The sequence below is a fragment of the Blennius ocellaris genome, assembly GCF_963422515.1.
Source record: "Blennius ocellaris genome assembly, chromosome: 10".
In the NCBI taxonomy this organism is placed as follows: domain Eukaryota; kingdom Metazoa; phylum Chordata; class Actinopteri; order Blenniiformes; family Blenniidae; genus Blennius; species Blennius ocellaris.
The window spans coordinates 5,280,562-5,424,740 of record NC_137659.1 but is presented as its reverse complement, the minus strand read 5'-3'; the positions used below and the strand labels follow the sequence as shown (position 1 = coordinate 5,424,740).

Sequence of the window (144,179 nt, the reverse complement as noted above, 5' to 3'; positions counted from 1 at the left end):
ACAAAAAAAAAACAAAACCCTAATTAATTCAGAAACAAATGCATTTTTTAATGACGTGAAATCAGTTTGGTTCATTAAGACGATCTGCAGCTCTCAGACTGTTTTGATGAACGACAACACTTTATCATCATTATTGTTTTTCATTATAGTAATTAGTCACATGTTTCCGTCAGAAGTGGTGGAGTTTGACTCGCATGTTAATTTATAATGTTCCAGTCATTTAGTGTGTAATTGAGGCGCAAAACATAATTATTGAATACAGACACTTTTCTGAGAGTAGTTGGGGTAGACAAGAAATACTTCCGAACAGTTTTAAGAGTTCAAAATGGTCCAAGAGAGTGAAAATATCACTTTGCTCCTCCTGTTTCCTCAGGTGATCATGCTGACTAAAAACTAAAACGTCCTGCTGGGAATGAAAATCAACTCTCCTGACGCCCTCTCACCCCGAGCAAACTGCAGCACCTTAAAGGGGAACGTTACAGTGTCATCAGTATAAATGGACTTAATATTGCTCTCATGAATATTCAGGAGGCGGGTTGATGATTTTCCGGGGTTCGCTGCAGGCCCCCCTGCAGTGAACATTAAGAGGAAAGTAAAGACAGAAGAGCAGCCTCTGCGCTTGTTTCTTATTTTGCGTCTGAAGAAGTGAGAGGAAACAACAGGTGATTTCACAGAGAAATTATTGTAAATTATACTTCTTAATGATTATTCATTACAAAATACGTCTTATTTATGTATATCCTGCACACCTGCTGTACGAATGATATGTTTCACACTCACATTTCTGTAATTAGGTAGTGTTAAATTAAAGATTGTCCTGTATTATTATTGCATGTAAACTCACAGAAACACTTAACCTTACCTTTTCCTATTGCTCATTTGAAAATTAAATTATAATATTTAAAACAGTAGTATCATACCCAGTTATAATTTAAAAAAATGTTTTTACCATCATGTAATCTTCGGCAAGTTCTAAAGTCACAATTTGAACCTGTGATTTTCATTAAGTTTTTGACAAACAATATATTCCTTCTCTATATATTTGCTTAAGCTGATGAAAAGCCAGAAATATACTGCTGTAAGTTGTTACAGAAAAATTACAATACTGAAAAATTGCAGTTTGTATTTATTGGAACCTAATACTTCCTGTGATCAGAAGCAATGAAATGCCAAAGATTTGTACTCAATTACAAGCAGATGTCTCCTCCTCCTCCTCAGAAGGAGATAGAATGCAGCTTGTCCTTTCAGACGTCTCCTCAACTTGCTCATATGAAATTGTTGGGTTTTCTCTATAAAAGAGCCTTGAGATCACTTGAATTTAAGAAATGTAGACACAAATCTATGTTTCTGTCTACTAAAATCAAAAGGTTTTAACATTAAGTGGCAAACTACTTCCACCCCCCCAGGCAGTGGAGGATTTACAGTATGTCACCTTCACGATTTGAACTGCTCCTCCTATTTTGACCAGTAGGGGGCAGAAAAGGTCCACGTTTTGTTTCGGTGCATTTTCTCACTGGAAGTCTGTGAGTCCAACATTGTGCTTCTGGTGAAATACAAATCACCAACCGTCCATCAAAATGTTTCTCACCAAAACAAAACATGATGTTTATGGACAGAGACTTTTAAAAGGTCACATTTATTTAGTTTTAAGTGGTCAGTGTTTGCAGGGACGGTTGAGATTTTAATTATTTCATTGGACATTGTGGTTTTCAAGGCAAGTGCTTTTTCAATGCACTGCAAGGAAAGAGCTCGGACCATTAATTCATTCAAGTTATGGACAAAGTAAATCTAAATTAATGCTCATATTTAATCCGCTTCATCTCACAGAATTCACTCAAAATATGCTGAAATGTCATTAATCCCACTTTCGGCTCCTGTCCAATCTTTTCTAAGTGATGTTAAAAACAGAGCTGGTTGGATTCTTAAAAGCATCAAACATCATCCACCCACACTATCTTCTCCATTCATGTTTCTGATGAGGTTTCTTCACCTGCAGGCCTCCACAAGCCCTTCTGAATCTCTCGTCTTAATTAATTTCCCCATAATAATCCTAACTAGTTAAAATAAATGCTGCGAGATATAGAGTATTTACAAGACATGGACATCGAGATCTTAATTATGGAATTGAAAGAAGTTGCGATGAGTTGCACATCTCCAGAAATCAAACAAATAATTTCATCGAACTAAGGAAAGAGATTAACCTGATTTAATCAGAATCCCTGATAAAGCTCCTGGTTCACCATCACTATGTGAAATTCTTCACATATCGGGGCTTTTGTTGACACCCATCTCACTTTTGATCATATCAACTAATTAACAGAATCTTCTGGATAACATCACCACTTAACACCACTAAACAGCAGCAGATCTGTCAATGTTCTGATTGATTTCGTCCTCCTGCAGGTGACTGCGATTTTCCGGTGCATTCAGCTAATCTATGAAGGAAGCCGAAACTAAACTGGTCAAACACGCCTCTGGGTATTCTCCCTCATCTATTCCCACACAGATGTTCGGCAACAGCAGCACAATTCAGCTCATCTACAAACCAAACAAGGTGGCATCCGCTGGAGCGCGACAAAGCACAAACAACGGCGAAGCCGTAATAACTGCCAGTAATTAAAGCTCATTTCACGCCGGGCTGTTTGTCAAGATTAGCTGGGAAGCTTGGAGGAAGCGGCGGCTGTCAATCAGAACCGTAACCTTTGTCACCCCATGGATCAGCGGCACCGGCGTTGATGAAGGCCGCGTGACAGACTGAAGAGACGACGGCTTTAACGGTGAAACACAATTCGCTTTTAAACACAGTTCGGCGGGGGGAGTTTATCATTGAATCAACAGGTTTTTGTTGTTTGTGACTTTAGATTGTTGTTTGTTTGTCACAGGTGACAGGATCTATCCGTAATAAAAATCAAAACTCAGAATTCAAAGGAAAAGCATCTTGAAAGTCTTCATTAAGTCTGCAACTGTTCTCACAATCTTCCTATTTTAATGTTTTTAATTTCTCTCTCTTACAATTACAACTAAGGGGCCATTTCCATGACAACATTTCAAGTTAAAAAAAAGCATAATTTTGGGCCACTAGTGGGTGTTGTTGTTTGTTATAAAACTACCAAGTCCCAGGAGAATATGGACTCTGGAGTCATGACACTCAGGAAAGCATTGTTCTTATTGGCTAACTACTGAGCATGTGCAGAACAACTTATTAACTATGAGTAGTGGCAGCGTTTTACCCCGTTTCCATGGAAACAGATATGCAGCTTCGGATTTTTTTATTTTGTCCGGATTTAGTTTTTGTCATTGTAGATACTGTCTTGTAATTGTAGATGCATCCACTGTAAGTTTCTACATGATCGGCTCCAAGCCTTTCCGGCTGTCCAGTTCTTCATGAATTCGCACAAATTCAATCACAAGTCAAAATAGTTAGTTGTATGTGTGAAGTTGTGGAAAATGAATTCAATTAAAATGAAGTGGAACATTTTTAAAAAGTTGCATTTGCAGTGGCTTTGAAGCGCCCAAAATGCAACGACATTTTTGTTTTCACTCACTTCAAGTTACTTTTCCCCACTGATCTCATCAAAGAAAGTTGCCCCAAAGAAAACCACCGATTTAACCCCAAAGAGGTGTGTTGTATGGACAAACTTCCATGACTCTTCTGGCATCCTGATTTTCTTTAGTGGTTCTGAACGTGTTGTGACAAATTCACATTATGAGTTACAGAGATGCTCGACACATAACAGGCAAATTTGTAACTTGCAGGAGAAATACTCGAGAGATACTCTTTACATCACCGATGTTTGAAAACCGGTGAATGAATTGCTGCAATGAGGCAAAATCCAGCGTGAGAGACGACGGGGCGCGATGTGGGAGAAGCCCCGGGCGCGAGGGGAGGATCTGCTGCCTTGGCTGAAAGCCTGAGATCTGAAGAATGGATGTTTTATTCAGACGCTGCGACAGGTCCGATCCACAGGATGATCAATGGCAGGTGTCGATGAAGTGAAGGAGTCAAAAGTCGAAGTGGGGTGTGCCGATTGTGCATCGACGGCTTCAGCGTCAGCAGCAGGTAGAAAAAAAAAAAGGCCATTGCACCATCTCCTTGCGTTTCCTGTCTTTTTTTTTTTTTTTTTTTTTTTTTTACAATTATGTCATCAATTAGAAAAATACAAATGATGTTTAGAGCCTTACTAGATGTTTAATTTATATACTTCTTTATGGTCACAGATTGTTTTGCTCTCTGGGTAAAGACCGGATACGCCACACACAGAGAAAAAAAGTCACACTCACATTCACACCGATTGGAAATTTAGTGAGACGATTTAAACTTTTGCATGTTTTTGCACTGTTAGAGAAAACCCACTCACGGGAAATGCCAACAGAATTATCTTGCTATATCTCCCACACAATAGAAAAACACCCAAACCGAATTGTGAGCTTGTGATAGTTACCGACTGTTATAGTCGTATTTCCGCCGAGTGACTTCTTTCTGATGTGTTTGGAGAAAACCTCATGCAGCACATAAATCACAAGGGCTGAATTTAATGCTCGAGTGAGAAAGCTGAAGGGTGCATTTACTCCAAGTCTCTCTCATGTTCAGAAGCGTATTTTTTTTTTTGTCTGCACAAATGAACCCCCCCGTGCAGTTTTATTACTATTCAAAGACCCCAGGAGGGTTTCTGTATTCCAGTGGGGCGCGGTGGTAATGTGTTATAGTGTGCGATGGCAGATGCCCGCTGAGGTTTGTCCCAGCAATTTGTTTGTCCTGCCGGATGAGTTTGCCGCCTGTCGTTAAAGCAGCCGAGCAGGGAGGAGCAGTCTGTCTGTCAGCGGCTCCTCTGTGGACGGCTTCAGTCCGCCCCTGTCTTTGCCGAATCTCTGTCTGCTGCGAGACGCCACCTGTACCATTAACTGGAGGTGTCTAATCGCTACTCTTATGCAAAGCAACCTACTCAAGTAGAACGGTTAAAAAAACAAAGGACCTCTGCATAAATCTCCAAGCAACAAGCGAATAACGCCGTCTTTTATTGCTCACGCACTCGAGGGGCTCACAGGCAGGCTTTGTTATTGCGGGCTTGTCATTACTCCCACAGACGTAATGTATTTCTAACCACTTTATAAGAATAATGCAAATCTTATGAGGACCTAAACTAAACCTTTGTCTTCAAATATATTTCTCATGAATAGCTGAGAAACTCAGGATGAATCGGAAACTAAACAGTTCTCTAGAAAGCCAGATGACGATGGTGGCGGGGATGCATGGCGGTGTGCACATGGGTGTGCGTGTGTGTTTGTTTTTCCAAATACATATAGTTTTCGCTCACAGCCCGAAGACACATATCGTATTCTCTGGTCACATCTGTCAAACAATGCACAATGCACCACATGCAAGAATTATAAGAAATGGTCGAGAAGTCTTGAGTCTGTAAAATGTCTGTTTATGCTGATGATGCTGTGCTCTCTCAACTACAGACTGCAACTTTCAAGTTTGCTTGGATTGTAAAGAAGTTAAGCCAACATTATGAATCTTGCTTTAGCAACCCTGTTGGAAACACAATGAGAAGAAAAGACACTTCATCAAACTGTCTCCAGGATGCCTTTTGGTTGAAGGAATTTGGGGAATTTCCATTTGAGAGACAAAAGACCCGAGTATAGAAAACACATGAGCTAAAAGATAACATAAAGGATGACCAGATAATATTCAAGTGTGAAACTAAAAAAAACAAAACAACTAAATTCAATGTGTGCATTGAAGCTCATTCAAATGTCTGCTCGTCGAAAATGACCATATAAAGGTTGAAACCTTTGGAAATATGTCCCATGGATGTCATACAATTGATATTTTGGCCTTTGAAGACAGGAAATCAAAGAATGTGTATCACACCAACTCTGTAAACAGTGTAATACTACCTTTCTATATTCCCGGGTCCTTAGCTGGACTCATTATTCAAATAGGAAGCTGGTGGATAAGCTGGATCAACAAAGAGCCCTTGATAGAGTGCATATTGCTACGAGTATGATGTGGCTGTGAGTGTGCGTGTCAGAGTTATCTGCCAGAGTGAGTGAGTTATACAGTATATGTACGTTGTGAACCTTTATCTGAACCGCCCAGCACTTCAGACATTTCATTTACAGTACATGTATATAATTTTCTGACAGCTCACTCCATATTAAAACTTGTTTATTTCCACCCGGCTCTCTGAATGATCCCCGAGCTGCAGACGAGAGTCGTGGGTCTGTTGTGGCACATCGACTCTCGCACACATTTCAAATGTAATGATGCTTTCTTTCATGAATGAGGAGGGATCTCGGGGGCTGTCTGCTTAGGTGAGATGAAAATACAATTGCATGTCTATCTTCCTGTTTGATACCAATTCCTCTTGAAGCCCCGAGTTTGTTTTCCCACAGCAATAGCTCAAATTGCAGAGCAGAAATGGGGTCATACTTTATGTACTGGGAAGAGGCAAGGGCGGGCTTATGGTTTACAGCAACTATAAAATATGTTGAAATAATACATTGTGAGAACAGTAAAATTACGTTTGATGTCTTAACGTTACTGCACCTGGTTTAAATGGAGGTTTCCTCCCACAGTCCCAAAAACATGCATTTGAGATTGAGATTGAGAGTGGACTGGTTACTTGTCCAGGGTGTAACCCCCTTTTGACCACAGTCAGCTGATCGACTCCAGCTCCGACTGTAGAAGGATGGATGGAAAGATGTGTTGTTTCTGTTCCCCATTATACTCTCACATTTTAGTTTGAGTGTGTTTTCTCTTTGTGGACTGCGAAGAAGGGGTTTACTTTAGCTTATTGTTTTGATTTCACAGCACAGGTATCATGTTGGTTTACTATCAACACTCACTTACGCATCATTTCCAGCCACAGCAGGCAGCAGTTTTCAGTGAAAAGGCAACCACTGATACTTGTTTTTAGCAACACGTTTTTGGAGAAACCAACCAAATAGTCCTTAAAAAACTGAACTCCGTGAGCTCCTACAAAACCCCAGCTACAGTGAATAGCAGCCTCGGGCTTGTGTGCCGCCGTCAGCCAGGATAAGGAGTCCCACTCGTCATTGTGTCTGTCTGTGCAATATACTATATCAACTGAAAAAGGCTCAGGAAAGCAATAAAAGGCTTTCTTGAGATATATTCACAAACATGGGACGAAACATAAAGTCACACTGGCACCGATCTTTGTCCTAAATCATCTTTTTTGTTATTGTTTTGGTGGCACAGTGGTTAGCATTGGTACCTTGCAGACTATATTAATGAGATTCAAGCCTTGCTAAGAGGAACCTTCTTGTTTTCCCTGAACCTATGACGATCAAGGCCAGAGTACAAAATCCTCCAAAGGTTCCAACACACTGTGATCAATGCAGTTTAATACACTTCTGTAGGCATTTCTTTATGGTGCCTTTAGGATATAAATTAACAAAGCAAACCAATCATCAAACCCTTGTTCTAATTAGATGATGGTGAACAGGGTCCATCCCTTCAAATCTTGTTGATTTAATCAATCCCTTCATGCTGCATTGTGATTGTTTGTGACAGGCAGGCATGAAAGTTTTGTTGTAAGATTGTCATTCTCTCTGTGGTCACAGCAGAGAGACTGAGAATGAGACAACTTGATCAGTGTGGGTGGACTTATTGAACAAGCACAATATCATATAGCACAGGAAGGAAGAGAAGAACAATTAGGGAGGAGCAAGAACTCTGATAAGATTGAATAATATAACACAAGTCTTTCCCATCATGCAACATATACAAGTAAACTTGGTTTTTTGTAATAAAAGAACAGGATGAAGGGTTTTCAGGGTGCCGGGGTGTTTTTTTTTCCTCAGACTGATGACATACGGCTGTAAAGACGCCCCAGACTGACTTTAAACTCTACTTGTCTGTGCCTTCAGCTGAATAACAGCTCCGGTTATGTTCATTCTGTCTCCAAGTTTAATTCCCTCTCCTATCGCTCTGTAAGCCTCTTTATTTCTTTGTTTGCTCCCCATCGTCTTACGTTGAGCTCAATGACGGTATTTTTTTAAGCATCTTGACAGAGATAATAAGTCTCAGCTGCATTGATCACCATCAGCTTACGATTAGCCTCATAACTCCTCCTGTGTATCTGATTCATTCAACTCACTTTTCTCCAGGTGATCGCTGTATTGCTCCATTTTAAGCATGATATATATAAGAGCAGATATCTCTTTTTTTCTTAGACCATCTCATTTTATTCAGACTCATTTCCTGGGGGAAAAAAAACCCTTTGTCTTATATTCAGACTGATATTGCAGAGAGTTGTCTGGATACTCCAAGAATTCATTATTTTTATGGTAGTAATGTTACATTTCAGTGAAAAAAAAAAAGTTTCACCCAAATCTGTGAATTAATCACAAAGTTATCTTTTAAAAGTATAAATCAGGTTTTTATCACCTGATACAAAGTGAATGATCACAAATTAAGTCCTGTATCTGATAACGACACACTTGTCCAGTCTGTCAGCGATCAGAATGAGCTTATCGATCCTGTAACGCTTGATGACTTCACTCCCGCCGGAGAGAGACAGACGGAGACGGAGGCACGATCAATGTCCGCGCCCAACATTTTCAAGCAAATAAAAGAGCACAAAAGAAGAAAATAAAAGACAATAGCTCAGCGAAAGTCAACATTCATTGTGAAGTTCGGTGACTGAACACAACCTTCACCCACGACAACTCCAAAACCTTTCATCCCACAGGAGGGTCAGGAACACAAACTCAAATGAAAGAGGGCTTTTTGTCACTTGGAGCTCAAGTCCAGCGGTCTGGTGAAACAGCACGAGAGCAGCCGAACATCAGAGAAGCTTTGAAGTCCCTGAGGAGGATGGAGATGAGAGGGCTGGTCCAGCGCTTCTGTTCTGTGACAGACACACAGTTCTTTTGAATCCATAGGACAAGTACAACAAGCAAAGCGCCTTGTAATGACACTTTTCTTTGTGCAACTTACACAGTGACAGTGAATTGGAGAACACTAGTGACAACTTTTACCAACAGCAGCTTGCATTGGATTGAAGAAGTCATTGCTCTCTCGGTGTGGTGATCTCCTGATGTGCAGATATTCTGATGTTTGCATGTTCATCACATAAACTGGGTTCAGGATACAGGAAGTCCCCACCTCTGAGCCTGGTTCTGCAGGTTTCGTCCTGTTAAAAGGGAGTTTTTTTTTCTTTCTTTCTACCTTCTTTTCTACTTGTTCGTGTTGAATTGTTGGTTTTTCTCTGTAAAAGTGCCTTGGTATGGCTCTGTTGTATTTGGTGCTTTAGAAATGAAATTGAATTGAAGTGTTGCCAATTTAAACCGGTATAGTTCAATTTTACTCTTTGCAGCGTGGTTTTGTACATTTTTCTTTACTAATTTATAAAAAAAAGTTGGTGGCTCAGGGTGTGTTTCTGGTTCTTTTGCGTTCTTGCAGCTGGAAATGAGAAAAGTCTTGGAAATGCGGCTGTTTCAAGCAGCACATTATGTTTCCATCTTTAACATGTGATTTGTTATCATCTGGGATGAGTAATGAAACGATACACAAGTGAAGTTCATGGAAGCCTCCTGGAGGGTTATTTAGCTGGATTGATATCTTTTTCCTGCACATAATCAGACCTTCAACAGATGGGTTAATTTGTGGGCTTAACTGACTAGAATTTGAGTTTTACCCATTTTTTTTCTTTTTGTCTGGTTCTCTTTCTTACTATAGTTTTACACCTATTGTTTCCATTTTAAAAGATCTTCTAATCACATTCAGGTTGCAACAAAGAGCCAGAATAATTTAAAGCTTGGTCTTGCTGTGTCTTTGCAGGTTGTACTTACTTCAGGTCTTGTTGATTTAGTACAAAAGCTTACAGTCGTCCATCTCACACTCTCCTGCTTCTACACAAACTATGTAATTATTTTTGCACCAAGAGACACCGACTTTAAAGTTTGTAGTCCAACGTCGATCCCGAAACGTGGACAAACCCAAATGTTCAGTCTTTTCTCCTTAAAACGAAATCTGTAAGGCCCCTTCTAGCTTAGTGGAGGATCAGTTAGGATGCCAGCGGAAAGAAATCACAACAATGAACGGATCCTAGAGCATTTCTCAGCAGGGTAACAAAAAACTCAGGGAACCACAGCCAGACGCAAAAAGAATTGGAAAAGCCTCCGAGTTCGCAATTACTCTTCCACAAACTGAAGTTTCACTATCACATGGAATTACAAGACAGATTTACACTGATTTACTGTCTGGCTGAGAAGCTCTTTGTAAACAGGGTTCTAAACATTAGTGAGTCAGTAAGATCAAGCAGTGATCGTACTCAGTCAAGTCATTAAATATGTGTGGGAGTCATTAAAGGAAACCTGTCGTCAAGTTGCAGCTGTAGAAAATAAAAAATAAATAAAACTTGTCATTCTTCAGCCATTATCTGTGTGAGAAGAATAAACAGCATCCTGCTCTCCTGCTGCGACGCTACAGCTCATTAACCTCCCATCTTCCTCCAGACTCACTCCTCCTCCCAAAAACCTATTTTTCATCTGACCACCAGACCTTAGCTTTAACCTCCTGTCCTTTTATTCCCAACCCTACCCAATCTTCTTTTCTTTTCAGCTTCTGTCTGTAGTTTTTCACTCTCCAGCAGAATAATGATGCCTTGGCTCAGGTCAGTTTTGACAGGACCGGAACAGCCCATGTTAGTTGATCTTGACTCTTTAAAAGTTATATTTCTGAGCTGAGAAATACTGCAGCTTCCTCCCAGTGTCCTGTCTGTAATTAAAAGCACTTGCTCTTTATGAATTCCTGCAAAAATTCAGTAAATAGCTAGCAGTTCAACTTTTTTTTAAACGTTTTTTTTTTTCAGTGCATGATTTATGCATTTTTCTTCGAGGTTTTATGGAAAATGAGGTCTGTTTACACAGAAATGGCAGCAACGCTGAAAATGTTTTCATGTTGGGCTGTTTGTGGATGATATTTTTGGTAATGAAACTGTTGGAATTATCATCAATTCCGCGCGTCCGTTTGGTTATGAAGAAGAGTCAAACCGTTGTCTGGATGAATTGCAGGAGTCTTTATTGTACTGAATGCATTCAGGGCAACCATACATGCACTACAAGAGTACAGAATAGAAGCCTCGTACTTTGACGGAGCATAAGATTTATACAGCTGAGCCTGACCTCTTGACCTCGGCGGACCCCTTATTTGGTCTCAGAAGGTATTTCATGCTTGTGATTGGTCACAGTCAGATAGTGGTCTCTACATGAGTCAATGCATACGTCATGGCAAAGGTAAAGTTTTTGGGGTAAACAAGAGCTGGTTTGAGCCGGTTCTTCAAACCGAAAGTACCTGAGGTGAATGTGAGGACAGAGGTTAATAAGAGGACAGGGCTCTGATTATAAGAGGTAATACTGTGTTAACCCTTTCAATCCCCCTTTTGAGCTTATCAAAGCTCAACACAAGGAAATGTGCCTAAAAAATAAAGATACTAAAAAAATATATATATTTATCCCTTTTGGGCTTTGTCCAAAAATGTAACAATCACAACTGTCAAAACATCATTTTGAGACCTTATATTCAAGTAATTACTTCAAACATGATTATGATACTTCAATAGCGGAATAAACAGAGAGAGAGAGAGAGAGAGAGAGAGAGAGAGAGAGAGAGAGAGAGAGAGAGAGAGAGAGAGAGAGAGAGAGAGAGAGAGAGAGAGAGAGAGAGAGAGAGAGAGAGAGAGAGAGAACTATGGAGGTGGTTTGGCACACCACTTGTTGGAGAGGAGCACTCCTTCTCGCTCTCTTGGTGAAGGGAGGTCTTGCACCTTTTCCTTCCTGGGGCGTCTTCCGATCTCTCGTCCCGCCGAGGATCAGGGTGGACTACCTGATCCTTGATGAGCCACCAGAGGATTATTCTGCCTCTTTTGTTGAGGTGGTCTTTGGTTCCTCAGCCGAGGAGGTCCGGTCCTGCTGGTCAGCAGGTGTTTCACGGCGTCCGGTCTCTTCAGCCGAAGAGGGAAGCGCCGTTGTCGTGTGGGATAGATGGTACCAGGTGTCCCCCTTTCCTTGGAGTCGGACTGCATGGGAGGTTCTTTCGGTGACAGCGAATGGTCCGGTCCAGCGAGGTTCAGACCACTTTCGTTTCAGGGATTTCAGGTACACCTGTCCTTTGGGCAGGGCTGGTTGTCCTGTAACGTCAGCGACTGCAGCCTCGTCTGGTTTCGGGTCACCTGGAAGATCAGAGAGTCTGCAGAATTGATTAGCAACTTCTCTCGCTTGTGCATTGATTTTTTCATTTGTGTACGTTACCAGTCGAGTCTGGGGACCTGGAAAAGGTCTACCCGTGCATGCCTCAAAAGGCGTCTGTGTCCTTGTCCCACTTAGGGACATTCTGACTGACATAAGTGCCAGTGGTAAAGCCTGCAGCCAGTTCATAGAGGTGGAGTGAACAATCTTTCCCAGTTTGTCCTTCAGAGTGCGGTTCATCCGTTCCACCAGTCCCTGAGACTGGGGATGATAAACCGATCCGAACCTATGTTTGAGTCCCAACATTTTCTCCACTAATTGAAGATGTTTGTTTTTGAAATGAGTTCCATTGTCTGATTGTATCACTCTGGGGAACCCGTGTTGCGGGATGTAATGGTTCACCAAACACTTAACCACTGTGCTGGCGTCTTCACGCCGAGCCGGATATGCCTCTGGCCACCCTGACCAGGCATCTGTTAGTACCAGAAGGTACCTTTGTCCATTAACTGGAATGAGCATGTCGGTGTAATCCATTACAACAAGTTGTCCTGGTTCTGTTACCTGGGTCTGAGCTCCTTTACCGGGCTCTGGTTTAGTCGTTGGTTTGGAATTGTACAGTGCACACGTCACACATTCAGACAACACATTTTGACATACTTGCAACATGTAGGGATGCCACCAACATTTTTCCAACCTCCTCTGAACTTCCTTCAGGTTTGAATGTGATGGACTGTGTGCTTCATGTATCAGTGTTATCAATGTGGATTGTGGGACTGCAATCTTTCCGTCTTTTCTCCATATGCCCTTCTCATCCTTCTTTGCACCTTTTGATATCCAGCCGGATAGTTCCTCCGGGGAAACCTGGTGCTGTTCCTGTTCAGGTTCTAATTCAGAAAGTGTTTCTGAGGTTCTTAGAACCATCTGGGTGTCAGCTGGTTGGTACCCGGCGGCCATTTTGGCTGCCTCATCAGCTGCACGGTTTCCTCGGGTAATGGGATCTATTCCATTTGTGTGTGCTTTACATTTAACAACAGCCACTTCTTTTGGTAGGTTTATCGCTCGTAGAAGTCGGTGTATGTCTGGGAGATGTCTCACCTGTTCACCTCCAGCTGTAACAAAATCATTTCTGATCCATTCTGTCAGGGTTACATGTATTATTGTACAAACGTAAGCTGAGTCTGTGAAAATATTTACAGTGCAACCTTCAGCTAGCTCCAATGCTTCGCACATTGCAACTACTTCTGCTCTTTGAGCCGATTGTTTCCCTTCAATCTTTTTGCTTACTTTTATGTACAAATAGCCAGTGTCTTGTTCCTGTTCTACCACTGCACATGCTGAAACTAGTTCGTTTACTGTAAGATCTCTGTGACAGCACCCGTCGGTGTAGAGTGTGAGGTCAGGGTTTGGGATGGGTGTCGTGTGCAGTCCGTCTCTGAGTTTGTTTTCTCGTAGAGTCAGTTCTGTACAGTTATGTGGTTTTCCTTCCAACACAGCGTCGGCCATATTGATTCCTTCATGTGTCCATGTGATGTGTGGTTGTGTCAGCGCTTTGTCAATGTCTGTTTGTCGTTTTGATGTCATTGTGAAAGCTTTGCTGTCCACTAACTGAACTAGCTCATGTGAGCAGTGTATAGTCAGTGGATGTTGCATAACAACATGTGCTGTTTTTTGTAGTAATCGAGTTGTTGCTGATGCCAGAGCTTCACACAGGGCGTGTCGTGCCTCATATTGTTCATATGGTGTGGAGATGTACATTAGGACCTTTCTCTCTCCCCCTTGCTTCTGGTGCAACACACCAGAAGCACTGTTTGTTTTTGCTGAAACATCAAGGTGAAAAGGAAGTGTATAGTCAGGGAGAGCAGCATCAGCAGCAGAAGAAAGAAGTTGTTTAAGCGAGACAAACGCTCGTTCAGTATGTATGTCCCAGTCCAGCTTAGCAGTGAGGTTTCTCATGCCTTTTTCGTTTACCAGGCGCCGCAAGATATGTGTGCGTTCCGCATAGTCTGGGACATGGAATCTGGAGAAGTTGCACAAACCCAAGAAAGAAAGCATTTGTTTGACATTTTCAGGTTTAGGATGGGAAAGAACAGCACAGCGGTGAGATGACAGCATGCCAGAGCCGTTACAGGAGACTTCTCGTCCAAGAAAAGTCACGCGTGTGCGAGCACATTGCAGTTTGTCACGGGAACATTTCAGACCTGAAGCGTTAAGATGAAGTAGGAGATTGTGAGTTGCAGTTAGAGCAGATTCTTCAGTTGGTGCAGCCAGGAGGATGTCGTCCACATACTGGATGAGGAGGACACCCTCCGAGAGTGACAAAGGAGACAGAACCTTACGGAGAACCGCATTGAAAATGCCAGGAGACAGAACAAACCCTTGGGGCAGACGCGTGTAGGTGTACTGAACTCCCTCCCACGTGAATGCCACCATGGGCTGAACCTGCGAGGAGATAGGGACCGAAAAGAAAGCATTAGCAAGGTCAATGACAGTGAAAAATCTGTGTTCAGGGGTCAGTTGAGACAAGGCAGTAAATGGGTTAGGGGTTGGGAGAACAGGCGTGGTTACGTGCGCATTCACAGCTCGAAGGTCATGGACCATCCTGTACTTTCCTGGGCCTTTCTTTACTGGAAGCAATGGCGTGTTCCATGGAGAAGGCTCCGTCGTTGGTTGGAGTACGCCAGCCATCAAAAGGTTATCGATGGTACCTTGAATTGCTAACCTGGCTTCATTTGGGATCGGATACTGACGTTCCCACACCGGGGTGGGGTCGTGTTTCCAGGTCACCGGAGTAGTCTGGACATGTCCGACATCGTCTTTTCCTGTGGACCAAACAGATTCGGGCACGGAAGACAACAACGTTGCAGTGTGTTCGGAGTCAGTGGTTTCACGGCCATGTGATCGTGGGAGAAGATGATGTTCATAAATTACAGAGAATGTTGTGAGATGTGGGGGAACGGGGATGCGATAAGCCTGCAAGGATTTAGAATACATAAGGTCCAATCTGGTGGTTGTACACCAGTCTGTGGCCTTTTCACAGTCTGCTGCAAAAGGCCCTAGATCTTTGGCGGTGTGTTTAGGGCTAATTAGCAGTGTGACGTGTGGTGCACAGGGTACCATGGGTGGGGGTGGTGTCCGCATCATATACCACTCCCGTTGTTCTGTTGTGAGCGAGATGGATAAACATGCACCCGGCGGACCTACTACCAGGTAGGTCGGGGTCATGGAGTCCATCGAGTCTGCAAGAGATTTGTCAAATGCATCCAAATAACAAGTGTCATCACATCTGTCATAGTACATAGTGCAATGCAGAGGATCAGGAGGAGGTCTCAGGGGAGAGAGAGTCATCATCCATGGCGTCCAGCTGTTGACAAAATCAGTGACAGACCTCCAGTTTGGTGCGGTGATCTGCACAGCAGCCCAGTAGATGTCAGCAACTTGAGTCGAGTTGCTGGTTTCCCACAACGGGAGCATAAGGGCAGCCACATCATCTGAGCAGTTCAATACAGTTCCATCAGGCAATGTCATTTGAATGCCAGCAGAATGGCATTTCAGCAAAGGTGTGAACACGGCCAGCAGGTCTCTTCCCAGGAGGTTTACTGGACACTGAGGAGCATATACAAAAGAACAGGAGTGTGTCTGTGCACCCAACTTTGTGAGGAGGGGTTTTGTGAATTTGCAGGAAGTTGATTGACCCTCAAAACCAGTGAGTTCAATAGATCTTTTGGAGAGAGCAGCCTGGCGTGGCAGTTCGTTCAGAGTGGATGTTCCAGCACCTGTGTCTACCATAAAAGAAAATTGTTGTTCACCGACTGTCATAAGAACTCTGGGTTCCTGCAACCCAGGTTCCAAAACTGGTTCCGGGCCCCGTCATTGTGGATAACTGCCTCCTCGCGGCGGTTGCTGTTGCTGCGGGGGCATGTGTTGTTGGGCAGGAGCCTCCCATGTGCCTGTCGGCCATGACGGTTGTGGTGGCATGAAATGAGGTTGCATCACCTGATTCTGACCAGCAGGTGGCGGCATCCGTGGAGGACCTCTCCAGCCAGATGCACGGCCTCTCCCCCTTTGCTGGTTGTTTTGCGGGCAGTTCCGGGAGATGTGGCCAACCTGACCACATACCCAGCAGACGGCGGTGCTGTAATCAACACCTCCAGGTGTCATCTGTCGTTGTGGCGCCGGATAACGACCTCCTCCCCGTCCACCAAAACCTCCGCGACCCTGAAACATCACACTAGACATCACAGGTATTATTGAAGCACTTGAATCGTCAATTTGGGTCGGAGGGGATTCTTTAGGCCTAACTGGAGCCTGTACTTTCTGTTCCTTTTTTAGCTGCATGTGAAGCAATTTTTTCTGAAGGATTTCAGTTTCCTTGCCTTCCTTGCGGTTTTGATCTACATATCTTTTTAAGTGATGTGTGACGTGCAACTTCCATGTTTTCAACGGACGGGCGTTGTGTTCGGGGTCGTCTTGTAGCTTAGTAAGAACCTGTAACGGGAGTCCCTTCTCTACTCCTAGTTTATACATTAGTCCGGTGGTTGCATCCTTTGAGGGGTGTGAACCTGTTTTACTAATAAATTCACTCTCCGTTCGTTGTATAAACTCATCAGCGGACTCATTGTTTTTTAGTTCAAAAGTGAGATCCTCCACTGAACAGGGAGGAACAGGGAAGACGTCCTCGAGGGCTGCTGTAAGGGAAGTGAAGAATGTTGTGGTCAACTGAGTATCGAGAGACAGACTTCCTAAGCCTGAGCGGCTAACCACTGCTTCAAACTGTGTCTGAGTGCAAGCTCTGCCTATGGCTCCTTTCATGTCCCCCCATGCAAGTGTCATGCCGGTGCAATGTTTCAGTACCCCATTCAACCAGCGGAGGCCCCCCTCCGCGATGGGAGGCAGGGCATCCACTATGCCCTGTACTTCTAAGAAAGTCCAGGCCTTGTACGTGCTCACCTGACCATTGGGTCCCATTTTTGTGAACAGCGGAAATTGACTACCTTTGTCGCCTGCAGGTTGTTTTTTTCTGAGACTCATGTCATGTCGCCGTGGTGTGCGTGATGTAGATTGGGAATCGTCTCCCCATTCTGTGCTTTGTTCGTCGTTGTCGCTATCTGCGTCAGTCTCCGGCTGCTTCATCCTAACCCGTCATTGCCGCAATGACTGCTGTAATGAAGCAAGGAGTCCCTGTGAGTCTGGTGATTACGTGGAGTCTCAGTCTGGGATTGTGATGGTGTGAGCGCTGGGGTCAGAGGTGGTTGTAGTCGGCGGGGGTTGTCAGAGGGAGTCAGGGGACGGGAGGAATGCGCGGGGAGGGGGCACGGGGGGAGGTCAGGAATGCTGTCAAAAGACGCTGTCGGGGCCAAAAAGTGGTCAAGAGGATAGGAGGTCTGGGGAGAAGTCAGGGTTGATGGTTTTCTGTCTCGTGTTTTGGGTTTGGCATCTGGGGTCGGTGCCAGTAGGTATGGGTAAATTGGATCGGCTGAAAGCTTTGATCTTGGCGGAACTGGTGGCTTTTCAATCACGTATCTACCCGTGGGAGCCCCTTTGTCATGAAGTTCTCCTTTTAACACTCCACTCGTAATTTCAAATGTGGGCATGCAGGTGGTTCGGAATGGATTGAACGGATTGGGTGGAATGTCTGACTGTGGTAATTCGTACTGAGGTGGAGGATCTATGTTGACGTGTGGTGCAGGTAATGTGGGGTACAGTCCAGAGGAGGAAGGCATTGCATCAACATTAAAAGCAGGAATCTCACTGAGACAGACAGCTGGCGCGCTGAGGGGGCCCCCCCCTCCTTTCTCACTCCGTCTCTTTTCCTCTCCCCCTGAGTCTTCAATTTTTTTCACTTCTGCATCTGACTTTCTCTTATAATTTTTTTCACACACCAGTGCAGTCATGTATAAATTCCTCACAATGCCCTTCCACTCATTGATCTTACTATGCGATACTCTCCTTTTTCTCGCACCCCGAGAGAATCCGACCAGTCCCTTTTCTTCCAAAGATTTCAGCTTTTTCAAGTAACATTGTTCAGCTTTACCGCATATTCCCATCAAACATTTACTTGAACTCTTCCGAGATATCCAACCTCCTTTACCCATCTCCTCAAACCAATCTTCTGCATTTTTTCTAACCTTATCTCGTTCTCTCTTGGTATAATTACCCACATATATATTCACCGCATTCTTGAATTGTGTTTCAAGATTCTGTCCATTTTCGTTTTCTGCAACATCATATATGTCGAACCAGTCCTCTTCCCTGTCAAATTCACCTTCCATCTTATCTCTCTTTTTTTTTTTTTTTTTTTTTTTTTTTACTTCACGAGACCCAGCCGTCACGTAACTTCAAGCCCAAATTTCTACACGAATACAATTATTTTGAGTCTGACCGTGACTCGCAACACGGATATCTTTTCCTGCCCTCCGCGTACGGGCCGGTCATACAATAATCTGGTCAAGATCTGCAGTTATTATTCCGCCCACTGCTGGGCGACCCATAATACAAATTATTTCACACAATAATCTGGTCAAGATCTACAGTAATTATTTCCTGCCCACTGCTGGGCGACCCATAATACAAATTATTTCCCAATTTCCCATTCAAACAGACAACAGTATTTTATCAAAATTACAGATTACTTATCTCAACACACTGGAAGAGGACCTTGAATTTTTGAAGGATAATACCTTCTTACCTTTTATTCAGGTGGCCGGCCCAAGATCGTCTATCAGTGTGAAGAAGATTTTCATCCGAAGTATTTACCTCTTCATCACGTCGGGGTCACCAAATTGTTGGAATTATCATCAATTCCGCGCGTCCGTTTGGTTATGAAGAAGAGTCAAACCGTTGTCTGGATGAATTGCAGGAGTCTTTATTGTACTGAATGCATTCAGGGCAACCATACATGCACTACAAGAGTACAGAATAGAAGCCTCGTACTTTGACGGAGCATAAGATTTATACAGCTGAGCCTGACCTCTTGACCTCGGCGGACCCCTTATTTGGTCTCAGAAGGTATTTCATGCTTGTGATTGGTCACAGTCAGATAGTGGTCTCTACATGAGTCAATGCATACGTCATGGCAAAGGTAAAGTTTTTGGGGTAAACAAGAGCTGGTTTGAGCCGGTTCTTCAAACCGAAAGTACCTGAGGTGAATGTGAGGACAGAGGTTAATAAGAGGACAGGGCTCTGATTATAAGAGGTAATACTGTGTTAACCCTTTCAAAACACACACACACGCACACAGATCAATACACTATAAATATTAACAATGGTGAATACACAGACATTCATATGGACAGATGATGTTGCATTGCTATTATGGTTTATTACTATAAAACTACCAAGTCCCAAGAGAACATGGAGTGGAAGTCGTGACACTTTAGAGGCAATCACTGTTGTTGTCCATCGACTGAGCATGTGCAGAACTATTTACCCCAGCTCTGGTGCACATTTGCAGTGGCATTGTTTTCCCCTTTGATTCTGAGTATTTTTGAAAAGTTCCACTGGCAAGCAGTTTTTAAAAAGTTGTATTTTTAGTGGGTCCAAGCACCAGTGTCATATTAACAAACTCCCAGAATGCAATGAAAGTTGATTGTTTTCACTTGAAAATGTTGTCGCGTAAATGAGGCATCAGATTATCATACTTTAATATGCAATTTCTTATGAAAGAACACAAAACCTCCACTGAGGTTTTTCTACAACCGATTTTGATAATTAGGTTTTAATGAGAATGGGATGGCTCCCTGAGGATTTACCAGGTATCAGCCACAATGGAGCTTAATAATCAAAAGCTGTTTTCTTATTGTATTCTCTAATTTGAAAGGATTCCTATGTGTATTTACCACCTTGAATCCAAACTTCTGTCTTCATTTCACAGCTCAAGAGGTTTTGAATTAATCGTTTGTTAAAAGTCCGGCGATACATTTGGTTCCAACTGCCCTTGTTTCTCTAATACTGGAGTCATCAAGTACTTGAGAATAGCAGTATAATCTCAGTCCCAGTGTTTGTGGTCACAGTTTGTCTTCAAGCTTGGTTTTTTTTTGTACAATGTGGACTTAAAAAATAAAAAGTGTTTTCCATCCAGCTCTGTATTCTTGGTACAGGTGAAGGTCGGATAGGTATTTTTCAACACCTTAGTTTGCACTGTGTTTGCGATGTTGAACCAGCCATGGAGGTGATTTATTAAAAGTGGGGAGAAATATTCACGAGTCTTGCTGAAGGCTCACTTCGTGGTTGAAGCTCCGTGTTTTTGTTTGCTCAAAAATCCGTATCCCACCTTTTGACTCGCGACAGAATGTGGATTTCATATCAAAGGTGCTGAACTTAACACGTCTGGCTGGTGAAGGCTGAGAGACGGATCTGGAATTAAGTTTGTTTGCTCGCAAAACAAAAGAGCTTGGCACCGGCAAGCAAAAGAAATAAACACTTGTAAGTTCTCAGTCCTCATTTTGTAGCTGACTGATGTGATTATGAAATGTATTAAAATGCAATTAAATGTTTAAGGCTTGTGAAAGCAATTTAGTGCGTGTGTGTGTGTGTGTGTGTGTGTGTGTGTGTGTGTGTGCGTGCGTGTGTGTATGTGAAATTAAACTCTCCCACCTATTTTGCCATTTATTCATCACTTGTTGCACAAGATAACACGGTAACAAATTATACAGAACAATGAAGCGTGGGGAGATTGGGTGTTTGCAGCAACACGAGTGTGCTGTTGGTATTCCCTTCATAAATGACACAGCGCAGCACCACTGACTTACAAATTACATGTTATATGACATGCATCACATGCTTCCACGCTTTGTTTCATTTTATTCTTCTAAAGTGACCTTTGACCCTGAACTGGATGAAGCGGTGGAATCAGACATACACACACGAGTCCAAACTTGATCTTCTGAAATGAAGTTCAATTCTCATGCTCTATATAACCTGAACAACTGCATAATTTGGAAATATAGCATGATTAACAACAATTCAATCTCCATTTACAATAGTTTACAATGAAAACAGAAAACTTTCAATGCATTTTGGGTGTCTGAGCATTTTTTTAAAAGTTCCACCTTAATTCGGAACCACTGAAAACAACTTTTTGGAAACCGCTCTGTAGTTGCCACGTAAACAAACTCTGTCTCCATAGAAACAGGGGACAAAAACTTAACTCTATGAAAATGCTCCAAAAATGAGTGTCCATGTAGACTGGGGGGGGGGGAAGCAACTTTTCTGAAACGCTGCTGCAAATGCTCCCCATTCATGCGTATTCACAATCTTCCTCATGACAACAGTTCAAAGAACTTGTGAAGATAGTGCGACGAGTCCCAGATGAAGCTCAGTGTCCTTCCCCATGTGGTGGCTCTGGGAGAGTTCTTAAACGGAGCAGGGAAACTCCAATGAGCCCATTGTCATTCAAAACCAATAACAATAAACCATAAAGAGCTGTGCCTAAATAAGCAGCCTGAAAAGTCTGATCACAAACCTGCAACATTCTGAACAGGCAACTTTCCACAATTTATTGGCTGAATAGCAAAAGACGTATATAGACAGATATATATCACTCACCATCATTCCACAAATAAATATTTGATGAAGATTATAGTCAGAGAGCGTCTTCCAATCAGACCATGTGGTCAAACAAAAGTTAGTTCTAAGCAGAAACTCGCCCCTGAGCTCTCACACAAACAACATGTTTCACTTCACTTTGCTGATTACTCGGATTCAGGCGACAAAAGAGAAGTGACGCTCTCGAAGCTTCAAGTGTCAGAAGTGCCGGCAGTACTTCACCCCGTCAGGCTCCTCTGCAGTTTAAACAGGAAGAGGACACGAAGTCGACATACGGGTCAAATCTTGCAGGAAAAGTTAAAGCCCTCGAACCAGCGGAGGGTCATTCCAATACCTTGTTGAGCGAGTCTTCTCAAGTGCAGTGGATTTAAAACTCTTTTGTGTCTATTTTTTTTTTCTTAAGACTCCATCAAACTGCACTCACCCTTGGGCTATATTTGTCTTGTGACCTTTCTGTCCTGCACCAAGATAAATCCTCTGTCCAGCCTCTCTACACGCAGTGTCATCATCCCACCAAACTTGACCGATGGACTGAAACCTCAGAGAGCCTCCCTCTGAGCGGCAGGCGATTGCGTGCCCTGCTGGAAAATTACTTTGGAAGAGTTAGTAATTAAAATAGCTGCAAAATAACACAAATAAAGACCATGTCCTGACAGTCTTGTCTGAATGTTCCCTGCACCCCGGGAGCCCTGGTGTGTGATTTATGAGACGCAAAGACAAAGATACATTTTTTCCCCCTCTACAATCAAGGCATGAAAAATGGGATCTTTTGGTCCAGTAAAAACAGACCTATCCTAAAGCGGAAGTTAGGATCTTTTTAGAAAAAAAACTGTAATGATGAATGAGTTTGGAGGTGCAGGTTTCAGCCTATTGTCGGTGCCAATGTTTGTATGTATTCATGTACGAGTTAACAGAATTCCCCATTCATATGTGCCCATAATAGCCCGAGACTCTTTAGCTTAAACTGGAGATTGTTCTCAGTTTCATTTTGGTAAAGCTATGGCCACAATGTTCCAAGTGAAAGCACATCATTTCTGAAAGGTCTTGTGTTCACACACAGTAGCAGCGCTTCAGAATAGTTGCATTTTCCCAATATCTCCACAGTTTTGGAGCATTTCCAAAAAGTTGCATTTTCAGTGACTCATCACTATCGTCATGTAAATAAACACCCCAAAAAGCAATGAAATAAACAAACAAAAAGTGAGGGTTTTAGACTCTCAAAAACACTACGAAAATAAAGATACCGTGTATAGAATGTAAGTTACGAGCTGGCAAGCAAACCCCTCGACTTGAAATCCTCCTTCAAGGTTTCCGCCTTCAGTTTGTGCAGCCTGCTAACATAGACATTGCTCGACTAATAAAACAGCAACAAAAAACATATGGCTCAATCTGCTGTAGCTCCGCTGCACGGCAGATTGAGCTGTCGAAATCCACATGCTGAGCAAGTTCTGTTCAGCGCCGTCTCACAGGAAGTTTCCCAGAAATGTAAACCCTGCCATCCTTCTTCAGCCTTGAATACAAATACAGAATATCGCAGTTTTCATGTGGCATACAGTCAATGCTTCCATGTGAATACTAATAGACCTTTAGAGGGGAGAAGTTAGTATCATAAAAGCCAAATGAATGTAAAGATATGAGGTATTCACCTTTTCATCCCACTTATTGCTCTCCACGCAGATACTCTTGTGGGTCTCAATAGTTCAACAAAAGTGCAAAGGGAAATGATCAAAGTGTTCCTAAAAATCACACCAGAAGGAGAATCAACTAACAAAAAAACAAAAAAAAACTACAGAGAGAAGTAATGTCTGACTCCTCCGAGGAGCCGAAGCCGGGTTCACAAACAGGGTGAACTTCTCACCTGAAATTCCTCTTTGACTGTTTACAAACTTCAGACTCCGACTCCTCTGGCCAGGTTCCCTCCATGAACTTGGCTTGATTTTAACTTGCACCTCTGCTCTTCATACCTGCATCACCCTGGCCACCAACCAACCCCTCCCCCCCCCCCCCCCCCCACCCCCACATGGCATCCTGCTCCAGTCCAACTTCCCTCTCTTCCCCTCTACACTGCCAATCACCTGCGGCTGCAGCCACTGATACAGCAGGCCGGTTGTCGTTGTTTTCCACCTCCGGCAGCAAAACCAATTAGTGTCTGACAGTCGACCGCAGAGCTGCTCCTCAAGTTTCTAAACTGTTTTTGTTTTCGTCTCCCTGTGACCACAAAACAATCTCATCCACTGACCCGTGCCAGCAGAGGTCAGGCGGAGAGAAGTCGCAGCAGGAAACCTCAGTGTTGTGGCTCATCTTTCCCCCAGACGGTCCAGATCAGATACCTTCTGCTTCCAGAAGCTTCTGATGTGGCTCGTATTGACAAACTAACATTTCCAACAGAAGGAATCTCATGAAAGGATGCTACAATCAGCAAATGTACCCGCGGAGCCGGAGTTTGCCTCCTAAACTGAGATCAGACTCTAATGACCCTCGTGGAACTGTTACTTTTCTGCGCCTGTCATATTTGCATATGAAATCGGTTTCATCGGTCTCGGAGGAGACATCCAAGAAACACAAAATGTCCTCTCTCGATTGTGACTGGGAGAGCCGATGTGATTGTAAAGCAGGAAAATATGAGCCTGAAAGGATCTTTGGAGTCAATTTATCATCGTTAAGGTTAATTAATTAATTCTGTCTCTCTAAATGGTAAAGACATGGTGGTAGCACTATTTTGTAGAAGTAGAAGAAGTAGAAAAAGAAGTATAAACGGACGAGATACTGATATTGCTGCATCTCTATAAATTCCTAGTGTTGGTTTGTTAAGTCGTCTATTAAAAATATATATTTGTCCTTCGACCACTTCCTTTTATTTCCAACCTTCAATACAAACACATCAATTGAGCACAAAATTCTTAAATAACAACTTACTGACGACTCAATTTGTATTTGTTTTATTTTAATATTGAAGGTAATGGATTTCCACCAACTTCCGCTCAGAGGGCGAATCTCAAGGTGATGTGTGTGTCTGCAGAGTGGGAGCTCTGATTGTGTCGTACATCAGTGAGTGAAATGATGAGTAAAGCTGAAATGGCCAGAAGAAAAAGATGAAAGGCCAGATATTGTCGCAGATCACAAAAAAGAAAAAAAGCTTAAGAGCAGACAGAAAGTTTTCCGCAGGTCCTTGGGCGTGAAATAAAAGTTGCACAAATTGGAGAAAAATCAAAAACGGGAAGAGTGAAGAAGAAGTGGTGGGGGGGCCTGCAAAGATACTTCAGGAAGACAAAGTACAAGTTAAGATTGTTTCACCTTGAGTGCCTTTCACCGGCTCTCTCATCATTATGTTCTTTCCTCCCTTCATCTCTAATCTCAACCTCCACCCATCTTCCACTCCGACCTTTCTCTGAAAATCTCCCACCCACGTTTCTTTCACTCTCCAGCCGCCCCGGTGGCGGATTGAGAAGTGCCATTAAAGAGAAAAGACGGGACTTTGTTTTATTGTCTGCAGGCTCTCCGCTTTTAAATCCATCAGGAAGAATCCTGTATGAAAATATCTTTGCTGCCTCATTCCGTCTTGGAAATTATTAATCATGTTTCTCACAATTCTGGGGCTAAAAGTTTAGAAATGTGTCAAAATGGTGTTTTCCAAATTCAGTTGATTATGTTGTTTTTTTCCCCTTCATGTAATTATGTTTTTACCACGTATAGAGGAGGGCTGTCAAACACCTTTTAGGCTGTGTTTCAATGCCGCTGCAGGAATATATCAACAATAACGACAAAGTTTGCCTCCAGAATGTAGTTTTATAGTTGACAGTCACTGGAACAATTCAACCTGGTCGTCTGTCCATACGAAGGTCTGTGTACTCGTCTCTGTTGATGTTTATAGTGTATTGTTCTCTGCGTGCACGTGTGTGTGGTTTCATTACAAAACAACACACTCGTGGCTCAACATGCTAACTACATAATTTTCTGCTATTTTCATGTGAACTGTGAAACCAAAACGACCTGTAACGTCGTCGTGTGAACGTGACCTTAGTTCAGGGGCCACATTACGCCTAATTTCATCACGAGTGGGCCGGATTGATAAAATACTACTATAACAACCTATAGACACCCAGAAAACTATAAGTAATGACTCTTTTTATAAGTCTGTAGCAACAGGCAGAAGTTACATTTTCCAATGAAAATTGCTTTTTGTTTTACCGTATAGAAGAATAATCTGGTCACAAGGAGAAAACTGATTAGGAACTTCAAATTTGCAGAATTTTCAAGTTTTCTCTTCCACATTTTCATTCTCTTCCCGTCTCCTCCTTTGCTTTTTGTCCCCCAGCTGCAGACAGCTGATAGCAGGCCTTCAGTCACAGAAAGAGGAGCTGTGATGTTTCTATCAGCAGACAGATGAATGAATGAACTTCCAACCGAGTCTGTGAAGCCACATCAGCCCACCCCCACCCCACTCCCCCCTCCCCGCCACCGCCACCGCCACCACCGCCCTGCCCTCTCACCTCCCGCCTTCTTCTCAGCCCTTCAATTGTCTGCTTCTGTCTCCCTTTGTGACTCCCGCCACGTGTTGAAGTCTCATTATCGGCGTCGACTCTTGTCATTGTGCCGCAGGAGCGGTGAAGCACTTCCACAGGAGAAAAATAAATAAAAAATACAGCCTCATTAATCATTTCAGACTTCGGCTATCAGTATTTCATGATCTGACGATGTTTCGGTCGTCGGTGGAAGTACAAAGCTTGTTGTTGAAACATTGTGAAAACGTTGTCGGGCCTCAGCCTCACTGCTCTCACTTTTGACCTCTGTTCTTCACGCTGTTCGCTTGTCTGGTCGTGAGTGGATTAACTAATTATAAAAGCAGCACACACAGGTGGTCTCTGTTTGCAGTTTGAAACACGTGAAGAGGTTTTACACGGATGATTTTATTTTGGAGTTATTAGGTATTTAGTGGAAAAGAAATTGGATTGGATGGACGGGGAGAACAAAGGATTCGTGAGTGATGCAATGTTTTTAAAAATCAACACACTCTTACTTTTAATTTGATCCAAACAGAAAAAGCCAATCAACCACATACTTTATGGACAAAAAAATAAGTGGTCAAACAGAGATACAGAAATTATGATTTTGAGTTAAGGGTGTTTCACTTGGCTTCTTCTGTTATTCTTCATGTAAATATTACAATGATCACTTTCTGCATTTCCAATATTGAGGAGAAAAAGCAGTCGACAAATGTTCAGAACCAGTTTTTTCGTGGTCTGCAGAAAAGAACAAGAGTAACTTTGAAAGTCAAAAACATTTAAGTTAAAATCCCACCTTATTTTGACACCATTTCTCTCTCACTCCCTCCTGGAAGTCCAACATTTCTGATCTTGAAATAACTTTCTTCTGTTTGTAAGAAACATTTTTCAGAGCCTGCAGCAGCAAAAGATCTTATAAAAACTCTGGAGACCAAAATCGAGAACAACAGTTAAACCCACAGGAGACTCATTGAACGCGGAGACATTCTGAGGATTGATGTAACAAGCTTATTTTTCCTCCCAGGTGAGTCTCTGAGGATGTCATTATATCAATTCCCCACTACTGAAACAGTACAGGCGATCGTGAAGTGGAGAACAAACTGACGGGGGTCGATTGAGGGGTAATTGTTTAAAACTAAACTAAATGTCATTGTGAATAAGCTGCAGAGGAACGTCAGACCCGAAACAAGTCAGGATTAATGTGAAGTGAAACTTGAGTGAAATTGGATTTTCATTTAGATATGAAGGGGAGTCAATTAAAAAGGAAAGGTGGACAGCAACAAAGTGTTTATTTAAAAAAACAAACAAAAAAAAACAAGAACAATTCTATTCACATGTTGAGTTGAATCCTCTTCTCCGAGAAATCAAAGCACACGCAAGCAAACATGTGGAGAGAATCTGTACTAGAATTTCAGTGTTTCTTCAATGATTTTTACTTCCACTCCAAACAATTTGAACACAAATATCTGGACTTTTTCCTCCCAAACCTGGACGGGAATGATTCACAATTTCAGAGGTGGAATAAAATATGTTAATGATGACATTTATCCACAATGACACTATACAATTTAAGAGTTACCCAGACAATATAACATTGATTAAATCTACAGACACCCGATTTCCTGACAAAATATAAGCCCAAATTTAAATTCTTTGTTTTAGGAAAGTCCTTGGTGTGGAAAGTAGTTTTTGTCGGTTATTTTTTACTCAAAACTGACTATGATAAAAGTTGCATTGCAATCTGGATCGTGAAGTAAGCTGTGTGTGTGTGTGTGTGTGTGTGTGTGTGTGTGTGTGTGTGTGTGTGTGTGTGTGTGTGTGTGTGGGTAAAAAAACAAAACAAAAGAAAAATGCATCAAAGTTATTCTGTATCACTAAAGAGATAAGTTCATTCTTCCTTCTTCAGTACATTTCAGAACTTTCTTTTCCATAATTAAAGAAGTTGACCTCCTACTCTACTTTCACCTCAGTCTTTTTATTTTTTCGATATGTAAAGAATGTAACTGCTTTGGTCACCCCTGCTTAATTGTGATGACCTATTACGACACTGTGTTCCTGTGTTTTACCCATTGGGGACTTCCATCTAATACCTTGTTCTGAAATTATTCCAGGTTTTTCTCGACCTTTTTGATGGAATGATTGACCCGGACAAAGAACGACCACCGGCACTGCTGAAAGGAGCCGATAAACCACATGAACGAAACTCTGTTTTGAACAGATTGTTGGTTTGAATTTAGTATATTATGTATTTTTGTTTTAACACGTGCATATTTTTTTTAATATGACGTTCATATAAATCATGTTTCCATTTCGCTGTTTTCTTTCTTTTTCATTTTTTTTTACTTCATTTTAACAGCTTTGCTGCCAAAGTGCACGGTCATTGCTGGAGACACGCACTTGATAAAGTAATAGACAAAAATGACAGACGCCTGCACACCAAAGGTCAAGAGAAAATGTAAAATTAACGGGTTCAAAATTTTGAAATGAAACATTAAGGCAAGTTGACACTAAAGGTAAACTTAAATTAAAATCAGGCCTATAAAAGTGACTTTTTGAGAAGTGATTTAACAAGAGGTCAGGGATTCTGTGAGAAATATTATGTGGCATTAGAAAAATTGTCTTGCACCGTATTGATTATTGCTGTGTTGTCATCATTATTAGTGCGTCTCAGTCACAACTTTTTTGCAGTGTGAAGCCGCTGAGAAAACATTGAGCTCTTCTGGTACTATGACCAACCTGAACAAACTGCTGTGGAAGTTTATCAGTTTACAAATCATCCATGTTTACTCCGAATAGGAAGATTATTTATTGTTCATGTTTTATAGCCACATGCTATAATATCCTAACTAAACAAAGAACCTCTTTAACCGCCATAAATACAGAAAGAACTGATTGTTCTTTCTGATTGAACTGATTTTTCCCCCCAGTACAATGCGTAGACCATTGTACAATCTCTACCAAATCGTGCTCTATGGATGCACACTTCACCAAAAAGTAGTTCAGAAATCGTTAAAAAGGCCTTGATGAAGCCAAAAATGCTTTTTCGTCTTAGTGCATTTTCTGACATGCACTAATTATTTCTAATTGAATGAAGAAGAAGTTGAATATTTAGCAGCCCTTATTTACATAAATATCTATAAAATGCATGATTAAGTAAAGGATTGATTACTTTTGCCAGCAAGGTTTCTGGTGAACTGTTCATATATTTGCAAATATCTCATCAAAAATATTCCCGACTTTCCTCCACGTATGGCTGCACGGAGCCCACTAGCCTCCGGCGGCACAGGTTTCAAAATGGATGCTGATCTTCATTCTGCACCGATGACAAAATGTTTGTTGAAAATACTCTGCGGAATTGATTAGGATTGCCGTGCCGATTCATTTGTACTCACGGCAGTACAAAGACCCAATCTTCCAGTTTTCTGCCACTGCCGTAAACACGGAGCTCAGGGGGCTGGAAAGTGGTGATTAGATTGTCTCGAAATTTAATGTGGGATTCAAAAGTCACTGCAAACTTTGTGTTCTTCTTCTTTTTTTTTTTTTTTTCCCAGGGTTCGACTCTGAATCAAATCAAAACAGCTACACGAGTGGCCAGGGTGCGAATGATTTAGATTCCATTTGCATTTACACAATAGCATAATAAGGAGGCCGGTCAAGGTCAGTCTTTATAAAACATCAGAGCTTCGCCTGCTTTGATTTGTGTGGAGGAAGTGAGACAAAAAAAAAAAAAAAAAAAAAAGCTGGAAACTCACAACTCAAGCATTTCATGAACACCAGGTTGAGGAAAGAGGTGTTTTCTGCTCCAGTTCCAAACAACGGATGTGTGAACTGATTCAAAAAATATTGAAGCAGATAAAAACATTTGTCAATTAGTATGATTGAAAAGATTGATAGAGAGCAAATTCATGATGTTCAATTATGAAAGAATTGTCAAAGCTACTGAAAATGCAAATTGTTGAAAGTGCTTCGACTACATCTCCATGGAAACAGATGAAAATGCAACTTTATCTGAGATGTTGCTGTAGTCGTAGCAAGTAGTTCTATCTTCTGCACTTTTGTGAGTAGATCGATTGCCTCTGTCACGTCATGACTCCCAGTCCATCTTCTCCTGGGACTTGATATTTTTATCAACGACCGTCACTGTAATAATACAACTCAGTTGTCTTTGTGTAGTTCCGTTGTTAATGTTTATGGCAATTGCATGTTTTCCACGAAAACACGAAATAAGTTCTCAAGCTAAATGTTGGACAGCTTTCTGCAATTTTCCATACATATTTCTTTGTTTTATTTACATTTTGATTTAGTTGTATTTCATGCATTTCAATGAAACAAGATGATTTTTTTTTTTTTTAACAAAGTAAAGTAAAGTGTACTATCAATATACAACATTAGTATCTTTCTAATTGAAGATACGTGTACTGGAAACAACCAAAATATTTTACCTTTTCTTTTACATTTTAAAGCATTTCTACTAAATATGACATCACAAAGTGGTGAAGCTTCTATTTGACTCAAGATAAAATACATTTGACACTATTTAGTGCCTTTGAGTGAAGTATGAGCTGCGTGTGCTTTCAGATTCTTCAAAAGGCTGTCCAGAGTGGAAAAGCAACACTTTAGTTTATTGTAAAAGCGACTCTTTGTTCCATGTTACGCATCCCATATTATTTACCAGAGTTATACTCGAGCTGGTCACGGTGAACCAATTAAGACGTCATTTATCACTTGGGAATGATTTATTATGAAAAGATAAAAGCAAAACCTGGATAATTACACAGAGAAATAGGTTCTTTGTTCTCGAATTTACATAAAAATGCAGTGGAACTTTAAATGTTTGGTAACAATGGGAACATATGTAAATAAACTGTGTAAGTCAGCTTCTTTTAGGTATATATTAGCATAACACTATGCGTGCAGTGTGGTTGTTTACACAATTGAATGCCTCCACTACAAACTCATTGAATAGAGGTCGTCTCTATTGTTGCAAAATATATTGAGGCTTCATTGTGTCAACTTAACAATATAAGTGGTTGAACAAACAGCGACCTGTTAGGAATTGTGTTTTATTAGAATTCATTCCCACGAGGATGCAGGATCAGACAGGTAATATGACTCTTTTATTCTCTTGTAATTTTTATGGTTTTATAATAAAGTGTGACACAAAGCAGAAGTTCTTCTTCATCCTTGGTCGTGTAAATGACTTTGGGCACTTCTAATTGCGTATGTCTTGGTTTTGCTTTTTTCGATGTACACTTCTTTTTTTGTCCATTTCTGGGTTTTTGTAATAACAGACAACACTTTTTAGTCTCCATGTGAATGATCTGAAGGCTAGGGGTGTCATCTTTCAAACCATTACCTTTTCCTTTTTAATTTAATTGAATAAAAAAAATTATGTTGACAGAGATGAAGATAAATCGTAATTATAAAATCAATTCAAGTACAACAGATATAACATACATAGATTATATAAAGACTTACACCAGTTTATTTTTAGAGTCAGTCTTAGTGTCCACGCCTTGATCTTGTTTCAGAAAAAGTTTTCAAAAAGTTCCACCATGAGAGCATTTAAAAAATAGAGAAAATTACATTTTCAGTGACTCAGTACTCTATTGTCACACCAGAAACACAACAAAAGTTTTCCGTTTCCACTTGAAAACACCGTCACTATATGTGGCCTTATTTGCATCTGTGGATGTTTATTCCCACTTAGGTCATTAAAACCCACGCATTATGGAAACTGAGCAGATCTTTTTCGTTTGATAGCACCACGTGGGTTCACTGCACAAGTTCCCGTTACACCATCTGCCTACACGCGGACATTTTAATTACTCGTTTCATAATTGGAAGGCTACTTGCTCGAACCCCACCGGGGCTGAGAATGAAGCGTGCGCTTTGATTGTTCGCTGCTAATTGAGACTTGTGGGAGCGGATCCTGGCACTGTGCGATTTGACGTGTCCATTGACGGGTTAAACTGCTCCTGTCCTCTCAGGCGGTGGGGGATGACTGATTACCCATGAGCCTCTGGGGCCTGGCCTGGCCTCGCAGACAGTGTCGTGGGTGGTCAGCGAGTTGACACAGTAACAAGCTGTGAGCAGAGGCCTTTCGGGAAGTGGCAGCCATGACAGGCACCAAAGCTGACCATGAAACAAATGGCGAGCGTTCAGACTCGTGATTAATGGCTGCCGGGCCTCCTGCAGCATCGGGGAGTAATAACTAAATGACACTGTATCCAAAGCAAGGGAATAAGCCGGTTTTCGAGAAGGAAAAATAACAGCAGGGACTGAAGCAGTGGGAAAATGAATTTAGCTGCAGAATAATTTGTATAGTTGTGTGTTTTGTTATTGAGGGAGAAAGTGAGTCGTGAATGACAGAACAAGGACTGAAACAAAGAGATCCTGGACTCGTGAGGAATCAGCATAATGGAACCTTTACACCTGGAAACAAAGTAAGCTGCTCCACAGAGTGTTTACCTTTCAACTGCTGCTCTGCAGCCAGAGAGGGAAAAAAATAGTTTGACGATGCGACAAAAAACAAGAAAGTTTGAAGGTCTTCTGCAGGACTCTTTGTAATGTGTGAGTGGAAACTTTATTTCATCATTGAAATAATCCTGAGTTTAAAATTCAAAGTATTTTAGGCCCCGTTTACAAGACAAAATTAGAAGTGAAAAAGCATTTTTGCATTTTCATTTGAGAAAGGTTTCGTGATTGCGTTTTGAAAAACGATGTCCATTTACACGGAAATGTCAGAAATGCTGGAAAATATGTCGTTTTCATGTTGGGCCACAGGTGGGTGCTGTTTGTTTATGTGATGAAACCACACGGACATGCCTGCAGAGAACAATATGCTATAAGCATTAACAATGGGAGCACATAAACATTGGTTTGTACAGACGACGAAGTTGGGTTGGCATTACGGTGACTATCGACTATAAAATGTCCGAAATACAAAGTTGCATTGTGGGAATGGTTTTCCCACCAAATTGTGTTTATAGTGGCTCCAAGCACCGATGTCGTGTAAACAAAACACCCAAAAGTTTTACAAGTTACCCTCTTCCAGATCAAGCATTGGCTGGCAAATAAAGACCGTCTGTCGTTTTTACTTTTCTTATATCTTATAAGTACAAACACAGTATATAAGATTGAAACCCTTGATATAAAATGTAATGCCAGAATACTAAATGTAGACTCTGTGCCTCAAATTAAATGTATAAATGTGATCCTACTTCAAAAAAAAGTTTCCTGAATCTCAAGCTGCAGAAATATAGCAGTTAAACTAATGAGCTGATTCTGCCGTCAGAAATCAGATGCAGCAAAACGAGCTCCACCTGGAAACATTCAGATTTGTTTCTGCTACATGAAGACTGTGGGTGAAATGAGTTAAATCCCCTCAATAAGTAACATGAGGTTAAGTACATTTTTGCACCAGAAAGTATCATTAAAATGGCCTTTTTGTTGACATTGTACTCATTTTCAATACCAACTTTGTCTTTTCCAACTTCTACCCAATGCCACAACAGAGAAAAACTTTTTTATACTTTAAATTTTAAGGTCATTATGGCACTATTTTACCGGTCCGGCCCACACAGGAGGACAGTTGCTCCTGAACTGAAATGGGTTTGACACCCCTGATTTAGACTCTAGGAATACACACTATAGAAAATCCCAGCATTTTCACCATTTTAAAGAACTTCAATTAACTCCGAAGGAAACTTTCCCTCCATTATGTTTTAAGAAACAAGGCACAGGACAGGTGGAGAGAAGTAGATCAGAGATCTGTTGTGTTCGGCTCAGAGGAAGATTCAAGGTGTCATAAATGGAATACATTTTTAACCCAAACAACCAAAATAACAAAGTCCTCCAGATAAACACTGAGGCATAGGAACACAGACTGAAATGCGATGGAGTTTCAAACACAGAACAAACTGAAGACATTCAATAAATACCAGAGTCAGCAGGTGAAGACAATCACACACTCAGACACAGGTGAAAGACATCAGCAGCAATCAAACAGGAGGAGGGGGAACACATTAGTCAAAGATTTATTTATTTAATTATCTTTTTCTTCATTTATTTATTATATTTGTAGAACATTTCTTCATAATCTTCTTTAAAAAAAGGCCCACAAACCAATACATTGAAAATACATTAATGATTTAAAAAAAAAAAATAAATAAATAAAAATAACAATAATAATAATGAAGAATTTCCCCCTGAAATTAAAAAAGTACTCCAATTCTGATTCTGATCTCGGGAAAGTTAAACTCATGCATGTTATGATCGCACCTGTATGTAGATTTTATGGGTAAATATTGTTGAGAAATGTAAATGAATCCCCCTAAAATCTGAATAAATTCTGAAAATTTAAATTTAGAGGAAAAGGGTGTGGATTATAGTGTCATATAATGCATTCAGAAACTCGGACTGTAACAGTTTGAAATGCCTGCCGGGTGTGATTGGAGGGAAGAAGTGAAAATGTTCACTTTTGAAACACTTCTATATCAACATTGTAGTTAGAAATGCATGAATTCACAGGCCAGAAGTTGGAGACGTCTATTTATACTTAACCCACAGAATTGAAAAAAAAAAGCTTTTCAAAAGCCTCATGTTGAGAGAATCAAATCAACCTGATGTTGAAATTAAATTGCTTTCCGGACCCCCCTTGGCTGCGTCCCGCCGCGTCTGATTGTCGAGCTGAGTTCGGTGTCTTTAGACTTTTGCACATTCTGACAGTGAAGTCTTTTCTCTCTGGAAACATCTTTGTTAATATTTATGAAGTAGCATGTTTCTTTCGCAGCAAACAAGACACCTGCTCTGATGTGTCATCACAACATTTTTTCTGTATGAATACTGACAAAAAAAACCCACAAAAAACAAACTCATTTCAACAGACCCCCGCAGTGGAAATTAAACTATAGCGGTCAGCTCTGCCTCGGCCATGGAAACAGTGCAAACAAACTGCGAAAAAAAAAAACCTCTCTTTAAGATCCATCTGCAAATACATTATTCATTTTCATCCGGTAAGCACTAATGTATTTTTACCTGCCGCTATGTTTAATTCATTACTTGGAGGCACCCCCCCCCCCCCCCCCCCCCCCCCCCGCCTGCAAACTGGGTGAAGAAATTGTGCGCTCCGTTGTGTGATATTTTTACGAGGCAGCTGTGTCCACTCGCACTGAAAACCCTGGATAGCGCTAATGATTCCTCCAGCAGCGAAATTGACCTGACTTGAGCTGTAAATATTTCTCTGGGGGGTTACCAAATTGGCAAAAAATAACAAGTGTCAGTTTGTGTCCCCCCCCCCAAAAAAAAGAAAATGTCGGCTGAGCGTTTAAAATGACATCCACAGTAATGAACCGTGGCCGCCACGCTCCAGAGACCTGCACAGAAAGTTTCTGAATTGTCAACAACTTGCTAAACTTTCAGTATGAAATCATCAACGCACTTTCTTACCCATCAACAGGCAATGTTTTCAGAGATTCATTGAGGTCCCATTTTCAAGTAAAAATGGCAAACCTTCATTACATTTTGGGGATTGGTTTCAATGACAAAGGTGCTCAGGGCCATAGAAAACACAACTTTTTGAAAACAGCTTCCAAAGTGACATTTTTCAAAATGCAACTTTCCCCCATGTGGACAATTGTCGTCGTAAATAGTTTTTCTGCACACGCTCTGTAGATGGACAATAACAGCAATGTTTCCTCCAGAGTGTCATGGCTCCCAGACCACATTCTCCCGGGACTAGGTGGTTTTATTTTGACAGTCACTGTAATAACAATCCCACTTGGTTGTCTGACCACTAGAATGTCCGTGTTTTCCCATTATTTATGTTTATAGCATATTGTTCTCTGCACATATGTGTGTGTGTGTGTGTGTGTGTGTGTGTGTGTGTGTGTGTGTGTGTGTGTGTGTGTGTGTGTGTGTGTGTGTGTGTGTGTGTGTATGGCTTCATTATAAAAACAAACCATAGCGCCAACTCATGGCTTGGCATACTAACTATATTGTGTTCAGTGTTTGCGCCCTTTCTGTCTAAATTAAAATTGTTTTCAAAATGTTTTCATGTAAACGTGAACATTTTTTGAAATGAAAATGCGAAATTGATGTGTTCAATTGAAATGCTGTGTCTATGGGGTCAATTAGAAACACATTTTAGTTCCGAGGCCACATATGGCCCAATTTTATATCGACTGGACCAGACCAGTAAAAATAGTGTGATAAAATCTACAACATAAAATTTCCCCTATGGCTGTTGTGTTATGTATGTTTTGACAAACGCTGACAAATCCCTAGTTGTCTATCTTTCATGACATCATTACTGATATCTCAGCTCAAGTCTCAACATTGTTTTGTGTATGTTACTCTTAAGGAATTTATTTATTTGTTTGTTTGTTTATTTTAAATCCATGTTTTCCTTGAACCTTTGGTAACCTGGTGGTTTTGTGGCCGGATTGGAGCCTCTTGTGGGCCGGTTTTGGCCCACGGGTCTTATGTTTGACTCCCCTGATTAAGATGAAAATCTGCTTTAAAACTGAACTTTTCCCATAATTCTCCAAAGTGAATGTTCTCACACATGTTTCCGGATTGTAGGCGGAAGGCAATGCAAAATATGCAGCCCGACAAATGAAATCTCCAAAGCATGGCAGAGCTTGTTTGCTAATTTATTTTCTTTTATTTCGGGTAAAATCATCTGTAGGAAATTATGATGCATCCACATAAACTGAAGGGCAGAGAGAGAAGAAAAGGAAAGGAAAAAACCTCACTGAGAGAGAAATGTAGGGGTAGTGGGCAGAATGAGCCTGCTGAGCTGGAAATTGCTTTATCGTCTCAGCGTACGAGGTAACAACCAAACAGGACCCCGGAGTAAATGTCAGGATGTAGGTGCATGTAATGGAGAGGAGCAGTCGGTGTAAATGAGACAGTTGCTTCAGATGCTGACGACAGTGGGGCCCTCGGACAACCTGCACAGAGAAATAAGAGCTTGAAGTGTGTAGGTGAAAACAGTTCAGTTATGTCTGTTGCATTTGGTGGGAAACACAGTTACTCCTGGCCACTAAGTTGATATAAAACAGTTTTGTTTTTTTTGTTTTAGACATGAACAGCAGTCCCACTGGGTGATGATAAAATGAGAAGTCTGTAGATCCAATTCCCACTGTGAACCATTGTGCTCCCCTTTGCGCACATGTTCGGCCACTAGTGGGTGCTGTTGATTGTTTTTGTAATGAAACCGCAGAGAACAATATGCTATAAACATCAACAATAAATGTACCGGACAGACAAGGAAGTTAGATTATTATCACGAGTGACTCTCATCTATAAAACTACCAAGACCCAGGAGAATTTGGACTGGGACTCCTGACACTCTGGAGGCATAACATATTATTGTCTAATTATCTAATGAGCATGTCCCGAAGAACTATTCCCCCATGTCGACGAGGCGGATCGTTTTCAAAAACGTACGTTTTCATTGGCTCCGAGCATCATTGTCATAGAAACTGATCAGAAAACATTTACAAAAAAATTGTGTCAACAATAAAAAATGTTTCTTTACTGCACGCTGTCTTACAACTAACTCATGAGACTCCAGCTTTAGAGATTACGACATAAAAAAAAATAAAAAAAATTTGATTACAACATTAGACATCTTCTTTTGTTCCCACTTTCAAGATTCAATAGAAACAGATCCCACCCATTTTCATTCAAAATGTACAAAGCGTTTAATTAATGTAACACATATTTTTTAAAGGCAGAATTCACATATTCACGGACTCAATACCTTAAATTTCCAGCCTCGGAATTGTGGTGGAGGTTTCATAGAAAGCTGCAGGGAGCTGAGGGGAATGCGACCAAGAAAATTAACAGTCTGGCTTCTCATCTTCAGCGGCACGGCTCCTGGCTCCAAAAGCTATTTCTGGTTTGATCTCAAGAGTGGAAAGGCCATTTTAGCATTTCCCCAAAAAGGAAAAAAAAAAAGAAAAAAGAAGCAACTGATCGGAACTATGCAAGAGTGCTATAAACATTAACAATGGTGAGTACCGAGTGGTGAAAGACATCTCCCACACACATCAGGAGGGCAGCAGAGGGGAAATACTAACACCAGATAAAACATTTTGAAGAGTTTTATCAGGCCACTTGTTTAAACTAACTAAACTAAGAAGATGAACTTTCCAGATATGAAGCGGCGGATTGCATTGTTTCCACCTATCAGTCATCACACAGCCTGAAGAAACTCTCCTCCAACTATTTCCTTCAAGGTTTGAAATTACAAGAACAATCATCAAAAAGCGGAAATAGCTTTCTGCCTTTTTCATCTAATCAGTTTGGTGGTATTTTGTACGAGCGGCAGACATGTGGGCTCACCTCTGGCCGGGCAGATACGAGGAGTTTGAGGCTCCTCTCGAGGAGGAGAGTTTAAGGTTTGCGAAAGGTCACTTTGACCTTTTGAATGGTTGTAATAGGTCCAGCCTGTCAGTCACTGTGAGATCCTGGTGTTTTCGACTGACCCAGAACAACAAACTGTCACACAAAGCATCCCCACTCAAATGCATCGTTTACACTTTTAAATATTTATGCTGATCGTTCCTGTGTTCATTCTTGATGAGACCGTTTAGTCTCCCAGGGTGCTCCACCATGCGTCTCAACAGTAATAACCAGGGGAGCAGTCAGTTCTGGTAATGGGTGGAAGGAGGAAGGCGTGGCAGTTTTTCTACCGCAGACACAGACGCAGATGCAGCCACACAGGCCTGTCAACACAAGGATTTATTAGAATGTGTTTTTTTTTAGAATATATTCTGTTTGTTTAAAATTAATTGGGCACCTTTAATTGCAATTCCGTAAGTGCTTTTTTTTTTTTTTTTTTTTTTTTTTTTTAATACTGCGACTCAGAAATCTCCTCCTCAAACGGCAACTCTTACTTTTGTTTTTTTTTTAACTAAAGAGTGGCCACAACAGCAGTTGATTTTAAGAAATGTGCAGGTTCCCAGGAGGTTCATGGTATTTTATTAACAAAAAAAAGATCACAAAGTGTGTTATTTTTTTCTATGGAGGACCAATTCAATTGTCTCACATTTGTGTTTGTGATTTTTTTGTGAGCTGTGTCGTATGGACTCTGAACATCCTACATTCTTATCATCACATCATGTCTGTGTGCTCCCATTGTTAATGTTTATAGCGTATCGTTCTCTGCGTGCATTTGTGTGTAGTGTCATTCCAAAAATAAACAACAGCACTAGAGGTCAGACACAAAAACGATATTGTTTTTAGCATTTCTGCTGTTTCCGTGGAATCAGACATCATTTACAAAAACAATGCGTTTTCACTTGAAATGTAGCGTAAATCTCGTTATTTTTAGATCTCGATTAGACAAACAAGTGAGTTTTTGTTTGTCCTTCATGTCGTTCATGCTCGGTCCCTAATAATAAGCATTGATTAAATCGTACAAAGAAAACAACCAAAAACATGTATTTTTTGTATGATTTAAAAAAATTTATGTTTTCTTTAATGTACCTCATGGATAAATATAGTACTTTCTCTGGATTTAATGAGGGTTACAAACCTCCTAAGCTTGCTTATCTCACCTCTCTAAACTCTTGCCTTCTTCTTTGCAGGTTTCTTCAGTATTTCAAGTTTTTATTGATTAAAAAAAAAGAACATATAATTTATGGACACTGAGGGGAAAAACAGCCTTACACAAAGATCAAGGATTGCATCCATGTTGTTTTAGGCGTTTATTCCCCCCCGTGACTTCCTGTTCAGACTGAATGCTGCAGGTCTTTGTTTCAACCTCCTGCTGAAGCCACCTGCTCCTGATCACCTTTCAAACCTCACAATGTCAAACCACAGAAACAATCTGTCTGCTATCAGCCTGGGGGGTTGAACTGCGGCCGGAGGTCATCACTGACAGGAGGACAGACTGGTACGAGAGACAGCTTTTCACATTAAAACTGTTTCCTGTGGGCCAGCCCATCGGACAAACAGCACCGGCAAAGGCCACTATGAGTAAATAAGCTGGCTTGAATAGCTTGGACTCTCTTGGGGGACATTTATTCTGGTAAAAAAATTTTTTTTAAATCAAATACAAATAACTTGTGATTAGGATTCCTGTTTTCTAAAAGCCACTCAGGTAATAAAAATGCTTGAAATGTTCGCCAATAATGAGGGTAAATGTTTAAAATGTCAAGGATTTCAGCGAGTGCTATTTAAAGGGTTCATAAAGCCTTGTGCTTAAATTATTGAATTAAATAATATACAAGGGACATTTTATAAAGAATGCAACACAATTTTCAATAATTCACTTTTCAATTACCGCTGATGAATTTCACATTGCTTTCTAATAAATCCACATGTATTTCACCTCTCCATAACAGTGTGAGTTGTATCATTCATTTCCTCTGATTTGATTTTGATTTGCACATTTTATATCTGGCATAAAAATGCTGTTAAGCAGTTGTAAAATCTAATGCTGATAATGACACAATACACTCTTGCACATCACAAGCCACAGTCCAATGGAAGCTCTCTCTGTGTGAGAGAGTTCTAAAATACTCATTTATTCTGTTCACTCCCTTTCAGACAAACTCAATGAAACTGATCTTAATCTTTAAATTACTTTTAAGGGGGTAATATGTGATACGCTTACATTATTCATCAGGATTATTACAGCGTCAGCAGTCAATGCTTTATATCACTGCTGCTATAGTCACATAATTCTGAGGGGTTTTTTTTGCTTCTCGTCTGACTGAACAGATCTTTATCTTTTGAACGACTTGTAAATGAAAGCTGTATATAGCGGTTAGTGTGCAGGAGACGTTTCTGATGAGACGATCCACCTTCATATTGTGACTGGACAATATGTGCAGTTGATAAGAATTCATCAGATCTCCTTCACTTTGTCTTACATAGACTTTGAATACTCACATGGTGGGTGGGGAACTCCAGATGGTGCTTTTGTTACTTTGTGATTTGCTTCTGTGATTCATTTATCAATCAATGTGTGGTTGACTTGCCACCACTGGATATCAGACATTTGTGCTAATTTCTCAGTAAAGCCGACTCTTGTTTCTATTTTTTCCACTGTGAGTTGGACTTTTTAACAACACTGAGAACTGAAACTGAAAAGCAGATGACAACACGAAGAACTCAAGCCTCAATGATGCGGCAGTGAAAGTGAGCAACTGAAATGACATCAGCAAGCATGATGTGAAGCCATGAGGTCAAGAGTGCTCTGAAACAGGTTTTCCATCAGTTTGTCCTGGTACATTGCTGCATTCAGCTTTCCCTCTGTCCTCACTCGTCTCCCAGTCTCAGTCCCAGTCTGAACCCCCCCCCCCCCCCCCAGAATGCTGCTGCCATCACCATGCTTTACTGTAGGAATTATATTGGCCTGGTGTAGCATGATGCTGCCACCACCATGCGTCACTGAGTGGCTTCCCTTTTGCTGCTGCTATTGAGATGATTGTTCATCTGAGGGCGCTCCTCACTCCACAGACGAACTCTGGAGCTCAGACAGTGTGACCATCAGCTTCTTGGTCACCTCCCGGACTAAACCTCGGTAGTTCTCTCCGATTACTGAGCTCGAGGAAGAGTTCTGGTAGTTCTGAACTTCTTTCATTTACACAGGCTGGAGGCCACTCTACTCATTCAAACCTTCAAAGCACAACAAACTTTTCTTCCCCAGATTTGTGCCTGGAGACCAATCCCTTCTCAGAGATCTACAAACATTTCCTTTGACTTCATGCTTTGTTAACTGTGGGACCTTATATAGACGGTGTGCCTCTAACCATCCAATCAACTGGATCTACCACAGGTGGACACTGATGAAGCTGTGGAACGTCTCAAGGATGGTTAGTGGAAACATGAAGCCCTTGAGACCAATTTAGAGCTTCATGGCAAAGGCTGTGAACTTATGGACATGTAGATATTTCAATAAATCCTTTTTCACGTTGTCATCATTGTGTGTAGAATATTGGGAAAAAAAAAAACGATTTTGAAAAAGCCTGTAACATATCAAAATGGGGAATAAGTGAAGTTCTGTGAATGCTCACTGGGTGTAATGTAAACTCAGGAGACCAAATATGAGAAAGACCATATTTATATCCACTTCCAGAGTTTTGGATTCACATGATTTTGAGTCTGCATTGGCAAGTCTTTGATGTCAAATACAAAGCTGAAGAGATCAGCTTCATATCTGGCTTCTGATCACAGCCGGCACCAGGAGACTTAAATGAATCCGACGCAGCTGAATGATATTCTGACCTCAGATGGTTGAGCATTTAATGGAGGCAGAGAATCAAATCTGTTCGGAAAATTACTGGAAAATCCTCACAATGATGGTTTCACAACAATAAAGGATTTTTCCTGTTCTTCTTTCTGATAATTCTTCATGAAAGCTCTAAACATTGGACTGAAAAAGAAAATTTGCATAAGAAAAGCTGTAAAAAACAAAACAAAAAAAAGACTTCTCGTGGGAAATGACAAAGGGCTGAAAGCGTCCAAAGCAACACAAAAAACCCCACAAAACTCTGAAAAAACATTTTTTTTTTATTTTCATCAAACAATTTTTTCTGTATTCAAACAACCAGAGTATGGTTAAAATCTTCTGTATATATAGTTTTTTCTTCTTCATGGCATGTCACTCTCAACTCACATCACTGTTTTATACCAGTCACCAATAGTATGTATCATTACATTATTATAGCCACACTGATAACGGTTCAGCTTAACTACAAATCTCATTGAAAAAAACAAAAACAAAAAAAACTTCTTTCAAATGGACATTAAACTATTGAAACTTCTGAAAACACAAGTTTCTCTTTGCAACACTTGCCTCGTCTCTCTCAACTCAGATGATCACGTTTGTGCACGCTTATAAAAAAAAATCCCATCGTTTTCAAAACCGAGATTCTATTTTTGAGTCCACTATCAGAGTGTGTGAGTCTTTGCTGGAGCTGAATGCTCACATCAGCAGATACACACTCGACCTTGTTCAGCTTATTTCTTCAATGTGTTCAACACAAACCCTTTTTTTGACCTGTTGATCATTCTCTGGAAATCATAAATAAGTATATGTGACATATCTTATATTATATGTGAATAAAAAACCCCAAAACAAAACAAACAAAAACACATATTAGTCTCAGTTTGTATGTTTTGAGTTCAGAGTTCTTAATATGATCACTCCGGCTAAACCACCAAGCAAATTGTAAAATTTTCCAAGAAAACATTGAGTTTTTATCAGATTTCTTAAGAGTCGCAGACACAACACTGAGACCTGAGCTGAGACATCGGTGAGGCTGCCATGAAAAATAGCGGCCTGGTTGCTATCAACCTCGTCTTAAAGCCATCCTGTCAGGGTTAGTTTTTTGTGGCATTTCACTGTATTTTGCATTTGATTTTACATTGAGATTATAGTAATTTTTTTTTGTAGTAATTGTTTAGTTTTGTGAATATATAGATATTTTCATCACATATACTCTGCGCAAACAAATAAAAACGTAAAATTGAAATGTCATTATGGCACTATTTTACTGATCCTGCCCCCTTTGTGACCCCTGAACTAAAACGTGTTTGACACTCCTGCTCTAAATGGTTCTGTTTCTGTTTGAACTGGCCAGGGTGTACCCTGCCTTCACTTTCACTGAGTGCTCCAGACCCCCCACCAACCTGGTTTGGCTGAAAAGATTTTAGCCTCGTATTAGAAACAAAAAGCAAATTGTAGTTATACAGATCTTGTTAATAGCTTGAGTGATTTTAATGTGCTTTATCAAATCCGCCCTTGTCTTTGCCATGCAAGGGGCTCCATCGTTAATAGTAAAGCGTATTTCAACCCCGAATGAGCTTCAGAAATAAAGACTACCGGTATGTGCTGAGACGCTAGGTTGACTTAGTAGAAGTTTCCTTCACTCCCATTGTACATTTTTTTCAAGGTAAAGACACTTTCACAAAGTAGATTTTGTTATTTCTCATTACTTTTTTATTGTGTAATTATACAGTTTTACCCCTTGACATGGGAGTGGATTGTCTTGACTCCACAGTGAGAAAACTGCAGCGTAGCAGAAGTTTAAGGATGCACTTTAAAGATTTAGCAACTTTTGCCATTAAAATCCCATCTGTGCTTTGGGGTCTCGCAGAGAGATGGCAGCATGTGTTGATAAACAGCTTGCCGTCAATTCCTCTGCCTCCACTCTTTACACACGAGCTGGATTAACACATGGAGGAGATTTGCCTCATTTTCGAGTGTTAATATCAGGACTTGTTTTCATTAGACCCACGTCTGTTGCACGCAGTCTCTCAGATTATCTCGGTCTCATCAGCTCTTCTCTGCTTTCCAGCAACTCACCTGTCAGAACAAAGCGGATTAGCATTTCGGAAACACATTAAGTGACTCAGCGTGCAGCGAAGGAGGCGGCAGACAGTGACGGCGTTATAGATTCTAGGCCGCTATCAGCGTTAAAAGCTTCAGAGACCTTAAGCGAGGAAGCTCCCAGCAGAAAAGAGGAAATACATGTGAAACTGGCTATACAAAGTTAACGATGGCGTCAAACTGAAGTGCAATTATTTGCCATCTTTATGTTTCGGATAAACTGAATGTCTAGTTAGTTCTGGTTGTACTTCATGTTCCACACACCTTCACTGCATCAGCCTTCTAAAACTAAAATTGTATGAGTTGTTTGAACCATTGGAATGAAGAAGTTTGCCCCTTGTGTTATATCTAGTTAAGGAAGATACTGCTTCTTTGTTAAGGTTTTTCTCCCAAAAAATTGCGCGGGCTACGTTACATAAGACCAACCCACTTTGATATCTGCTGAGCCGAGTTTCCCAGCTTTAGATGACAGTGCAGTTTCTGGAAAACTTAGAGTGAAGTGATTCAGCGGCTCAGAAGGGTCTGTCATCACCTCAAACTACATCAAAGTTGAAGTGACATTTTAGAAATGGGCTTTTTATGTGTGCTGGATGGATGCTTATGTGCTTCAAACTCAAATTCCAGTGATTCACAGCAGAACAAAACTTAGAATTTTTTTGGTTTGCAACTCCTAAACTCTTCCTTTTCCATATTGATCAACATGGTCGTTACCAAACACACCCGGATTTCTTTATCAACACATTTGAGGTAATGTTATTAAATCTGGAGTCATATTTTTGACCGCCTAATCAACAGCAGCTTGTTTTACTCATGTCATGCATCATCTCCTGCAGGGGGAGCCCATGAGCACTACACTCCTGTGAGTAGAACTTTGAGCACATAATCTAAAAATCGAGGTCACAACAAACGTGATTTTTGTAATTATTCAGTAAGTTAGTAACGAGCAGCCCTTCATATGACCAGCAATACTTGGAAGTAGGAAGTTGATGACACTTGTGTTTAAAGGACTTTTTAGGTAAACAAAACTAGGCGGGTGAAATATGTTAGTTCATAAAAGCATGAATGATGGTCAGGCCTACCATAAACAAGAGGGGATGAATGGATCGTACATCCAAAACATCCATGCAAGAGTCTGATTTGAGTAAAAAAAAACTAAACAGAAAAACAAAAGTAAAAGTCCACATTTGCTTCTAATTATGCAACGTGAAACCAAACGAAGTTTGAGAATTTTTCTTGGGCCTTGTTTACACGACAGTGTTTCAAGTGAAATCGTGTCGATTTTTTCATTTCAGAAAAGGCAGAAATGCTGGAAAGAATGCAGTTAGTATGTCGAGCGATGAGTGGTTGCTGTTGGTGGTTTTTGTAATGAAACCATGCGCAGGCACCCAGAAAACCATATAAAGTTGTGTTTCCAAAAAGCGTTGTCTTCCCTCCAGTTTCCATAGCGATGTTGGGAGTGTTTTCTAAAAGTGCCACCTTGAGAGCCTTTTTCAAAAAGTCATACCGTTGCCATGTAAACAGACACCAAAGGTTTTGTTTTGACCTGTATGACCTTCCGCTAGTGAAATCACTATATTTTTTTGGGTCGCACAGAGTGTGTTTAGTATATCTGAGAATGAGTAGAGATCATATTTTGGTGTTTGGTGCACGATGAGTATTTGGTCATTTAATTGTAGAGTATGTGTTTTCATTGAAATGCTGCAACTATCAAAAACAATGACGGAGGCTTTTGTCTGGTCTGAGAGCTAAATAATAAATTAAATCCCCTCTTCTCCAATGCTCTTTAAAAGTCAAGAGGAGCTGCAGAATTAAGAGACGCATTTGTGATTCTTTGTTTTTTCTTTTTTTTTAACATTTCATATTCAGTAAATCCATGATCTAAAAATGTTGAAAGTATTATATTTCCGTATAACTGCAGAATACTGAGCACAGCTCCCACAAACTCGGCTTCAAAGAGAAGATTTAAAAGGTACAAAATGTCCCCTTTGTATACCGAGATATCAAGCCCAGCTGGATCGATGTGAGATATTTTCTGAGCTGTGGACTTATTCCAAATGTTTTGAAAGTTGTTCAAATTCAGGTAATGTTCTATTTCCCTCTTTTGATGGTGTCCTATCAAATTCAGCTCGTCTGTTTCAAAGAGTCCTTGAGGAAGTGAGCTTCTCATGATGATTACTATAAAAGTCAATGAAACAAATATAAGTTCACTTCTTTCTTCCGTCAGAGCCCGAACAGATTCCGTATTAATTCTGGCTCTTAACGACAGCGAGGGAAACTTCTCCACATCACTTCACAAACCACATCTTTTGTTTAGATTCTCAGTGAAGGACTTAGAGCTTCGAGAGAGGTAATCGAGTGGGGGAAAAAAGAAAAAAAAAAAAAACACCTTTGTATTTGAAGATGAAATGTGAGGAAATCTCCAAGAATATTTAAAGTATTCTCATCCTGATACGAGTGTATTTCATTTCTATCTCTTACTTGGGGAACTCCAAACACCAGAGGACACATTTTTCACTTCCCGAACACAACAAAAGTACTGATACGGCCATCACTTCCAACATTTCAATATGACAAAGTGACATTAGCCAGATGTTGTTACAAAGACATTGAATCAGTGTTTACACAGTATTTACAGCTGCTGGAGCAGGAATATGAACACCTCAGAGTCTGACACTGTTGCTCGTTTGGATCAGTATATTCACAATTTACAGTAAAGCAACAGAAAGACAACACGGTACGGACTGTTTGTCTTTGATGCCGCAGAGCCGCTTCCCCCAGAGAGGTATCCAAGCGGCTTCTGAACACACCGCAATGTCCCGAGGCGAGCCAAAATCCTCCAAAATCCACCTGAGGCCGTCGGTTAAATAAAATACTCCTTTGGGTTTTCAGTGGGGAGATTCTGGGAATCCGCCTGGTTGTTGAAGGGAAAGTCCGGGCTGTCATCCTGCTTGACTCTCTTCACCTCCTGGTTTCGGTACGTGTCCTTCCTCTGGTAGAGGAACCGGGCGGTTATCGCCAAGCCGGTCACCATCACGAAGATGACCACGGCTATCACACCTGCAAGGGAGAAGGGATTTCAACACTCCCAATAGGTAAACTCCTGTGTCCATTTTGGACCAATGGGACCATGTGAAAGTGTTGAAAAGCTGGATAATATGAGCAATTTAAAAACAGTGCATTTCTAAGCACATTGCAAGAAGCACTGTAAGTGTTGCCAATCTTGTCTGTTTTACATTGAGAGAGCCCCCTAGTGGTGAGAATTATTGAATGATATACAGCTAGTAACTAGAGAGCACTTATTAAGACACTCTTATTAACACACTTGTAAGCAAATAAACAGATGCTTGATTATTTCCTTTGAAAACAAGTTGAACATAACCTGAAGCTTTTCAGGCAAATCTCTCCTTTCAAATGGGTAAATTAGAAGAGTTGTATCACTGCATCTTGTGGAAACATGCGAGAACAAACCGGAACTGACTTTTAAAAATTGCCCCAAACCATGGGCATGAAACAACACTGATTGGTTTAATTTAATGTAATTCACTCATATTAATCAGTATTTGGTGAAACTGCTACTGAACACCAGGCCTCTCTATTGGCCAGCTGCCACTGGTAAACTATAAAACCTGAGCTGACTATCTGCCCCTAATTTTACGTCCTAATATTTTGATTATCCTACTAATTTAACTTTCAAGGACGTCAAACATCATTTTCAATCGTCCAAATCAAACAAGCTCTTCTGCTCCGTTGTGAGTGTTGGGAATACATGAGAAGGTTTCATTTGATTTAACACATGAAATCTTTCAGAAATCAATTTGAGCAACATTATAAAGTGACTGCTCCCCCCCCCCCAAGATAACAGCAAAAAAAAAAAAAAAAGAAAGAAAATCATCAGGAAATCATTCCTGCGTGGGTTTAATTAGGAGAGTTGGCCTTTGTACACAGGACAGCCTGAAATGACTTTTATTCAGACCTCACCTTTTCTATCTACACAATTATGGATTGAACCTTTTCAGTCTTCACTGTGAATCAATCTGCGCTGGCAGAGCGACCAAGTTTTAAATGAGTTTTACACGGCTGCCAGCCTGGCACGTCAATGTTACGCTTTCTTGAAGTTCAACATCAAGTAAACACTTTTTTTTTTTTTAAGAAGCACCAAACAAATTAATTCAGTTATGAAACGTCCCAGACATAATAATCTAAAAGACAGGTAAGGACAAGGTGGAACAAAGATGACAGTTTATACCTCCGATCAGAGCCGAGTCGGTCCGGATGGCATTGACTAAAGGTTGACCTGAACCCACTGAACCAGACTGGTCTAGAGCAGAGAGAAGGGAGGAACGGGGAGGAAAAGAAAGGAGCAAAATACAAACCGAATGGGCAGAAAAGAGAGAAAGACAAAATCATGTCCAGAAATTTGGATTAAATCATAGAATCGAGAAGAGAAAGCAGAGGAGAATATCATTCACACAGAGGAAACAACATCAGCTCTGAAAATTAAATAAACAAACTGGAAGGATGAAAACCCCAAAGGAATCTCTAATACATTCCAAATTAATTAAAGCATCGATCACGCTGTCATTAGTCTCCCCCAAAAAACAGGGAAAGCTCTTCAAGTGATAAATGAAGCGTTTTTGAGCTGAAAACAATCAGCTTTTATCCAGTTTACACAGAAAGTAGCAGAAATCTGCTGTTTATTTTTTTTGACATTTTCAGCCAAAATTAAACTTTTAGTAATGCTAAACTTTTAATTACAGTGTTGCTACAAGAGTTAAGGTTTGTTGTAAGCACTAAATATCATTCAATCTTTTCTTGAGTTTTCCTATCTGGAACTCCACTTCAGTTTAGAAATGTTATATTATTGTGGGAATAAAAGACATTTACAAAAAAAGGACAGTGTGAACTACTGGTGTATTAAAGGAAAGAAGTATAGAAAGCAACTTGTTTTTATCTGTTCTTCAAGATATTCAAGATTTAGTCAGAAGCAACAAACTAAAGAAGCTTCAAGTATTTTAGCTAAGCTATTTAAAGCTATTATAGCTAGAAGTTTCAAAAATTAAATATTTTTTTAAATAAAATAAAATAAAATAAAATAAAATAAAATAAAATAAAATAAAATAAAATAAAATAAAATAAAATAAAATAAAATAAAATAAAATAAAATAAAATAAAATAAAATAAAATAAAATAAAATAAAATAAAATTAAATTAAAAACTGCCATCTAACAATGTATTAAGCATGTAGGGCCACTTCATATGTGTTCAAGTATATATGTATTCGAGTCCTCTTTTTAAAAATATTAAGGTTTCAAAATGGAGACAAAAGTGATGTTGTCATTTGATGAAACCCATGATAAAAGTAGCCATCCTCCTCTATAACCAACACCACGTCAGCTTTGATTTGTTACCTGACAGGTGGTGTGTGTTCTCCGCTGCGTAGGGATTCGCCGAAGCCACAGAGCCGCAGCTGGACTGAACTAAAGGTCCGGTGATGAAGACGGGGCTGCTGTCCAAGTGAAACAGAGCAGCTTTCAGAGGGCTGATGGTGTTGAAGTGAACCACAGACATACAGCCGGTGAAACCCAGAGACGCCAAGCGGGCCAGGTCTGGATCCATGTCGTCAGAATCTGTAGAAGCAGAGAAAACGACCAGATTAGAGTTACCCAAAATATTATCTATTCATGGAACAGATCCCATCTCTGTGTTATTTTTCAGTTTTTAGTGTTATGAAGCACCTTGTGATCTATATCTGACAAAGGTGCTTTATAAAGAAAATGTACTTTCAAATTCAATGTAAATTTAGATAACACAAAAGTTCTATATAACCGACATTAAAATGTATCTCAATATATGATAACAATGATTTTTGAAGACCAAGTTCAATGATTTCTGTAATATTTTTACAATTATTGAAGGGAATCAATAAAGGAAATCAAACATGAGTCTTGTAATGATACATGATTATCCTCTGGCTGCTGATTGGCTGGTGCCTGAAGACTGAGAAGACATGAGAAGCCCAAGACAATCACATAACATCCACACATTTACTTCTCCTGTGTGGTTCTTTGCTATCCTTTTCTAAAAGTTCTTTGTTTTGTAATTAGGTTTGTTCAATCAGAAGTCTTAACCATCCTCATTCCAGTATATTTTTGGACTACAAATTTTAAAAAAAGTATTAAATAACAAAAGTGCTCATGTCACTGCCGAAAGAAGGGTTTGTTTCATACTTTTAGTAGGTCATCAATCATTTGGGTTACTGGTGAGTAAATCTGTGTTTAAGTAATAGCAATTTTACTTGTTATTCAAACAAAGAAAATCCTCATTTGGAAAATGTGTCTCTTTTATCGAGGATTTTTACAGACAACTTGGAGAGGATTTATTTTGCCAGATTGATGATGGATAAAATAACTTGGTTAGTTGTTGTTTATGTAGAAATAACTGGCACTGTGGAGGCGGGCTGTTGTGAAGAAGGACGAAGGACAGCAGCCCACCAACTGTTAGGATCAATAAAAAGTAATACGTTTAAAGAAACCTTATTAGTAGTAGTAGTACCTTTTGATGTACTTTTATAGGTACTAACATAGCAGTAATGCATTTTTTGTGTGAATTTCTCTTGGAGATCATTAAAGTATTTATCTAGCTATCTATCTATTTTTCCTGCCACATTCTCAACACATTCTGAATATGCGACTCTGCTGGGCCTCATTTAAAAATAGGTTTCCACATGCAATCAACCTCTGTTGAGATTCTGTTGCATAAATAAATCCTGCAGAAACATTGCAGCATCAGCGCTTCACCCCTCAGGACAAAAACACATCCAGAACTTGTGCTAAGATAATGTGGGCGGCGTTGGTTGAGTGGTTTGTCTTTCAGTGGAATTGTTCCTGGTTCACACTTCCCATGTGTCAAAATGTCCTGAAGATACTGAAGGAGTAGCTGTGCACAGAAACATAGATTTTCTCTACCAGATTAAACCTGGTTTAACCTGGTAGTCACTTATAATGCTGACAAAACACTGTTTACCTGTTGTGGAGTTGTTTGTTTACCCTCCTGAGAGCAGCAGGACCAAAAAAATAAAAAAACAAAACAAAAAACTGACACTGCCAAGTCAAGATCCATGATGCCCATCAGCATCCAGCCAAACATACTGACGCTCCACCTCCCCTCCATCACCGTGGACAAACTGTCAATTATTCTGCTCTCAGCCTGCATCCGTCACCCGGCCAGACAGATGTGCACTCTCACCGCTTTCCGTTCATTTCATTGACTTCCTCCCTTCATCAGTCACCTGCGCCGCTCGGCGGCAGCCGTGAGAGCCGTCATTACCGCCGGCGAATAATGTCTGCCGGGATGACGGAGAGGCGGCAGTGGTTTTTACGGGATACATCTGCATGTTGATGAGAACAGCAGGAATCATTAGGGCAGAGCGAAGGCTCTCATCTCAGCTGATTCACTCTCCACTGCGTCACCTCTCTCCACCTCTTGTATCCCTTCCGGGTCCATTAGTCGGGTTGATGGATGACGGGGTTGTTGGGGAAATGACAGAAAATCTACTTTCCTGCTGCTTTTTCTGAACCTGATCCGACTGCGCCTTCTCCGGATTCACGGGTGGGTGGAGGGTTCACATGCTGACATGACAGGGTTAAAAGACCCTGAACACCGAGCTGTGTGACAACATGCTGCCATTTTATTTCACACTTAAAGATGTTAGTTCCAGGATGTAGTTTCCTAAATTGGTAAATTGACAGAGACTAAAATGAGTTGAGCATAAATTCTAATTTTTGTTTCCATTTCTTTCATTCAGACTGATGTCAGGCCTAACAACTGATCCAATTACACATCTGAATCAACAACAGCAGCAAAATATCTCCGGTGTCACTGGGAAATCCGGAATCAAATGAAAATTACTTTTATTATTGGTATTGGCTTTATTACATCTAAAATGGGCACATTGTTGCAGGTTATTGGCGATTATTACATTCATGGTTGGGTCAAGCACTTGTTATCTGACTTGTTTGCTCACAAAATTTGTGATCACAGTGGAGGAAAAGGAAGGTTAATGAGAAAAATACTGCTTTATTTAACCTAACTTTAAATATTTAAAGATGTATTCATGGTTTCCACTCAACGACTCTGAGAAAAAGTGTTGTAGGGCAACAGTAGAGTAAAAAAAAAAAGAGATAATTATAATTGAGCTAAACCCAAGCCAAATGACGTCTTGGCCTCCAATAGTAGTGCTAATCTTTTACATAGTTTGTGTGAAGGTCCAAATAAGCTTCTTTTACCAATCCAGACCTATTTATGCATGGGCCACTCGTCATGTGTCATTGTCTTCAAACTTTCCTTACATTGGCTTGGTTTTTATTCAATACATGCAGTGCATGTTGTTTGTTTCAGGCTTCTAATCCAAACATCAAGGAATTTAAAACTGCTAAAATTTGCATTTTTGGTCCTTGTTGTATTTAAAATTAGCTCTGGGAGTATTGTTGCCACAATCCAAAACTTTGGAACACGTGTCAGAGGGAATCCAGAAAAATACAGAACAACTTAAATGTTAATGATGTGAAAACTTGATCAAACAAAATTGCTGATGCTAAATGAAATACATAAATAAAGTTAAATACAATGAATTTGTCCTTTGGAGACAAAAAACTGCTTTAACTGACTGCAGGCAAGCTCAAGTCAACCATTATCCAATCAAGTTGTTCCTTTTCTAGGGGTTCTGCAAACAAATATCACAGATCACAGACAAACATATGAACTGTGACAATACCTAACATTTCTAAACTCTTTGCGCACGTAATCTTAAGTTTCTTCGTCCTGATGTTCAAGTGAGGTAATGTTGGAGCTCTGTTTGTATCCATGTGCACCTCTTCCAAGTTACGCTGTTTTATTTCACTTTTGCTCTCATGTGTGACTTTTGACAGTCACACATGAGCTACACTGCACAACACTGCCCCTAAAGGTCATCAGGGGTACTACTATTTATGCTATGCATCCGTGAGCTCCTTGAAAACCTACCAAATTTTACATATATGAACAAAGAAGACAGACAGAAGACTCCATCTGTATCCGTCAGTGCCTAACAAACCCAAAAGTGCATAAAATGATAATAGAGGACAGACTGACGGATGTAACTTGGACATACTGTCAACCCGTCCAATGAAAGTTGTTATATATAGACTCATGCAGTCCTATTAATAGCCACCAGTGTGATTCCTGTTAAATTGACTGTGCGCTTGCCGTGGCTGTCTTATCGGGAAGTGCGACTGCAGCCCGCGGCCTCTCAGCCTCGCGTTTAATTCCCCAACTTATATCAGAGTTCGACTCTGAAGGAGCCGCTCAGAGGGAACATGAATAAGTCATGACGGGGCCAATTACTGTCATCGCTCCGACAGTTTTACAGGTCCCCGTCCACACACGGTTAAGTGGATAAAGCGCGGCACTGAAACACCCGGGGTTGGTGACTCTTAGCAATGAAGCATCCGTTAAATGGATTCTTAGGTGAAGGTGATGAGTTTCACAAAGGAGCGAATGGATAAATAAAAATGTTGCAATGCAAGGTCTCAGTCAGGTTATGAAAGTTTAAACAAGTAAGCCATCTCTAGATATGGGTTTGACAACAAAGCAGATCCAAGCGGGTGTTTCATCCAGTCTTTTGATTTTGGGAAACTGCTTTTGGTGGGTTCCCGGGGTAAAGTTTTGTCGAGTTCAGGAGTGAGGTCTGTAGACTTTCTCAGAGGCAGCATCAGAGAAAAATGTCAAAACGTCTGCTTTAATCCAACAATGGCAGCAGAGTCGACTCGGAGTATTACTGATGTGGAAGCACAACAATCCTTCATTAAGCTCAGTTAAATCGAACAGAGATTGTACAACATATGATTACAATCACTTAAAACCCAGAAGCTAAACAGCCTCCTTCTCCAAGTAAAATGAATAGAAGTAGCTGGAAACATGGCACGTTATTATTTACGTGTTTTATGGATAACAACACTACTACACGGGAAATCTATTGATTAACAAGCCTGTTTCAAGGTGTTTCATTGGTGTTGCTCAGAGTCAGTGAAGTACTAAAGGGAACAAACTGAGACAAAGCTTCTATTCAGACAGTCTAAAACACATCCTTCTCTGAATTCAAACTTTAAATTTGATCTGCTTTGAGTCTCACAAATGTTGTCCTTCTCTCACTATGGCCCCATTTTGTACTCACACCACAATCTTTTGAAAACAATGTCCATTTCCACAGAGACGGTTTTCAAAAAGGTCCACAGAGATCTGGACGTTTTCAGAAAGTTGCATTTTCACTCGGTTTCCCTGAAGACGGAACCATTTTCAAAAATTTGAAGTTATTATGACCCCCCCCCCTTTCCACCTGAGCATTTTCAAAAAGTTGCGTTTTCCCCCCCCTTTGCCACGGAGACAGCATCGAAGCGCTTTTCTAACAACAGTCACAAACTCTATAAATGCTCACAGTACTGTTCAGGAGCTTTATGAAAACTTCCATATTTGAAAGTTCACAGCATTATTAAGCACTCAGGATTTTTATTTAAATATATTTCAGTGCTTAATAGCTTTGACTACATAATTTATCTGTCGTTTTCTACTAGGAAAAAAAGAGCGAAACAGCCCACGCTGAGCGTCAGACGAGTCCAGACATCTCTGAGCTGTTGATTAAATCAGTGTTAGTCTGAGTCTCTCTGTGGCTTTCACAGTCTCTTCACTTACCGTGCACTCTGCCCAGCACCAGAGCCTTGATGGCGTTGAATTCCCCGTCAGACGTCAGGTTGAACTGTTCGGTGGCGTTTTGGTCAATCTAGAAAACACATTTATGCAATAGGTTATCCCTATTTGCTTCATTTACAGACTAACTGCCATCAATATGCCGCTTTTTTTTCTAACTTGAAAATGACTCTGTGACTTTCACTTTTAAGTCTCTCATTATTTTCTCTGTGTCACAAACTGTGGTGATCTCAATTCAGCTCCGCAAGACTTGTTTTTGTCACTGTTCAGCTTCCCCTTTATGTTTCTTCTCAGTGTGAGATGAGGGAATTTACTTTCAAGGAAAAAAAAAAAACCCATTCAGTTGTTCAGGGTGAAATTCTCCACTGGAGATTATTTTAATGAGGGCTTCTCAACAGAGAGCCTCATCATGTGGCTGTGAAGAGGGACGCGAGTCACAGTCAACAGTGTCAAGCTCATATGGAACATTTAAATGCTATTTAACAGCAAAAACCCATAGATGACTGAACCGGTTTTCAGAACAGATTTTAAGTGTTTTTGTGGTTTGAGGAGCAGAAGAAAGTTCAAGGTTTTTGTGCAACTTTTCTTCTACAAATTTATAAAATAGTCAATTTATGGAGCCTAATATGTTATTGATTCGTTGTAAATCTGTGTGATTTCCTTCAGTACATGATATTACATCACATTTTGCGCTCAACTCCATCCAATCACTCCACACTAGTGACGCAGGCAAACAACCACACGTGGCAGCTTCCAGAGAATCTCTCATGTGTAAACAAGGCCGAATGCACATAAAACAGTCAATTTAATACCGCTGTTTCCATGAAATATGGTCTTATTAAAACAAACACAAGCAAATCCAAGAGTAATCTGTTTGCATGAGCACACATTGCAGCTTGTTTCACGCAGGATCTTAGCTCAAAGCGTTGCCTGCGGCTAAGAACTTGTTCATATTCTTCTGAAGGTAATACTGTGTAAGAAGTAGTTCTACTTGGTGTTGCACTTCGATTTAGAATGAGATCTTCTGGATTCTTCCAAAGAAGTGACATTATTCTACATTAGGCAGCAATTGAACATATATTGTGTCGTCATGTTTTTCTTGTGCATTTTGCTCATTGTAAATGTCATGTTTACTGCTTGGATAACAATTTGCTGTACGTTATCTCAGATTTTTTTATAGATTTTTTTTTTAATTACAGTCTGCTAATGGAAGGACTGCTGCACTTCATTACACAAGAAGAAAGGAAATAGATTTTGTTTTGTATTGGATTGTATTATTTCCCTTGATGTGCTGTGAGGAAAGACAATAGAGATTGAAAAAAAAAAAACAACCTTATTTTCCCACTCTCTGATGTCCTATTTTAAGGTGCTAATCAGGTTTATTTAGAGAACAGAACTCAAAGATTTGCCACTGACCTCTCTGACAGCGACACACAAATGGAGGACACGGCGTGCGAGTCGCCCGGAGCGATTTAAGCTGCAACGAGTCATTTTTCAACCGGACATCCGCTGAGGGGAAAGGCTGTGATCGTGGCCACTGGTGAGACTGTCTGGAAACAGTCCAGCCAAACTCTTCTCCAAGTTGGCCCTGCTGTCCCCGGAGCGTTGTGTTAACAACATCATGAGTCAAGGTGATGGAAACCGGCAGAATGGGACGAGCCTCATATTTCACCAGAACCTCAGCACACAGCGACGAGGTCACCTTGTATTTCATCTCTGATAATTATATGGACATTCGGGCCGTTTGCTCCAGGTTTGATTAAGTTCACCTCGTATATCATTTGAGCCTGTTGTTAACAAGATAAGAGATTTGGAAGATCCAGATTAAGATGCTTCATATATCATGCGGAGCTGCTTGGAGTCGCTGCCAGCCGGCCGTAGCTCTGCTCCCGGTAGATGACCGGGGATTTATCACGACTCTCGAGAAGAACAGAGACACGACTGATCCAAACATGTGTCAACCGTCCACTCATTACCTCACAAATCATTTCAAATCTATTCAGTCCAAATACAGAAGAAATATAGGCTCAAGCTTTTAAACCTGCAGCTTTTATATAATCAACAATCATCAAACTCTCAGGTGGGATCAAATTAAAATATGTCCATTGTTTTTAAGAATGGAAATGTATCGGAGGGCATACATCTTCAGCTATATGACACCATGACAAGTGAGCATTTTTGACAATTATGAGTGATCAAACCTCAAAAGGTTGCTCATAATCCTTCTTATATGAATTCCTCCTGCTGGAACGCGACGCTGCTCCGGAGGAGGATAACCAATATGTTCTGTGGTACCTGACATCAGTGCTCCCTAAACCTTCATCTGTGAACCTTTTACTGTATTGAACTATTCTTTCTTATATTGCACTATTTATACTTGTTAAATATATTTATTTGCTCTGCATGAGGAGCAGCATTCCAATTTCATTATACATTGTATGATAACAAAGGCTTCCCATTTCATCTTCAGTGGCCGGACAGGTAACACAGACCCATAATAACCTTTCAATTTAAACTTTATTGTTTTTCTTTGTTGTGGCGCAGAGTATACGTAATGAACATGTCTATATTTCCACAATTGCCACTGACAATAAGTACAATCTCAACATAAATCCAATTTCAATTAAACTTTCTGCTGCAAAATACACTGAAATGTCAAAAAACAACTTCTCCTGTTACACTATGAATGTTTTTACAAACTCCCCCTGACAACATGGGTTTGAGGCAGGTAGTTGAATAGATTTAAAAAAATCAGTTTTCATCAAAATGTTTGCAATTGTCTTGGTGGTTTGGACAGATTGGGGCCTCTTGTGGGCCAGTTTTGGCCCACGGGCCTTATTTTTGTCACCCCTGCTATAGTTAAAGAGTTTGAGTCCCACTGAGGTTGCAGGTGTTCGATAAAGACGTTTCAGCAGACATGCTAATGCAGGAAGCGGGTGGCGTTGCTTTAATATGGTGAATGGCGAGGGGCTCAGCGAGTATCTCTTCTAAAGCCGGAGAAAATAAAACTGCAATCAAAGTCTGTTGCTTGGAAATTGTTGAGAAATAAACAGCTGTCTTCAAATACACACTGCCCACCTTCCTTGCCCCCCCCCCTTTAGACACTATTATGCATTAAACTCCATGAATATGTGGTGTGTTGGTGCTGTCGTACCTGCACGGACACGGAGGCTGAACGCCTCCTGATGCTGACGGTGTGCAGCTGCCCATTCGCCAGACTCCTGGCTCGGCTCCTCAACACCTCAGCCTCCCTGCTGCTGTCCAGCTTGTATCTCACCTCCAGCTTATCTTCACACACAAACACACAGACAAAAGTTTTAGTCCACCCCCCCTTCTCAATTTAAAGTTCTCCTGATAAAAACATCCAGGTCTTGTTTTGTTCACCTCGGTGACGGATCAGAAAGATGAGGGTGTGAGTTAATAAAGCTTGCCACGCTAAGAGGATTAGGAGGTAATTCCCTATCAATAACAGAACTCAAAATCTAATTAAATTTCCTAATATTCCCGAGCATTAGAGGAAGATTTAATGAGAGCACCATTATTTCTTCAAGTTTTTAAGATTATAAAAAAGGATAAGAAATGTCGTCCTTCAAATGCATACATTACATTAATTTTCAATTATAATTAATCCCACAAGGCACAAATCACAGTTATGATTCAAGATATGCGTTGTTCCTCCTATTATAAAGGTGTATAAACTGGAAAGGGATAAATATTGTTGTTTAAACAATACAAGCTGTGAGTGATTGGTGGAGAATTCGAGCTTGAAAAGGTTTTTTACTGCAGAAGAGGGAAAAACAAAGACTAAAACAAGAAACGGCTCTCGAGGATCTTAATGGACACTTCAGTTAAATAGCATTTACCTGACGACTCCACGGGCAATGCAAACCCTTAATGCCCTCCTGTCCATCAGCCTTGTCTGAGTCATTAACACCGGGAAGAAAAGAATCAATTTACAGCTAATCTAGCAGCAAAGTGCCAATTTTATTAGACCTCTGGATGCTTGAAAACGTAATTCTGCATTCAATGTGTTCCTGCTGCGAATCTTAAAAGCAGCATTATTAGACTCCCTCAAATTTCCGTGAGTTTTCAAGCTTTGCAATGACCTGCAGCCCACAACATTCTTATTCCTGCAGCATCGCTCATCAGGCCTCGGTGATAAGACCAGCCAACAACTTTCTTTAACCCGAGACAAAAACAAAAGAGCCGGCAGGGCTGGACAGATTAAAAGGCAGTAGAGTCTGACGGGGTGAATCCAGAGCGAGGAAAGATCTGACAGATTCTGAGGAGGAGGACGAGGAGGAGGCGAGGTCGATACCAAGAGAAGATGACCACAGAGATGGAATGAGAGGAAAAGGGGAGGAGAGCTGGGATGAGATGACAGGAGGACAAAGTAATTGAAAATAAAAGAAAGCGGTTGAGAAACATCCTGCGAAAGAAAATCATGCAAAATGAGAGTGAAAACATGAAGACCCAAGTTCAGGGTCATGGTGGACCGGAGGGAAGATTGGCAATATTAATAAATCTCGTTGAGATTTAGTCAAGACTTGGCCCATATCCTTCTCCAAACCATAAATCTTAGCCCAATCGTGTATTGAGGTGTAACTACTTTTGCAATTACAAGATACACCATTGTGACAACCTCCTCAGTACATTCAAAAGCACTCAATGATATTAAACATCTGCCACATATTGAAAGTTATAGTTCCCTTAGTTCAGAGGTCTGCAACTCCTCTGTAGCGGCTCCCTGAAGCTTGCAGGTTATTATACCCAAAATAAACATTTTCAAAAGGACTCTTATCTCCGGGCTGAAATATGGCACGAGGAAAGTAGGGAGGAAAAAAGTAAAACCACAAGAAATGAAAGAAAACAAAACAAAAAAAACTTAAAATGACCAGAATTTCCAAAAGAAAAAAAATTATTTCATGTTATTTGCATTTTTTTTTTTAAAAGAGCACAAAAGGTTAAAACAAATGTCAGATTTCCCTAAAAAAATGTTGTAAAAGGATCAAACTAACAAAATCAGACATAAAACCAGATGGAAAAAAAAGGAACTTGTTTAAAATGAAAAATTGATGCTAAATTGTGTTTGAAACATCATAAATTAAAAATAAGATCTACGAATATGTGTGGAGCTTGATAAGCTGTATTTGACTCCTTTTAAAAGGTTAAATGTGTGTAAATATGATTTTTGTGGAATGTCACAAAACGTCTCTTTTGGTCATAAAGGTTGCAGAGCCGTACCATAGTTAGTGGAAGCAGAGGAAAAAAAAAATGTATTGTAAATTTTTGGGGAAATCTTCCAGCCAGAAAGCAAAGAAAAAAAAATCCAATATAACTATTTAGTCAAAACCCTCACCGTGCTTGTTGATGAGCAGGGCCAGATACTCTCGGTAGTACGAGCCCACGTAGAGCAGCAGAGCCGGACTCTGGTTGGTCCTGAAGCTCAACGAGATGTTCTCTCCTCTCAGCGTCACGTCGGAGTAGATGGAGGACGGCAGGGCGCTGCTGTTCCTGCTCAGCTCGTATGGCTCCTTGAAGGTGTAGCTGACCGACGTTCCAGACTTGAAGATGGCCGACACCTCTGGAGGGGGAGAGAGCAGCACTTTTGGAGTGACTGGATGGAGTTTGATTTATATAGAATTTCTCTTTCTCTTAGTTTTTCTCTTAGAGGGAATATTATAGGAAAATAACAATCAAGCATAAACTAACATGTTGAGTCACAATCACAGTTAAATCTGGTTTTTAGATATTTTACATTTTAATTATTAGAATTATTGAGATTCAAAACCAGTAGCTTATATAAAATATTGATGCTGTATTTTTTGTGTGCAGTTTTTGATTTGGTGTGAGAGAAATATTCCATGCAGATGACCAACTTAAAAAAAATTAATCATAGTTTACACAACATTCCAAGTGAAAGTGCACCGTTTTTCCATTTAAACAACAAAGTTTTGAAAACGCTATCCAGGAACAGAGGAACACAGGAACAGCAGGAACGCTGAAAATGATTTAGCATGACAAGCCACTCGTGGGTGCTGTTGTTTCTTTCTGTAATAAAACCACACACATGCACAAAGACAACAATTCGTGATAAACATTACCAATGGGAGCACACGGACATTTGTATGAAGTTGTGTTCTCAGTGGCTCCGAGCGCCATTGTATCATAAAAGAACAGCCAAAGTGCAACAAACTTTATCACCTCAAAACATCAATCCCAACCTCATGTGGCCCCAAAAATTATCCTACGGGTTTATTTCAACCTCTTTGACGATCTCTACAGATCATTCTAACCTTTGTTAAAGCAGAATGTAAAACACAGCTTCTGACACTGGATTGAAAAAGATTGGAACAGTCTTATGCAACAATATTACATGAAATGGACTTATTTTCCTGCATAAACATCATATTTCATTACTTCCACAGAATCACTTTTTCCTCCCTTCTTGGAGAATAACTGTTATTGTAATTGCTTCCATAGTAGAGTACATTTCATGTTCTCATATTAGCTTGCACGGCTTATTATGATCAAGATAATTTTAGCTTGAGAAGAAAATTGCAGCCTCTAAATAATTTTACATGGCCTAATTAGATTGCACTACAACACGGCGCTGTTCTCCGGAAATCAACACCAGAAAACAATGTTCAGCATTCCCCCTTTCGCCGTATCTGTGCTGCGTTTAAAAAAAAAAAAAAAAAAAAAGCACAGGAGCAATTAAAAACGTCCGCTCGCCGCTTCAGCCTGCTTCGACGTACTGTAAATACCAGCCGCTGGCGGGAAGAGCTGCTGAAACCCGGCGTGAAGTTGAGAGCGATGACGCATTGTTGAAAGCAGTGACCTGAACATCAAACAAGCTTTCGAGTCTGCAGCACATCAGACAGACACTTGTAGTGCGAGACCTTTGATGTCTTTTGGTAGCTAAGTAGTTTTTAATGAGTGTTAAGTGCAGACAAAGGTTCTGTGAAACAATATTGGCTGCTAATCTTTAAACACCCACTTTTAAAACTTCATAACAACACGTTCTCTGATTCGAATCTCAATTTTTTTTTTTTTTGGTGTTATGATAATTTTGATCCATCCCAATATGTAAAATAGGACCGTGCGCTTGAGGTGAGTGATAACGCTTCATCTTCACACAGATGCAGACATAAATGCAGGGTTGGTGCTCAGACTGAAGGACGGCACTTAGACAATTCCCTGATTGGATTCTTTTATTCTCCTCCTATCAACAGCTTCAACCTTGTCTGGTGTGGTGGGATATATGGGCCACTCCACAAGCAAGTGTGAAGCCAAGGGCAGGGGCTGGAGGCATAATGAGATGCTGAGCTACACGTCGCAATGTGGCAACACGGGTTTCCTGCAGAGAGGTCAAGGCAGGAGGAGCCATTGTTACGCTGGCCGGGCTGTCATGTCCATCTTTTACTTTATACATTTCCATTTTTTCTGTTCTTTGCGACACGGGTGGTGAAGGGTTTTCATGTATACCCCTCCAACCACCCGAAGAAGGAATCAACAAATTAAAATTTAAAGTAAATTGACTGTTGAAAAAAAATCCTGCTCCTGGATTTTTTTTTAAAGACACTTATGACTCTATGTTAATATTAATTGATTAAAAAAAATCATAAAAGAAAGTCTCAAATGGAAGGGAAGTACGGTAGTGCAAGCTTTTCCAACATTGTCAATGTTATGAAGACAATGACAACTTCATTGGTGGAATGTAAAGTTATATCGGATGATGCAAGATGTCATTTTGAATGAATGTATAATGAAATCTAAATAGAGTAGATGTGATCATCTTGTTGGAGAGGGTCATCTTGCAAATTGCCCCACTGCGCATGCACACGCAGTAGCAAATAGTTCTTCTGCACATGAGCGAGTAGATGGACAGTAGATGGAGTATCATGACTCCCAGTCCATGTTGTCCTGGGACTTGGTAGTTTTATAGTTGACAGTCACCGTAATGACAATCCGACTTCATTGTCTGTCTATATGAACGCCCATGCACTCCCATTGTTAATGTTTATAGCGTATTGTTCTCTCTTGCGTCATCACACAAACAACCAACAGTGTCAACGAGCAACTGGCCCTGCATCCTAACTATCGTTATTGTTTTCAGTGTTTCTGTCATTTCCATCGAAACAGACATCATTTTCAAAATGTTATCAAGTAACACGAAGCTTTCCTGTACTGTTCTCTCGCTGTGACTAGTGTTGACTCAACACTTCCCTCTGATAGGTGACAAACACACTCTATTCCACTCGACGCCGTCAACTCTAAGTGTGTACCTGTCTGACAGAAGACACCGGAGTACGCCGACATGCTGCAGTCACAGTGGAAGCCGTTCTCCCTCTCCGTGCATCGGCCCTGGTTCTGACAGAGCGACCCGTAGCTGCTGCAGTGACCCGGACAGCCGGGTCTCACTCCGGGTGTGATCCTCGCCCTCTCCTCCAGGTCCAGAGTGATGCCGTTCAGCTGCAGGGAGCGGATACATCCCCGAAAGCCCTTCTGCCTGGACGCCGTCCCTCCTAGAGACAAAGAAAGACGGTCGATTATTTCTCTTGAAGGTGTCGTCTCTGGTGGGTAAAGTGTTGTACTCCTAATATCTGCAGCAAAGCGCTGCAGCCCTGTGAGAACAAAGAGGCCACATGCCTCATCCTGTCTGCCTTCTGTGTCGCAGCCTTTCTTTTATTTCTATGATGTTGACAAGCCCGTATGTTTTCTTTCTGTCTGCTTTTTCATTTCACTCCCCGCTCCTGTCATCTGCAACAGATCCGCATGTCGTCTCGGCTCCCCCAACAGCTCTGAACTGTCAGCTCTCGTCTTTTGAGGGGACACAACCATGAAAGCGCAGAAAGGCAACAAACTACAGATGGAAGGCTGGCTTGGGGATATAACTCTCATCAGATGTCTTTAAAGCAGTTTATGCAGCACTGAATCAGCTGCTAAAAGGCTAACTCGGTGCCAGCAGTCTCGAGGAGTAAGTGCTCGGTCATGTGTTTGTTTGTTGAGAGCACCAGGGCAGACTTTATTTCATATATGCAATGGTTTTTCTTGCTCATGCACCTCTTGTAGATCATTTTCATGCTCGCTGCACAGCCTAGTGATCTTGCAGACAGTTGAAGAATATGATAAATGCATGTCCGCCTCTGCACGCGCGCGTCTCTTTTATATGTTGGCCCAGTCACGTTTCTGCAGAGACGCCGGCCTGACACTGTCCTCGCAGTTGATCCAAGGCAGCTCTGCGTGTTCAATGCTGACAATGTCCCGCTGTTCAGCAGCGAGAGCTTTTCACACCAATAAATCAAGAGCTCCATTCGATTCCTCTAAAAGGCTCAAAAACTGGAAATGACTGAACGAGGCGGGCGATAGTGCTGAGGTATTTATTTGTGGAAGGATTTTCAGAACGACATAATGGAGATACTAATTAGGAAACAGAATATTATCGAAAAATCCTTGGAGAAAACATAATAGGTGCTTATGACGGCCGCCCAGTGGGACTCACCTCCACAGCTATAAAACCATATCTTGTTGGAACCTACTACAAACACCAGGGATGATGAAATCTTTTGCAAAGAACTGGGTATAAAACTGTGAAAAACATGTTGGAGAATTTAATTCTACCTTTAGAGATTGTTTAAAATGTTCCTTCATTACAAAAGCTGTGGATTATTTACATTGTAATCAATTCCTGTGAGCCAAACTATCCTCAGGCAGGACACCAAACCTCAAGTTGCTCCAAATGATGAGCAAGCATTTTGCATTGAAGCTCCATTGGAATTAATGAGTATGTGATTTGCTGAGTGTGTCTTATTTTCTTGGTATATATATATATATATATATATATATAAATATATATGGCTCACCTTACCTCTGACTTACATTTTCAGTTAAAACAGAACAAGTCCTGGCAGGACGTATATCCAAGGCTGTGGGGTCATTTAAAATAAAAACATAATGAAGAATTTTTGGAGTCAAGATCAAAGTAAAGATCAAAAAAGCCAAATGCGAACAAACTCCCCCTCTGACCGAAGGTTCATCACGGAGATCTTTTGAGATCAGTGAGAATTTTACTCTCGCGTGTGTAACTTCAGTACTAACGAGACGATCGCAGTCTCCCCGCGTGAGATCCTGGTGCGAGCGCCCGCTGTAATTGAAGCGTACAAACCATAGGGGAGCGAATGAAAAACAATTAGTGAAATGGAGATCAAAGCATTCATCTAAGTCTTAAAATACAAAGAAAGCCAACCTGCAGGCTCAGAAAATGGAGAAAAGAGATTGAGGTTTCGGTCAAAAACTCTGGAACAGCTTCTTTCTTCACAAAGAAACAAAGGTTTAAAAAAAAAAATATCTGAACAATGCACAGTTAAAATTAGCTAAAAGAGACTGGGTCTGGAGAATAAGTAAAAGACTAATATTTCCTTAAAATGATTGCCCAATGTTTGAGTTAGTTGGTTTTCAAATGTTAACTTTTGATTGCCATGAAATCTGATTCCTCTTTGCTCGTTTACGACAAAACTGTCATCAGCGTGGTCATTCATTAAATGATCTATTCTCGAGTCACTTTAAAGTTTTATTTCAAGCAAAAATGCATAATTTTTGTGTTTTCATTTCAGAAAAGCTTCACTTTTACACAACAGTCTGAAAACTGCAAAGGCAGAATGGCCCTGGGCTGGATTTGAACCTACAACATTCATGCTGTTAAGTGAGACTCTAACCACTGCTCCACTGTGAAATGACAAGTTGGCAATGTTGACATTTCCATGTCATCACAAAACTGTCTTTTTAAATATTTATGTGGTTTAAATGGGCCAATGCCATGCCAAAAGTTCCTCATGAACTAAAGTATATTTGCTTTATCTTAATAAAGCTACACAAAGCCTTAACTGTGGCCGATGCCAGTGCAGTGCCAATATACTCTGGCTTATCTATCCATGACAGGCAATACCACATGTAATGTGCAATGCTATTGGCAATGAATGTAAAAATCTTTCACTTGAAACTGCTGCGTGGGGACATTTTACACCTACAAATAGCGATGATGAAACCGGAGAAGCTATCTTATGGCGTCCGCATGGCAGTAACACGGGTTATTAATCGAAACAACGTAATTTGCTGCCTTATAAATCCGCACAAGGAATAATTAAGGCTCATAAATACACTGTTTATGGAATTACGGCTTATGAATTTAAAGATGACAACTGTGCCTTATTAATTCATATAACTTAGTAGAATGACTAATAAATCTGCGGACTGCATGCCGTTATAAAGATTATTTATTCAAAAGGCATTTAAGGATTAGAGATCCAAACAAAAGTGAGCAGTTTTGCTCATGTAATGTATTTGTAGGGATTATCATTAGTACACATCCATATGCTTCATGCAGCACTGCTCTGGCACATGACTGCATACATGCCAAGCCGACGCGAATGCTTGTTTCGAAACATATTGTGTTCTATATAGTATTTAAAATTCAGCCACACGGTCTAGGCAACGGCTGACTTCCTCAAGGACGCAGCAGATTACACTTCGCTACTCTTTTCAAACCTGAAAAACGGGGAGGAGATCCTCCATACTTGCGCGTCAAATCAAGGCCAACTATTTTTAAGCCGCCATTACCGAATCCTTTCAGGAAGTAACACCAGCATAGATCCATTCAAACACGCAAAACCATTCTGCTTCTCCCAGTACACTGTGCTGATAATTCAGAGGTAAACATGTGCAGTTTTAGTAGGACGGTGGTGACCTGCCGGCTATTCAGAGTGGATTATCGGCTAAACACACTGAGCAAATCAATATGCACCTCAATTTCCCTGCTGCCGCCACCGTCGCCTTCGTCCAATCCCATCAGTGTTCGGTGGTTTGTTTTCCTTCCACTGTGTATTTACCGATATGAAGTGACACGCATAATATTTACAGAATGATAAAGCCTGATAATAAATGATGGATTTTCATTATTTCTTTTCCCCCTGCAGATCTGCAAAACCAACAGAGGTCAAAGAGAGAATTCAGATTGCAGATGTGAAACGATGGTGCTGTGATAAACAGGGCTGCGGTATCGATCACGTCGGTAGTTAAAAGGTTCACCAAGTGCCAACAGTTAATTTACATCAACCTCTCCCCCCACTTAATGAATTTTTTAAAGGGTGAGATTAATTTACAGATTAAGGCACATAACACCACAGCTCCCTGATGTGTGCTTATTTGCTGGATGTGATTACTGCTCAGTGGTAAGAAACCATGACCTCTGCTGGAAGAGCTCAATTAATAGCAGTTTGGTACAGTAGCGTCTTTTTCAAGTTTGTGGGTGGACATCAACATGTTAATTGCACCTTCTCAGTAGTAGAAGTCCCACAGATCACAATCATAGGTGTCTTGATGATGAACCAAGTCTTCAAACTGTGGATAATGTCTCCATACACCTGCTCCTCACCTATGAAGAGCTGGCTGTTGAGCTGCAGGTGGAAGTGTCCGTCAGCCGGAGTCTCCTGCGTGGCGACTGGGAGGTTGTCCAGGCGGAGCGTCGCCTCCTTCACATTCCGCTCGGCTCGGACTCGATGCCACCGGTTGTCATTCAGCGGGACGCTCGACTCCACCCGGACCTCCAGCGGGCCGTTACCGACGTCGAAGGAGAAGACAACCTGCGTGGAGGCTGAATGGAAGACATAGAGAGGAGGAGTGATTGATACAGACTAGAGTTCTGCAACATTTATGCCCCAAAGAACAGGATTTTTTTTTTTTTTTCAACTTCAATGCAGCACAAGAGTCATAAAGTTTCCCCATAGCTGATGTGTCCTACGTTGCATTGAAATATTTTATGTTATTTTGGGATTCGGACTCTGGCCTTGCATTTACACATAAAGCCAGCTACAACTCACCACACCGTTTTTTACAGAAAATTCCGGCCACAGTGGAGATCTGGAAAACCTCTTTTGGATATTTACATCACAATTTCTGACATGTTTTTTTTTTTTTTTCAAGGTTTCTGATTGGCTATCATGGCTTCATGTGTCTCACAGATCTGTCAATGAAGATTTTTTTGAAAAGGGAGAGGGGAAATTTGTAAATACCTGAGTACATGTAAAGGTGGCCTCAGGCATCTTGACCTTCTGGGCTGATTGCTGCTCTGATGTGTTTCACCTGTGCCTGATTATCTTCACCTGGTGGTGTAAGCTGTGTGTTCTGGTGGTTGGTTTGTGTGTTTTGGTGTGTGAGCAGCTCTCTCGTCTTTCAATTTGTGCTCCTGAGGCCATGTTTACACGCACCCACGTGCGTGTAAACAAAAACTGTGATATTTCTCTGCATCCGGGCCTTGTATTTACACATAAACCCAGTTATGAGTCACTACAAACGATCATTTCTGAAAACTCCAGCTACAGTGGCTGCCTTTTTAACTGAATGTTTTGGAATTAAAATGTTATTGAAAGAAATTAATCCTCATAAATAAACTCATCACCTTATATCACTTCAGTGTGGACAACTGTTACCATCAGCTGTTAAGAAGCTCAGAAAATGATGTAAATATTAAAGACAACAACAACCAAAAAAAAACTGCTTCCAGTGGGGCTCACTCATTGAAATATTTTCAGATGGACTGATTAGTTTTAAGACTGTATTTGGTCTTAAAACTAAAAGAAAGTTGGAAGTTAGTGCTTTAACGATAATGCCACTTCTTGTCTGTTCGTTTGATCAATTCTGGATATTTGTAATAATTGCTGCTAAAACTTTCCAGAGACAAATGAAATGCCAACAAAAACACAAATGATAATTAATTTAACTTTAAGTTGGCCAGAATAATCACTCAGGTTGGTGCTTCAGTTGGGAACAGGAAGTCAAACATTCAACATTTAATTCATGCAAACTGCACATTTGCTGCATCTCAATTACAGAGAGTGAGACATCTCAGCTGAACGCTGTCCTGGTGATTTGGTTTGAGGAGTGTTTCCTGCAGGTGTTTCCTGCCAAGCACAGCTGGACTCAGTCCTCACTCATCACGCCATGTTTGAAACATGATGTTTCAACAGAGCCTTGCCACCCCCCTCCTCTCCCCCCCTTCATCGTCGACTCCAAAGGGAGATGGGGACAGGCGCTCCTTAACAAGCAGCCAGGTTTGACTCGAGTGTGTGGGAACGGCTTCGCTGGAAGCAACTTTAATTACTCTCTCGCTGCAGGACAACAAACACTGAAGCCAGTAAAGATTCTGACTGAGCTGCTCTCACAAAACAACAAAGAGAGAGAGTAAAATGGGACCATGTTTCTTTCAGGACTGCCGTGTTCTTCATTGAGCAGCATGAAAAGACACGGGTCATCAATAAGACAAATCAGGAAGGCAGCGAATCACGAAACAGGCTTAAATAGATATTAGCACTAGTCTATCCTGACTCCACTTTATTCTGAAGTGCCATTTGCTTTTTGTATGGTTTGAGAGTTGCATATCAGAGTACCTGATTTCTCATCTGGCACTAACAAATGAGGTGAGTGTTTAGAGAAGAGGAAAAAACACCTCCTGAAGGAAAAAGTGATTCAGTCTGCAACCCCCGTGACTTGGAAAGAATTGTCCTCCAGAAAGACAATGAGCCTAAAGATGAAACCATAACTGCACAGGACTTGCTCATAAAAAATCAATAATGTTAATGTACTGGAGTGTTGAAACAAACCTCGATCCAATTAAAATGTTTGGCTGGATTGTTTGTTTGCTCACAGTCCCTGCACAAACTGATGCAGCTTTAGTGTCTGTGCAGGGAAAGATCAAGGAGAACAACATGCAGAGTTCAAGGCTGAGAGCAGCGACAGGTGCATCACCGCACACTGATTTTAGTATGTACTGTTCGATTGGTAAAGTTCATGTGCAGAAGTAGTTTTGAGATGATGTTGTGTTGCTGCAGGCTGAAAACACAGGGTGCATTGTTGACTTTTGGTTGAGTTTTACTCCTTCGTACCTCTTTTCAACATGTTGAATGAGATAGATATGTATATATAGGTGTCTGTTTACATTGAAACTGCAGAAATGTTGGAAACAATGTAGTTAGCATGCCACGCCATGAGATGGAGCTGTTTGTTTAGTCATTAAACAACACGCACACACGCTCGCAGAGAATATGCCATAAACATTAACAACGGGAGTACACAGACATTTGTATGGACAGACGACCAAGCTTGACTGTACTGGGAGTTATCACACTCTCGAGGCCAGTATTGTTGTTATTGTCCATCTTGTTGAGCAAAACTATTTATTACAGCCATGATGTGGATGTGCACTAGTAGCGTTTCAGAAAAGTGGCATTTTCCTCAGTTTCCATGGACATTGAGTTGGCCCATCTTCAAACCATTCTATTTCCTCCGTTTACAAAGAGATTGAGTTGGAGCACTATAAAAAAAAAGTTGCGTTTTCAGCGGCTCCGAGCACCGTTGTAGTGTAGAAGAAGAATTTTTTATTTTCACTTAGAAACATTGTCATGTAAACGGGGCCGAAACCTCAATATGTCTCTCCGATGACAATTTTCTCCAAAGGTGACAGGCTTGATTTATTTCCCAACAGCAGCAGATTCAGCTGTTTCCTATGGGCACAACCTCATCCAACAAATGCATGTCCCAGTTTTTTCTGTTTTGAACGAAATGTTTTGCTGAATAGAGAAAGACAATCGGAATATTTCCCCCCCTGCTCCTGTCAGTGGAGTTCCCCCTCTGTGCCCTGGCGTCATGACTTAGGACCCGTGCCAGCTCCACAGCCGTGCTGACGCAGCCCTTCTTCAGCACCACGGACAGTTACTCAATGCTCAGCGTCTGTATTTACTTCCTCTCGGCTGCCGGCGACGCTGTCTTTGTTCTCCCTGTCAGCGGGAAAATATTTAAGAGTGCGCAGACAAAGCGGGCCGCCATCCTTCATGTACCCGCTGCTTGAAAACGACGATGTACGAGTGCGGGAGCGCAGAACAAGATGAAACAATATCCCGGCGTCCTGCGTTAACTTCATATAGAATTTGTTCTCGGGTCCCAGCCACAGTGTTACAGAGCGATGTGAGGCAGACGGAAACAGAGCGGCAGTATTCAGAGCTGGTGACAATGATTTCCCAGAGGAGCGACGCTGCTGGTTATACTGCTCCTGGATTAGATTCAGTGTGTGTCACCCTTATATACTATACATAAAACAACTTCCTTTAAGATCCAGCACACCCAAAAGATTTGAATCAAAGAAAGAGGTAAAAGGAGGTTAAAGAGCTTCGAAAAGGATTCTATACAAGCCTGGATAAATGGCACACAACACTGCAGCCCAATGAATGTGTGTTTCAATGCAATGATGTGATGCCGTCAAAACCGTACCAGCACAAGGACACCTTCTTGGGTAATACGGCCATAATTTAAATGACATAATCTATGGCATGCTGTAAACGTACATCTAACACCCAGCCACAATTCGATGGCGCTCATAAAGTAAATAACACCCTGTTGGTTATTACAGTCATAATCTCAATGACCCACTGTGGTGCCCATAAATGTGTGTATTCCACAAGAGAGGGAGATTAATGAAAGGTCGTGGTGAAAAGGCCCCCGGGAGTTCATAAAACAACTGTAAAATTAAAAACAAGGGTAAGGGGGCTAAGAGAAAAAAAGGCCTTTAGTAATCAGGAGTTCCTTTTTATGGGTTTAATCTTGTTTTTTTGTTTTGTGCTGTGGGTCAGCGTGCATTTATGGTGGAGGAGTGTGACTGTGAAACACATTGGACTGCAGTCTGCAGGCAGAAAATTGATCCGGGAAAAAAAAAAAATAGCCTAAAGCTGAATAAAATTCAGACGATATCAATAACGTGGTTAAATAGACGACAGAGGGTTATAGCTTTTGTGTTCAATTTAAAGAGACATGATGTACATTTTGAATTATATCTGTACATGATGATCAATGGTTGGTGCTTCCAATAGCTCAGATAAGATCCAACAGGTAAATTATATATTGCTGCTAATCACATAGTCCAAACAGATGAGTGCTTGATCCGTTGTTGTGTTAACAATTTGAGTGACTCAATGCACCACCAAGTGGTCCAAACTTGCACAGCAGAACTAAACTGCTTGTGCCGTGTTGGATAACGTGGTGATATATATTTGATTTACATTGAACAAAGAAAATTGCATATTAACACAGGCTTGATTTCCTGAAAGAACATGTGCATGAGCTACTCACGACGTCAATCATTCCAATGCAGTAAGATTACATCTGTTACATATTTGGTTGTAATGTTTTGAATAAAGTAAGTTGTCCCTGTCTTCCCTGCTTTTGTCTCTCTGAACCAGCTCATCTTAGAGCTGCGATTATAAACTAAACAATCAGTGATGACTCTGGACCCAAGTTTGTGACCTCAGCTGTGTTTGCCATTTACTTGCTCAAATGTGCATTTTCTGCCTCTTTTCATCTGTTGAGTTAGATCTAACTCTGATTCTTTGGGTTCTTTCAAGGATTTAGAGGCTACTGAAACACAGCCAAGGTCATTTCCTCTCCTGTGAAATTCAGCAAAAAATTCGATTTTGCAAACCACTTTAGATTAATTTGTATTTAAGGTATATTCATTATCATATATAAAATTATAAGTGCATTTATTTTCATGTGTTTAGTTTTTTGTTTGTTTTTGCACAAGAGATATAATGCCTCCCTGTTTTGAAATTAACCAAGTGAAAGGTGTATTATTTACACAAGAGAGGCAGGATATCTTCTCCGTTGACCTAAACTGGGTAACTTTCAAAGGTTTTAACAGCGTTTACTTTGGATTATACTCACAGCTCAGTTCGATCCGGATAAAGTCTCTGATGCCCAGGTTTTCCAGAAACACCCCAGAGGGAGCCGTAGTTTTAAACAAGAAGGATATATCTGCACTCAGCTCTCCGTGGAAGGTTGGAAAGTGAAGGTAGGACGTCTCCTTATCGAAAAACGCTGCGTTCCAGAAGTTCTCTACGAAGCACAATGACAAGACCCCGTCGATAGAAGAAGACGAACCAGATTTTCCATTCTCTTTGACAAAAACACACAACGAGGAGAACTTACTGTCTCCATGACAACGGAGTGATCCTACCCGGTAGGCGGCTTCTGACCCGGGCCTTTTGACGTCACCCAGCACCAAAGCCCTGACTGGGAGACTCTCCTTATGGGTCAGCAGGCCGGAGTCTTCAGTCCTGAAGGAAGCAAGACAAAAACTTCAAATTAAGTGCTTTTGCTAAGTTTTTGCTCCCATGTGGTTGTTATGAGATGATGCCAATACAACCGTCAGTAGGTGCATTTATTTATTCTTAAACCAAAATATCACCATCCTGCCAGTCAAATCCGTTTTTCAGTCAAAACAGCTACTCCCAAAACAACACAGCGTCTGTCCGTTCACGCCCACATTCAGCTCCATGCACTCCAGATTATCTGCCTGTTTTCCTCCTTCCTGAGGAAAGGGCATAAAAATACATTTGCAAGGAGCTTATACAGCACTCCGCGAGTCTGATGAAATATTGAGGAGCGGTAGAAGCGTCGCTCTGTAAAAATAGAGTTGGCTTTGCACAAACAGTTTGCACTGGGAAATGATGGAAGTGAGCGAGGCATGCACACAACTGCCTACAACTCAACGCACTTCCATTGAAACTGTTCATTTCTCCTTTCCTCTGCTCAATTTATCCCATTTGATTCGGCGTTTGTTGAACGGCCAAAGTTACAAGCAGGGTTTGTCAGACATGTTCAGTATCCAGGAATGAGAGGTCAAAAGAGAAATATTTCTAGCGTGTTTACTCAGTCTGAGTGATCTCGCTGTTTACTACAGTCAGTTTGATTTTGACATGTTTTTAAACCAATCATATTGTTGGCTGTCTTCAAGCTGTCAGATCTTTTGCTACAACATTTCAGCCCCTTCAGAGTTTATTTCGTTTCTGCAATCCATGAGGTTGTGCTGCTGAAACTGTCTCTTGAGTTTTCGAAAAAAAATAAAAAATAAAATAAAAATCTATTCAAAATGCACATCGCTCCAATACTGTTTGTCATTTCTCATTTCTCTGCAGGAAGCAATGACAGTTTGCTCACATTGGATGGCTGACTTCAGAAAGTTTCACAATCAGGTTTGAGCCGTGTCATGACTTTGTGAGTAAAAATAAATACGATGTGCATCTATTTATTAGAGCCCGTACCACTCCATGCGATCGGCGTCGCAGTTGCAGTAATGTTCTGGATCCACGCAGTCGCCCTGCAGGCCGCAGGCACACTGCTGGCTGCCGGGCTGAGCTCCGCCCCAGTAAGTCTGGACACGCCCAGGACCCGGACCACCGAGCCACCAGCTGAATGGGGACCCATCTGAAACACACCAGGGGAGTCAAACACATTTTAGTTAAGAGGTCATATACTATACAGACCAAGTTCATCTTGAGTCGGCTGGGGAAATAATGCCATAATAACCTTTAAATTCAAATCTAAAAGTTTTTTCTTTGTTGTGGTGCAGAGTATACGTGATGAAAATGTCTATTATGTTGCAAAAAAATAAGCAATTACTACCCAAAACTACCACACCCTAAAATACCAGATGGGACCATTAAAATTGGCTTCATGTTGATTTTAATGAATCCTTCTGGTGCAAAATACAGTGAAATGTACAATAAACTTTTCTTATAGCTGTTGCATTGTGCATGTTTTTACAAACTCACCCTGACAGCATGACTTTGAGGCTAATGTTAGTTTACTCACAATGACCTCTGGGCCCGTTCAGACGTGGCATGAACATGTGTTTCGGGTTAGCAAGCCCTGATGCAGACTTGTCCATATCATGCCTTTCAGGCTAACCACTTGAGGTCGGATTGCGTCACTACTTCTACATCACTTCCACTAAATGGTCTGGCGCGCAGTTATGAGTCATTCAGCTTGCGCTGGACGGATTCCCATATAATCCACTATAATCCATGTTCTTTTACATAGTTTCATTAGAAAGGTGGAAAGACTGTATAACTTATATTGGCTCATTTTCGGAAACAAAAACATACATGGCTGCATTCCTGACCACCTGGAGAAGTGGTTTGAGCGAAAGCGCTTTGGTGCCTGTAGAGCTCACCACTTGTGATCGGAACACGTGAAATGCCTGTAAATGCGTGTAATAATGTGTAAAGATTTTTTAAGTTGAACAATTTCCTTGATGGTTTGGACGGATTGGTATTGGCCCCATTGGCCTTATGTTTGACACCCCTGATTAAAACAACAGTGTCATCATATTGACACACAATCAAGACATATTAGAGAACAGTCATTACTTTTTATTGAGAGCTTCGAGTAAGCACTCTGTCCTCTCTGAGGAGAGTTTGCATGTTCTCTCTGTGTTTGAGGTTAACTGGTGACTCTAAAAGGGCCTGTAGATCTGCATGTGTGACTCTGTCTGTCGATGGTGTACCCTGTCAGACTCCAGAAGATGGATGGTTTCAATTCACTTGAAAAAAAACAAACAAGAAAAAAAAAAATCTGTCAAGCATGTTAGAATAAATGCAACTACACTGCCGACTTTGTATAAATGTCTTTTGCATGCTGTGAGCATCATTAAGACAACAACCTTGTGAACTACTTGTTTCCATCAAACAAAGTCTAATAAAAAAATGTTTTATTGAACTGAAACTTTTCAATCACAGAACAAAACAATTCATATAAATACTACTGTAGTCATTATCATCTCCACAGGGACGCTACTGTTTTTCTTTACAAGCTACAGTGTTACATAATTTATTCCCAAGACTAAATGCTAAGAAATCCTCCTATTGTCTATTTATCTCATGATTTACTCAAACAGTCAATGCTTTGCTTTCCTGCAATTTACCCAAACATTAGCCTGTATTAAACATTTTTACAAGGATAATGCTTATATGTTGAAAAAGACTTGTGATAAAGGCTGAAAAATACTCAATAATAATAATAATAATAATAATAATAATAATAATAATAATAATAATAAGAATAATACTATGACACGACTGTTCAGTTGTGAATATTTCATGGTTTTTCATGGTTCAATTTGTTGTAATTGACATTATTTGTATCCATTAATGAAAAAAAACAACCCAGCATTTAAATGAAAAACAAAGATAAAGGAGTTGGAGAGAAACAGTTGTGCACAATCCATTAGTCTGGCTCAGAGGATGAAAATCCTCAGAAGCTGATTGAGTTTGTTGGAATGAGAGTGAGAGCGAGAGAGAGAGAGAGAGAGAGAGAGAGAGTCAGTCAAGTGTGTGTATGCGTGAAGGGGGGGTAATACAGTAAAGAAAATGAATTATGAGTAAATCACCAACAGAAATATACATTCTTAATACATGCAAAGCTAAAAATATGTTTCCCCCCCCACTGGATGTAAAGGTAATCATTCCATCTTACTATTATTATAATTATTATTATTAATAATAATAAAAACAATAACAATAATAATAATAATAATAATAATAATAATAATAATAATAATAATAATAATAATAATAATAACAATAATAATAATAATGCTTTTATTTTTTTATTTTTTTACTTCACAATCCGTAAAGCTTCACCTGGAGTGTTGAGGAGGCGGGACTTCTTGCAATTGTAGGAAAGCTCCTGCTCGCAGTGCTCTGATTGGCTGATGGCGGCATGAAGCTGCTCCTCTTTAGACGAGTAAGCAAAGTGGAGGAGCAGGTGAGGAACGTTGGGAGATGGTCGCACTTTGGTTAGCTCTGTGTTGTTGTGCTGGATCACCATCCACGTCTTCTCTTCTGAAGATAAACAGAAAAAAAAGACATTATTTCTGAAGAATCCCTTCTGGATATTTTCAAATGCTATTTTCAGGCAATTTGTTGCAAGAGAAGCAAAATGTTCAGCAGTCTTTGCATTTGCATTATTTTTTATGAGCTTCACTTAACATATCCTGTATTGATTAGTATATAAACTCGATTATGTAAATAAAAGAGGCATCCATTAAGCATTAAAGCACTAAATTAAAGTTAAAATGACCAAGTGAGGAAGAGTTCCAAACAAGAGCTGAATTAAATGTTTAGTGTCAAAAATTTTAATACTCATTTTTTTATTTATATCACAATATAGTGTCAAAGTTCAGGGAAAAAATGTCAGTTCAGAGCCTTTTCCCAGCATTTTTTTCTTTTTTCAATTTATAAACAGAGACCATGACAAAAACATATAAGTTATCATTGAAACTATGAATGATTCTGTATCATTTTATATTTTGAATATATTTTTCAAGAGAGATTATTTTGGGCCTATTTGAAAGTAATAATGACAAAATTAAATTATAAAACAAGGTTTTGTGCTAGGCTTCAAGGGAAACAGTTACAACAGCTACAGACTATATTTAAAGAATTAGCAGAAATGTTCTATTGAAAACATCTGTCTACCCCATAAAGAGTTTCTATTTCTTTCAACACTAGATTCATGTTTCGACATCGTAAATACTGTATGTGTGTGTGTGTGTGTGTCACCTGTCATGTTGCAGTACACCAGCTGCGGTCTGATTGGTCCGCTGCCGTCCACGTCGATGTAGAAGTGTCCAGACGAGTTGCCGTTGTGTTTGTACGCCTCGCAGGACTGCTCGTACACCGCTGGGAGGGAGAAGAACGGAAGCCGGGAGGAGGATCAACCACTGGATCTGGGTGTCATGATCTTCGTCTGAGGCTTTGTGCACTGTATATTCTCATAAAGTGGAACTCAACGCACAGCGATAGTGATGACTGATGGGAATGCACAGCCTCAATAAATAAAACTTTATCAGTCCTGCTTCCTCTGCTTGAATTTCATAAGTCTTCTGCTCTCGGGCACTTCAAATCAAATCCATATCTAAAAGTTCCCACAACTATTTATCTCTTCTCCACAACACAGAAAAGGGCTTTTCATTCATCATTCGCTCTCATGTGTAGTGAAGAAGAAGAAAAAAAACAACAAAAAAACGGCCTCTTTTCTTGCTCAAGGATCGGACTTGAAAGAATGAGCTTAAAAGCAGTAATTTTCACATATGAGCTCAACTTATCTGCAAAGTTGTATTCAGTCTGTAATTGGCCCTTTAGTCTCACTAACCCCTCTGATATCACTCACAAGCTGAAAGACTGAGAACCAGTGGTTTAAGGTATCACTTAAAAACATAAAGTCAACTTTTTTAAGGAAGTAAAAGTAGGAAAGTATCAGCTCTGAAATGTACATCGAGGCACAGACCCTTTTTAATTTTTTTATTTAAAATATACCAGGACACCTTTGTATGAAATCACTACTGAGGAAACGTATTTATTTTTAAATGTTTCACCTCCTGCAGCTCTGGTTTGAAAAGTGTTAGAGAATCGCCCTAAAAAAGATTCAAATCAAAAAGTTTTTGATACTGCAAGGTGGAGAAAGTACAGCTTTTTTTTTGGTTCAGATCAGTAAAAAGTCACAATAAAATGCACAGAGCCATGAATAAAAAAACCCTACTTGAGTACAATACCAAGCCGAGATACTTTGTTATTTGACTCCCCTGAGGGTGACAGGTACAACAGTATCCCTCAGATAGAGGCAATTTTCTAGAAAAAATGTTCTCAAGTTGCTAAAAGAAAACCTTTCTTTGCTTTGTCATAACTCATTTGCAGGTTGTGTGTTTGGGGGGGGGGGGAGAAAAGCCTCACTGCACTGTAAAGACTGAGCTAAGTGACTGTGCGAGTGGCACCTGCAGAATTACAGGTTTTCTGGGTGTTTTAAGTGGAAGCTGCCAGCTTGAAACCTTTCACAGCTTTAAATCCTGAATGATGGAGGGACAGATGGAGGTGACATCGACTGCACAGCATGTTAATAATAGTCTCCAGGCTGTCGTCTTCATTCATTTATCATCTCATTATCAGTCAGAGTATGTACTGGCTCTGTTATTTCATACTGTAAATCAGGGGAGGGAAACATTTCAAGTGGAAACGCATCGTTTTTATGATGCAATGTGAACAACTTCAGAAAAGGTTCCCACGGCAGTGTTTTAAAAATGATGTCTGTTTATACAGATACAGCAGAGATGCTGAAAACAATGTCGTTTTCATAGGGTTGATGGTAGTTTTTGTAATGAAACCACACACACATGCACGCAGAGAACAATATGTTATCAACAGTAACAATGAGCATATGCAGAAGGACGAATTACTACATTTCAGAAAGTGGAGACGTGAAGGAAACTGTATTTGTTTTTACACATGTTGAACGAATTGGTCACCAAATGCATCACCGTCTATCAGTTGGTTCCATTGTAATAAAATGTGCTAATTACTTCCCAAATTATCAATTTGATATGAAAACTGTTTGACACGTTTCGTTTGATCAACAGAGCAAAACATGAAGGAACTCAAGGGGTTGAAGAGACGTGTCTCATTGTTTTCCAAGCCTGAAGGTTTCCAACTCATTTTTGTTCTTGATCACGAGTTCACACTTGAGGAGGCGCAGGGTTACGGCGATAGGCACTCTGCTGATCAGTGAGGAGGAAACACACACACTGATGAACATGACCGCGATTGCCTGCTTGTACTCTGTATTTACAGTTATACTTTACACTGCCACAATTGATCAGCAATCAAAAATTTTATTAATTCACAAGAGTAACGTCTAAAACATGTGGGAAATGTGGACAACCGTCAATTAGTAACCGTGTATAAAACCGTTAATGCAATCCAATTAAATTCCACATATTTATTTATATTTAGATTCACATCGTCTCAAAGTTAGATGTGAAAGCAGTGTCGATGCAAACTAAATAGATAAATACATTAAAATATGCAGTTATATTTGTAGTTATTGATTACATGTCTCACAAAATCCATTCATGCATGGGGTGAACATGACGCACAGGAAGATAAAAAAAAAAAAAATAATAATTCAACCGCAGTCTTCTCACTGTGAGATGAAAGTACAAACCACTACGCCACCATGCCAAGTCCCTCAATAAAAACTATAACCCTACAATCATTATAAGAACGGTGTGAAAACCACCAAACAGCCTGATCATTGCAGAAAATCATTTTTTTTTTAGCCCTGTGCGTGCTGACATCTGTCGGACTTACAGCTGTGGCACGTAGCCCCGTTGTATCCGCTGTCGGAGCAGTTACAGTGGAAGACGGTCCAGGATTGGCTGCATCGGCCGCCGTGTTCACAGCGAATGGGAGAACACCTGGAGGAGAGAAACGGGGAGGAAAGAGTGAACAGGTGTGTGGGTGAAAGTTCTCCTTTTGAACAAAAAAAACCAAAAACCCAACTTTACTCTTTTCATAAAAGTTGAGACTGCAAGTTTAGAGAATAATTTACTTGTTTGAGCAGCTTTGAGTCTTTTTTGAACAGTTCTTCAGGTTGTTGAATGCCAAAAGCCTTTCAGTCGGTGCCAGAACGCACCCTTTATCTCCAGCCATCAAGAGACAAGAAACTCTTGTTTTATTTGTTTGAAACAGCAGCTGAAGGAGCTTTTATGATTTTTACAAGAACTTTCCCTCTTTTATAAGTCGAGATGCTGGATATTGATGACGGCAAAAAAGTTTCAAACTCTTACTCACAAATTGGGCACGCTTGGAATAATTTTTCAAAATGAGTCTGTTGCATGAAGCAGCTTCATGAAGTGGATAGAAGGCATTTGAGGACATGTTTACTCAGACGTGCTATTCGCTCCACGGCCAAATGTGTGTGGGAGGGTCAGAAGAAAAAAAATAAATAAAAGAAAATCTTTTCTTTTTAATATTTGGAGGAGGTCATATTTTGCGTTTGGGCAGCATGTTGTGGGAGGATGATGAAGAGGATAAACAAAATCTGTCTGAAAGATCTTCATTCGTCTGAAGAAACTGCCTGGTTAAAAGAATAATAACCCTTTCATTTCAACATACTGTGCATGTCATCTGATGATGGGGAGATACAGTATATATACTCCCGTTTATAAACACATGTCTGTGCCTCATGCAATCAGCATCAGTTTTACAATAAACCTCACTGGAGTGAAACTTTCTAGTCCTATATCTATGATGAGTGTTATATAACTGGAGACTGTAGTGTTGTATTGTCTCAGCGACCATGTAGTTTCTGGACTGAAAAGAGGGACCTGTTATTAAGGCTTCATTTGTACATTTTAAGTAAATATGTATTTACTTAATATGTGTATTTTATATGTATTGTATTGTATATGTATTTTTTTCTTTTTTTGCATTTTAAGTTCAGAAAAGCTTTGCATTTATGCAGTTACGTCAGTGAAACAATGTCCATTTACATGAAGATGGCAGAAACACAGACAATGATGTCGTCAGCATGCCAAGCCACTAGTGGGTACTGTTGTTTGTTTTTGTAATGGAATCGCACATATGTACATTCAGGCAAAAATATACTATTAACATTAACATAGACATTCATTTGATTGGGGTTTTTTTTTTCCATTTCCATGGAAATGGAGACGTGGCTTTTTCAAAAAGTTGCATATTCAGTCTGTTTCAACGGAGTCGGAGCGTTTTCAAGAAGCGTTTTCCCCCCAGTTTTCACATAGCTGGAGCATTTTCAAAAGGTGAAGTTTTCCCCTGTTTCCATAGCGATGGAGTCAGGGCATTTTCAAAAATGTGCATTTTCATCCCGTTTTCATGGAGACAGTCGGAGCAATTTTTTGGAAAAACGTGGCGTTTCCCCCAGTTTTCATGTAGCTGGAGCTCTTTCAAAAAGTTACGGTTTCCTCTGTTTGCATGGAGACGGAGTCAGAGCATTTTTTGAAGAGTTGTGTGTTCATCTTGTTCTCATGATGTCAAGTTTTCATTCAACAAAAGACATTCCGGCCCTTTTGTCCTTTGCTCCACATACACCTTTGCTGACTTGGTGGTTCGAGGCGATTTGATAAATAGTTTTCCTTACAAACAATGTGCTTGGAGCTATCTTTATATTGATCATGTCTTGGCTTCTTTTCGGAGCCCTTTTTCTTCTTGCATCTCGATAACAGTATTTTGTTCATGTGGTTTGCTCCAAATGGCTGATTCACACGCACACACACACACGCACGCACACACACACACACACACACACACCACCTCCAATAAATTCCACTGTGCTTTATGGGTTTTATCAGGCGAAATTAGGAAATTAATGAATATGTCATGAATCCTAACTGCTAACACATGTGTTTGATTGTGTGTTTTGCTCCAAACAGACCCAAAAGAAAAAAATCAACGACTCCACTGAATCTGGAACCTCCTGCTTGGAATATATGCGCCGACTCAGCAGCTTGTCAGCCTGCTCCAGTGCTTTTTTTTTTTTTAAACATTCATTTATCTCTATACTGCTTTAATAAAAAGAAAGCTGGTCAGCATTTAGCTGGATGGATGATTATTTTTCATGCCTGGGTTCAGTTGGAAACACAAATTCTGGCTTAATCAGTAGGCCTGTGACAGTGTCGTATTATCAGATGAGGTTGGAGATTCTCAGTGTTTTCACTTCGATTTATTTACTTATTTTTAGACGTTGATTAAAAATAGTGGCTATGAAGAAAAGGGGGAATGAAAGAGAATTGCTCAAGTTGCACTGCAGCCTTGTTTAAATTTAGGCTGGATGCTAAATGAGGATCTGACTCTGGGGTCACGGGGTCTCAGGCTGAATCTGTGCTGCAGTCATGAGATTCTCTGGCTAGTGTACTTGAATAAGACATGCAATATATCATACATCATATCATGTTTCATCTTCATGAGACGAGTAGCGTAGCATGTCTTTTTTAATGTTCTCAATGGGACTTTAGAATTAAAAAATTAAAAATAAAATACGATGAATAAATTAATTAGAAGGAAGATCCAAAGTTCTGTCCAGGACCTGCTGGAGAGATGTTTTCTGTTGCTTGGATCCCGTTTATACAATAACGTTTTAAGTGAAAACACATAATTTTTCAACGTGAGGTCCTTCCAGTTGATCTTATGGGGGATGTCTGGGGGTCTTTTTTGTGTGCTTTTTTTGCTCTCCATATTGCCATCACAGGTCCATGTGGAAAGAGCAGGAAATAAACACCCAACAGCATTTTATGATGTTTTTCTTTATTTGTCCTAACAGCAGTCTACCAGTCTCTGCTTTGTTTATGTGCTTCAGCTTCACACTCATAGCGAGATTATTACCTGTTTGAGTCTGTTCGTGGGCCGTTTCTGTTCTCCAGTTTGAGAGCACATTCCACAAACCGCAATTAGTTGAATTGCCTGTCGGTTTATTCTGTGCGACTGTATATTTCCTGTCCACACGGGCCCTGTTGAATGCTGCTACAGCATACGACTACCCCGAATAAAACAGTCTCGAAGACAGATGTTAAAGATGTCAGCTTGAGCACAAAGCTAGAGCATAAACACAACATCAAGATCACACACGCATCGGGACAACAGTTCGTACAGGAGGAAGACTGCATTGCAGACGGATAACCACAGACGGATGACCAGCTGGGTGCCCTCCAGACTAGAAACGGCCTCATCTAAAAACACACATCCCTCCTCTGATTTTAGCCGTGAGGCACCTGGGGAGCGGAGACTTTTTAACACACTGAATCAGAGTTCGTCAGCACACCACCTCCCAGCAGCTCGTCAGCCATATGGCCAATTTGTGTCCAACCTTTCAGATAACCCCTTTCCCATCTTCCCTCGGATGGCGCGCCGCGCTTTGGCTGAAAGTCAATAAAAATCTGGTGAAGCGATTAAGCCATTTTATGACACTCTTTGAACCGGGAAGGCGAAATAAAAAAAGAAAAAAAAGAAAAGAAAAGAGTTGATGGACAGTTTCACAATGAAAACAATACACCCCACTGAAATTATTTAATAAAGACAGTTATTAACGTGCACTATACCAGTTTATTTTCTTTGCATGTGTTCAGCCAAAGTGAGCAGTCTTGCTATAGCATATGGTGTGGAGCTGATGCTGCGTTTCCTGTGGGTTTGCACTCCATTTGTGTTGTTAATGGAGTGTTTGCTCTGGCTAATAACGCTATTTGCTGCTGGCAATAACTCTGCAACACACAGTCCAACACACACACACACACACACACACACACACACACACACACACACACACACACACACACACACACACACACACACACACACACACACACACTTATATACATACATATATCCAGTAATAACCCGGTGTGAAGTATAAGCGCCGTGCACACTCACCGAGTCCATTTTCCACCTGACTTTACTGTACGGTATATCCCATGAGTCCACAATTCAATCAGGCAGGATCACAGCAGGAAAGCATGTACTGGACTCCCTGTCTTTACTGGAATACAGATTTATAATTTTTATTTTTATTTTTTGCTATGGTTTGTTCCAGTGAGCGATCTGATCTGTGGAGGAACTGTATTCCGATGAATGATAATGCTGAAACAGGCCACCATTTAATTAAAATCACTCGAGCAGATTCCCCTTATCTGGCGAGGATATGCAGTGTTTACATTCAATTAACTGTATATGCTGCATGTTCATGTGTGTGGGTGTGTATGTGTATGTGTGTGTGTGTCCTCCAGCACCCCAGAGGCAGGCTTATAATTGTTGTAATTGTCTCATTAATTGTGCTGCTATTTAGCGTGACACCAGAACAGTAAAGGATTGGTTCTGCTCTCACTCCGTCACTCCCCTCTGTTTGTTTCTCCTCTCCTGAGGTTTCAGCTCCCAGCCCGCGCTGTTACTAATACACAGCTTGTGTTTATACTTTTTTGTGCCATAATACAATTTCAGAATTACAAAAGATGATATTTAGGAGGCTTTTAAACACATTTTACTTGATACTGCATTCGCCTAATCTGGAATTCAATAAGTATTTTGTACCTCAAAATAGATTTTAGAGAAGGCAAAGCCATGCTGGCTCAGCTGTGTTCAGTTTGCTGCTTCTCTCTTTGTGTTCATTGTCAATACTCTTCATCATTTCCAGTTTTGACAGCAGCTTCCATAGAATGTTTCCCTCAATCAAAGCTAAACATGAAATTAGCATTAGACAGATGTGCCTCATAAACAGGACTGAACATAAAGAGCGACGTCACTCTGTATTTCCTATAAGAACTATTCATTTTAATGTTTGACGTTGAGCGTTTTGTCTTCACCTGGGCTCAAACCCCACTCCTGGTAAGTGCATGTACTCCTCTGACACGGAATAACTTCTTACAAAGAAAACATGCAATTGAGTGAAAAGCCAAGCAAGGTTTTCATCAAACATGTGATGACTCGTGTATTTGGATGTAAATTGATTGCACTTTTCCACGTTCAAAACTCTATTTTGTTTGTAACTCTGCATAAGGTTGTAGTCATTTCACTTCATTCCTCAATATTTGCAAAACGTTTAGGGGTAATTGAGGTTTAAAAGATCATCTTGCTGGTGAGATAATAGACTCTCCCTTTAGTTTATGTCTATGTGGAACTTGGATAAAAAACACAATAGAGAAGACAAATGGATTTGTGTTTTTACATGGTGGCTTCCACAATCCAAAAATGTGTGTCTCAGGTGAATGATTTTCCTCTAAATTGAATATGTGTGTGGTTGCCTGCGGCGCTGTGTTCGTCTTGTGATGGACTGGTTAAAACCTGCATTTCGCCAAACTGGGATTGTGTCCAGCATCCTGTGACATATTATTGGATTAAGCTGCAGAGAAGAAGAATGGATGTGTTTTCTTTTTTTTCCTCCATTTTTTTTCTCCGAAGGAGCTCAAGCCGACTGGCCACCACCCCAATTACTTTAAATTATCAGCTTTCCGCATGACATCCTATTCTCCTGCACGGCTGTTTTGAAGTCAGTTTAAAAGGTAATAATAAGCCAAGTTTTTAATTTCACAGCCATTCAGCTCTACTTTTAAATCTTCATATATGTGGCTCTTTCTGTCACACCATATTGCCATTCCTCTTCACTCACCCTATTTCAGTCATTATACGACTGCTTAATGATCACTGTAGTCATAAATGTAAAGTCCAAATCCCTCTACCAGCCCATTTTTATTGAATCTAATGTTATCTTTCTTTTTTCTGACACAAATTCCATGTATTTTGTTATTTTTTTTTAGCTATGAATTAAACTAATTGCCCCTCTAGGGGCCAATCAAACCCTCAGACAGACAACACAAGAAAATGACACAGAGGACCAGAAAGTTATTACTGCGGCGAATAATGGAAAATTCTATAATCCAGTCAAAATGCTAATAGAAGGGTCTATTATAGGTTTCTTCTTTCTGGAATTGCTGTTGAATTGCTATGGTTGTACTCTCAGATGTTCTTCACAACTTAACCAATCCTCTGTTTTAATGTGTTTTTAAATAAACTTCAAAAACTCAATACACACATTGAGGGTTGACTTTTAGAGCATGTGTGTTGTCCTTAATGGCTTGGGTGTTGCAATTGATCTTACAATCGATTCCTATGTTGTCGTCCACATGCCTATGGCAACAAATTCAACATGTCTGTTGCACTGGGTTTAGTAAACAACAGAGAAAATACACATCAGCAGGAAAACAGTGATCACTGTGCCAATTTCACACCACTGGTCTCCACAGAACAATAGTCGTCTATTCCAAATGTGGAGCGATACTGAGTGTGTCTCCTGGGTTGCGCGGTCTCTCTCTCTCTCTCTCTCTCTCTCTCTCTCTCTCTCTCTCTCTCTCTCTCTCTCTCTCTCTCTTCTCTCTCTTTCTCGCTCTCTCTCTCTTTCTCGCTCTCTCTCTCTCTTAAAACATGGCATCCTACCTCACCTTAGGAATTAATTACTGTGTATTCCAAAGACAATGAAAGAAAAATTATGTTTCAAAACAACCAAAAAGGCTCTTTCTTAAATTACGTTAAATCACCGACTTCGGTTTCTTGCTCTTGTAGAACATGCATAAAATGGTTTTTTCATTAGCTGCCTTACTTCCATTTTCAAATAGGTAAAAATACATTTTTATAACAGCTCGAGCTTTTCTTATGATCATAATGACTAATAATGGAAATTTGTGCACGACTTCTCCTGCATGGTCCGTATGTTTGACGCACACTTTGGTTGGGATATAACAAGCAAACCAGGGTAGTGGTTTCAGGAAATGCATTCAAAATGTCCTATTAGTCCTCAGGGGTTGATGCTCTTTTTTTGTTGCGAGTCCCGGGTTATAGTTCATTGCGCTTGAAAGCTCAACACTGCTCAAATCCATCACAAATAATGATTTCACTCAAATGGAACGTATGTACCTTTGTGAAACCCAACACATATTCCCTCTCTGAGTAAAGAAAGCTCAGAAGATGAGGTCAAACATTTACTCGATTGTGCCATACTATTTGTCTAATGTCATTGTTGTTAAGCTAAATAATACAAAGAAAGACGTGCCAAATCTCTGATTTGCTTTTTGTTGCATTTTAATTTTTTTTGACATTATCACTTGTGACTTTGTCATAACATGACACAGTCACCAGGATGGCCGAGTGGTTAAGGCGTTGGACTTAAGATCCAATGGACAAATGTCCACGTGGGTTCAACCCCCACTCCTGGTAAAAATTACCTGAAAATGTGAGTCAAGCCAAAGCTGAACATTTTAGAAGAGCTGAACTTGACTGAAAATTGCAACTCAACTTAACCCATTTTGACCTTGAATCCTTTAAAGGAAAATGTCAACATATCTCAATCCTGGTGTTTAATATCACCCATTCAGTTTGAAATATTAAGAATTTTTTATTTCACACAGTCAATTTTGACCACGTTACACTGTCGCTCTCAAGACGAAATGAGCAGACACCCTTTTGGATTGGATTCCCACACTTTTAAATACAGAGCAGCTGCTCTCACCAGTTATCGTGCCTTGATTCCATGAAAAAAAGAAAGACTTAGGTGGGAAAAGTGAGTCACCAGGATGGCCGAGAGGTTAAGGCGTTGGACTTAAGATCCAATGGGCAAATGCCCTCGTGGGTTCGAACCCCACTCCTGGTAGAAGAGCCACAAGCTCAAAGGTAACAATTCCAATATAGCCAACGTCTGCTGGCTGTGTTTATTGTGTTACTGGCTAATAAACTGACCTGTCGATGATTCCACACATGTCAATCTGCAGGTTGCTGTAGTTTCCCAGCTGCTTTTGCTGCACCTTGATCAGATCCAGGTTCTGGTTGTCGACACTCAGTAAGCGCATGCAGCCCTGGAAGGCAGGAAATGGGTTTCTGCACTCCTGATGGTGGTCTTTATCCGGGCAGCCTGCACAGAAGAACATTAGGTGGAATTAGACACCACACGGACGCATTTCAGGAGATAATTGTAATGTTTTGATATGTCTTAAATGAGTGATCAGCAACCTGTTTTAATGGTTCACAAGGTGGTTTTATGAATCTTACCGCCAAAGAAGAGGTGATTCTTGACAGCAACAGGAAACGACGGGCTTGCGTGAACACTTCCACTTTCTTCTTTGTCTACAGTGACGGTCAGGCGGCCTCGTCTGGAGTTCAGCTCCACCGAATGCCACTGGCCGTCGTTCAAAACACCACCTGGATAAGAAAATGTGTTTAGAAAACTGAAAATTATATTTCTTTACACGCTTATGGTTGCACACCGAGCCATTAAGACCGGCAGCAGATGCTAGCAAGATTTGGAGCCAAGCATGGATACTCATGTAGGCAATGACCAAATGAGATATTCAATCACCAAACCGCCTGTCACACATTCTACTACAGCAGCTTTTAAATCACCTATTCCGAACACTGAGTCATTATCCCAAAACAATTCTATAGATTGATCACAACATCCAGCAAGAACAGGCGACTTTCCTCCTTCCCACCTCCTTCGTATGACTGACCGGCATCAAGTGGAGCCCGGGCCGTGCCAGCCGTGTGGATCTGTGTGTTGTGAGCAGCTAAGGGAATAGATCAATATCTCATTATCTCTTCTGTTTTTCTTACTGGCAAAGCTTTCTTGGAGAGCACACCCCAGTCATCTAACGGTGCCATCTGCCGCTGAGTGGTCACAGTGGGGGTGCTACCGAACGCTTGGCAGGCAGTAAGTTTAAGTCAGCAGACGATAATGGAAATATTGCATCTCATCATGTCTTCTTGAGGCTGTACAAAGCAGAATTATTTAAAAAAAAATTGTTGGGGCTTCTAAAAGCCTCTCTAAATAGTGATGTTTATCTCGTACGATCTCCCTCCGGGTTTTGACATCTGATCAATGCATCTTCGAAAGTCACACCTGGTAGTGCAATACTTTTCCAATAGCTTGATTATGCTGACATTCAAGCTGTGACAGGTGACAGATAATATCGGTTTCATGCTTCTACTTTTTGATGAAAAGGACATATTCTTTTTTGAGGCCTTAGTAATCTTGTGGGAGTTGAATGCGCTCATAACTGCTGCAATATAAGCCATTTACAGAGACTGCACAAAGCAGCCTCTATCTCAAATGCTTTCTCTTGTCGCCTGTCTTTCACAGTCAACATGCACCAAACATTAACTATTTCTGTTAATGTCATACGCAGCTATTATTTCAATTCAGTAACCGTGTGTGTGTGCATGCGCGTATGTGTATTCACCATTATTCCATCACACCAGTAAACAACCTACTACAATAAATGTTTTAACTCGGCTTTTAGTGAGTTCTGACATGTCAACAACAAGTGGGAGCCGGGCGGCTGTCGAGGCTCATTGTGTTTTATTCTACTGCTGAATTCACATTAGCGCTGCCAGTGCTACATTTTATCAAGCTTTTCTGAGTTCAGGGTTTGTTAAGTTTTTGCCTTCAGGTGATCGTGGACCAACGGCACAAGCAGCAGGTTAAGATAAGTCACCAAAACCAAACCAAATTACAGCTAATGCAGCGATAGAGGCTGCTAATTCCACCAGCAGCCATCCTGTTTTCGCTTTGATTTTGATCTGGATCTGATCGGGTTTTGTTGCCTTAGCCTGATGTCGGTACTGGCTTCTCCAGCCCTGTACAGGGTTGGCCAATTTGTTTGTTTGTTTGCTTGTTTGTTTGGCCGAGCTGTCACGCCCATATTTCAGTTTATACTTTTCCTGTTTTCCTGTTTCTTGTGACAAAGGGTTTTAGCGTGTACTCCTCCAGCGTACACTCCCTTCAACAAACAAGAAGAAAAAAACAACCAGATTAAAATTTTAAATAAATTGAATAAATATGTTCACCCTTTCTGTGAGTCGTAACAGCCTTTGACTTTTCGATCGACCTGCATCCTTTTTGTGTTTTCGTTTCACAAAAGTTTCATGTTTACACAGCAACGTTTTGAAAACAATGTTTATTTACACAAAATGACAACAGACTCTGAGTTAGCATGTTGGACCACTAGTTAGGTGCTGTTTTTGTATTGATAAATCCTAAATCCTAAATCCTAAATCCTACACAGAGGTGTAGGATTTAGTACTTTTGCCGAACTTCAACAAGCTCCCTGGTGGTTGAAGCCCGGGTTGAGACTGTGTCGTCTGCATGTTTTTCCTGTGGAAGAGTTTTTACTTCCACAGTCCAGAAAAACAAAATTTCAAGTGAGTGAAATAAGCCTGTCTTTGCCCTGTGAGTGCACCCTGCACTGACCTATATTCAGTCAGAACCCTGCAACCCAGGGTCAGATAAAGCAGTATAAAATATGGATTTTGATATTATGAGATAAGGTGAGGAATTAAAAGGAATGCCACAATATTGTCGAAATACCCCAGCAAATAAAATTTGATTGGTAGTAGTTAGTGAGGATATATGAAATATGTTTTCAGAGTTTGGACTGACCTGCACTGAGCTCCAACAGCACTCTCCCGGCTTTATGGACCTGCAGTCGAAGTCGGGCCTGACTCAGGTACAGCCAGACCACGCCTCCCTGCTGAGGAAGGTCAAAGGTGAGCAGAAGACCTGCCTTGTCCCAGGTCCTGAACTGGAAGCCGATGGACACGCCTCCTGAGGAGGAGGAGGAGGAGGACGCCGTCGTCCCCGGCAACTGGAGGAAGCTCAGCGGGCCAGTGAATGTCACGGCCACAGACAGCGGTTCAGCACAAGAAAAGGTCACATTGCCCTGAGAGGAGAGAGAGAGAGCAAGAGAGAGAGAGAGAGAGAGAGAGAGAAATGATTACTAGAGATATAAAACAACAGAAAACATGAATATTAATCAGTTGCAGAGGGCGTGCCCTCGTGCCACAATGATCTCATCAGCAAGTCTCCTTTAAGAGGACATTGATATTACCATAATGATAACAGCGAAGCTGCGGATGAGATCATGAACGCCAGCCGAAAGTACCAAAGTCACCCAGCGAGGAGGTAAAAAAAGATAAAGAACGGGAGTATAAAGCATGGGCAGTTCTCTAATATCTTGACATCTCTGTTACAGTCCATTGTTTTGAGTAGTGGTAATGACACTGGGTCTATTGCTAAGGCTGCAGCAGCAATATATTACAGTTCTGAAACCTCTGCTGGGAATTTCAGAGCCGCTATCTTTACAATGCTCCAGAAACACAGACGACACCTAAAAGCCCTTTGTGGTGCAGTTAAAGTGATGTACGATAATTCACGTGGCTGTGCTGCTGCACAATGCAAAGTGAAAACTTACCTTTAAAAACCCTCAAACGTCTGCTGCAGACTCTAGCAACAATATGCCAATCCTTCCCCACCCACACGCTTTACTTTCTTTATATTAATGCCTCCTCGCAGAGCCGTAAGAAGCACCATTTAGCCTGCGCGTTAAATTGGACCATAACTTTGTGTGCTTTTACCTCGAGAGCCCAGCACCACTCTAAAACGACCTCGATTACATCCTCAGCCATGCATGTGGATCTTCCCACCACTTTACGAAGACTTCATGTTTTCTTTTTCCGTCTAGACCTCTACTGTAATGAGAAAGCATTTGTCTCCCACCCCTCCCCAAAGAAGTGCTGTTCCAAAGCGGTCGCACCACTTGTTGTGTCTGTGGAAACATCTAAAGATTCTAATAGCAAACATGAAACGGCATTAGCGAGAATGTAACCACCACTACACTTCTCAGTTTTGGCTTCATTAAGCAGACCAGCAGCTCATTTAGCAGCAGAAGCTTTCAGAGAAACCAGAACAAGCTACTTATGAGTGGCAAAGCACAGAACTGACCGCCAAGCTTGAAAGAAAAGAAACAGGAAACAAAGGGAGTCAGACCAGCTATGGTATAATAATTAGAGAAATCACCCCCCCCCTCAATTCTGAAATGCTACATAATTCATGTGACTGTGTGCACTAACATTTAGTTTTACAAATGCTATGTATTTGGTAGAGGTTAGGTTTTTAGTGGGGCCACAGAATATGCTGTGAATTTATTGCTATAGCAATATAACCATGCGCAATATATATATCAGAAACGACCGAACTGCAAAATGTGTTTCCATGCACTGTGCATTCATGCTGGGCAACGTCAAAATGACAGGTTTTTAAATATGAAATTAAAAAAGTGGTTGAATATTATTATTCACGGAAATTGACAGGAAAAATGATTGAAGGCAACAGAGTCATAAAAAAGGTCTAATAATAAAGTTGCATTGGGTTTAACGAAAGACTAATAATATTTTATCTGCTTCCAAATACATTGTAGAGGACTATAGACTGAGGCACAAAGACAAAGTTTGGTTTCCCTGCACTTCTTTCAACGATTGATCCCATAAGTGAAAATTGAAGACTTTCATTGTGTTTTTTTGCGCGTGGGTTTTTGCTTATATGACAACAGTACTTGGACAACAACTTTTTGAAAACAGCTGCAAAGGTGGAACTTTTAAAAAAAAACCTCTGACTCCTTCCCCATGTTAATAGTGAAAAACACAACTGCTAATGCACAAGCGCACCATGTGTGAGTCGATGGACAATAAGAACAATGTTCCCTCCAGCGTGCCGTGACTCCTAGCCCATATTCTCCTGGGACTTGGTAGTTTTATTGTTGACGGTCACCATAATAACAACTGAAGTTCATCGTCTGTCCACACGAATATCTGTGTACTCGTCATTGTTAACGCTAATAATGTATTGCTTTCCGCATGCATGTATGTGGTTTCCTTACGAAAGCAAAAAAAAAACTTGTGGAACATCATTTTGAGCATTTCTGACATTTCCATGTACACGGACATCATTGTTTTGCAAAACCCGACACAACTCAATGTTTTATAATATTTTCTTTTCCCTCTGATAAACATTAATCACCTTGCTCATCTTGTTGTCCGTGTCAAGTTAAAGGAACTTACCACTACAGCCACTTGGTGGTTGTTGTGTTTTGCCAGCTCTATCAGTTTGTGACCGTTGAACAGCAGGTTTTCTATGCAGCCATGGAAGCTCCTCTTGGAAACCACCGATTTCTGATGCTCGATTCTCCGGACTGCTCCCACTGTCAGCTTGATGGAAACAGCGCACGCACGATTATGTTAACAAAAAGAATGAATACATAGTCCTTTCTGTTGTGTTTTCTTGCTTGATGGTTCTGTGAGGCACCTGTTCGATGTCCCAGTGGCTGAACTCTGCAGGGATCTGAACTTTCTCCGTGTGTTTGTCCACGGTGAGATTGAGGTGAGAGCCACGTCGCTCCAGCGCCACATTGTGCCAGTGCTGATCGTCCAGCAGGCTGCCGAGCGAGGCCAGACGCTGGGGCTCGGAGGAGGAAGTCTTGTCTGGAGAACAGAAACAAAAAGAAGCAACGTGATGGTTAGAAGGGCAAAGGTGAAGAGCCATTTGACTGGAATGAATATTGTAATCTCTCCCCATCCCACAGAGACGATCATGACAGGGTCGCCCTCTCCCTTGTCACCGATATCTGCATAGTAGCATTTGAAACTGATGCCAAATATGTGATAATGCCTCATCTGAAAAAGGAAACATGTAGAGAGATCATCAATGATAGATGAGCACCAGCAGCTCTAAATTGTTGGATGCATTTCTGCACAAAGAACTGAGGGACAATCCTTGTGTTTCTGCTGAGCGGAGGGAGCGTCGAAATAGCTGAATACACCAAGTCATTAAAAATGTATTATATATTCTTTAGGGAGAGGCAATTCCAACTTCAGAGAGACAAACAAAAACTTTGGGAGATGATGGACAAATGTGTTTTTCTGATTTCCAGAAGAAAAAAACAAGAAACTTTATGGAGGGAAAGTTCACTTCACGGACAAAGAGGAAGACTTTCCTGTCAAGACCTTTGTTGTGGTGACATTTGATTACAGTGTGTACCAATAAAAAGAGACATGACGATCAATAACTGGGCAAGGATTGTATGACGTAAAAACAAATACGATTTCTTTTATGGCAATGATTACTGGAGCTTTATTATGTTGAAGGAGGTGGACAATAAAGGACAAAGACCTTAAGATGGAGCGCGAGACTGGATGGATGATTTGATTACAGTCTGATGGACTGAAGAGTTGGCACGGATCAATAGGAGTGATCAGAAGACAAACAAAGAGAAAATGAAGTGATATTTTTATATTGAGTCTTTGCTCTCTTTCCTCGCCTTTGCCGTCTGCTCCATCTTCATCCGCCCCTCCGCCGCTTTTTTTAATCAAGACTGGATCAGAAAGAGAAAATCATTGAGCATCAACAAATTCACGTTGAGCTTTATGATTGGCAGTAGATTGAATTTTTGAACAATGTCAGAAAAGTCCTGGTGCAGAATACAAAAGAGGCAACGTTATTCCCTGTCAACGAGTCCTTGAGCGCCATTTGAATAGTGATACAGGTCAAGGGAAATCAATAGGTTGGTTCCGGAAGGGATCGCGAATGTTGCGAGGAAAATCTTAACAAGGAGTGGGTCAGCAGATATGAAAATTTTTGAAGATTAGTGCGATAGTGGCACACGGCAAAAGTCACGGGGGTCGAAAATGTTTCACACCCTGCGAGCATCGATGTGCAGACTTGGTAGTTTTTATCATTGAGAGTCACCCAGGATAGCAATCTAACATTGTCTTCTGTCTATACGGATGCCCCTGTACTCCCACTCGCTGTGGTTACATGGACTAAAAGTAATCTGATTAAATTTGTATTATGTGGTGTGGCATTTCTAAATAAAACGACCAGTGCTCATCTCTTCCTGATAATATTTTTGAACCAGGAGAACATTTCTCTGATACTGCAGTTTTTAAACTTACTTTATTTGGTGTTCATGTAAACAGGACAATCTGATCCAAGAATCAGGAAAGAATTGTGTGTGTGTGTGTGTGTGTGGGGGGGGGGGGGGGGGGGGGGGGGGGTTCCACGCCTACATGTGAGTTCAAGGTCACTGCACAGACAAGATAAAGTAAATTACACAACATGCAACCTAGAATGGATATGGAGTGCAAAACAGGACTGTGGAGGAAGCAAATAAAAAAAAAAAAAAATGAAGGAGCAAAGCAGAAATAATGAGCAAAAGAAAGATGAAGGTCATCTGACCAAAAAAAGAGTGCAAAATATTACTTTTTTTCGGGAGAAAGAAAAATAAATATGAGACAGAAAGATGACAAGTGCGGAGATGAAAAAGGCAAACGCTCTTTTCTGATACAGTGAAAAATGGAGTGGGAGATCTGAGGGGACGAATCGAGATAAAAAAAAAATATCCACAAAGGAAAACAAAGGAATTCACAGAGCAGCAGAAGAAAGGGGATGCAGGAAAATATGTCATGCATCTTTACAGCTTCTCGTCTGTCATTCCTGGGGATGCCTTTAACTTCCTCTGGCTGTGATGCACTCTCTCTTTCTGATGAGAAAGCATTACAAAAAAAAAGATGACAGCCTTTTTTCTGAGGTGACAAATGTCTCCTCTGAAGATGCTTTTATAGCATCTTTACCTTCTATAATGTGACGTTTTTTTCAGGAAACGATGCACATGTGAGACGGGATTAGCCTGCAGCGCTTCACACTAGATTGGATTGGACTCAAATGTGGGTGAAAATTAATGGCAAGCAGGGGAAGTATGACCAACTAAATAAATAATGAAACACTTTATGATTCCAAACTGAAAACATAAACCGCAGTTTATTCAGTCTTTTTGACTTTAGAATGTGGTGATAATGAATCGGAATAAAAAAGAAAGTAAAAGAAAATAATTAACATGGAAATTTTATTTTCTGGAGCATATTAATGAGGTCCAGCTTGTATCTTACTGTTTCATTCACTATTTTTACCGCTGCACAGTGGAGTAGTCGTGAGTTCTCATCTCACAGTTTAAGGCCACGTTTATACAACGCTTCAAATTAAAACGAAAGTTTTTATGTTTAAAAACATGCATTTGAGGCCGATCAGTGATTTAAAATTACCCTGTGGTGGACATGTGGGAATGATTATCTGTTTATTTAGGAGCAGTGAGGTTAAAGAAGCAGAATTGGGATGAAAAGTCAGCAAGTTGGAATCCCACAGCTGACAGGTCTGTGCACAACCCGACTTAGAACTGAAATAAAGCAGTAGAAAAAATGGAAAGTAAAAGAAGAACAATAACAGAAGCATCAACCAGACATAGAAAGACAACAGGAATCATGAGGGAATAAAGGGAAGAAAAGTCAAGAGTTCAGTAAACAATGCAAAACGTAAACCAAAAAAACCCCCCCAAAAAAACAGAACCGCAGTTTAGGTCTGACAAGGTTAGCATTCGTTGCATTTTCACCACAACAAACCCCCAGAAAATATGAAGTTTTGTTTTGTTTTTGTCACAATTTCTTGAAGCATGGGCAGATGGGTGCAATTATAAGACAAGCTGACAAACACAGCCGCAAAAGACAGATCTGCCCAAAGAAAAGAGGGTGAATATGGGGCTTTCGCTGTCCAGGCGTGGACTCCAAATAAAGGATTATGTGGATCTGTAATGGCTGGATACATAAACAAGCAACTGTTTGCTCACAATCAACTTTACAGGCCGCCTTCTGTTTTTGTATGATTTGGCCCGTGTGCCTTAATTCGGGACATCTTGGTGACAAAAAGAGAAAGATTTGTGTTAATGCAGATGGCAGTGATGTGGACAGAGGGAGGGATGAGAGACAAAGAGACAGAGATGTGAAACTGAGAGAGAGGATGGATGAATGGGTGGATCAAGGATTCCAGCAGCCAGATGGGGCGGTGATGATGAGAGGCATGCCATATGGTGATGATTCAGCATCGTAGCCTGACAACCTCTGGTTTTAACCCCTCTACACACACACACACACACACACACACACACACACACACACACACACACACACACACACACACACACACACACACACACACACACACACGCATACACACACCTGCCGTGCCCCGACCCGTGGAGAGTCCAGCTCTAACACATGCCAGCAGAAAATGAGGACGATCTATCATGTCTGTAACGAGACTGGGCTGCAGCAGCAGAGCGAGGGCGGGGACTTCAGTCAATGAGGCGGCCGCCTCCACGACCAGAAAACTTTATTTAAAAGGCATTTTTAATGACCTCGACCGACAAACATATGCTTTGTACCAACATCTGGTAGGTTTTCTATACACACACATATATACAATATATACATATATAATAGGAGACATGAAGCAGCCTGAGATTATAACATGAACTTCACTGAGGGACTGTTTACATGACAATGGTGGTCAGAGCCAGTGAAAACACAACTTTTTGAGAACATCTTTCACGGTGGAATTGAAAACGCTCAGGCTTCGTCTCTGTGTACACAGTGGAAACACAACAATTGCACACGACGGCCATAGTAAATCGTTCTTCTGCACATGTACAAGTAGATGGACAATGACAACATGGACAATAACAACTTAACAACTTGAGTGTCATGACTCCCAGTCCATATTCTCCTGGGAGTTGGTAGTTTTATAGTTGAGAGTTACCACAATAACAAACCCACTTGGTCGTCTGTCCACACAAATGTATGTGTACTCCATTATTAATGTTTATAGTGAACAAACAACAGCACCCACTATTGACCTAACATGCAAACTACATCGTTTTTTTTCTGCTGTTCCTGTGTAAACAGACATCGTTTTGTGAACGTTGCAGTTTAATCGCAAACATTTCCAGAAATGAAGATGCAAAAACTATGCGATTTGACTTGAAACGATGTCATTTAAACATGGCCTTTGATTATAAAATACATGAATATGATATGGTTTGGCTGGTTTGCCAGCGAAGTATTTCTCGCATGCTGGAGTAAAAACACATTAGCAGAAGGGGGATATCCAGCTCAGAGAGGCTGTATTTCACTGTTTATCAGAGCATTCCAAACCCTGCATGTACTAAATGCGTGATAGTTGATCAGATATCTTAATTCCACTTGCTATTTGCAGTACAGTGAAATCATTTCTCAGATTACTTGACATCTTGTTACCTTCTCTGAGCAGCAGCAGTAGTTTTCCTCGCTCTAACTCCAGACCGAGGCGCAGTCCTTCCCGTCCCTCCGCCTGCAGCAGCGTCCCAGAATTCATCAGGGTTTTAAACTTCAGGGTGAAGACATCTTTCGAGGTCCGCCTCGGGCCGGGGCTTGACCTGTACACCAGACTGCTGCCACCATGAAAACTCGCCACATCAGACGCTGGAAACAGAAAGCAGACAAAGCTTCATGTAGGCCAGCGGGTTTCACTCCGCCGGATGGAAGTGCAGAGACATTGAAACCAAAAGAAAAGCTCCATCATCGTCCTGATTTAGTGACCAGGAAATAACATGTTTTAGTGCAGGGGTGCCAAACATATGGCCCGCGAGCCAAAAGTGGCCCTCTAGGAAATCAGAATGACAGCTACTGTAATTTTCATATCGGTGTCACTGTATCTAATGTACTGAGGATTACGGCATTTTAGAAAAGGATAAAATAAGACACAAACCAAAACATTTTGTCTGCTTTAGTTAAATCTAACTACACTCTCAACAATGTATTGAAATGAATGTAATCCTGATGTGGTGAATTAAATCTTAACTTTAACATTTTTGTTGCCTTCTTTTTCTCCTTTTTATTTCCTATTTCATTCGCATAGATTAACTTTACTGTGATTATTATGTATAAATGTGACCGGACAAGCGTTCACCCTGCATTGATCCAATCAACAGCAAACACCACCTACGTTAAGACGGTTGTTGGGTTCATTATATTTTCTCAGTGAACAAGTTAAAGTTACGATGAAGAAGCTGTGATATAGTGCATGTCTATCTAAAGTTGAAAAGTGAGAAATAGATGGTCGTTTGGTGAAAACAGTTTGTGATGTCAACTTTTTTTCGTCTCGTTGCTGCTGGCATCAATGCTGTATATAAACTGTGAAACGTATCAAACAAAACCACTGAAATCCTGTGATAAGATGGTGTCGGAAGGAGAACACTTGATAATAAGCGGCAGGAAACTGAGGTGTGGTCACACAGTGAAGGAGACTGAGGGGCCTCATTTACAGGCTCACAAGTACAGATCGCACTCACAGTTGATTGCCCCTCCTTTTCAAACAGGTCTAAAAACAAAGTCGGTAAAAAAAGACCTCATCCAAATCACATTGTATCCTGCATATTAATCTTTTTGCACAAAATCCTCGCAGGATTTTTCAAGATGTGGCTCGCTTGTCTTGTATTCCATGTTCAAACAAACTAAATCAATAGTATGTGTTAATGTGTGTGTTTTGTTCATCGGCTCACACGTGTGAATAACAAGAGTGTGCAAATACATGCAAACTCTTGTTATTCACACGTGTGTGAATAACAAGAGTGTGCAAATACATGCAAATGTTAAATAGATACATGTATTGAGGAGATGGAGAGCAGGGAATCTTAAAGCGTAGACAAACTTAGAGGAAAAGCGTTATATACAGTAAGCGAAATCCTTTTACAACACACGATTTATTACATTTACTCAACAGTAAATTAATGATTCGAGTGTTCAAAAAAAGTTTAAAATGTCATTAATGTTGAGTTTGGTGAATTAATGTTTTCCTCTAAGTCAAGGGTCTGTAACCTTGATGACCAGAAAGTCATTTTTGCAATTTTCTAACACCCAAAATGTTTTGTCTTGAGCCACAAAACGTGTTAATTATCAGAAGTGAGAGAAAAAGCAAAACATCTAAAAAATAAAAAATATGATCCATACTGAAAACTGATGTTGGATTAATGACTTTTCATACCTACAATTTTCTGTGTACATATTGAATTAGGTTTGTTTTGCTTTTGTGGCAAATTTGAACAGTTTTTACTCTTTTATTCCACATATTTTCCCGCTTCAGTAACATTAGTTATTTTACCATTTCAGCTATTTATAAATGATTAGAACAGCTTTAGCTATGTTAGCAATGTTAACATTTTTGTTTTAATAATATTCACATCACCATTTTAGCAGTTTTTCCATTTTTTTTATTGTTTTTTCGTAATCCAAGCTGTTTTCGCTGTTTTTAGCAAATAACATAAACTGAATACATAAAATGAAAAAAAAAAAATGAATTTTTTTTAACTTATGAGCTCCTGTAAAAAGTTGATCCAGCAAACACGGTGCAGCCATGGTTGCCATGGCGACAGAGGACTCCATTCCCACATGGCGAGCCCAGGCCGGTGAGGAGACTTACTGTAAGGACAACCGTAGGTCTCCAGCCGGAGTCCGATGCGTCCGCTGGGATTCCAGTCCAGCGGGAGGAGACGGAGGAACCGAGCGACGGCCGGCTGCTGCAGCTTGTACTGAACCACGCTGTCCGCGTTACTGTTACCTGGGAAGAACTGACAGAGACACAGCTGCGATGAGAACAAGTCAACACACATCAAAAACCCATAAAACATGAGATCGCTATGTTCTCACATCATGAATTCTCTGTGATCACTGCTCTTTCTTCTTACAGCGCTCTAAAAACTTCAAATCGTTCCTTTTTGTCGCAAAACTTTCAATGTTTCTTTGCATGAACTCAAATTTACTTTAAATTTACTCGCTGAAGCGATTAAACTCCTGCTGTTGTGTTTCACTTGTGTCGTGACTTCACTGGAGAAATGTGGAGCATTGAACTCAAGCATTCAGATATTAACCACACATTAACCACACTCTGGCCAATTTGACATTGTTTACCCGGAGACGCTGTGATCCAAAAGAGATCATCGTGACAATGACCCCGCAAGATCTGCTTCTACAGATATAATAGTTTTTCTTTTTAATAGATATAATAGTTCCATAGTTTTACGTATGTATTTGTTCTGAACTGGCAACAAAAAGCCCAAAGTACGAACAGAAATCTGATCGTCTCTTTTTGACTCTGGGCAAAACGCCTGATGGATTATCTCTTTCCATATCTCCCATCTGGCAATCTATCATAATTACATCCCTCCCTTGAAGCTGACATGCAGGTTAACTGGCTCCCCCACTGCTGAAAAAAGCTTAGACGCATAATTAACTCATTAATTCCACCGCAATCATGTGAGGAGTACACGTGGAGCTACTTATATGATGAAGAGTGATGATTCTGTGTGACCTCAGAGGGTGTGTGTTGTTAAGTGTGTTACAATGACCAGTTAACACACAAATAGCACAGAAACCGAGCAGCATCAAACAACTTTGGGATCACGTGGTGCTGAACACGATCGCAGTCCATCAAAGCTTAATAAATAAGGGGACACACACACACACACACACACAGACACACAGATTCTTTATTGAGGTGAATGTCATGACCTGTCATCATTCTCACATAAAAAAATGTAATTCCCCATTTGTTCAGCTTGTGTGATTGATTGTATCTGAATTATGCGTATGCTCTTTATATAATTCAACACATTGCACAGCAGGGACTCATGAATGACATTCACGGGCTAAGTGTGAGCTTTAATTCGAGACCAAGCAGCTGCACGTCGCTATTTCTATCAAGTAATGAAGCAAAAACAGCCTTCAGTTCAATAAATGTCTCTGAGGATGAAACATCTGATTTACTTTTGGAACGTTTTGCAAGCTTTTTTAAAGGCGGATGGTGGGTGAGTTAGGGAGACAATAAGAACAGTCCAGATTCTCCTGGGACTTGGCAGTTTTATAGTTGACAGTCACTGTAATAACAATCTGTCCACTAGAATGTCCGTGTGCTCCCATTGTCAATGTTTATAGCGTGTCATTCTCTGCTCGCATGTGTGTGTGGTTCCATTCCAAAAACAATTAACGGCACCAACTCATGGCCTGGCATGCTCACTACATCGTTTTCAGCATTTCTTCCATTTGAGACGTGTCAAAAACAACCTTAGAGAGGCTTGATAGAGCCTGATATGTAACAACAACCCCAATTGTTATAAAATATCATTTAATAAAACCCTAAATGTAATAACTGGTTGATAATGTAACAAAAATATTGAGTGCGAAATGTAATTAAAAAAAAAAGAATAATAATAAGACCCAAAATGTAATTACTGGTTAATATTTTACAAGAATTAAAATTTCATCTTAATATTTTTAGTGCTTATATGTTATTTTGTACCGATGATTGGACAACAGAAGAGTATAAATGACTTGGGCAACAGCAGTCAAATATTAGCACCATAAAATTTATATAGATATATGGGTCGTTGTTAAACCGGCCTCTAAGAAGAGTGTGTCAAAGTTTTCAAACTGCACAAAGCTAATGTTCCTTTACTCTTGACTACTAATGCCCCATCTGTAATTGCTGGTGAATGATGGCTTCCACTGCTATAACATTGTGCTTTGTTGTGTTTGTTTGTCTTGTCCGGTTGCCACATATAGCTTCTGTTCCCGTCTGTACATTTTTTAAAGAAAAGTAGAGAGAAAAGGAAAAAACAAGGGTATAAAACACTAAAAGAAACTGAGCTCAACGAGCACGTCACTCTGTCTGGCAAACATCTACATGCAATTAAAAATATCTCACACTTCTTGTGATGACGATGCTAAAAACAACTTTTTTCCCCGTCTTTAATCAAAACGAAGAAAGAGGCAGAAAAGCGGTCTTTGCCGGCTCAGTATGTTTAAAGGGAAAGCTCAGAAGAAAACATGTTGTGGTTGAAGGAGCAGCTCTGCCGTCAGCTCTCGGAGCCTGGCTGGCGAATTGACAGAAGTTCAGAGCTACTTTGAATTGTGGCTGAGATTGCACAGAGTTTATGTAGAGTGTCAGTTCAACATGTTTTTTAAGCCGCGAGGAGTCGTCCTCTGTCCTCTGTCCTCTGTCCTCTTCAGTGCTCAGATTAGCTGGATTCCCTCGACATGAGGAAATTGCCTCGGCTTGATTTTTAATCAAAAGCTCCTCTTTCTCTGCAATGTAGCGTACGTGGCTTCGCCCTGATGCTCAAAGTGAATGCGGCCATTTCAGAGAGTTATTGAGAATATTTTGAACATATCTAAAGCTGGCTCGCATTTCGACATATTGAATCCAGCGCCACTCGGAGCAGCAACAAAATGGGAGATTTCCAAATTGCAGTCGCACATCACATTTAGAGACATTTTGTGTCTATGAAGTGGCTGGAGGAAATGTCTTAATACACTTGATACCTTCATGAAAGAAATCCAAAAGAGAACATCTCAGTTTAGAATATTTAGGTTGAAATCTGCTCCTGAGAAAAGAGATCATGTGATCATGCATTATTTAGGCGACAGGAAGAGGAAAGTGTCATATTTGAGTGTGTTTTACCCTGGTTTTTATATTTGTTTCTTTCTCCATGTTTTCTCACATTGTTCTGGCCTGAATTCCATCTGTGTTGATTATCCTCACCTGTGGTCGCTTCAGTTCCATTTTGCTCTGCCCTCATGTCTTCCCCTGCGCTCCGTCTCCTGATTACCCTTGATTGTTCTCAGCTGTGCCTCGTTTCTGTCTCTATAAGTAAGGTTTGTCAGGTTGTCTCACTCCCATGTGCCTCTCCACATTGCTTCACCCTGGGATTTTTATTGTTTTTATCAGTTTTTCTGAAAATCTCTATTCTGTTTTTGCGTATTTGAGTCCCCTGTCAATGCTTTTTAGCACAAAGTCAGTTTGATTATTTGAGGAGTTTGAAAATGTAATTCATCTCCATAATTATAGTTGAAGTACTCGGCCACAACATTACGCTCTGTTAGCCAGTTGGACATTTATGTTGCTCTCATAATTCATAATTGTCAAAGTTCGCCATTGTCACTCTGTGCAATTTAGAGGCAATATTTAACATCACAAAAGTGTATTTGGATACTGGGGGAACTCTATGATCTGGAGAAATTTTCTCAAGACAATGCAGATGCCACCAAAAAAATAAAAATAAAACGTAACGATATTGGCCACATGGTATCTAAAATTACTGATGCCACTTCCAATATTGTGTCAACATTAACGCTGCTGCCAACAAGCTGAAGTATAGTAGCTTGGCACAAACATTAGGCTCAGGCCACGTTTACATGTACCCGGGCTTTTCAAAGAAATTGAAATTTCCCCCTTGTTTAAAAAAAAATAATAATAATATTTACATGGACCTGCATATATGCCTGGTTCAGAGCTGCTCTGAGCATGCCAAACCTGTAGGGGGAAGTGTTGTGAGAAGCATCAAGCACCCATTTAAAAATCTGTACGCATTAGACTTCAGGTTAATGGACTCAGAACGTTTATCAAATGTTCTTAATAAACATCACTTCCTCCTGTTCGTTCCTTCAGTGTCACTATCATGATTACACACTACTTAAAAATGACATTAAAGGTGTTCTTGTGCAACATGCAACATAAAAACACTCCAGACACGCTTGTATTTTTCCAGGCCAGCTTTCGCATCAGGCCGCCCTCCAGACTGCTCTGCCTGGTCGGGGCGTCTTTGTTTCGCTCTGCGTCCGTCAGCTGCAGCTTAAGTGTTTTGGCAACAGGTCCGCACAGTCAGCAGTGCTCTTTCATTGGTTCATCCATTATTTATGAAGAGTCAAAGGCTTCTGATGACTGTGATTATCTCTGCAGGACGTGCATGATGGGCTGATCCCTGCAGACTGGCAAACACTAAACACCACCCCGTCTCTAAATATGAGTGCGGTGGACAGGGGCAATTAGCTGTAATTAACCTGAAGATACTGATAGTACAGTTCAAGCTCCACGTTTATGCACAGTATTAAAAGTTAATGCAGCTCAGTTGTTTACATGGTTGAACAGGAATGAAGCCGGATGGACTCACCCCGATGCTCTCCTCCTGTCTGTACTGCTTCCAGTTGTGTCCTGTGTCGCTGAACATCAGCAGGTAGGACGACAGCCAATCAGAGCTGCCGTAGCGACCCTGCGTGGCCACGGCGGTGATCTTCGTCCGCTCGCCCAGATCCACCTCGAGCCACTGGGAACTGTCTGAGATGAGAGGAGACCAACCTCCAGCTCCTGCACACACGACAAATCAAATAAGTTTTATTACATTTCTATCTAGATACAGATGATGCAGCAAGTTGTTCTGTAGCATGTGTGAGGATCTCTTTGGAGAAACACAACAACGTTTGAGGTGAAAACACGTTAACTACGGCCGTGGTGCACATGCTCAGTAGCAGCAGGCCTTTGTAGATGTAGGGATGGACTACCATTTGTTGTAGGCTAGCAAATTTTTTTTTTTTCTTATTTTACTTTCCTTCTCAGGGATACTTTTGGGGGAGGATTTATACGAATGTTTTATTTGTTGTTCTGACATTTGGTCCACCCTGTATGTCGATAACTTCTTTTATTGGTTGTAAATCAGAAACATCATAATAAATGTATTTCTGGCTGGCACCAACTCTCTCTCTCGCCGCCTTCCCCTTCATGTTCTGCTCCGGCCCCAACTCCGGGGGCATAACACGCTCAATAATTCAATCTTCATACTGCAGTTTGCTTGTGGCGCTAAAGCAGATTGGTTTCATTGTTGGGTGCTGCAAAAGTTTTGGACTGGAGAAAACTGAATTCTAAAAAATGATTGTAATTCAGATTGTTTCTGTATACAAAGAAAGTTTTGGAATCATCATCTAAAATATGTTTTGTGATTCAATTTCAAAACCAATTTGCAACATTGTTACAAACCTGTGGCCTTATTTATAAAACATTGTGTAGGATTCCTACTAAAAATGAACGTACACCCAAAAGCTGAAAATGGGGTGCGCCCAAAGTTTTTCAGATCGGCAAAACTGTGCGTACGCACATCTGCACGCACTTTCCTTTTAAAGTCCACCTGGAAGGTTGCACAGTTCATCTCCTGCCCTTGATACGCCCACTTTTCTACCATAAATAGTCGATGCGAAGTGCCTCGTCAATATTTTTGCATCTCAATCAGCCTGTCGATCACCGGCATTTGATGCTAAATTCTGTCGAAGAAGACGAAGAAAAGGAATCTTATTGAGAGCGAAATAGTCATGGTGGTGGTGGAGGTCAGGAAAATTATCTTATTTGGAGGTCATAAAAGTGGCATCACCAATAAAAGAAAAACGAGTGATGAGCAGCATGTCGTCACCGCTGGAAATATTGTGAGTCACAGAGAGATCAGTGGCTGCAGAGGTAGAGAAGACGAGTCTGATGCGAAGGAGGAATTCAGAGGAGGAGACTGACATCATGAGGGCAGCACCCGAGCACAAGGCACCCGAGGTGATTAAGCACCTGATTCCCACACAGTGCCACAGTGTTTAAAAATAGATGCAAACTTTAACAACACAAGCATTTTCAGGAGTAATGAATTAAATTGGCTGTTGAACATCAAGCAAAAGTATTTCACAAAATCTGGGAGATATGCACATTTTTGCATATTTGTGAATGGACATGTCTTAAATTGATGGTGTGGAACTTGTTTTGCACATCTTTTAGATAAAATCCTTAATGTGTCTTGTTGGTTGATCGGCTTTCTCATGTGTCCATGCAACATCATGCACAAACCTTTAGTAGATCAGTAGATGTGACTTTTACAAAGTATGCACCACAACTTTAAAAGAGCCATTTTGTTAGCTGAATAATGAGCACATCCCATATAACGAATATAATCTTACTTGATAATAGCGATACATTTGAGTTTGTATAACTACAAACTCAACTTTTTGGTATTCGTAGGAACTTATGTGACATGATGATTGAAAGCAAACCTCATCAACCATCTCAGTGCAGTTCTTTTGTTTACAACCACATCTCCTCTGCAGCTAGTAGAAGAAAAAGACTCTAAGATAGCATTCTCAGAGGAAACAGAATATGTGTTTAGAGTAAACATAATACAAACCCTTTTTTCTATCAAGTCCAGTAAAGTCATTCGCCTCATCTTGAACATTGTTACACAGATGTTTTGTTCCTGATAAACAATAACAGACCACAGACCACTGAGTCGCTCCTTTTTTATAGTTTCCCAAACAAAGCATCATCAGTAAAAGCAAGCAATTGCTGCATATTGATTACATGCTCAACCATTTCCAACCTTTCCCAAATATTGAGATACAGAGAGGCTGCGGTAGGCTTTATTGATTAGCTTTACAGTTTGCTGGCAAGACGAGATCTTTTGCTCTGATCATCAATAAGAGCATTGATTAGTTTTACAGTACCAGTGCAAATACATTTCCTACATTACATATCACCAATGAGGAGTTGTGTGGTATTCATACACTTATTAGGAAGAGTTAGAGGAGAAAGGAAAAGCCAAGTCCCGCCTCAGAGCTCAAACACCAAATGATTGAAAGAAAAGGCTGCTGACCAGAATCCTGCTGAGTCCACAAACGTACACGTGCTTGCAGTATTCCTCACTTCATTTCTCCATGACTTAGCCCCTTGACAGTATGACTTTCCACACCATCAATTTCACTCTTAATTTTTCCTTTTAATCGAAAGAGATCGGTCTCTACAATGTGCTAGAGAAACACAGTTTGCTCTCCTACATTTCTGCACACTTATACATTCAGAGGCAAAGAAAAAGCATGAAAAATAAATGTGAATTTCACTTGCTTTTTCTCTAAAGTAGCAGCAAGAAAGAAAACATAACAGAATCATGAACACAATATGTCTGAGGTCTCAGGAGGACTGTACCAAATATTTGATTTTGTTGTCAGACCTGGAGGCATACAAAGCAATTTCCTCAAAGGCATTTTGGTACCATTTGTGGTGCTGCTTGATTCCTTCAAGACAGGAAGCAGAGGCCACAGACAACTCTCAATGATACTCGATTCCGCCATCTGTGGATATAGTTGCATAAGCGTTCAGCTAATGTCCATATTCAACTACATGACTGCAAAGCCTTCCAGCAAAGTACTTAATAGTGTCTTGATCGGGCCTGTTTCTGAGTACGATACATATCCTGATGACGAGAGACATCACTCAGTGGCAAACATAGAAAAAGAAATATGTCTATCATCGCGTAAATAATTAAATAAAACTGAGACCCTGAAAATACATTGTTAATGCATTTTTGTTATCAGAAAAGTTCAGCAATGGGAAGTTTCAGCATGCACACAGAGAAGGAACGGTCAACACACTTTAATGAGTGGACAACCTGCCAAAAGCGAACAACGGACAGGTTTTCCTGGCAAATTTGAAGCTGTCCTAAAATGGCCAAAATACTAGGGCTGGACCAGATTATCCGAACAGTCGGCCGTTGTGGTGTCCGAATATTAATTCTAAGACATGATGAATCACCACCTCCCGGCAGCTTGGTGCTATGCTGTGACTCCTCTCAGCTTAAGTTCAACTTTCATTTTACACCAGGGGAGTGAAACATAAGGCCCGTGGGCCAAAACCATTTTTTTTTGACATTTCACTGAATTTTGCACCTGAATGTTTCATTAAAATTGACTTGATGTTGAGATCACAGACATTTTGTAGCAGAGAAGACAGAGTAGTAGCATTTTGTAACACTGCCTCTGCGAGCATCGTATCAATCCTGTGTTGCTTTCTATTTGTCCTGACATTTCTTAGATTTCTTCGCAGATTTTTGTCAAGCTGACTTGTCCGTTGCTTTTTGTTGTGATATGACCGCTAATATTGGACTTTTCTAACTGCTAAGTCCCCCAATTCCCAGTTGCATGAACGCACCATCAGCAGGACAGCGAGAATGGAAATTTTACCCAGCTGAGCCATGGTTCTGTACAAACTACCCAATGGAAACCGACGCCTGATGGAAGTAGTAAGCTTAGAGACAAAGGCAAAGTTTTATGGCCCAAACAGTATTTTTCTGTAGCAGTAAAGAGCGGCTCCATTGTTCGTCAACCAGGACACATTAGCATTCATCTATCCACCAGAGCCTTCGCTCCTGCTCTGTGGTGTTGTTGTGCTTTTTCCAAGACACTGAGCGGTATCCTACTCCAAAACTTCCCAGACTGAAAGAAGACAAATGCAATGTGGCTTCAGTTCCACGCATTGTTTCCTTCTGCTGTCCCATGTTTCACCTGGCTTTGGCACTTTTTTTGGAAAGTGCAATAAAGTATAAATACCAACAAAAAAAAAGCAAATAGACAATAAAAGTCAAGAGGAAAACGTTCACATTTCACGTTCAAATATTTGAGTGCTGCATCATAGTGACAAGAGTCTAGTGGTAGTGAAAGGTCAAGTCTGTCGCAAAAGCCACTTGTATTCATCATGTTGACATATAAAAGTATTTTTTTAGCTGAAGTCTAAATGCTAGTATGTTAGGTGTGTCAAATTAGGCCGGTCTATTTGGATCTTATAATGTGCCAATTCTATTTATTTCTCGCCTTGTAGTACAGAGAATGTACATTGATATATATTGACTTCAAACTAAGGCCTCAGTTACACGACAACAATTCATGTGAAAACAAATAATTTCAGCATTTTTTATTTTAGAAAATATTTGCATTTAGATGTAGGCAACGTTTTGAAAACGATGCCCGTTTACACTGAAACGACAGATATACTGAAAATGATGTCGTATTCATGTTGAGCCACTGGTAGGTAATGAAACCACACACACACACACACATGCAGCAGATAACAATACACTATACACATTAACAATGGGAGAAGGCGGACATTCATATGGACAGACAACCAAGTTGGATTCTTATTACGGTGACTGTCAACTATAAAACTACTAGGAGAACATGGACTGGGAGTCATGACACTGTTTTACTTGTCTATCTACTGAGGATGTGCAGAAAAAAAACTATTTACCATGGCCGTGGTTGCCGCGCGTAGTAGCAACATTCACGATGTTTACATGCAGGTGGAGCCCAAGCATTTTCAGAAGGTTATGTTTTTATCCATCTCCACTGAGATGGATTTGGTTACTTCTCAAAAAGTTCAACCTTGGGGGGCTGTTTTCAAAAACTGGTGTTGTCAGTGACATTTTGTGTTTTGACTTGAAAACAGTGACAAACGCCTGTTGCTACTCTGACTGCAACATACCCAGATCAATGCTAAATTGCTACCAACAAGGTAGCTGGGTTTTACTACGACCGACATCCGATTCGTTTAATTCTGATTTTCTATGTTGTGGTATTTCCTCTCCAATGGACAAATTACAGGCCATTTTTGTTCCACTGACCATTTGTTCCACTGGCCAAGCAGAACATATGTGTGTCTGGTGGAGGTTTGACGCTTAGTCAAGTGCTTATTAGCTTTGGCCTATAGCACTTTAAAGATCAGTGACAGCAGAACAAAAATAAAAGAGGGAAACACCATGACCTTTACTCATGAGGACCGGGCTGTGGAGGAAAAGAAGAAGAAGAGATCAGAGAAAACGACTTGGAAACTGAGAGGCGTTACAGAAACTGGCTGCGTCCACCCTGTCAGACTTAATTGAAACTGAGGTGAGCTGATGTGCCGCTGGTCTGAACACTTTCTATAACAGCTGTCACTTTAAATCAAAGGCATTGCCATGGTTTTGGTCTCTTGACACCTGTCAAGAGAACCAACTCTAACCGCCCACAGAGAAATATAGTTACAGTTAATTATGGTGATTAGGAGGGGGTCGCTGCACTGCCAGCCAATTAGAAGCCTGAACTCCCCCTTGGCATGACCAATCAAGGAACAGAGAATGGTAGAAGTTGTATGTCAGTAGTAAAGTATAAATAATAATGTACTTTGTGGGAGAAAATAAGCATTTTAATTGTTTAAATGCTTAAGAGAAGTACGTTGTTTTATTCTTTATCACATGTAAGGTTTGACAGCAAGATCCCAAACAAAGTTTCCCTCCTAGCTCGTCACACCTATTCAGGTTTAGATATGTTGTCCTGACACCCTTTCAGAAAACTTGTTCTTGGACCTGTGAAGTTAAGTATTTAGCTAAATGACTTCCCTTTTCGTGAAAAGGGTTAGGGTAGCACTACATTCATCCATCTTCTAAACCACCTTATTCAATCCAGGCTTGTGTTGGACTCAAGCCAATGGAGTCCAACTACACCCTAAACTACACCCTAAAAACAACTATTTGAAACCAAGAGATGAGCTGAAATTCATTGAAAAGCTCCCAAAAGCACAGTTGTGATGCTAATTATTGTTTTTGTCCTTGTTTCCAAATTCATATTGTATTTTCATTACTATTTGTACAATGTAAAGGAATCATACATAGTTAATTAGAATTTTTTTTTTTACATGTGTCATCCATTCAGTTTTATAATAATTTATTTCATTGGCCATCCTGCTCCTGCTATTCCTCCTGGTTTGGATCAAGCTTCAACCGCAATTGAGTTATCCACTGAGGCGTGAAAGACTGAAGGCCTAAACCTCTGTAAGGCGAGAGCACTCACCAATACAGCACCATGCAGCCAATAATTAGTAATATTGAATGTCCAATTTTATGGTCACAGGATTAAAATTAAAGTGTGTTACTCAACAACACATACAAAACATGAGGAGGATTTACGCTCTCGCTTCTCTATCTGTGCAAACTGACATCTGAAACCAGCTCAATTTGTCTTCGCCTTGTCACTAGAGCAAGGAGTAGGTGTACATAACGGGCAGAAGAAAAACAAGCCGGTCAAGCTGAACAGCTCGCCTTTTGCTCTGCTGATGAAGGGGAGAGCAGACCTGACATGGAGCTGCTGTGGGCAGCAGCGCCGCTACGAGAAGCAGATGGATGGATAAGTAAAGAAAAGATGTCGGCGTCATTAATAATGCACTGATATTCCACCTGACAGGGACACACAAAGAGAGAGGCACGAGTAAAATGAAGAGTCATGAAGAAATGAAAAAGGCTTCGCTGGGGGAAGAAGTGCTGTTGTGGCACGAGTCAGGTGGAAAAGTGGACCAGATATGAAGGCATCTGAAAGGGAAAACCTGCAGTGAAAGCTCCTCATTTGCATGTGAATGACAAACCCGGATGGTAATTTCAGCAGCCTGATAACATGTTGGAAGGACTCAGAGCCTAATAGGCTCCATGCGGCGGCAGGATGGGAAACGTTGGATGTCTCCAGCAGGCAGAGAACAACATGTTTCCACTCTTGCTTAGGGGTGGAGGAACACCGGAACTTTGTGGGAGCGATTCAGTGCACACTGAACACACACACTCACACCTATAAATCAATACTTGATTAGCTGGCAATCGTAACGCACACAACCACGACAGGTTCCAATTAAAGTTAAATTCCACTTCTAAATCACGCTCATTTAGAAAGTGATTACAGTGGCACAATAGTTCTTTCTGAAGTCAGTTCCAGCATAATTGCAGCAGTATTGCTGATAATTGTCGGTGTTGCCTGAGAAAAGAGAACGTTTAAACACGCAGATTGTTATTAACATTTGGCAAAAAAGACAGAGCCGACTAAATGAGTTCTCACTGATGAAAATGTGACTGCAGATGGAGTAAAACTAATGATTACAACACAAAACAGGCTGTACAGACGAAAGGGAAACAATTTCCAGGGAAATCATGTAAATAAAAGCCGACAGACGGACTGAAAGAAAAAAAAAATCTGTGACCGGATAAAAAGAGACTGAGGGAAAAGTGAGCGATAAGCAGAGAGAATGGAAATGAAAAGGAGTCTAAACACAGAAGTGGGGAGCCCAGAAACACTGAGTGATTCATCATGCAGGTTTTTTGGTGGGAAAGACGTTTGTGTTCAATCAGCCTCTCGGAGCGTTTCATCCATTTTCTGTGGCCAGACGCAAAAATGATGTGACTACACAAAATACTGCGAGTGTCACCTCTGGAGAGGAGCTCTCTTAAAAGGAATGCATTTGTGTTTTCATGCATGCTACACATCAGACACGGGAACATTTTGCGCACAAGTGAAAACACCCACAACTGTTTGTGGTCATTTCAGTTAAATAATCTGTTAAATTGGAATTGGTGATATTTCATGATCCCACATTAAACACTTCACTTTTTCCAACTTTTCCAACAACTTTTGCCTCCTGAGTGTCACGACTCCCAGTCCATATTCTCCTAGGACTTGGTAGTTTTGAAGTTAACAGTCGCCGAAATAACAATCCAACTTGGTCGTCGGTCCACTAGAATGTCTTTGTACTCCCAGTGTTAATGTTCAAAGTGTATTGTCTGCACACACGTGTGTGTATAGTTTCACTACAAAAACATCCAACTGTGCCTATATGAAAATGACATTGTTTCTTCAGTGCTTCTTCGGTTTCCATGAAGATAAACATTTTCAAAACTTTAACCATGTGAATGCAAAGGCAATGCGCTTTCATATGAAAACTTGTCGAGCCTCTGTTAGATATCGGTCATATCAAGGTGGCGTAGGACAATTAGATGACCTCCTGATTGATCACTTCATTGACTGATCACAATCTAGATAGATAATTAAGATAGAATAGGGGTAGGGCTTGATAAGCAAGTTGCTTCTCCTTACTCTTTTACGGACAGCAATTATACAATTGTTATTATTGATTATTCTTGTTCCTGCCCTTGTAGCCAGGCACAAAGCATAATATCCTAGGTGGCCGTTTACTTTTATTATTATTATTTATTTTCTGCAGTTTTTTTCTATGAGTAACTAGGCCCCGCACCATTGGGAGCACGGACACAAAAAGCATATCGAAACATTTAGAACTGGAATATGAGGCAGGTACACAAAATCTCCTATGGAATTTTTTAGTTGACATTATTGTTGTTGTTGTTGTTGTTGTTATTATTATATTACTTTCTCATATTATTATTAGTACAAGGATTATTGTTTTATTGTCTTTTTTTATTTTGTATGTGTTCAGATGTACCAAACAATTAACCTTCTGAGTTCTCACAAGAACAGGAATTTATTCATTTTATATCCCCAAAGGCAGGACGGACACACACACACACACACACACACACACACACACACACACACACACACACACACACACACACACACACACACACACACACACACACACACACACACACACACACACACACACACACACACACACACACACACACACAGGCAATTCCACTCATGTCCATGGGAATCTTTCGAATCAACTTTTCACTTTAAATGCTTGTGGAAGCTGATGTTACCAACAAAAGCAAAATGAGAAAACAAGGAAAGCCACCAGCACTGGCAGTAATCTGGGTATTTCACTGTGAGGTGACAATGATAGCCTCTAAGCAAACAGTTTCGCTCATTATAATGTAAATCATCACTTTCTGAAATGCACTTTTCAGCTTGTTATCTTAACGCAGTGTTGCACAGATATTTTGTTCTTGTTTGAACATATAGATATTTTTTTAACCCAAAATATGTCAAAAAATAAATAAATATTTGTATGTGGTATTATTTTGTCCCTTTTGCAAGCTGTTGATACAAACTCATCTGCTAGTGTTTTGCTTATCTTTTGCAATTTGTGAGAGTTCAAACCATTTCTTGAAGTCCCAGACGTCACAGTGCTACATGTCTGGATGTTTGTTACTGTCAAGCAATTCATCCTCTGCCTGTAGACGAACTCTTTTCACAAAGTGAATTTTCCATTACTGTCAGCAGTTATGATCGAGAGTCTTGGAGGCAAAAGCCAACATTAAAGGATAATCTCATTTATTTCGCAGGTTGTATTCTAGAGCACTGATGATCTCTGTTCATTTAGTGAGTAAATGAAGTGAAAGTGAAGCTGCTCCTCTGAGAACAAGTCGAGGACGCCAAGGATCAGCAGCAGTCGCAGCAGGAGCTGGAAATGAGATGTGGGCGTTCATTTATTCATTGATTCCTGAGCAAACAGCTGGGACTGTGTGGGTTTTGCACCGGTAATACAGCAGAGAGGCGAAAATGTGACATAAATGTCCCTCCTGATTTACCAACAGTGTGTAGTGGAAGCGGTGAAATGACTGCTGAATCCCATTTATGACGCTATCAATAGTACAATGACCAGTCATTCAACTTCCACCTCTAATCAGAGTGCTTTCCCGCTTGAAAAGACTCTTATTAACCCGCTTCAAATATTTATGGTCAGACTGTGGAGAAAATCTTCAGTATAGTGGTGATATGTGTTAGCTAATAACAGAAAACCGAGGCTGCAATTCACACGGTTTTGCCATAATTGGAGAATAGGAGATCGAAAAGATGCTGCCTGCTTTAACGAGCCTCAATTTCTGGTGTGACATTTGGATGGTAAGGTCAAAAATTTGGTGTAAACAACATGCTGCCGGTTCGTAACGATTCAGACTGCTGCCAGAATAATAGTGTCCGCACTATTATCTTCACACACGCTGGGCTCCTTTACCATCCGTTGAGTGTCATTTAAACCCCCCGGCCTATAAGATCTTATCTGGTGATGGCTCCATGTTACAGAGCTCATGTGATCTCAAGCTGGGTTTTTGATGAGGACGAGGATGATGATGAATACACAAAATCACTAGTAAATGTAGTGGAAACACCTTTAAAATATGAAGGGAACTGAGATTTGCCTCATGAATGTGTAGCTGACAGTCCTGCAACATCCACAAGGTGTCATCACAGACAAAAGAAATTCAGATAATCATTTATACTTTCCGGAATCTACAGCGTGAACAATCTGAGAGTGAAAATGCCTCATCCAGTACTTGCAAGTTGTAACTCGTGAATATATATTCTGTACATATAGACCTGCAACCATTATGCCTGTTATAGTTATGGTTGTTCACTGAAAGTCAAGTCATAATTTTAATTGGTCACTTTATTTGCAACACACCCTGTTGTAGAAATGTGTCTTTAAATGAAGTCAATGCTAATCTCAAGCTTCACTTATTCATTTCTTATCATTATTTCCAGGGGTAACTAAAGCATGCTGGAGGAAGAAGCATAACAATCTCACCCATCTCTTACCCCCGTTGGAATAAATTGCCCGAGACTTCGTCTGCCACTTGAGTAATGAGTGTAGATCCCCGGCCTGCAGCCAAGTCAAGGCCTTTGTCAGATCCAGCAGTTTTACATAATGTAAAGTAGGAAAAAAAAAAAAAAAAAAGCAACTACGAGTATTTCTCTGGTTTAGAAAAGCTAAATATAAGCCAGCAATCAAAATCCAGCCTGAAAGCAGGTAAATAAATCCAGTCATCATTATTTATCTTTTACATTCATGTAAATATGTACATGTCATGTTTGAAAAGGAGGACATGTATTAAACACCTTGAAATGAAATTCCTTTTAACTTTGTTTTCTTTCACGTGTAAGCAAACAAAAGCAAGCAGACTGGCAGCGTTTAGTGTCGGGCTCAGCTGCTGCCAGATTCTGTCGTGCTCGGCTTCCTTCAGTTTCCCAGGTGGTGAGAATCATTCAGATCCAGATTAAGCCCACCTCACCCTCCCAGCTGAGTCTGGGCTTTGATGTCGGGATAAAGCAGTGAAGTCCATTCCCTGTGGAAAGCTTTGCAAAGAAAGAAAAAAAAAAAACAATCTTCGTTTTGTCAAAGCTTCACATCAGCATCCAGCAAAGGATTTCCTTCTGGGTTACCGTGCTGGACGAGCAAACACCATTTTTATTCATCCTACTGATTTAAGCCCTCAAAGAAAAGGCACCTATAGAGAAGGAAGGACGAGGCAGCTATCGGTCATTTTCACTTTTGCTTTGTCTTGTCTTTTAGAAATCATTGTGATCCACTTTGAATTTAACGATTTCTCTTTATTAAAACATTGGTGTTAGTAGAAGTCAATTCCTCATGGAGGTAAGAGTTTTCATTACAGAGTTGCTCTGTTGCAGTGGAAATTCTTTAATTAAGATCAGCACACAAACTGATTCAAGAGATGATTTACGTCCTCCTCAAGCCAGATTCATTCTCTAAGTTCCCATTTACACAACCTTTCAAGATTACAGGTTTTTGCGGATGGTGTCCATTTACATGGTAACAGAAGAGCTAATTACAACGCGCACAGGTGAGGCAGCAGCATTTACATGATGTGTCGTTTTTCTCCCGTCGACACGACAAAGGAGTCAGAGCGTTTTCAAAAGTTCCGACTTCGGAGCCATTTTCAAAAAGTAGCATTTTCAGTGGCTCTGAGTACCGTTTGAAGTGTAAATAGACCCGTTAAATGCGATGAAAGTTTTTGTTTTCACTTGAATTGGGGCCTGAAAGTCTGACTCCGAAACAAATTTACAAGCTGTAAGAGTTGCCACGACACTGTGTATCATCAGAAGCCAAATTTCTTTCAAATATGCTTGTATTTCCATCAATTTACCATCCTTTGTGCATAAGAAAACATAATGCCAAATAACTTAGCCCGCTTATCTTACTTATTGTGCTGCAGGACCACTTGTACATACGTACATTATCAAAGTACCGAACAATGCTTAGCGGAAACGCTTCCTTACCATCTCTCCTGTTGAGTTTGGCGAAGCCCGGTGCGTGGCTGCTGGACAGCTCGGAAGAGCTCCTGAAGGACGACGGCATCAGATTGGACACCAGCGGGCTGTCGCACGCATCTGTGAAGCAAAAACAGCATATGATACATGTGCAAGGTTGGAGCTTGATTTCAAATCCAACGGAGATCATTTTGAAAAAGCTACATTTTCCTTCAGAGTTCGTCGAGGAAATCAAACCGTTGGGAAGACTGCAGCGGCCTCTTACAGCGACGGACACACTAACCTTGGTTTTTTTTTGTGATTACTGATCGTAAACTGTACAGGCAACCAAATTATTGTACAAACACAACCATCGTTGTCACCAGGATGTACTGACATTGGTTTTGCTTTTTCATGCGTCTTTTAGTCAGCTGTGGCCACAGGAGTGCCTATATTTTCTCGTTTATTGTCACTGAAACACTCCAACATCAAAGAAAAGAGTAGCCTTGAGCTGAACCTGTGACTCAGCTGCAGCGCTGCTCTCTTACCCACATTGTTAATCCCATACAAGCCCGACCACAACCTGAAAGCCTCTGACTCAGGACTGTGCGGTTCAAGCTCAAATCTGACATCCCAAATATAATAGTCTTGTTTGCTTTTTTTTTTTTTTTCAAATCCGCCTTAGAAACTCACTTCACAGCATAAAATATTTAATTCCACACCTTTCTACTGCTTGGACAGTCTCATGTATATTTTTCATATTATCGATTCAACTTCTTTTACCTCACTGACATTTTGACAATCAGAACATTGTAAAATTGTTGGAATACCAAGAATTGGAGTAGAAATCAAATGAGTTACACAAGAAGAAGAAAACCAAGGTTTAGTTTAATCTGCTAGTTTTAGGTTTAGTATATTCTGCAATCACATTTTTTGCCATTCATAGTTCAACCCTTTCCGTTTTGCATCTCCGCATATTTGACTGATTAAACAAACAAAACAAAAAAAACAGATTAGAGTAAAACTCTGAAGGTTTTTGCCTTCAGAAAAAATTAACAGAGCTGAAAACTAGTGTCCTATTTTGGTAGCCTTCAAAAATGCCACAGAGAGCCAGGAGTAGTGACGCATTGTCAGTTTTAATTTTACTATTAAATGGAAATAGTCCTCTCCAGTTCCTCTCACGTCAATGAAATCTTAGAGTCTGAATTCCCGTGTGCATACTCTCGAACGGGAATGAAACCACAGTCAGAGTGGCTCAGAGAGGAGAGATCAGCAGAACAAACCACATGATCCCCCTCAGCAGGAGATGGATTATCCTCAATCTCTTAGCCGGAGTGGAAAATGCAGACAAATTGTTTGAAAATGCCAAAGTGATGCCGAGTCCTATTTCTAAATGATCACCTCCTTCAAGACACAGTTACTACATGGATATGACACCTAGTAAACAGAACGGGATGAGACTCAGAATGACATTTGGAAAGATAATCACAAAGAAGATGTCGTCGAACCACAAACTGTAAAAAAAAAAAAAAAAATTGCGGAGTTCAGTTTATATTTCATTGTGTTGCCAGATCACTAATGAGTATTGTCGTGGTGTGTGAAGTTGTAGGTCAACTCGAAATGGCCCAAAGCTGACAAGATAAATGAGTGCCATTATCACAGAGATGATATGATCTCAACAATAAATCAATTACACTTGCATGCATGTATTCAAGACCAAAGAGAACAGTTTGTTTGAAAAGCTTAGTCAAGCTACAAGCAGACTCGATTAAAAGCTCATAATGTTTGACGATAAACACAAAGCCTCCTGGAAGTTTACAAGCGTGGATCAAGTGAGTAATGTCTTGAAATTACAAGCAAGTAGCAATGGCAGAATTTCTGGAAGAGCCGCTGAGTGACACGTAGGGATGGGAATTGAAAACGGGTTCTTGTTGAGAACCACTTCCCTGTGTTTCGATTCCATGAAATCATTTGCCAAACTTACGAACTATTCCCTTATCAATTCCAGTGGGTGAGAATGATGTCACCACGCACAGCGACGCCACTCACCACTGCAGCCACCGCGAAACATGGCACCCAAGCTGCACAAATGTTTAAAAGTTTGGTTACATTTCATGAGGAAAGATGGGCAACAGGGCAACTTGCATCACTTGCAAAGCTGATATTTCATCAAAGGGAGGAAATATGACCGATACACAGAAACACTTGCACACACAGTAGCAATAACCTTTAATAAATGCCGCATTGTTATCGGCTCCGGATTGAATCTCAACCGAGCAGCAGCGGCAACGTTAGCAGGCCTTCTTGCAGTTCATACTGCAAGTCTAATTTCCAAATTAGTCAATAAGAGAATTGATAAAGAACCAAATTGTTAAGCAGAATCGAAAATTTAATTGAAATTGGAAAAAAAATGTATCAATTCCCATGCCTGTGTAACTCTCTTCGTCTATCTGACATTTCACGTGAATTTAACCAGTAGGTTGATTTTGAATGGCGCCCAGAGGTAAACGGTCACTAAACTGAAGCCACCATCATCTGAGTAATGAGAGGCTGAAGTCACAACACACACCAAGTGTTACAACATAAGTGGCAGAGGGGAGCACAATCATTTCAGAAGCTGGTTTAAAATTCCCAGGTGGAAACTGGAGTTTTCCAGCTGTAATGGAACCACGGTGGATGAATGAACATCGTAATGATGTCCAGTTGGATGAGTGAACGGTGTAATTCTGCCTGGAATGGATAAATGAACGCTGAGATGAATGAGGTCCTGAATGACTCATTTCAGGCTGAATACTGACGAAGATGAATCAGTGTTGTCAGAGGAAACCTCAACATGTTTCACACATTGGGTTTATGCCTCATTCCCTGCCATAAAACACAGTATAAACATAATGGAGCATTAATTCTCATTAGAAAGTGTTTCTTTATTATATGTATATTGTGTCACATTTAAGCATTTGAGGGAACATAAAGTAGTTACAAATGAAAAAAAAAAAATTCTTTAAACATGCATATAACAAGTGGAATAATATTAGAAATAATACATTAAACCACAAGACGCATAGAGAAAATCGCAGTTTGTATCATTCAACAGGTTTGTAGTTTGTACGGACTAACTGTCTCACACAAATATATACACATTCATGCAGCACACTTCAGAAAAAGAAGCAGATTCAATTGAGAGGAAATCTATGAATATTTATGAAGTCTCTCCATTAATAGATGTTGTTCTCCACAACTGAGACAAGAGCCAATTACCAGGATTCACGCTGACGTCCGATGACCGACCACAACAAAGCTTTAGCTTCGATTACTCTGCCAACACAAGCACGCTTCGTCTGACCTACACCAGGTCTTCATCCACCTCTCAAGAGACAGTCCAGGCAGTGATGGTTTTGCTTGCTAATGAAACATATATTTTCATTGAAATAAACAAATGATTCCACAACAGAAAAGTCAACATTTTGTACTTAAACATTTGCCGGTATTTGAGAAACAAACAAAAAGCTGGTTAAGCAAACATCCATTGAACATCCATCCATCAATCCATTTAATCATCTGTCTAACTAACATCCACCGGACTATCCATCATCCATCCATACTTCCATCCATCCATCCATCCATCCATCCATTCCCTGCACTAGGTTATCCAATAGGGTGACAACAATCTGGAGCTAATCCCAGTTGATGATGAGTTAAGGCAGAGAACACCATGAACAGGTCAGCAGTGCAACAACCACCTTTACATCTTTGGACAATTTTACAATAGTCCAATAGTGCACAAGGAGAACAAACTCCACAGAGAAAGGCTGCCAAGACTCAAGCTGAAGATTTCCTTTCTACCTCTTCAAAGTGACATCACACTAACTAATGTGTTACCATCTCCACAAACATTGACAATTTGCAATCCCGACACACACAAACATTTTCCAACCGGTTGCCAGTTTCTGCATGTTGATTAAATGTGTCAGTTCCTTTCAAAAAACTGTTACACCGCGTCTGAATGAAAAATCCAAGCAACACATCTGCAGAGCGCACCAGCAGTGTCAAACTCCTGACGTGGTTTACCGAAGATGCAGTCAACGTGTGAGCAACACACGAACCCTGTAGTCACACATGGAGGAAAATAGACAAGGGTTAGACATATGCTTGGGAATATATGAAAAGATTGCACAAAATTAAAATGTGAGCCAAATGTATACGCTCCAGTCCACATGCAATTCCTCACTCTCCCATGCTATGAGAAATAAACACATTGCTGTTAAGGTTAGGTTATAAAGAAGATCATTGTTTAGGGTAAGAGGAACACCAAACCAAACAATGTCAAGCGTCTTATGACAATCTTACTTATACACAGAAGCCATGTTATGTTTAACAGCAAATATCTACCTTCTCCTGTTCATAATTCACTACATAGTAAGTAATTAGACAATCCAGCCATACGTCCATCTTTTATACTGTGTCAAGATCGCAGCTCACTACGGCAGAAGGCAAGTATATCTAGGACATGTCACCAGTCCATCGCTAGGCAAACAGACATTCATATTTATTGGCAGTTCAGTAGTTAGTCCAGCCTTATACAAAATAAAATGACAACATTCATTGTTAAAAGATTTACAAACATCTCATATTAACACTTTTGCAATCAGGTCAACGGTGACTAAATAACTGAAAAACAAGAAGATTCTCCTGTTATCTATAGAACGAAGCTTAGCAGAAAATTGTTACATTGACTGTGATACAATCTCAATGTGTTTGGTTTGTGTTTTATAACTTTTTATTTTCAACCCTCCAGTTCAGGCTCTGGACCTGAGAGCGAGTTCAAGCTGTCTTTGTCAGGTCCTGGTCTTTAAACTACAATCTGCCCCTTCTGGCCATGTTTTTACAGTCTGTTACTACAAGAGCTTTTCTTCCTGAGGTGGAAGTATGCAGGGATTAAACGCACAGTGAGTGCATGTCAATGATGTACATGCATAACCTCCCTAATCTTGCTTTTACCGCGTTTATCGTGATAGCCGAGTCCGGTATGTATGGCTGCAGCCAAGGGATTAACATGATGTCACAGTCATGCAAACATTTCTTTGCTGCAATTTGTAACCTCAGTTTGTCAAATGTATTTGTTATGGATCTGGTATTGGAGAGGAAAAGGCTTGGAAAAGGCTTAAGTGACTATTTCTTTCGCCGTGCCAGTGGTCGGCTCTGCAGCCTCAACTTTGTTTTCGCTTCTTCTTGAACTTTCTGCCGTGGAGAACAAGACCCCAGAGTCCTGGATACATCCTCTGGTTACTTCGTAGAAGTGAAAGTAGTTCAATGTAATAGTCTTTTCACTGTGTAATCCCAAATTCATCACATCTTGACAGCTGTATGTAGTGTTTGCCCAACATGATATGGTATTTCCCAGCAAAAAGACACGAGTCTATGACCGTTGCCATACTTGGGATTATCTTCTGCCATCATTAACCCTGGATTACTATGTCAACGGATGAAGCCAAGTGTGCTTGGTGTCTTTCATGTCATTGCATGTTTTCATCGTATTAAAGAAAACTCAGTTATATAACAGGATATAATTATTGTGAGTAGAAGAATGTTCCTTGTTTGCACCCTCTGGCCAGTTGTGCATTTCTGCCGAAAGTTTGTCATTAATGAGTGGGAGATTTTTACTCTGACTCACTCTCACAATCCAAAGACATGATTGTGTAGTTGCCACAGTGGTAATCAAGAGCGATGGAACAGCATATTCAAGGTGCGTACTGCCTTTTGGCTCCTGCAGGATAGGACGTTCTCCAACCCCCATGAACCGAGCTTGAATACGAGAGGGATAAAATGCAAAATGAAATGGCAAACCAACTGTCTTCCAGCTGAAGTCAAATTTTGTCTGTGGGATTCGGTGGATTTGGTTGGCTTTCGTTATGGAAAACTTCACAAATGATTCCTTCTGCCAAAATCACCTCGATCTGCTTGTCGCAGTTATGAGAGTCCAACTGAAGGCACTTGGCCAGTTGTTCTGCTGGCGGTTTGTCATAAACACAAAAGGGCATCTACACTCAAAACTGTCAGTTGTCAACACTATAAACACACATTATATATCAATTCTACAACTACACAACATTAATTAGGGTCAATAATCGTTTTAGGATTCTTTGTTCTTCTATTGGAAAATATGTGATAATAATTTTGTCCCCCCCAAAAAATCCACATATTTTACAGTTATTTCATCTAATCCATTCTGAAGGTCTGTGCTATACGCTGGTATTCTTGAGTATTTCTTAATACTTTGCTTTAGGTTGAGGGGGACTGCACTTCATCCTGTATGACGATGGTGGAATAAAGCTAATAGTACCTGATAATGATGTAATTATTGTGCCCATTTTAAATGTGAAAAAGCCAATATTGTTATAACCTTTAAAAAGCATATTTGAGCCATTATCAACATACCATTTTGCCAATAATCTGAAGCAAGGGTGTCACATTTTAGTTCAAGGGCCACATAACAGCTCAATTTCTTCTTGAATGTACCAGATTAGTAAAATAGTTGCAAAATGACCATTAAATTTAGTTTTCCATTGTTGTGGTGCAAAGTGCACGTGATGAAAATGTGCACTTTTCATCACGTATCACCAAACAGTTACTACAGAAATGGACTACAATTATAAACTATAAACAAAAAGCCTGCCATTAATATTGTAAAAACGCATGAATAGAAAAAAAATTTGGGGAAACTAAAGCTTTTTTGAAGGTTTTTTGCAGCTTGCTTATCAAAAAAGGCTTTAATGGGTGGCATATCCATCATACTGACTCATTGAAGTACCATGTCTCTTTCAATATTGCCTATAAAATACAGTTTTATTAAATTCTTGAGAATATTATTGTTATTACATTCAAAATGGCCAAAATTATGACATTAGTAGCAGTTAGGATGTTAGTGGCCATTATTACATCATTGGTTGCGACAACCCTGGACAGTCCATCACCGGAAGGACACACATCTTGTTTTCATAAATGAGACTGTAATCATATCATAGCAGGATGCTGTTATGAGTTTTTGCTGATAATATTCAACCTAGGTGAGCACTTCATCGGGCCATTACATGTTCCATACTGCATACATTTGTAGAGTCAATTACTGGTTTGTTTAACCAAATGTATTCTCTGAAAGTGAAACTGTTTGGTTTTAATTCACTATAATATAGCCAGTGAAGGACAATGTGTGCCAGCCTTCACCACTAAAGCATCCTGTTGCGCTGAACATGAATATTGAACATTATGGCCACAAAAGTAGCTTGAAGGTTCACTTTTTTTCTTTATTTTTCACTTAAAAAATGCCATTTAACTATTCAGCTAAATACCCAAGGCCTTATGTTGACTGTCTAAAGCTCCTGATAATCTTCATCCACGCAGACCTCGCCCTGACAGACACTTGTTACGGATGGTGGTGGGATGAGCTCTCGGTGTGAAAAGCAGGTGAACTGCAGTAGTCTCAAGAGGTGAAATGAGAGGGACGGCTCTCAAAATGCCGAGTGCTGTAACCTCCGAGGAGATAATGGGTGGTGAGAGCACAGCCTTGCTTAAGGGAAAACTCATTGAAGGGAGAGAAACAGAGAGCGAGTGTTGGTGGTGGCGTTCTAAAAGAAAACCACCCAGAAACATTGGTTTCCTCTGCAGAGCTTTAACATTTAAGAGCCAACATCACTGACAAGCGTGACCAGTGGAGCACAAACACAGACAGCTTGGAGGAAAACCGAGCTAAATGCTGTATATCTCTGCTGCCAATGAACATCGACACTGCTACAGTTTCAACAAAAGACTATTTTCCTTTATTATACTTTTTGGTGCAAAATAACATGAAATGTCCAAAACAAACTTGTATTTGATAGCTTTCTTTCATAGCAGCATCACTGATATCTCAGCACGGGTCTTAGTGATATATTATGTCCAACATTGTGTTAATAAGTCAATAGATTCTTTGGTATTTTCACCATTTCCTTGGTGGTTTGGCTGGATTGGAGCCTCTTGTGGACCAGTTTTGCTCCACGGGCCTTATATTTGACACCCCTGGAAAAGAATGAATATGTTTTAATGGAACAAAATGTATTTTCACAGAGCTTCATTACAATTTTATGTTTTCATGTTTTATTTACACTGCCATGTGGTGCAGACACATTTTTTTTTTTTTTAGATTGCAGCTACATAATAAGAAAGGGGTAATGAGTGCAAGGCTATATCTACCATGTTTAAACAGACAACCTTCTCTCTTTCATAAATACTTTTACCCCCCATTCAGTGTGTGTGTGTGTGTGTGTGTGTGTGTGTGTGTGTGTGTGTGTGTGTGTGTGTGTGTGTGTGTGTGTGTGTGTGTGTGTGTGTGTGTGTGTGTGTGTGTGTGTGTGTGTGTGTGTGTGTGTGTGTGTGTGTGTGTTTGAGTTGATTTTTTGTCAGCCTTGTAGAATTAATAAAAAGATTCCGGAAAAAGTAATTACTCCAAAATGTGCGCAATGTTGAAAGTGCTGATGTTTTTGAACGTGTTATTCCTAAATTAATCCCCACCACAAACAAAAAGGAAAGGAAAAGCATTAAACTTAAGATGACAACGCAACGATTGAAATTTGGTTGAATTCCTGACTTTGTGCTCTTTTTGTATCAATAATTAAGTAACTTTCACTTTTTTACACACGAGAACGCTGTTTTATGTAACTGCATCATTTTTATCTGATCACGTAGACGTTTTTGAAATTGTTTTCTAGAGTGCAGAAATTTGAAAATTTGTGGCTCGTGTGTACAGGGTAACACGACAAAGTTTCTAGTGAAAAACACATTGACTTTTTGTTTTTGTTGACGAGTGCATGGGCATTAATATAAACAGACGATGAAGTTGGATTATTATTATTATTGTGACTGTCAACTATAAAACTACCAAGTCCCAGGAGAACATGGACTGGGAGTCATGACATGAAAAGTTGTGCTTTCCCCCTTCTACATGTAAATGGATTCTGAGACTTTTTCCAAAAGTTGTTTTCAGTGACTGAGCAACGCTGTAATTGAAACAGATGCCCAAAAGGTGACAAACATTTTGCATTTTTACTTGAAAACTGCTTTCTCTCTGCTCTGGTTGAAGTTGCACTCACTATGCAGGAGAGACACACTTTATCTTCCATGCTGGAGAAACTAATACTGCACAGAAACCTACAACCTACGTATCACCACCATCCAATGCAGGATATTACACCGTGAGTATGTTGGAGAAGTGATCCAGCATGTGTGACCCAATATGGGAACTACAGTGGTTACAACAAGACCATTCACTGATCTAATAATGGACTGAAAGGCACGCTTGCTCTGCCTGGGGTGACAAAAATAAAGGAGGAAGAAAGTACCCGCCTAATGCAGAACTCCTCCAAAAAGAGCAAGCAGCCATTATGTGGACATGAGTGATGGGACAATACTTTTCATCTCAATAAAATATCCTCCCATTCAATGGGGAGTTTAATCGTTTCTGGTTCCTCGGGAGGATTTAAGAGGAGTAGAAGAGTGGGACCTCACTCCTGAAGCCCATCCGTCTATCCACCGTGTCAGTTTTATCATTCGGGGTGAATAAACTGTGATTCTGACAGCGCTAAAAAGTCTCAAAAGATTAGAAAAATCTCATGAGTGTTGGGGCCTTGGCACAGTCAAGCACAATTAATCACCACTGACATGACAGGCACACTAATACTTGACTGTGAAGAGACGGGGAGGGAGACCACGGCTCATTCACCTGCATTGTCTATTTTTCTTCTTCTTTTTTACTATTTCACTGAATAACAAAGTGCCCACTAAGTCCATGACAGAGTCGGCGACCCTGAATACCGATGAGCGCCATCCATCACCTCAGCAAACAGTGGTGAACAGAAGGTCCTGCACTTCAGAGCTCTATAAGCCCCTCAAACCCAGAGTTCAATGCTTTTCAGAGCGAGAGGAGCAGACTCACTTAGCCATGCACAGCGCGTTGCAGTGAGCAGGATAATGAGGCTCTGGCAATGGTTGTTTTGGCTCCAGAGCACTAACAATCATCCTCGAGCAGAAAATGTCAATGCTGATTTTACTAATCCGCACGACTTCCTACCTTCCGCCTGACCCGAAGAGGCCCACCCTGGGTGGAGGGAAGATATCAAGGGTTGTTGCAGATTTCTTGAGTTCAGATTCAAGTTTGTATTGAGAGTCAAATAAAAGAAAAACATACGATGGGTGAGTGCAAAGAGCAAGAACAGCCGTCAACATACAGTAACTCTGAAAGACTTTTCAGGTTAACCCAAATCATCTCAGAGGGAAACCACACAGAAAATATGTTTGTGGGCGGAAATGACGCCCTGTTTGAATGATATTTTCATATTAAAACGTGAACATTTTGGCAATTTTTTGAAAATGGCTCCATGGAAATAGGGGGGAAAAATGTAATTTGTCAAAAACACTCCGAGCCCAAGGAGTGGGGGGAGGGGGAGGGGGAGTTGCAAACGTTTTGAAAATTTTCCCAAAACTATCCAAATCTGTCTCCGTGGAAATGTGGCAAAATGCAACTTTTATAAAACACTCTGTATCCGTGGAAACGTGGGGGGAAAAAAACAACTGTTTTCAAATGCTCCAACTTCATCTCTCTGGAGACGTAGTAAAACACAACTTTTCTGAAATTCTGTTTCTGCACATGTGCAACCACAATAAATACTTCTTTTGTACATGCACAAGTAGATGGACAATAACAACAATGGCGACCTCCAGAGTGTCATGACTCCCAGTCCATATTCTTATGTTTGTGAGTCACCGAAATAGCTACTTTGTCGTCTCTTCATGCAAATGCCCGTGTACTCCCACTCCCATTGTTAATGTTTATAGCTTATTGTTCTCTGCGTGCACGTGTGTGTGGCTTCATTACAAAAACAAACAACAGCACCAACGAGTTGCCCCATATGAGAACAACATTGTTTTTAATGTCATTGCTGCACTGTTTTCAAAATATTGCTGCGCTAACATGAAACTTTTCTGAATAGAAAACACAAAAAGGATGCATTTTCATTTAAAGTGTTAAATGTTGTTGTAAGCAGGTGGACGAAGCGGCATAAAACATGGATAGATTACTTCCAAAAAAACAAAAGTAGAAAACAGATGAGTCTTCAAATGCATCAGTTGAACCATTCACAACTCAAAAGCATCCAGTTATATGGTTATTAAATCCAAAGGTAAAATAGTTTCCTTGAATTGAGCTTTGACACTTCATCAGTCATTCAAAGTTTTTGATAAATCAAAGAATATACAAAATCCCTTTCTGGCTGTGATTCATCCAAATGAACTGAACTATGAGATTTCGTCGTCGTGAGTGAGCATTCCAAAGCCTCGACTAGCGACAAATTTGTCACAGTGTCACACGTTTCTACACAATTTTATTATTTGTCATCTCCAAACATGTCGAGCTATTGAAAAATGTATGTACAGAGTAAATGGTTCACCTAAATAAATGAAAGGCAGCCTTCCCCCCACTGAGGGTACAAGACTGAAAAATTGAGAAAAACAAAAATAATGACTTCATTAACAAATGTGTGACAGCATGTGTCTGAAACAAAGATGACAAATACAGTAACAGATTCACCTCTTTTTTTGTTCCCCTCCTTGTTTGCTTCAGACACGGTGTTCGATTTACTCTCCGGCGTTGATAGATAGAACAAGCTGATTAAAACTGCTGAATTATTCAACAGGCACCAGTATCTGTTGAAAAGCTGCCTGTGGCCCCGACTTGTTAATTGATTAATTGAAATGCAGAGCGGGCTACTGTGCTAACTAATACCCTGAAGGTAAGGACATGGCAGGAGCGCTCCTCTTCTGGTTTAATTAGCAGTGCTTTGACACATAATTAATAGCACAAGATGAGAGAATCTGATCAAGCTTTCGACCAGCATATGGCATTTATCGTACCACCCACAAGTACAGTCGCACTACAGCCGCATCCTCCCCCGCCATCGCATGTATTTTAATCTGACGCTGTGTGTATAAACTGATTCTCTATTTAACATAACATACAACATCCCATGCGTCTCGCTGAAAAACATTTAGATTTGAAAGTGAAAAATAATGCCAAAAAAACCTTTAAATTTAAAATGGACATTTTTTGTTGTTGTAGTGGCACAGAAAATGTGATGCAAACACATCGGTCTTAAATTATACTCTAGGATTCAGGAGTGTCAAACACATTTGAATTTAGGGGTCACACGGAGCCCAATTTCATCTTGAGTGGGCTTGAACGGTAAAGTTTTTATTTGTTGGTGTCCAGAGTAGGTGTCCAGAGTAGGTGTCATCCAGACATGATGAAAATGTCTATTTTTGTAACACAACACCTAACAGTTACTATGGAAAATTACTTCAATCTCAACATAAATAAAGGCAGTTTTATTACAAAATCCAGTGAAATGTCTCAACAACAAAAAACTCAGATATCTCACCTGGGTTCTCAGCTTTGAGTTCTGCATAGTTGTTAAAAAAGAAAAAAAAGAGGATGTTATTTTTAAAATGTTTACCATTTGCTTCATGGTTTGGTGGCTGGATTATTGCCTCATATTTTGACACCCCTGGTTTAGACTGTTACTGGAAATCAAAGCTATAAGAACAGATAAAGATGAATAAACTCCTTAAGAGATTGGGGGGGAAAAGTAGTATTAAATAAAATAAAAGTAGCATAAATGTGTCAAAACAAGAAGCCTGCTTTCAACCTTTGTCTCGCTGTTAATTAAATAATTTATCACACAAAACCTGGATATAATTAATCACAACATTAACGAGAAAGACAGTCTTTACCTACAAGGTGAAAAACATCAGCGACAAAGGATTATTCTGATCAACCATAAATAAATAACATCTATTTCATCAAATAAAGTTTTTTTTTAGCCGACTCGACAGACTCAACACAAAGATGCGCAAAATTAACATATTTTTCCTTCCAGCACCTCATTTATTAAAAATGGAAGGTGCTTTAGTGAGTTTTGAATAAAGTTAGAGAGGATATAAAATGAAAAATACTCAACAGAGGATATAAGTCTCGGTTTAATACTTCTGCTTCATTCAGAAAGTTGAGAAAAGCCTGCATCTGATTTGGAAATAAATCATATGAAAAATATTATTAAAGACGACAGGCAGTGTCTTTGTCTCTCAGGTGAAAACTGAAAAACATTGTTCACAAGTTATGATTGCCCATGAAGAAATAATTGCCTTTTCATCAATAATCACAGAGAAATGGATAGCGTCATAATTTACAGGTGCTTTTAGTGAGTTCTCAGAAATATTCAACAAAGGTGTCAAACATAAGGCCCTTGGACCAGAACCAGCCTACAGGAGGCTCCAATCTGGACAAACCAAAACACCAAAATGTAAAAACTTAAAAGAAAACTGATTAAAAAAAACAAAAAACCTCTTGAGAGTAGTGCACACAGCTGAGATATCAGCGATGCTGTGATGAAAGATCAGAAACGAGCATTAGCCTCAACATCATGCTGTCTGAGTGAGTTTGTAAAAACATGCATTACGCCACAGCTTTAAGAGATGAGTTTTAGACAATTCAATGTATTTTTCCCGAGAAAGTGTCATTATTATGTTGAGATCGTAGTAATTTTTGTAGTAATTTTATGTTTTTTGCGAAAATATACAAATTTTCTTCATGTGCACTCTGCACCGCAACAAAGAAAATCTTGCTTGTTTATGATGGCACCATTTTACTGGTATCGTCCATTCAAAGTGAAATTGACATTCCTGCTGCTGGGAACTCAAAAAGTTATCATGTGGGAAATACCTGTTTGAGGACTTGTATAGCAGGTAAAAATGCAAAGGTCTTACCAAAGGATGGATGAAATGGTACACATAAAGTTATTATTTTTAGTAAACAGTGTTGTTTCCATGTTTATTAAACTGAAATAGGTGCACTTTCCCAAATAAGAAGTTTCCCAGTTTCCCTTGAATGCACCATTCCACCCAGTAATTTTCTAAACTGCGAGAAACCATCATGCAAAGCGAGCACTCCAATGAGCAGCTATGAAATCTGATGGGAGTGAGGATGTGTGCGTGCTCATTTTGAACCTCTTCACCCGAACTTTGTGTTTAATTAAACTCGAAACTGCAAAACCTATGTGATTTTAATCTGTTCAGCAACTCACTAACTTCTGCGGGGCATCATGAGTATAATCAGCCCAACGGCGGCTCTTTCCCACTCGGCAATAAACGATTCCACCTTGCAAAAAGGATACTTTGCGGAAAAAAGTTCTCTGGAGAGAGAGAAACTTTAATAACGGCTTTTCTTCTGCAAGATGTGTCAGCACGAAATGGCTCATAAATGCACATTAATGCATATGCACAGGGAGCGGCCCACACAAACAGCATCCTAATGCACACACCGCTCTGCATTACGTTAATCTACTGCTGCCTTTGAAAGGCGAGAACAGCCACCGCGCCGTCACGCCGGGCCACCGTCACTGTGTGAGATGCACACATTACACACAAACAAAGTGATCAAAAATGGCAACCGGGCAATATTTTAAAATCTCTTCCATCTTTTAACCGCCAGGTTTCACTCACACAAATGCTGACGGAGAGTTGAAAACGAGCTTCCAAGGAATGAGACTTCTGATCAGCCTCTGCAGACACACCCCCCCCCCCCCCCCCCCCCCCCCCCCCCAAAAAAAAAAACATCCGCTGTGAATCATAATGCCACAATTATGCAGATTTAGAGGGAATGCTGCAGGCTACATCATTCGCACTAATGGCTCCGGGGGGAGATGTGTATAATAAAATATCTACTAATCCGCCAGCTGCAGTAAGTAAACGATTTGAATATATTTGCCTCTTAATTGAAAACATCAACAGATCTCTATAGAAGAAGTAGGAATTTGTCTTTGCCAAAAAAGCAAAAAATGCAGACACATCAGTCAGACACTTAAAGGAAATTAATCTATTTTAAAAGAGGGACTTTAAAATGAACGGGACACCGGAGACCCAGAATGAAAGAAAATACAGGATGAAATGAAGTTCATGATTCTAAAGAGGCAATTTGAGGCATTTTATTTTTTTCCAGCATGGTCTAATGATCCACAGCAGTATTTCCTTCATTGGGTTATTGATTCTGCTCTGATAGCGGCTGCAGGCAGTCATGCAAATAAGCCAAAAGGACATCATTCACAATTTATTCATTATCTTTGAAAACAACTGTTTTTCTCATTGATTGATGTGTTTATTGAAAAGACAGTGTAATAAAGTAGGTATCTGAGCCTTCCAAATTTTACAAGTTTTGGGTTCCCTCACCATGTTTCCACATTGGAACTAAAAAGCTGTTTCCCCTGATTTCTTCTGACTCCTGAGGACCCCCAGGAGTCTGGATGGTTTGTATTCTAGTAAATCTGAGATGTCTTTAGCCCGCAAACCATTCAAAGATTAACAGACAAGATGTCAGATTTTGAAGAAAATCCTTTGACGGCTCCACCGTCTTTGTGTTGTTGTGACTTGTCTAACAGATGAAATCTGTAATCCAGCTGACAGATTTGAAAATAAAGTGTCAAAAGTTCTGGGGCCACATTACAGTCCATTCTCATCTTGAGTGGGTTGGACCAGTAAAATAGGGTCATAATGACCTTTAAATTCAAACTTTTAAGTTTTGCTTTATTGTGGCACAAAGTACACGTGATGAAAAAGTGTATATTTTTCCTGACATCCTGGCAGCATGATTTTGAGGCTACTTTGATGAAGAGGCTCATTTTCATGGTAGCAACACAGATACCTCAACCTTAGGTTGAGGTATTGCCCCCTATTCTTAAAAAAAAAAAAAAAAAAATTCTACCTATGTTTTCTTTGAAATTGGTATTTTGGCAAGATTGGCACCTCTTCCGGGGCGGTTTTGGCCCACGGGCCTTATCTTTGACACTCCTACTTTAAGGGATCCTCCAGACATCTTACTTAAACATTAAATGGATTCCACTTCAAAACCTTAAAAAGAGACCGAAACGTAATGTGATAGGCTGTCTTTTATGTCCGACAATCTAAATTGCACAGCCTCAATATAGACAGGAAGGAGAAGGAAGGCAAAGAGTTTTCAAGGTGCGATACAGGGAGGGCAACAAGACACCTGAGACAATTGATGATGACAGAACAAGGTACAATGATTGAATTTAACAAACCAATCGTGAATTATAATGAAACTAAACCAGGCAACAAAAAAAAAAAACTGAGGCCACAACATTATGTTGATTGCCAAATATAAGCTTATTTGATGGTTGCCAGCTCAGCCATGACAGGTGAAAATGACACCTGTGGTGTCACCTGCAGTTTCCTCTCCCTTCTTTTGCTTGAAGCCAACCATCGACACACTGACAGCCCGTCTGCCAAAATAACACACACCAAAGCCGTCTACTCGCTAATTCCACAGAGAGAATTTAGCTTTATGATTGTAATTAGGTGCATTCTAGCAGCATATTTGTATTTATACCTTCACTATGACACAACAGGAGGCACACAGAGTTCATCCATTTGAGACACTACCACAGAGATTGGTAATGTTTTATCTATTCTATTCTATTCTAAGTACTCTCTTAAGCAAGAGTGTTATAAATAAGGCCTGTGGTCTAAAACCAAAAGAGACTCCAATCAGGCCAAACCACCAAGCAAATAACAAAAATAACACTGGGACCCAAGCTGAGATATTGGGGATGCTGCCATGTTTGCAAAATGCAACAGCTTTGGGACTTTTGACTGTAGTTTTCACAATTGAAATTGGGTTTACATTAATATTGTGGTCATTAAGACAAAGAAGACCATTCTTTGCCAGAAACAAAGCCAAATGATACCATAATAAATATACATGGACATATACTAGATATATGAAACATATGTAAAAATATCAATTAGAAATAATATATAAAAGTACATTGTACCGGATTTATTTTCTCCCAACATTCTGAAACCTCCTCCGTGGACGAGTTGTCCGTGGAGTTGTCCATGGACGAGCTGCCCTAGAATCGTTTTAAATAGACTCCCCATCCAAATGCCACTCAGTCTTTTCTCAACTTGAGAAGATAAGACTTGTTGATGCAGAACTTTCCGTCTCAGCCCTCACAGGGCTGTCTAATTGGGGTTAGCAAGTGGATATAAAAATTCTGAAAGACTCCAATTACAGAATTGCTCAGAAATGTAGGAAATATGTGCTGTCATAGCTCGTTGCTCATATCCCTCTCAGAACAGACTGATGTTCACATGGAGCAGAAGCTGAAGTCCGGAGCTATCATAACTTCTCTTTTTACATTTTTGACCAGATACAGATAAACAGAAATCCTCTGGGCTCACAGAAATAATAATAATAAAAAAAAAAAAATCTATATACCACCTTTATAGGAGAGATAACGGGTAAAACTGATAAACTACACTCAAGAGCAGAGCAATGCTGCACCTGATGGAGAGATGATGGTGAAGGTGGTTTGGGGAGTGGAGGAGTGCAGGTGGCATCGCTCCAGACCAGTATTACACACATTTGTTTTCCTCCTGCCTCAAATTTAATCTTTGGCTGGAGGTCGAAGTGTTTTATCTTTGTGTTGATAATGCGCTTCACAGAAATTCTATTTTTTTTTTCTTTTTTTGTTGCTTGGTGCACCAGGATAAAATTTATCACACAGTTGTGATGCAACTCACCAACAGTTGAAAAACCTCGTTCGGCTGCACTTCCTCAGAGGTAAAACCAACCACTCTGACAGTCTAAATTTCGACTCACATATATGATAGGGATGGACCAATACTGACATCAGTATCAGGTCTGACACTGCATGACTACTCATACATGTGAAAGATCCCTGATAGAAACCCGGCGAGTATCACGTGACGTCATCCGTCAGCTGGTAGACGAGGAGACGAGTGATGAGAATGACAAATGTAAGTAAACTATGTTCTGCTAAAATATCAAGAGGAGGCAAAAGATAGTCCGTACAACACAAGCAACTTCATCAGCAGAGGCATTTGTACCAACAGTCTGGTTAAAGAGTTTGTTTGGTGCTGGCTGTAGCAGCAGGTGACGAGATCGCAGCTGCCGCGATGACTCCACAAGTATCTGATACCTCAGCTGTCCTTAAACCGTGCACAAAGCCTGACCGATTTCTTTTGTCCAAGACGGCCGAGAATTGCACTATTTGTGGGAGCCTTCATGCATGCTGTAGATGCAGTCATGTACTAATAATAATGCATGGGTTTCAGATGGCGCTTTTCAGGAGATTCAAAGAGGCTTTACACTGCATTATTCATTCACTCCATACTAGTAAGCCACGGTATGGTATGGAGCTTACGGCTGTGGTGGGGCAGACTGATGGAAGCGAGGCTGCCAAACTGTGCCATCCGCCCCTCCAACCACCACCAACCACTCACTCTCCATTGCATTCACCCAGGCAAATTGGAGTTCAGTGTCTTGCACAAGGACACTTTGGCATGTTGGCAGGCAGAGATGGGAATTGACAACCAATTCGGAGACGACCTCTCTACCAACAGAGCCAACGATGCCGCACCCACTTCAAGGCTGTTGGAGGTTGTTTGCAGCAACATAAAGACTTTGCATATTGTTTCCGAATGAAGTTTGACCTAATGTTATTTAATAAGTACATGCGTCAGTACTCAGTATTGAGAAGTAGCTAAAGGTTAGCACTCGTACTTACTCTCTCTCTTTTTTTAAGTGTTGTCGGTCCATCCTTAATAAATAAACTGAATAATTCCAACACTGTATTCATTTATGATGGCAAATCCTAGTTTGTCCTTGTTTTAACTGAAGAAGCAGGATTTAGTGGCATTATAGATGAAATCAAACCACCCTTTCAAAGCACAGTTAAGTTCCGTTATGGAATGGGACATATTGCCGCCTGAAAGTCTAAACATGAGTGGGTTACTCACTCGGTCACGTAGCTCCGGGCATCATTCAGAGGCCGAGTCACCGGTTCAACCTTCAGACGGCTTGACATTTAAATCAAGCCATTTGTGCAGATCTCTAATGGGCACTGCCAAAGAAAAACAAAATGGATCCTACCAGTAAAAATAACTAACTCGACTCGCATTATCATAAGAGGGCTTTCAATTAAGAAGATGGTCATCTATATTTAATGTGTCCAAGCTTTACTCAACAGACATACTCAGGGTGCAATTAGCGATAAAAGCAGAAGGGGGGATGTTTTTGATGGACGGGAGGGGTTCGTAGGTCATATAAAGTGAAAAAAAAGTGCAATAAGTAGATAGAGGGGAAAAAGCAATAATAATTGAGTTCAGTTGTAAAGCAGACACAGAAAGATTTCAAGTGGATATAAAGAACAAAAGGGTCGATCACACACTCCTCCCAACAAACTGCACCCTGCCTGCGCTTCCAGCATCACAGTGAAGTCAGACATGATGTAACGGAGCTGCACTTTTACATTGCTGCTACCCCACCACAGTCAAAACAAAAGTAATGACTTAAATCAATCGATTTGGGTACATTCAGTTACTTAGTCAAGCCAAGAATAAAATAAATAAAAATATATAAAAACATAAACCACCAAGATGAGTGGAGTGTGCATTGACTGTAACAATAAAGTCAGTTGGAAACCATTTGCCAAGCTTTTTGGGCCACATACCTTCACCACAGAGAACTTTATTCTTTTTGCTGTGGACCTCAATTATATTCAAGCAGAACATACCAATAGAGTTCAGGATCGTTCCTTCATTTGAAGGTTTAGGAAAACAAGAAAACTGCTTCATAACTGATGTTAAAAGTTGAACCTTCTCAACAAGTGAATCTGCTGTTGACCTTGCTTTGGGAAACATGTAGAGTTTACATCAAATTATATTCTGAGTTCATGGACAATCCCATCTTCTTCACCATAAAAGAGCTTGGTTTTGGTTTTATGCACTTTTTTTTTAACAATCTATGACAATCTCCTTAGTTTTTAAATCAGTGAGCTCAAATATATTTTTACTACAAGATAAAGTCAGCTACAGCACTACCCCTGTCTAATTGTTAAGATTTATAGCTCCTTGTGCATGAAGCTACTTTTTCATTACCTTTACATGAAATATTTACAATACATTTGCTGAGATTGCTAGTTCAAGGATAGCTGTAATGTACTGCTTTAATTCCCACAGTTTAACGCCCCCTTATAGTCCATCCATCCTACTTGAGGTCACAGCAGGCTTGGCGTTAACCCAGAGGGAGAATGCACCCTGAGCATGCATGTATGCACGCACACACCCACTCATGTTCACATCAAAGGGTAGTTTAGAGTCAATTCAAGAGAACATGCAAACTCTGCAACAAAACACGCAAGTCTATGTAAGTACAATCAGAATAATTAAATAATTAAACACAACATGAAAACTCTATACCAATGGTGTCAAATACATTTTTGTTCAGGGACCACATGCATTAAAGTCCAGCCCACTCATTTTGAGTGGGCTGGACTAGTAAAATAGTGCCATAATAACCTTTAAATTTACACTCTGAAGTTATTCTTCGTTGTGGCATTGATTACACATTTTGAAAAAGTTTTTATTTTTCCAAATCTAAACAATTAGTACCAAAAATGACTGCAATCTCATTCTAAAGCAAATGTTAATTATTTGAAATACAGTGAAATATGAAAACATCCATGGCTGTTACATTATGCATGTTTTTTTTTACAAACTCACCTTGACAGCATGGCCTTGGCCGTGGCTCATTTGCAAGCTTTCATGGCAGCATCACTAAAATCTCAGCACGGGTCTCAGTGTTACTTTATGTCCAAGTACTGTGTTAAAAATCCAATGCTTTCTTTGCAATTTTTAATCACTTGTTTGTTCATGATAAATGGATTTCAGTTATATAGCACTTTTCAACTGCTTCAGTAGTCCCAAAGTCCTTTACATCATTGATCACATTAACCCATTCACACACACATTCACAGTACAATTGAGATGGCCACCATGCAAGACACCTAACCCATCCACTGGGAGCAATTTGGGTTCAGTATCTTGCACTATGACACTTAGACGTGTGAACAGGTGGAAATGGAGAATTGAACCGCCAACTTTCCGAGTGGGAGATGACCGCTCTACCAACCTACCTGGTGGGTTTGTGGGCCGGATTGGAACCTGTTGCAATGGTTTTGGCCTGTGGGCTTCATGTTTGACATCACTGCTCAAGACAAAAACGCTCAAATCTGCAATAAAGCCTGGGTGTTCTGACTGTGAGGGGAGACTGATGATCACTACCCCACCATGCTGTCTTCTTACATTTAGATTGTGACAGTATTGCTATTATCATTCTCCAGAACCGCCGTCTGGTTGATCGACTCTGATAAGAAGAGACTCTGGGACTTTTCGTTGCATTCTGGTTTGGGGTAATACGTCAGCCTTGAAGCACTTGAAGGGATGGCTTCAAAAGAATCACTTGACAGCTCGGAAACAGATCGTGACGGGCACATTAAGGCAATGCGAGTGAAGGGACCTACTGTAACCTTGAATTTAAAAGCAGTCTTTTATGCAGACGAGCATGGAACGTCAAGCTAATGACAAGCTGAAGAGGCCCTGCACGTAGACTGCTTTAACTGCTTTCTACTGGTACAGTAAGAGGAACCAACACATAATCTGATCTGTTTGTCTTAATATAGCTGTTGAATAATGCATATGTGTATCACACACAAACCAAGGAAACCCCTCTGAAATATAGAATCACACATTGCTTAAAACCAGTAGGGGATGAAATTATTGAAGCAGCTGAGAATGTCACTGCGGAAAAACAAAAAGAACCTTAAATTCTCAAGATTTAACTTACTCCCCTCAGCCGATGAATATTTCTTTTTCACCTGCTTGTTCTTTCCTTCCCCTCTATTGACCCTTCTTCTCCCCGACTTCACCTCACATTTATCGATTCCCAGCATTCTCTCACTGTTTCTGTCCTCACACGCCTTCCCCCCGTGCCCACCCTTCTCCGCCGCATCTCACGAAGTCAACACATCTCGAAGATGTGAGGCTGTGCACTCACAAAACACATACAGCAAACTCAGTGAGGGATAAAATGGAGAAACGCAGTCGAAAATGTCACCGCAGTCGTGGGATACACGTTGGGAATACAACTGCCAGACAAACTGGAGATGCTGACCCCTAAAGTTTACCCTCTCGCAGTTTATAATTCTCCGTCTTTCACAAGGCTTCATACTTTCTTACCCAGGGGAGTCGAAAACATTTTAGTTCAGGGGCCACATGCAGCCCAATTTCCTTTTGAGTGGGCTGGACCGGTAAAATAGCGCCCTATAAACCTTTAAATTTCAACTTTAATGTTTTTCTTTGTGTTGTGCGAGGAGTATGTCTGATGAAAACGTCAATATTTTCACAAAACTATAGACACAAACAAAATTACTACCTAAAGTGGCTACAATCTCAACAGACAGACAGTTTCAATGAAACCTTCTGGTACAAAATACATTGAAATGTCAAAAAAAAAAATCTTCCTATAGCTGTTGCATTGTAGGTGTTTTTAAGAACTCAGCCTGACAGCATGGTTTTAAGGCTAATGCTAGTTTGCAGCATCACCTTTTTGTGCTGCGTCTGCAACTCTTAAAGGAATCATATTATCCAGCTTTTCAACACTTTCTCATGGGTCTCACTGGTCCAAGAACATTGTATTCAGAGTTTATTGCCCCAAATCCAACTTTGCCTTGATTTTCAGCCATTTGAATTTTGGATCATACGAGCTACATTCAGAATATGCTGTGTCTGTGTGAGCTGGACTGACTCCGCCCACACGTGCCCATCTTGGGAAGAGGAGGAAGTACTTCCTCTCGTGGTGCCATGTGCCAGACCAGAGATGCCTAATTGTGGGAGGGTCAAAATCTACCTCGAGTGGGATTGGCTAAACCCCTGATTACACTATATAGGTTTAGATTTCTGATTGGTTGGTTGGAGCAACACACTTTTTAAAAAACTGAATCAAGCCAGGGAGAGGGAGATGACAGACTTTCATCACATCACTAACAATTATTACTGTTGGAAAACCATTAGAAAGTGAATTTTGCATGATATGACCACTTTAAGAAAATTATTAGAAATATTCCAGTTTTTGATGAATTTTTTTTTATGGTTTTTCAGTTTAGGCCCAACGGCCTTATGTCTAATGCAACCCATCCTCCTTCTGATGTATTGCTGTCTCGCTGTGTTGAAATCCAGCCCAATGCTTCAGTCTTTAATGGCCTCTGACTCAGGTCTGTCCTCGTTTCTAATGCAAACTGACCGGCTCTGCTTCTTCTCATCATCAGCAGTCCCAGCAGAATATCAGAGCAGCAGGCCGCGGGAGCCGCGGTCACGCAGTCCTGACTTCATAAAAAATACACAGCGGTGACAGCATTAAGCTGTGATCAGCATCTATTTTTGTAACGAGGGCACATTAGAGTCGGCACGGGGAAGTATGAAGTGATGGGGATGTGCTGATGCTCAAGACGTAGATTGGCTAATTAGCCTTGCAAATATGTTTGAATAATGCACAGGTCAGAGGTAGCATATTAAGGGGCCACCTTTCGAGTTTTCAAGGTGAAGCCTATTATTCTGATGCAGAAACCACATGAAAATACAGCATTAAAAATATCCCAGAGCTGAGTGACACCACCTGTCCCTCCCCGGGAAGCCGGTCTTTCATCATTTCTCACTAAGCTGAAGTGAGAGGAAAGACAGTGACACAGATGTCGTGGAGGATTTCCTTATTTTTCAGCTTGATTGTTGTTGTTGTAACTTAACATGATAGCGGAGAGCAGAGGTGTCGCCTCAATCCTTCATTGTTTGTCTGGGAGCCATACATGCTTTGCATATAGCTTCTTCATTGGGCCCACAGGAGCACCTTAACTTTTTTTTATGAGGTGTAGTTAATAACGGCAAGATAAGACAAAGAAGAATGGTCAGCAATGAAAAAAATGACAACTGATAAATTAGATAACAAACCAGAACAAACTGCCAGGTAGCCTATAAATGAACCTGTACTATCTGCGCGGGGAAAAAACAAGATTATTGACTTAATGGCCTTTACAAAAGTCACATTTAATGAAAGATTTGTCATTATATCATTGTAATTTCTCACGATTTATCTTAAAGTTCAGGCAAATAATGGGAAGTAACGTAAATCTATTTAGCAAATATTACGTGACGATCAATAAAAAGAAAACGTTTCGGGCTGGGTTAGAGTATCAGGAATCTATGGAGTAAAAGGAGAGTAAACAATAGCCGGAACTCCAGCCAAATAAAGCCCATCTGGCTCGGAGGAGAGAGAGAGACACAGAGCTGATGGGTCCATGCTTCCATGCTGCGAGCAGCAATCAGATGAAATGAGCTCAGGTGCCTCACATCTGCTGGCCACTCATACTCTGCGCTTCCCACTCGGAGCGAGGAATAAATAATGTGGAGGAACACCAGAGGATTGCATTACAAAGCAAATTCTGCATCAGAAACAAACCCGAAATCTGAAAACCTTAATTCATTTGGGGATCACAAAAACTGAATTATTTATCTCTGCAGGTAGTGGTTAGCGCTCTCATCTGATAGCAACAAACATGAGATTGGTGAGATTCAATCGCTGTTTATGGGAGTACGGTAATTGTCTGTCTTTTGATCGAATGGTGATCATTCACGTCTTTCACGTGAAATTGTGACAAAATTCCCTCATCCTTTCAGTGTGATTCAGGGTCACAGGCAGTCGGAGATGATTCCAGCCGAGAGGTGAAGGATAAGTGGACTTTGCTTATGTAGTGCATTTTCGCACTTGAGCAGTCTCGATGCGCTTGACATGATCTGTAAAATGCACACATAGACTCACACTTCAATGGTGACAGCTGAAGTCCCACTTACATGACAATTCAAGTGAAAACGTATAGTTTTCATTTTAAAATGTTGACATCTGATGACATGGAAATGGAAGAAACACTGAAAACAATGTAGTTTTTAATGTAGGACCACTAGTGGGTGCTCTTGATTGCTTTTGCAATGAAGCCACACAGATGCACGCAGAAAACACTACACTATAAACCTTAATAATGGCAAGTTCATGAAAATTTGTTTAAACAGATGGGAAAGTTAGATTGTCATTACAGTGACTGTCAACTATAAAACTACAAGGTCCAGGAAAATATGGACTTTGAGTCATGACACTCTGGAGGCCACCATTGTTGTTATTGTCCATGAGCTGAAAAACTATTCACTACAGCCATGGTACATTTTCCTCCATTTGCACAGAGACAGAATCATAGTGTTTTCAAAAAGTTCCTCCTTGGGAGCCTTTTTTGTGGTTCTGTGTACCGTTGTCATATGTACACCCACAATGCAACAAAGGTTTTTCCATTTTCAATTGAAACCATTGTTGTGAAAATGGTACTTAAGGTGCTTCCTAAGTGTGAGCAGCTGAGGGATCCAGTGTCCTGCCCAAGGAGGCGTGAATGAAGAAATTTGGCATCGAACACATAAATGTGGGAAAAAAAACGTGATCCACTCTACCAATCACAGCTGAATGACTGAATGAGGCGTGTGAAGAATTGGTGTGTTCAGATTTGCTCCCAGCAAATGATCAATGTCAATAAAATCAAATATGAATGAAGGCTGAACTAAATGACCATTTAGGGGACAAAAAAGGAATTATAGCGAACTCTGGCAAATGCTGAGAGTTTAATGCAACTAATGTTTACTCCCACTGATAAGATGACAAAAGAAATTGTTTGCAAGGTCTTCAGACTTGTTGGGAATGACAAGTTTTATGCAGTATAATGAAATGTTATGAATTCAAAATGAAGTCTCCCAGTTCGGGTTTCAACAGTTTTGTCTTGTCTTTACATGCTGTTGAACGGCAATGTTTTCAACAATCCTTGTCATGTCTCAGTCGGCTTTTCAATTAAATGTTTTGCTTTTAACAGTCACATATTGTGCCTCATTCGGTCACAATGCCCAAATGTGTATTTTCATACCAACTAAATGGTTAAGTTTGTGTTTACAGCTGGAAAAGGAATTCATACTTAAAACATGTAAGTTAGATGGGGAGAAAGATGATTCCCTCCCCTCGTCCCTCAGCATCAGGGTGCCAGAGCATCACTATAGATCTCATATTTGAAGCGACAGCGAGCTATCCAGAATGATGACGACCACACATGATGAATGGCTTCATTGTTTCTGGTAGCCCGGCTCTACTATGCAGCCTTGAAGAAACACAACATTTTAACAGGTCCTTATATGACGGGAATGGACTATATTCCTCCGCCAGCTCCTTACCTCCTCTAACTACCTGTTCATGGGAGATTAAACCCGAGTTCATGACGGGTGGCTTCTCGTTTGCTTTGTAACCTCGACTCCATCACATCGCGTTCATGGCCCCACATAGACCGCACACATTTCCATAAACGACACTAAAGAAGAAGTATGGCGAGGATTTATCCGCTCCTTTGGCGTTTTCCCTCCCTGAGTGTA

General features: G+C 40.5%; 1 protein-coding gene across 1 annotated transcript; it reads right to left on the bottom strand.

Annotated features, from left to right (window-relative positions):
• Positions 1-47,479: 47,479 nt before the first annotated feature.
• cntnap3 (contactin associated protein family member 3) lies at positions 47,480-119,790 on the bottom strand (the record flags this gene model as incomplete). The annotated part of the gene is made up of 24 exons (XM_080502972.1): positions 47,480-47,676; positions 48,866-48,937; positions 50,028-50,246; positions 55,345-55,432; positions 58,514-58,647; positions 60,719-60,943; positions 63,648-63,887; positions 67,793-68,011; positions 73,126-73,296; positions 73,390-73,517; positions 74,505-74,667; positions 76,884-77,084; positions 77,805-77,924; positions 80,385-80,491; positions 88,326-88,497; positions 88,635-88,784; positions 91,021-91,300; positions 93,477-93,623; positions 93,721-93,896; positions 98,556-98,759; positions 100,756-100,903; positions 105,281-105,474; positions 117,750-117,860; positions 119,769-119,790. 24 exons carry the CDS (start codon positions 119,788-119,790, stop codon positions 47,480-47,482), a joined length of 3,888 nt encoding a protein of 1,295 aa, XP_080359098.1.
• Positions 119,791-144,179: the final 24,389 nt, after the last annotated feature.